Raw genomic sequence first — 144179 nt, forward strand, 5'->3', positions numbered from 1 at the left:
CCTCGCTTACTTCCTCCATGATTAACCCCGAGGCATCCTTCTGGTAACCATCATTCTCGTGCCTCCACTTCCAGATCCCTTGTTTGAACTTACACAGAGTGGGGATTATCTCCTAGGGAAATGCACGAACATTTTTAGGATGACCCTGGGTAGCTTTTGTTCCTTTCCTCGGCTCTGCTCGGGAGGACGCTTCCTAGCCCCTTGGCAGAGACGAGGACGTGGTGCTGAGTTAATACCCTTCACAGCTCTGTCCCACTCCTTCTTCCTGAGAGACACTATTGTTCTTACAGGTCTCCACCACTGCCAAGGCTAGAAGCCAGACATTCAAGAATTGGATGAAACCAAATTTGCAAACAGGCATCACTCTACCCTAACTTTTGAGAGAAAATTATGTTTAAGGAAAATCATAGCTATTTTTCTAGAATATCGTTTTACATAACCCTGTCAAATAACTTCAAGGTAAATGGTACTTGGTTTTATATATATTTCTATGTGCGTATGTGTGTGTGTGTGTATCCTAATGCCTATATATATGTGTATATATATATATATATATATATATATATACACATATATATATATTCGATGTGTGTATGTAAACTTGTAATTTTAAACTTCGTGGTTATTTTCAGAAACTGCACCGCAATTAGAGCCAACTCTAAGTAGGCAGTAAGTGCTTTGATTGCATCACACAGCCTTCCAGACTTAAACTGTATGTGTGGTTAATTTAAAAAGAGATTACCATGCTTTCCTCCACATATTAGCCTGAACAAGTCACTTAGCCTAAATCTGAGATACTTTTACAAAATGGGAATATCTGCCCTTCTGAATTTTCAAAGTGGTTATGAGAAACAAATAGGATGATGTTGGTAAAACCACTTTATATAAAACAAGGGAGGAGTATTATTATTCAAAAGTATCTTCTAGACCTTTGGGTCCTTCCTTTGTGATCTGTAAGCCACCAGGCTACTTAGCTATCATGGGTACAGGAGATGGACTTCTTTCTGTCTTTCCATTAAAACTACTCGTAATCTTCGACCCAAACCATCTGCCCGGAAGTTACTCTGTTTAGGAAATTCTAGAACCTCACCTGTCATTTCTTCAGGAAGAGTTGTATTAAATGTTCCTCTGTGCCAGGCAGAGCAATAGACCTTGGAGACGCTAAGACGAATAATTCACAGTCTGCATATAAAGGGCTTGGAATATAGCTGAAAGAAACAAATAAATAAATGCAGTAAAAATTTTATAGGTGCAATCTAGAAGCCTGTGTGAAGAACAAAGAGCAGAGAGGAGGGAGTGGTTGAAGCTGGCGTGGGCGTGAGTGTGACAGACTTGGCTGATGCCTACCTAACAATCATCCCTTCCCCTCCCCCACACCAGCTTCCACTAAGTAGACTTGAAAGTCAAATGCTCCCTTTCTCACCCTCCCCACCAACTAAGAGCCCACGTGACATAGATGGGTTCAATGAGATAAAAGTGTCACTTTGCTGGTTTCTGGGAAAGTGGCACTTTCTTAATAAAAGGGTTTGGGGTCGATTGTATTTTTCAGTGATGGCCACAAAAGTATCTCCCACCGGCGGTGCTCTTCTAATGATGTGATTGTAGAACTCCTCCCAGGAAGAAGTAGAGTCCGTGTCCTCTTCCCTTGATCCCGGAGTGAGGTGCTTTTTAGACAGAGCCAACAGAGTGCAGTGAAGGTGACACTGTGACGTGTGAGGCTAGCTCATAAAAATGCCAGGCGTGTCCACCTCTTCCTTTGGTGTACTTGCTTCTGGAAGCCAGTGGCCGTGCTGTGTGGAAGCCCAAACCAGCCTATGCCAGGAGACCCCGTGGGGAGACTGGGTCTAGATGTGCCGGATGACGGCACGGTGGAGGTTCCAGCCAACAGCACCCACTACGAAGCTGGGGAGCGAGGACATGTCTCAGCGATTGCAGCCCCATGATTGAATCGAGACTGTAAGTCTTCCCAGCTGAGCCCCCAGACATGGTGGAGTAGGACGACCTCTCCCCACCGTGCTCCATACAAACTCCCAGGCCACGGAATCTGTGAGCATAACAAAATGGTTGTTTTGAGGCCACTTAGTTTTCGGGCGGTTTGGTCTACATCTGGACTGAGGATATGGCTGGCGTTACTCCTTCTCTCTGCTTCCAGCCTTGGGTCTAGCTGAGCAGGGCGGGAGTGAGGGAAACCTTACAAGCGTGTGGCGAAAGCGCGATGTTGATCTTGACGTGGTCGGTCTGTTAAACCAACATCTGCAACTGTCTATCTCCAGACGTCCTGGAATGTGAGAAAAATTAATACACTCCTGTTGGTCTCTACGCTGAATGCCAGGTTATCTGTCACTTGTGGTGAGAAGCACCCCTACCTCACACACGCAAGCCCTACTGGTAAGATTTGGTAGATTGGTGGAGGATAAAATTTGGTTTTTAACCGTCACCAACTGTCTAATCGGAATAAAAGTAGAAATAGTAACTATAGTCTGGTCTTCTGAGAAGTTCGGCTGTGAAGAAAATGAGGGAAATGAATTGGTAGCTGGGGGGCGAATTTGCCTTTGGGCAAATGTTACGGTCCATGAGGAAATACCTAGTAAACCCATAGAGATGAAAGCAGGAGAGAGAACGACCTCAGCAATTATTGTTACAGCTCAACCCGCTTTGGCCCTCTCCGTCTTCAGCCAATCTCGAAGACTCTCTTGGGAATTTTTAAAACAGAGCAGGCTTCATGGCCGTACCACTTAGAGAGTGGCCTCGTGCTTAGAAGGACTCCGTGTTTGATTGAATGCTCTCCTGTTTCTGTCCTGAAATTCTTAATGATTTTTCAACAAGGGGCCTCATTTTTATTTTGCACTGATTCCTGCAAATAATACAGACAGTCCTGCTTAAAAAAGCATTCTGCTCGCATTACCCATTCATGTGCAGGGCCAAGAAACAACCTGGACTTTTATTACCCATGGATCTTCAAGGGCATTCTGTTCTGTTTTTTAAGTGACATGGCACGTGTTGTCATAACAGGGACCCATCTTCAGGGGGTCATCAAGACAGGGGCTTTCTCCGTCTGGAGAATTTTCCAGCCCTGTGGAATGACTGCAAACCCAGAGAGACTCCTACAGATCCTCATTAAAACTGTGCTGTTACATTGTCCACAACAGCCAAAGCGTGGAAGGAACCGAGGTGCCCTTCAACAGAAGACTGGATTAAGAAGATGTGGTCCATATATACAATGGAATATTACTCAGCTATCAGAAAGAACGAGTTCTCAACATTTGCTGCAACATGGACGGCACTGGAGGAGATAATGCTAAGGGAAATAAGTCAAGCAGAGAAAGACAATTATCACATGGTTTCTCCCATATGGAACATAAGAACTAGGAAGATCGGTAGGAGAAGAAAGGGATAAAGAAAGGGGGGGGGGTAATCAGAAGGGGGAATGAAGCATGGGAGACTATGGACTCTGAGAAACAAACTGAGGGCTTCAGAGGGGAGGGGGGTGGGGGAATGGGATAGGCTGGTGATGGGTAGTAAGGAGGGCACGTATTGCATGGTGCACTGGGTGTTATACGCAACTGATGAATCATTGAACGTTACATAGGAAACCGGGGATGTACTGCATGGTGACTAACATAATATAATTAAAAAAAAATAAAATAAATAAATAAATGTTAATCTCATAGAAAAAAATAATAAAACCGTGCTGTTAGGGTCTGTGGGTCCTCTCCCCAGCCCCTGCGCCCTGACACTTAAGTGCATGAGCAGAGCTGGCAGTCGGTGACTCAGGACCCAGACCACATGTCACCCGGATGCCTGGGCAGGTTCGTGGCCCACCGCTGACTAATACTTTCCATATGACCTGCTGGAATATTCCTTCCACGGTAATTACGGATTCTCTCGTTCATCCTTCCGTCTCCCCCAGAACTACAATTGCACCCATAGAGTAAGCTCTGGGTCAATCTCTGGGACACCCTTCATGGAACGAAGCCTTGGTAGGAAGTCTCTAAAAAATGCAGCCAGTTAAAGGAGATCCTCTATAGATGGAATAACCTTGGTTGCCACCCTCTTTTTAAATTTTTAATCTGAGTACAGTTGACACACAATGTAGCATTCGTTTCAGGTGCACAACATAGCGATTCAACAACTCTATGTGTCAGGCTACGCTCACGACGAGGGTAGCTAGCATCTGTCACCATGCGATGCTGTTACAATATTGGTTCTATTCTCTGTGCTCTGCCTTCCGTTTCTGTGACTTACTCATCCCATCACTGGAAGTCTGCAACTCCCAGTCCCCTTCACCCATGTCGCCCAGTCCCCACCTAGCTCCCCTCTGGCAACTGTCAGTTTGTTCTCTGTATTTATGGGTCTAATTCTGCTATTTGCTTACTCATTTGTGTTTTATATCTCACATGTAAGAGCAATCATAAGGCATTTGTCTTTCTCTGCCTGACTTATTTCACTTAGCGTAATACCCTCTAGGTCCATCCATGTTGTCATGAATGACAAGATCTTGTTCTTTTCTGTGGCTTTTTTAGATTCCATTGTACACGTGTGATATGTATGTATCACGTCTTTATCCATTCATCTATCGATGGACACCTGGGCTGCTTCCATACCTTGGCAAATGCAAATAATGCAGCAATAAACATAGGGGTGCGTATATCTTTTTGAATTAGTGTTTTTGTTTTCTTTGGGTAAATACCCAGTAGTGCATATAATATTTCTATTTTTAATTTTGGGGGGGAACTTCCATACTGTTTTCCACAGTGGCTGTACCAATTTGCATTCCCACCAACAGTGCACAAGTGTTCCTGCCATAGTCTTTATATTCTATCTTTCTAGCTGCCCAGAAAACTTCAGAATGTCTCACTGGGGACATGGGTAGTTAAAAATAGTCAAGCATGGGATTTAATCAACTCTCACTGACGTGGACTAACAAAACACCATTCTCTCTTTCCTTTCTCCGTTGAGATGACCAGAACCTGGGACCTCCCCCATTGCCTCTCATAGGTATTCCCTGAAGTTGGGCAAAGGGGCACCAGAATGTTCTGTGAAGCCATCATTTTCAAGCCATCAGATATGTGTCACGGCTATAGATCAAGAATTCCAGAGGCTGAGTTTATTCCTTTTCTAGAAAGAGTCATGGTGACCAGATTTCCAACAGGCTGAGTTTGAGTCCTACCAAAAATAAAAACCAGGAATTGGAGCAGAAAGTCTGTTGGGTAGGGGGAGGATTTGGTGAGGTAGCGAGAGGGTCTACATAGATTCCCGGGATGGTGTTCATGGTCCCATCATCCCAGAAACAAAGCAGTAGACTCCTACCAAGCTCCCTCATCCTCTCCACCACCGGGTGGTTAGGGAACTGTGGACATGCCCCCCCCAACCCGACTCTAACCAGCCCAGGGCCTGCGGAGAAGGCATGTGGTCAATTCCAGCAGATAGGAGTGTGTGTTGCTGAGAGATGGAGACAGGGAAGGTGGGAACTTACCTCCTCCTCTCCCCTCACCTCTCCCTGTGCTAAAGAAAAAGGACAGGATGAATTTGTGTTTCCGCTTCTATGAGCAAGGCTCAGCAACCACTTAAAAAAAGTAAATCTAAGCATTTGTTTTTAATTACAAATGGAGAAGTACTAGCAGAAAACTGAAAAGCAGAAGGTGGATTTTACTCACCCAGAGGAAAAGCTGGTTAAAAAACAAAAGCCAAAAATTTAAAACCCTGGGTGTTTGGTATATATCTTCAAGACCAATTTCTATGCCCATGATAGAGAGATCCCAGGGTTCAATGCCTGCATTTCATAGCAGCTTGAAATAATTTCAGCGCAAATACCTTGAAGAGGCATATGGTCCACAGACATACTTTTCAAAATCCTCTTTTTCTTCTCCCACCCACTGTCCCACATGCAACAGCTCACCTCTCCTTTCTCAAAACCCTTCGGAAAATATCCTCCTAGCCCTAACCAACGTGCCTCATATCTTTCTCCCCCTTTTTCTTTCCTCTCAGTTCTCAAGACAGAAGCCTCAGAAAGCTCATCTGGCAAGACACGTCCTTCCACAAAGAAGGAGAGAGAGAGAGAAACCTGCGGGGCTCAGTTAGAATTCTTTGCAGGTGGAGAGAGGGAAAAGCTGAGATTATTTACACGGGCAATCATTTCCTCATCCTACCTGTGCAGGTAAAAAAAAAAAATAGATGTTTTTCTACATCAATAAATATTCTTATATGTAATAATTTTGAATGGCATCCTAGTATTCCATTGTAAACTATAATAAATTATTATAAATAAAGTATCATTTCTTTAACCAAGCCACTAGTAGCTTATTTGCAACTTTCACATAAGGTCTGTGATAAATTTCACTGTTGCTTAAATCTTTACACGTATCCTCAATTATTGACTTAGGATAAATCTCCAAAAGTAGGGATTCTGCTGCATTAGTTAGGATATTTTTGGCCACACGTGTGACATGCTGGGACTTAATTGATGTATGTGTATTTATATCTGGGATAATGTCAGAGCTGGGATGGTGGGTTTTTTTCTCCATGATATCGAGGACCCAGGCTCTTTCTATCTTGCGATTTTGGAATCCCTAGATGATGCTCTTGTCCAAGCGATCTGGATTCCAGACAGCAGGACAAAGAAAAGGGGGGGAAACAAGAGACCTCGCTTCTGGCCTTTCATAGCTCAACGTGGAGGTCACCACATCCCTCCTGCTGTCATCCCATTAGCCAGAACTTACTCATATGCTCATTCTCAGTTGCAGGGGAAGCTGGGAATATCATCTTGATTCTGAGTAGCTCAGCTAAAAATTCTATTACCACGCAAGAAGGGATTAATGAGCATACATGTTTTTAAGGCTTTTTCTTTTATTATTATTATTTTATTATTTTTAAAGCTTTTGATATCTGCTACCTTATCAATCTGCAGAAAGACTGTAGCAATTGACATCACTCTTGCCAGCACAGGGCCTTTAAAATATCTCGCCAAATTAATAACAGAAGAAAATGATCATTGTGCTATTATGTTGCATTTTCTTAATGTCTGGTGATGTCCACACCATTTTTTTTTTCTGTCGAAATACATCTCAGAAGTGGCTTCAGCCACTGCTTCTAAATGCAGAGGGAAGCGGGAAGCCCAGATTTCAAGATTACAGACGCTCAGCGGGGCACGCCAGCTTGCCCACCTTCCTCAGGTCTGTTTTGTTACAGACAGTCTTAATCCTGATTCTCAGGGGTGGTCCCTTTCTTTTCACCAGGTATGGACCTACTTTTGCCAAGTAGGTCTGCCCTTGGGTTTTACTATTTCAAAGACTGATGGCACAGGGAGGTGGCCCCTTTGAAGCAAAGGGGGAATTACTCAACTGGAAAGGACTGTTGCCTCTGGGAATCCCAGCTGGACTAAGTCCAGTATCACCTTCGTTCATTTAGTGTTGCAGGTCACCTGGGACCCCCAGTCCCAACGCAGACTAGATAGCCTGCCTCAGGGCCACAAAACGTCGTGCCAGGTCTGGGAGATGTCCACTGTCTCTGTCAGGAAAGGCTAGGTTCTGCTGAGGTAATAAACACTCTCAAAGTCAGTGGCTTAAAACAACAAAGGTTTTTCATGTTTACTTAATCGTTTATCTTGGGTCAGTGTCGGGGGCTCTATTCCAAATCACCCTTATCATGGAACTCAGGCTAATAGAGCCCTACTGTGTGGAACATGGCCAGTCACTGACAGAAAACCATGTACTTGCTCATCAAGGCTTTTTCTCAGAAGTGACACAGGTTACTTCGATTCACATCTTATTGGTCAAAGCAAGTCGCATGGCTGCTCTTAACTTCAAGACGGAGGGAAATGCAATGGTACCGTGAGCTCTAAAGGAGGAGAACCAGAAATTTTGGAACCATGAATGACTACCAGACTGCTGGAAGTGGGGGTGTGGAGCGGACTTCAGGTTTGGGGAGTCTCCAGAGTTATCCTGGTTGGCTTCCTAAGGAGTCTAGTTATGTTTCCCATGGTCCTTATGAAGCTGGAGGCTTAAGACAAAGTTTTGTCTTACTTTAGATCCCTAGCAAATAGTATATCTCTTGGCACACGGCAATTGCTCAACAAATATTTAGTGAATGGGGAATGAGAGAGGAAATACTAACCCTGGAAGAGCTTTTATATAAAAAGTACTAGAGAGCATAGGACCAAATTGCTAGGAAGGGTGGCCCATTGCTTGGGGCAGTCCAAGTCACTACATGAAAGGAGCCAGAAATAATATGTTCATATAATATAACTAGCAGGTGTGGATGAAACGGTGGGTGACTAGCTAGAATGGAAGGATATTGACCCACCATTCTCACCATCGCACACCCATGCCTGTATGACCTTGACTCACACATTTCCAGTGTGTCTGAGTTCACATAAGTTCAGCTTAAGTTCCAGTTATCATGTAACACCACACACACACAAGCATGCACACACATACACCCAGCGCTAGCTGATTATAAATGTCTTGTTCATTCTTAAAAGAAGCTTGCTAATAATCACTGCCGGCTTGAAAGAAGCAAGAATAAAAAGCCCAAAAACTTTCTGTGACTTAACTCTTCATGGGCAAGAGGACAAAACCAATTTATTCTTTATGTTGTATCTTGTTAATCTTTTAAACCAAACAAGTAATACACGTTTTGTTAGTAAAAATAGTTTCATTGCAAACCCCCCAAATCAATGCAGACCAGAGATGAAACCAAAGATGAAATGAACAGGAGCACCTGGCTGCCTCAGTAGGTAGAGTATATGACTCTTGATCTTGGAGTCATGTGTTCGAGCCCTACGTTGGGCATAGAAATTACTTGAAATAAAATTAAAAAAAAAAAAACAACACAAGATGAACCGAAGAAACTGCATAACCCTAAAATTAAAGTAACTCCTAAAACCTCAAGAAAGAAGAAACCAAAGAAGTTCCCAAGGTTCTTTTTTTGACATTCCCACCAGATGATACAACTCCCCAAACCATCCAATGTGTATGTACAGACATTCAGTTTCCAGGAAAGCATGTGACTGGCCAAGTCAAGATGATAGGTATTCACCTTCATGCTGGGTGGGGCAGGGAGGCAGGGAGGTGGGAAGGGAGAATTCTTAGCTCTCAGGACATCCAGAATCACATGGACCAAAGGCAGGGTATTTTTCCAAAGTAATGGACACTGATTAGAACAAAAAAGTAATAGATGCTCATGACAGGTGCTTATATTTTTTAAGTAGAAAACATATACAAAGAAAATGAAAATCACCTGTATTCCCCCTACAGTTTATATTTTTGTATATAGCCTTCCAGACATCTCTCTAATCAGACATAATTTTTTCTTGGCAAAAACTGAGCCATACTGCATATCCTGCATTGCAATTTGCCTCCCCCCCCCCACTGAAAATACCTTGTAAAAACTCTAAATAAATAGCGACAGGATTGAAATATAATTTTAACTCAGAGTAAGGAGATTCAAAGGAATTGTAAACAAAGATAGTGACCAGCAGACTAATTAGTCAATGTTAGAGTAGGAATTTTGGAGTCATAATTTCTAGACCTTCTTTCCTACCCATGAACAACTCCTACCAGAATATCTAAATTTTTATCTCTCTGTATATCTGTCTACATACATACACACCTACCCATCAGCTAGTTCGCTACCTATATTACCAGTCACGGTGGATTCAGTTATGCTCCAATAACAGACAACTCTGAAAGCTCAGTGGCTTCCTAAGTACATTTCTCCATCCCACTACACGTCTAATGCAGGTTGGGGAGACTCAGCTCATCCAGACACTTGGGAACCAGGGTGATAAAAGCTCCATTTCAACCCAGCAGGGGCATAAAAGGTGGCAAAGTACACCCGACTTTCCGAAGCCTCACCCAGAAGCGATACATCTTGTTACTTCTACTCACAGGTCATCAGCCAATGTAAGTCTCATGGTCAAACTATCACCAAAGCATGAATCCTGCCATGCACCTTACCATGTCTTCAGAAGAACTAAAATATTTGTGAGTGACAAGTACCAAAGATGACACTTTGTTTGTTTGAGTGTATAAACAACTCGTAGTCGAAATTGGGTTGGAATAGAGAATAAAATCCTTCCCGATTTGCAAAGCCTTTAAGAGGATCAAATGATTTAACCATATTAGTCAGAGTTTGCATCATAAACCATTTCCTTTTCTATCCTAAACTATATTTCGTCTCTCTCTCCCTAATCCTCTGTTCATATAATATCAAACAAACCAGAAAGTAAGGACACCGACAGCTGGTTCCGGTAACACACAGAAGACAATTTCGTGTTATGCTAAAATGCCCAGTGGTATTAAATCTAGGTGATCTAAAACAAAATATGAGTAATTTTGATTACTTAAACTGTTTTTAAAACTATCCTGAGGAATTTAATATTAAAATGAGAGCCCTATTACCAGTGAGTCCACCCAGGAGACTATGATAAAGATAATACCCGCGCTAATATATCGCTTTGGAGCCAGTATAGTTCAAGTGTTGTCTACTGAATGTATTAACTGATTAAATGTTGGAGATCTTTTTAAACAAGTAATATATTATGAAGATTATGGGAAAACATCTGGGGCTACACTGCGTGGTGGGCTATCCATCTGTTACATTTATTGATGGGTCCCAAGGGGCTGTAGCCTTGGGGAAAGAAAGATGGCATTGGTCATCACGGGAGGTTCACCTGAGCCACTGGGTACTGCTGGAACCAAGTACAGTCATCTGGGTGGAGGCTGAGATGGGAGCAAAGGTAGCCGACTGAGCGTTATTGGAAGCAACAGATTTCAGGCAGACGGGTTCCAGAGATGTCCTCTGATGAGCCTAGATACAAATGTTCACTTAACAACCAATCTCATCAGCTCGCTGGCAGGTGTAACAGGCATGGCGGGAATGAAAAGAGGTGATGGTACTCTAGGGCAGACAGTTTGCAGCCCTTGGAGAGGGATGCCGAGCAGGTGCTCAGGAGAGCAGAGGACTTCCTGAGGCCCAGGGAAAGGGGTAGCAGGATCTGGGCATAGAAGGACTTCTGCATGTGGGGTAGAAAGGAGGATGTGTCCTAGAAAAAAAGCCAGACTTACTGAAGAACCAGAGTTCATTGCAGAGGAAAACTCCTAGCTGGGGATGGGGGCTGGGGTTTTGCTTCCTGGTCCTGTCATCTGCTCACTGAACAGATAGGGAAGGTGCAAATGTCCTGTGTCTAACACACACTCTCTTGTCAGATCTTAGCTACTCTGAGCAGAGAGGAGAACTTCTCTCAGTCCCAAAAATGGAGGGGACAGGGTGAGGGAAGAGGCCTAGATGGGGCTAAGCTGGACTCAGAAAAATGCTGCCAATACTGCTACTATTCAGTACATCCCTCCCCCTTTTGGGTCCCAGCGGGTGTATGCGTGGTGATATAAAGGCAAGATTTAATCAAGTCCGCAAGTATTTTTTCCGTTTAATATAACATGCATCATGGTTAAGAGTCACTATTATTTTTTTAATGCATCCAATAAATTAGAATTTCTTTTTGTAATTACAAAAGCAATACATGCACATTGCAGAAATTTTTGGAAAAGCAGAAAATGATAAAGAAAAAAATTTACAGTGCCCGTAATCTTGCTGCTGGGAGATAGTTATCGTTAATATTTAATATGTTTCCCTCTTGCCTTTGTCTATGCAATTTTTAGCAATTTAGATTTTTAAAAACATTTTAGATTAAATGTTGTATACAGAATGAATCCTACATTCATCGTTTTAAATTAAAATATGGACACCTCCCCTATAACTATCACTATTTAAAGGTTTTACGTGATCTTTGTGGTTTGCCAACATTTATTTATTCTTTTTCTATTGTGAGTCATTAGGTTTGTTTCTAATATTTCACTATTATAAATTATACTGAAATATATTATATATGTGTATGTGTACATATTTACACTCAAAACTTTGTTCACATTTTGAATTATTTCTTTTTTTAAAAAAATATTTTATTTATGTATTTGACAGAGAGAGAGAGAGAGACAGCCAGTGAGAGAGGGAACACAGGCAGGGGGAGTGGGAGAGGAACAAGCAGGCTCCCAGCGGAGAAGCCTGATGTGGGGCTCGATCCCAGGACTCTGGGATCACACCCTGAGCCAAAGGCGGATGCTTAACGACTGAACCACCCAGGCGCCCCTTGAATTATTTCATTAAGATAAATTCCTTGAAGTGACATCACTGGATCAGAAGACATAAACATAGAGGCAGTTTTGAAACGGGACCCCCAAATCTCTGGCACCCCTGCCAGAGAGAGCTGGAGTCTATTTCCCTCTCCTTGGGTCTGGGCAGGCTCGTGACAACTTGAACCAACAGACTGAGCAGAAGTGAGGCTGTGCGACCTCTGAACTTTGATGGCCGGAGCACTCACCTTTGGAGCCCTAAGCCACCACATAACCATGCAGACAACCACAAGGCCCCCGTGCCAAGAGGAGGCCAACCCACACGGGGGTCCCGCAAGGCACTACTCTTTGGCTTACACCAGTCTAGGCACCAAACTTGTGAGCAAACATACCTTCAGAAGATTCCAGCTCAAGCTGCTGAGTCACCCTCACCCGCTGGCCTTTAGGTCTTACCCACTGAGGCCCCACATGCCATGGAACAGACTGTCCATCCCTACTGTTTGAAATCCTGATGCACAGAATCTATGAACTTCATAAAATGATACAGGTTTTTGTTTTTGTTCTTGCCTTTTTTTTTTAATAATAAAGAATTTTAATAATAAAAAATAAAATAATAAAATAAAATAATAAAAATAAAATAAAATAATAAAATAAAAATATAGTAATAAAATAATAAAATAAAAATTTTAATAATAAAAATAAAATAATCAAAATAAAAATATTTTTAATGATAAAAATACGATAAAACCTAAAAATAAAACAATAAAAATAAAAAAATTTTAACTCTAATTTCCGGGTAATTTTTCATGCAGCAATAGTAACTAGAACAAACATTTCTAGGGTTCTTAATATATCCTGTCCCTGTTTTCCGGGCGGCTTGTAGCAATCTGGCTTCCCACCCAGATCCTAGGAGAGCTCCCAGCTCGCTGCACTTCATCCACACTGGTACAGCTCCGAGTGCACCTCTCGTTTTGTTTGCAGATTTTTACTATGGACAATGAATATGGACAGAAATGAGAAAATAGTATATGAACAAAACACCCGAGTGCCCATCACCCACTTTGTAATTCCCACTTTTATTCCGTCTCTTCCCCTTCCTACGCCTATCTTTATCAGCAGAGCTGTTCTATTTCGACATCACTCTTCCTCAATAAAAGTATGTTTGCTCCTCTTGGTCAACGAAGACCAGGACTTGCCGGAAACAGCTAGGTCAGACCGTCAACACCAACGGAATAGAAAAGGAGATTGTAGCTACTACATCCCAAATGAGCTAGGAACTAGGTTATTTTATTTTTAACTTATTTATTTATTTAAGTAATCTCTACACCCAATGTGGGGCTCAAACTCATGAGAGGAAAGTCACATGCTCTTTTCACTGAGCCAGCCAAGCGCTCCATTTTCTTTCTTTCTTTCTTTCCTTCCTTTTTTTTTTTTTTTTGAAGTAAGCTCTTTGCTCAATGTGGGGCTTGAACTCATGACCCCGAGATCAAGAGTCGCATGCTCTCCTGACCGAGCCAGCCAGGCGCCAGAGCTAGGCACTATTTTAAACACATCACCCGTAATCACTCATTTAAGCTTCACAGAACTCTAATAGGCAGGTATGATGAATTGCTATCATCCCATTTTACAGATGAGGAAATTGATGCCCAGGAAATGAAGTGACTTGTTGAAGTTTGCACGGCTAGCTACTAAGTGCTAGAGACGGAAGTTGAACCGAAGCTGTGTTTCTCTAAAGCCCATGGTGTCATCTCTCTACTACCTCAACGCTCTTGAGGGAGGCTAACTGCTGTGGCTGGTTATAGCAAATCTGTTTGTAGGGCACACTTGAAATGATTCTCTGCTCCACCACGACCCTGGTCACCGGGGACAGATCTGAAAGCTGGAGATAACGCACGGAGCCGTTTGACCGGATGGCTCATGCCGAAGTGTGGCTGGCTTGTGTGTGGAGCCCCGTAAAGAAAGAAGCCAGGCCAGGAAAGAGGCAAATAGGGTATAGCCTGATGAGGTCAGGGTTTCTACTGCATATGCAATAGGTCTCATTCCTATTTAAAGGGAAAAATAGAACTTCTGGACGACTGGAGCAATGAAGCTGCCTCATAGCTAATGCCTAAAGAAATAATGGAAAAAAGTAAAAGCGAGTCCTCCAGAAATTCCCCAGCAGCAGTCAAAGGAGGAAAGAAGCACACTCCCATGCCGTCAACCTCAAAAAAGGTACTTCAGAAGGACACAAGACTTGGGAGCTTACCGGGGCTGCAAGTTGTTAAGGCTCCCAACCCCAGCTCCTTCTCTCTGAGGTCACAAAATGCTAAGCATTGTCATCAACCCTCCCATCAGCAAACAGCCCATCCATGCGGTGGTCTCTCTCTTTCCTGATGGCAGGGAATGACGATCGGGTGAAACATTCAACGGGAATGGCACGGGTGGGAAAGCTTTAGGGCTGCCCCTGTAATGGCAGGAGGCATCCGAAGCCCGTGGAAATAGAATCCACCAGGTGGAATGAACTCTCTGAAATAGAAACAAACCCAGAGCTCCGGGTTTCTGTTGAAGAGCGCGCACAGCAGCCCGCTGAGCCCCCCTACCATGCCCGCGGGGCACAGAAAAACAGGAAACACCAAGCCCGCCAATTATAGCACTTTGGGGAAAACAAACTGGTCTCAGATAAGGTGGGAAGGCAGTCACGAAGTCACCCACACTCCATCAGAGCAAACAGGGGGTTTGACAGAGCTGCCCGAACTTGAGCAAGATGAAAAGAGGCACCGGGGCCTGCGGGGCTGGGGGTGGTGTGGGGGTGGAAAGAACAGAGTCTAACAAAAGCCAAACACACCGCGGCCTGCGTGAACACTTGACTCCAGTAAAAGAAAGACTTGCCCTTAGCAGAGGCTCAAGGACGAGACCGAGCCATCCAGTGATCAGGGCCTTCAAGAGAAGGGATCAAAGAGAAGAGAGTCAGTGAGAGGATACCCATCCTCTTAAGGCCCGGCTCCGGAGGTCTGGGTCCATATTCCTTCGTGTGATTCAAGCCAGGCGCCCAGCTCCAGGCTGAGGACCCTTGCCGAACCCTTCAGAGAGAAGACAGAGATTTGAGTACCACTGGGCTAGGTACCAAGTTTTTTTTAATGTATCAAGTTATTTAATCCTTACAGCAGCCCTATGAGATAGTCACTATTATCATCCCATTTTACGAACTTCGCCGGGCACACACAGCCAGCGAGTGCTCTGGATCCAGACTCTATCCTCTTACCTATTATACTACGTGCTAGCTTTCGCTCAAAAAAAGAGAGAGAGAACGTTTTGCTCTTCTTCTAGGGCTGGAGAAGCCCCTTTTGTTTACCAGGTAGACAGGAGAACTGACCACAAACTTCCCAGCCTGGGAGAAGAATTCTTTGATTTTTGCTGTCCACGCCTCTCCCCCAGAGAGCAGCTGGGGCGGGGAGCAAAGGGCCTGCCATCTGGTTACATTTTCTTTTGCTTACAAACCTTACTTTACATGTAAATAACCAGTTGAAATTAATCTGATTTCTATTAAGTGCTCAGATCGTTCTCGTACGTAAGTGAAAATCCCTTCACCGACAGGTTTAGCTTCCCGGGCTAGACTACACCCATACATAAAACACCCACACAGGCGCACACGGCTTACAGCAGCGTTTTCACACAGACACAATTATGACTCACAAATAAGCATGGCTGGAGCAGAAAGGACTCAACCAGAAGTTACATAAGCGTGGAAGTCATCCATATTCTATCAGAGCATACTAACATGACGCATGGTGGATTGCAGATTAAATTAACAGGAGGCAGAATAGGCCATGTATTGTAATGAATTCCTGAAGGGAGGTATCTGTCTGGTAGTCACTAGTTTACGGTGGGGAGTATAATATTCCGTCAATTAACAGTCAGCTCAATAATAAGCCCCAATATTGCTTCCAGAGGAGCCATCTGGCCTACAAACCAGTGATTTAGAAGCTTTCTATCTGGACTCAGTGTCTCGTACTCTAGAGCTGGTTGCCCTGAAGTAATCCCCACATGAGAAGGATGATGGGCTTTGAAAGCTTCAAGAAAGCACCTCCATTGTATCAAACTTCCCAAATCACGAATAGGAAAGAGGGGCAAAGGCCCCCCCTGGCTGGGGGGAAACATGAAACGTCTGCAGCATGCAGGCAGCAAAACCATTTGGCCCAAATGTGACACTCTCCCTCCCACTTCACCCCCTCTGTCTTATTTGCTCCTTGATCCTTCTCTAAATTTTTAATGTATGCATGTATGGAAAACTTGGGAGGATAGGAGGGGTAGGACTTGATTATGGTCCTACCTCCAATGATCTATTACTTATAAATATTTATTGATCACCGTCATCATCACCATTATTGCTTTATCTATGGCACACCCAGCTGCCGGTACATGTAAGGGTATTAATTGTGAAGAGAAGAAAGGGGAGAGTCCAAGTGCCCTCGAATGGAGGACAGTGGCTGAAAGTTATATTGGCACAGTTAAAACGCCCTCCCCAAGGCACGTAGACTTGAGGCGGGAAATGATCTCACATCTTGGGAGCCTCTGCGGCCACGCCTGAGGCAGTCATGAGTGTTTAGATGGAATTTAGAACAAGTCAGTAAGAGCTACTGTGATTTAGAAACACGACAGGTCTCTAAGTAGTTTAGGTGTGGGCATGTTTAGAGGGCAGAAAGTGGAGGTACATCATGGGAGGAAAGAAGCAGAGGGACAAAACAAGAAAGACCAGGGGAAAACAAGTTCACGGAAGCCACGACAGTAGAGTTGCAAGAAGGAAGGGGCGAGTTAAAAGTGTCCAAGTATCAAGCCTCTTGAAACTTATATTCCTTTAGAAAAAAGGTCCCTTTGGATCCCACAGCCATCAGTCCCTGCTTGATTCCCAAATCTCTTCCTGCAGTTTAGACTCTTTCTCTGTCTTTCAATTACTTGCTAAACAATTTCACTTGGATGTCCCACAGACCCAACGCAACCCTTCCTTCTCCCCTTTATAAAGCAATGTGCTGCCGAACTCACCATCATCTGACAATTACCCAAGCTGGACACCTGTGTGTCAACTTTGATAACTCCTTGCCCTCCAACCTGCATGTCCGATCCCTGAGACTTGCCACTTTGGTTCCTCCGCGTTCCTCATGTGCACCACCCCTTTTCCAGCCTGGGTTCCTGCCACATCATCTCTCTCTTCCACCATCACTGTGGTCTTCTGTCATCGATCTCCCCATCTCTGGTCCTGCCTCCCTCAAATCCATGCTTCCCACAGTCTCAGAGTCACCTGATGGCCAAGATCACCATTTCACTGTCTTGTTGAAAACCATCCATCTGCCGCCCCTCCTCCAGGAACACTATGGAAACAACCTAAGTGTCCATCAGTGGGTGAATGGGTAAAGGAGATGTGGTATCTATGTACAATGGGATATTACTCAGCCATAAAAAAGAAGGAAAAGTTGCCATTTGTGACAACATGGATGGATCTAGAGGGTATAATGGTAAGTGAAATGTCAGACACAGAAAGATAAATACCATCGATCTCACTTATAGGTGTAGTCCAAAAAACAAAAACAAAAAACAAGCTTATTGATACAGAGAACAGATTGGTGGTTGCCAGAAAGGGGGGAGGGCGGTCAGATGGTGAAGCAGATCAAAAGAGAGAAATTGCCAATGGTAACATAAATAAGTCATGGGGATGTAGTGTACAGCATGGTGACTATAGTAACTGCATTGCATTTTTGAAAGTTACTAAGAGAGTAGATCATAAAAGCTCTATCATAAGAAAAAGAATTTGTAGCTGTGTATGGTGATGGATGTTAACTAGACTTACATGGCAATCACTTCACAATATATATAAATCTCAAATCATTATGTTGTACCCCTGAAACTAATACAATGCTATGTGTCAATTATATCTCAATGAAAAAAAGTTGTCCATTAGCTGCCCATCATCCACTGGATAAAATTTACGCGGGCCTTCCATCATCCAACCCTTGGTTCCCTCTTCAATATGGCCTTCATGCTCCCTTCCCCAACCTCAACAACGAACTTCATGAGGTTCCAATCACACTATTTTATTTCTCTGTGGCTCTGTTCTCGCCCCCTCCCTAAACCAAGCCCCACCCGATTATCTCACACCCATACTCTAGGACTCATTTCTACTTTGCTTCCTCCAAAAATCTTATCTGATCCTTCCAGACTAGTTTCCTTCTCCAGTACTTTGTACATGGTAGAGGTTTTTTTTAGGTCATGCAGAATAATGCCTGGCATATAGTAATCACACCAGTGTATGCTATACAGTTACTCCATCACATCCCATGCTGTATTATAAGCACCTGTTTTTATTTCTGTTAGATACTGATCTCCTTGAAGACTCACAGAATACCTTGTATTTGCTCATCCAGGTCCACTCTACCCCCCTCCTTCCTGCTCTGCTCCAGGAGGCCCATGTATAGACTGCATCAACAGGCTTCCTCTTCCACTGGCTTCCAATTGGTTGGGAAAGGGCACTGCAGGGTAAGGAGAGTGAAGTCAAGGTATTTATTCCCCAGCTCCCTCCTCGCCAGGTTGCCATCAGCTGACTGTGTCCTTGACCAAAGGCCACACTGTCGGGAAGCCCCTTTACGTAGCTTGCTGGTACTTCTTTATTTCCCATGGTCCGGCCGCTATGCCTCCCATCCTCCCCCCTTTCAGGACTAAGGATGGTAACTTCCACTATTACTAGCCTTAGGGGACTACTCTATCCCACGTGGCTTCTCTAAACTCTGTCTACGTTCTCCTCAAATGACCCAATACGAAGTGCCATCTCTCTTCTGATGGGATTCTAACCGCTACAAGCACAAACACAGCCTCTTATCTATCTCTGAAGCCTCACATCCAGCATAGCACTTGGCATACAGTAGGTGCTCAGTAATGGTCGAACCAATGAATGTGTCATCTTGCTGCAGTTTGCCAAGTCATGCCCAACTATGTCCGAGATAACAGAAACTGGTGGTAATGAATGAACTCCTTGAACATAGGCTCAAGGGGAGGTAGAAGGAGGTGCTTCCAAAAGCACAGGTGGGGGATGAGTCTCAACAGGGCGACTCATAATTGGTTAGGACTAGAGGGAAGAGGGGAGGGTCTGAATCTTCCTGGTAAATTTAGAAGTTCGCCTTTGGAATGTGAGGAAGGTTGGAACCATTGATGTGAAAGACGAGATATGGAAGATATAGAGAAAAGAACTGTGAGTCTGCAGGGAAAGTGCAGTTGATGTTAGAATTTTTTTTTTTTTTTGCATCTGCACATATTTACAGTATGTCAGGACAGCAATTCTCTGGCTTGGATGCAGGAACAGAATTCAAATAAACATTGTACTGAACACTCCCACGTGTCCGGCATTGTGCTAGGATCTGGAGTCCTAGGCATGAATGAGACACAGTTTCTATCCTTGTAGTACGACGGTCTGTGGAGACTGAAGACAGCCCAGGCTGGAGGAGACAATGTGAAAGAAATCCGGAAAGACTTCCTGAGGAGGTGAGCTCTGAGAGGTGTCTTGAGTAGGCCAGGGGAAGGAGGGTGGCCTGGATTTGGGTGTAAGAACAGTGAGAAGAGGAGAAGTTCAAAGGGGTGAGAAGCACAGGACCCATACACCTGACACCAGCCCCGAGATCCAAACACTGTGGCACGAATGGGAAACTGTTGTGTTTTATCATTAATTTTAATTACAAAAGAAACCTTTTTTTTTTATTTGAGAGAGAGCATGAGAGCAGGGAGGGGCAGAGGGAAAGAGAGACGCTTAAGTGGGCTCTACACCCAGCTTGGAGCCCGACATGGGGCTCGATCCTACCACCCTGAGATCATGACCTGAGCTGAAATCAAGAGTTGGACGCTTAACCAACCGAGCCACCCAGGAGCCCCCCAAAAGATATCATCAAAATATGTCTATAAATAATCTAAAGAAACCAAAAGAAATTTTCAGAGTGAAAGTGGTCTGCTTTCACCTCACTATCAATCCCCCTCCATTCCTCACAGGTGAATCCCACTAACAGCCGGGCTTGTTTCCTGGATTTTCTTCTATGGGTGGTGAAATACTATTTTGGTATATTAATCAGTGTGGTTTTGTCCTCCATATTTGTTGTTGTTATTTCTGATGGGGTCTTTTTCGTAATTTTTGGGGGTTTTTTTGTGTTTTTTTTTTTTTTTTTTTTTTTTTTTTTTACTCTTTTGGTCATACTCCCCATGTACACACAGCATTAAAGCACGACAACGAGGCCAGGGCATTGCAGGAAACAAGATGACACATGGTCAAAGCTGTGAATTCCAAAAACCTGAAATAAAAGTATCCTCAATTCCCAAATCTTGGTGTTATGTGTCCAAATCAGAGCGCTGAAATATTTGCAGCACAAACAGTAGTTTGGAAATAGAATGCATGAAGAGGCCAACTTCTTTGCCACCAGAGACTGGCTAGGAAGTGGGGTGACAGGAGGGACAGGAGGGACAGGATGTGACAGGGCCTCTGTGTGAGTCAGGACGAGGGCAGGACACGAAGCAAGCACATCCATACAAGAGGAGAAACTCCACCTTCCTCCGTTGGGTGCAGCAGAGCACTCCTGGGGGCTGCGGTACCGCCTGCGGATGATCCCGCAGCTATCTGAGTCAACAGAGCCACCAAACACTCTGATTGTTCCTCTGGTCGTTCTGTGGCAAGGGCTTTCTATACACAGCAGCCAGCTGGAGAGCCATCAGTTGTCCAGCAGATATGGTGGCTGGTCGCGCCTTACAACTTTGCCCTTTCCAAACGTTCAGGCCATTTATAGACCTCCAAGATGGAGCCAGGATACATAAGGGGTGGTGACGTGGGAAGGCAAGCCCCTGCATCCATACGGGGTGGTCTGAGGAGAGCCAGCTTGAGACCTCTTCACCGCCTGGCAGAGGCGACCTCAGCCCAGGAGACATCTGCACACAGGTGCAGATAACTGTCTAACACGCATCAGTCATGCTGCGTAGACTACTCCATGATTTAATAGTTTTAACTTTCAGCACCTGGAATGGTTTGGGCGAACTTCAGTCCTCAATAAATATTTGTTGAATCAATGGACAATACATATATCCCCCACTGAAGAACATTCTGGCAAGTGTATTTCTGTAGGTTAGATACAAAGTACAACTGCTGAGCCAAAGTACATAGACAGTTTGAAAGATACTGCCAAATTGTCCTCCAATAAGGATATACTGATTTATACTCAGCAAAGGTAAATGATATGATAGCCAGTGTTGACTGACAGTTTATTGTACCCAAGGCAAACTTGCCAAATATTCTGCACGGATTGCTTAGTTTGTTCCTTAAAACAGACCTTTAAGACAGGTACTTCTGTCTTCTTTTTACATTTTATTGAGAAATGGAAGCATAAACAAGTCCAACAGCTTGACCAAAGTCATGGATTAGTAAATTGGTCTCCAGAAAATATGTCCTTAAGCATGTGTTTCTCTAAGGAAGGGTGTCTGCTTTCCTATATCTTCAATAATAATAGAGGATTATGCATTTCTGTCCATCTCTTATGAGATAATGTGGGTGAACATACTGTATGAGCTCAAATGTGGGTGCAAAGGATAAAAGGTTAGAAAGTTGGTTCCATATGACTACTTCTCCGGTAGACCCCATTTTAAGTATTTTTGTGATGAAACGAAAAATTCTAAAGTTCTTGCTGACAGGGCGAGAGTATCAGTCAGGGATCTGAGTGGCAGACGGCAGAATCCACGTGAGCTAGTTTCAACAGATATGGATTTATCGTTTGCTATCTGGGTTTATAGAATTTCCAAGAGGGCCAGGAAGAAGTTTGGCAAGCCGCACAGCCAGGAAGAATGCCACCAGGAGAAATACCCAACCACACTAGGAGCCTGTCCGACACCAGGGAACCTCTTGGCTGCTGTTGAGAGCATATGGGACAGCAGACAGTTGTGTCAGTGGCTCTCCAAACATCTGTGTCCGCCACGGGATCCTAGCTCCCGATGGGCTGCCAGTTCATCTTGTTCATGCCACCTTCCAAGTTTCTGGTGGAAGCTACTTGCAAAGGAGCCTGAGAAATGGGTATTTAGCTTGCTTGCCTCTGCGGTACAATCCAGAAGAGTTTGGAGTACATTCCATACAAACGGCGGATTCCGCTACAAGCGCACACACTTTTTCTCCCTAGGGATTCCATAGAGTTTGGCCCTCTGTGAATAAGGGGGGAGAAAAAGATGTGATCTAGACATATCTTTATTGTTCCTGAATTTTTCCCTCTTGCAATTTGTCCTAAACATGAGAGCAGGGTGAGAACCAGAGACTCCAGCTATGAAGAGAACAAAGAGCAGAACGGGACCAGTAAAGATTCACATTCTCGAAGAGAAGTAATTGATCATCTGCTAATATCGATATAACAGTGGTAGATATCAGTGGCATCATCTCCCCCCACACCGGACTTGACTTCTCTGCTCCTGACAAGTGCACTCCCCACCAGCCCTCCTAGAGCTACCTAGAGCACCTTTCTTATTCATTTATTCTCCTTATGATTCTTTCACAACTACGTTTCTTCCTCCAAATGTGACTGATCTCGGGACAGGCATCTGACCGGAATTAAGACAAGGAGTGCCTTTAGTGGTAGTTTTGAATTTGTGTCTCAGTCCGTGGAACCCAGAAGATATGAAACGAAGAGGCTGTGGGTAGTCCTGGGTCTCGCATGCCGAGGAAGGCAGTCTGCAGCGAGAGAAAGGCAGCCCACCCAAATGAGGGAAGACAGTTGGACAGAAAGTTCCAGTAGGGTTTGAGCTTCTGGTTCAAGTAGTTCCAGAGACTCCACTGCATTGCAACCTCCTCGTGACTTCCCTATAGGATCAAGTTTAAGGCCCCGGCAAGTAAAAGAAGCACCAGTTTGTTAGCATGTATGTTATGTAAATACGCCTGCAGTTAAACCATAATGTGCTATCAAGTGTTAGACTCATTTTACTGCAGAGATATTTTTAAAAATTGTAATGCGAAGTTTAGAATCAACGAAATAGTTACTCGACTGCTCCTTGGAGTCTAAGCAAATGCAAGTTGGCTTGCTCGAGTTACAGTCACAACGAGCATAAGTGAATGCCATGGAAAGATAGGTTCTGACCTGGGAATAGGATAATGTGAAAAAGACATGGCAGTAAGTATTTCTTTTTTTCCTTTTTAAGAGAGAGAGAGAAACAGAGGGAGAGGAAGAGAGAATCTCAAGCAAGCTCCACACCCGGCACGGAGCGTGACACAGGGGCTCGATCTCACGACCCTGAGATCATGACCCAAGCTGAAATCAAGAGTCAGGCGCTTAACTGACTAAGCCACCCAGGCCCCCCGGCAGTCAGTATTTCTTAAGTGAAAAAATGATAATCATGCAAGAATTATAAAGAGCATAAATTACCCTGAAAATAATTGAGGTTGCCAGTGTCTTCCTTTATTCTGTTACTCAGAAGCACTGTAGCGACCCACCTTGAGGTGAAGAGTGACTGAAAGGGACAATAGTGTCAAGCAAGTCAATCACAGTGTTTTCCTATAATTCTTATTTGTAAATACAATTTTGTATATTGGTTAATATACATGAGCATAGAAAGTCCTCAGAATTCACCCTCCTAATATAATTAAATTGTTTTCTAACTAGTGATGAATGAGCGATTCAAATGGAAGAAAGCTTTGAAAGTCCACAAATAAGCAAATTTTTCTTAGGTAAAACAATTTGGAAGCTCAGATCTACCTTGGTCAGTACAGGGAAAGGACCTATCCAAAGGCTATGGAAATTTACACACTATTTACAAACGGTTGTCCCACCAACAAAATTTCCGGAGCTACATGAGAATTCATTCTTACAGACTGAACTGTCCTGTAGCCCACTTTTACTTTAAATTTGGCTTGTGGTATTGCTTCTGCCGTAGTGTGAGCTGTGAACTTACACAGTCTGCCAGATGGCGGTGGGAAGCCCATTAGTTATGCATCACACATCCTGATCAAAACTGAAAGAAATTATGCTCAGATTGAGGAGAGATGCTCGAGAGTAAGGCAATGATTAGAATTTTCTGTATTTTTACAGAAGATTTCACATAATCATTGTCCATAAATAAACTCATTCTTATGATCCCGCAGACCCAAATCTGGGATAACTTCCAAAGGAGCTCCTCTCGTGGTTTGGGTCAAAACGTGCACGTTCCCATGATATTCATTAGAGAACGCCATAGAGCGGATGCCCTTTCAAGGTTATCTCGAAAAGTCTGAGAAGCAGAGTGTAAGCTAATACATTAAATGTTGTGCCTTCCAGAGGAGGTCTGTTCTTTAGTAGGTGCTGGAGAGGAAATAGAGGAATTCAGTCACAAAGGAAGCTTCTTAGAATCCTGAGAGAACAGGCTTGATGAAAATAAATGGGAAATGCAGTATATAAATACTGCTGATAGAAAAAGTCTAAGTAGTATTTTGAAAGGGGCTGAGGGACCCAAAGTGAATAAAATAACATTATCTGATTGTAAAGTTTATCATCTCTGAATAAAATATAAGATGGTGTTTGTTGCTGAACAAAATCATGAGATCGTATCATAATCATACATTACCAGCTATCTGTGGAGTAGAAGACATTTATATTAGGGCTGATTCTAATGTACTCTTGTGAGAAAAGATCTTCATTTTTATGGCTTAAGGAGAGCCAATCACTGTAAATATGTCCATGGAAGCCAGTCCCAGCTCTGCTTTGAATTGTCTTTTGGGCAAGGAGTAAACGGATACATTTTTCTAGTTGGTTTCCCTATCTATAAAATAAGGGAAAGAAATGCTTGTCTTTCCCCATCCACTGGGATGCTGTGAAGAAAAATGTCAGGAAGAGACATCTCAAAGGGAGAAAACTCTATCTGGATGAAGAGAAGAAAAAAAACCTTTTTGCCCTGTCCCCAAATTTTCCGAAGAATGCTAGACTACATCAATGGACATTCACTGAGTGTCTATGATGACGCCAACAATCCTTGGAATCCAAAATCAGCTCTGAGGGAAGCTTGGAAGACCACAGACCTGCAGCTGTGGTAGGAGAAGCAGGGAACAGAGTGTTGGCACTTCCGGTGAATGTGGCCCTTGAGTTGTGAGGGATACAAGGTGTAGACTCCCTGCTCTCATGGGCATCCAGTCTAGTGCCCAGGGGAGCCTGGGAGCTGCACCTTCCAAACCTGGCTCTGCAACCGCCCCCCCCCCCCAACACCCAGCTCTGCCTCTCCCCAGGTCTAGTGAATTGGAGCGTCTGGAATGAAGAGGGCAGACTGGGGGAGGGGCTTGGATGACATCACTGGACATCCCATTTAAACTTGCATTCAAGTGTGGCTGTCCCATTATTTACATTCAGCAAGATGTTGTTTGAAGAGAGAATTCAACATCTAAAACAACAAAACAAAACAACCCTTTGATTTAAAAAACCATGGGTCTAACGGGTTTCCTCATAACCAGGAAATTGTTTCCAGAGTTTCTTCCGCTCCTTCAACAAATATTTATTGTATGCCTGTTGTGGGCATTAGGGTCTTAGAAGGGTGTACACCCACTTCCAGCGTGGCTGGGGAGAAGGGGTTCAGTCCCACAGGGCTGCCCCTGCCCTGCCCCACCTCAGATGCCCATCACAAACCCAGGTTGTCACCTGTGCTTCTGACCAACCAGCTTCTACATTTGAGGTTCCAACAACTTCCTCCTTGGGTTTCATTAATTCGCTAGAGTGGCTCACAAAACTCAGGGAAACATTTTACTTACTAGAATACTGGTTTATTATAAAAGGATGTAACCGAGGGAGTGCCAGATGGAAGAGATGTGTAGGGCAAGGTGTAGGGGAAGGGTGCGGAACTTCCATGCCCTGTCCAGGCCCCCCACTCTCCCCAAATCCCCACATGCTCACCAACCTAGAAGCTCGCCAAACCCCATTCTTTTGGGTTTTTACAGATGCTTCGTTACTTAGTCATGCTTGATTAAATCATTGACCACTGGTGATTGATTCAACCTGCAGCCCCTCTCCCCACCCTGAGGTCAAGGGGTGGGCCTGAATGGGAGCTCTGTGACAGAAACGGGGACAAAGACCAAATACACATTTCTTGTTATAAATCATGATATCCCAGGTCTCTGCTGTGGAAAAGGACAAAGTCCCAGAACATCACTCCTAAAGCTGGCTAGCCCAAGGGAGAGGATGACCTTCCCAGATAGTGAAGGACCACTGTCCAAGTAAGAATGTTGTCCAGGTAAGAATGTCATCCACTGAAGGACATGATCCACATAAGGACGTTGTGCACACAAGGAGCCTACTGGTCTCTCCAACAACCTTCCATGTTCTTATTACTGTGCCTTCTCCACCACCAAAATGAACCTCTCCAATCCAGATTCTTTGACATTGCTGCTAAATTTTAGCAGATCAAGTAAACTGTTCCATGCTCACCAGCCAATGGGACAAGGGTCATGGAAAATCTAAACCCTCATCTTTTGCCTCTCTCGGGTGTCTGAGTTATTACAATCTCTAAAGACAATCCCCTCACCTTTGTTCTCTAGCCCAAAGAAATGACTCTAAAGGAAGGAATGTTAGGTCAAGGTAGGAAGGATAGGAGATATATTAAAACTGGAAGGACCTTCGCCTCATACTATTACATATAGGTCATCCCCAGCACAAAACTAGCTCAATGAAAAAAATTCAGTGACCTTCTTGCAAGCCTCTTCCACAGGAGAGGAAAAAATTAATATATACTTCAAATAGCATTCATGTTTTATAAATTTCCTGCCATCGCTTAAGTTGAAAAGGTTCTCATATAACAATAATGTGTTAGTATTTCTTTTTATGTTTCCAACAAAATAACCTCAGAGTTAAAAAAAAATTTATAATAAGATGTTGAGGAAAATAACCTCGGGGATTAAATACTGACTATTTGCTCTTAAACCAAGGACATATTCTTTTTCTTTGACCTCTTAAATCCTCATTGAGTAACTGAAAGATAAAAATCATAATATTTCTGGCATTTTCTGAGCTTCTGCTTTGTTTTGAGCGACTTAAGATATAAACAGAAAATGTCACCCCGACCAAAAGCATAGGATCACTTTTTATGACTAGGTTGTTAGCAAAGGCTTTTCCCTCTGTTATGTAGAATTTACCTGGTGTAGTGGTGTCTACGGCTGCTGTAACTTTGCACCTTAAAAACAACAGAAATGTGTTGTCTCCCAGTTTTGGAGGCTGGAAGTCTGAAATCAAGATGGTGTTGGGACTGTGCTCCTCTTTAAAACAGTAGGGAAATCCTTCATTGTCTCTTCTACCTTCTGGTAGTCGGCTGGCAATCTTTGGCATTCCTTGGCTCGTAGCTACACACCCCAATCTCTGCCCTCATCACCACAGGAACATTTTCCCCGTGTCTCTGTGTCTTCATATGGCCATCTTCTTAAAAAGATACTGGTCATATTGAATTAAGGGCTCACTCTCCTCCTGTATGACCTCATCTAATTTAATTAATTATATCTGCAATGACCCTATTTCCAAATGGAGTCACATTCTGACATGTCAGGGCTTAGAACTTGGACGTGTCTTTTTTAGGGGGACACAATTCAACCCATAACATTTGGGATCTGTGATTTTACTTGAGAATGACTTGGAAACCAGGTATTGCTCTCAGGAGAAGCTGGCTACTCAGGTTAGACTCATGTTCCATCTTCAGAGCTGTGTCTATAGGCCACTGGGCTCCCCTTTAGAGGGTCAGGGCAGGTAGAAAGATCACAGAATCAAGAGTATGAACATCTGAGAAATTCAGCTTTGCCATCTGACTCGAGATGATACATCTGTCGTCTTCTGTGTTAGAGAGGGTAAAAACACTTACGTATTACACAGGGTGGAACTACATAGCCTCACTGTTTATTGTGAATGTATATTTTATATATATAAAATATTTGTTAAACTTTGAACAAGAATGTATCCATATACTACTCGTAAAATTAAAATATTTTAATGTAAAAGCAGAAGGCTTCATCATCTGTAAAGTGCTCACAAACTAAGATATTTTTATATCTCGTAAATCATACCCAATGTCTTAAAAATATGAATACTCCTTCCAGAGGACCTACCGCTCCTCTTAGATTTCACATGTGCAAATAAATGGCATTTGAGGCAATTGTCCATAGCCCTGCCACAGGTCCACATTGTACCTCTCTCTTTTCCTCCACTTGCCTTGCACTTTTTGCATTTGCTCTTCTTTTCCTTTCCCTGTTTGCTTCTCTTAGCACTCCTTCTCCACCCAAGGGCATTCCAAAGAGCACACAGGACACTCTAATCCACCCGCTCACCCTTGACATTACGTTCCACGTGTGTGCATGCAAACCATACAAGAACAGAGCTAGTAAGTAGCCGGAGGGATAAACTTTCACTTTTCCTCATGGATATCCCGCCAGTTTGGGACAGGATGAAGGTTAAGGTCAACTCTAGGCAATACTAAATGAAGGGAAACATGGCCCTATGAGTTTCCAAGTAATAAAAGCGAAGACCTGAAAAAGACTTACTCAACAGGCCTGGATCACATTCCTCCCCCTAGAGTGGGGGTAAAAGGGCTCAGTTGCAACGAAATCACATGGTTCCTGGCAGTGAGGAATAGGGGTCAGCAAACGACAGCAGCAGATGCTTTCTGTATGTCTACACGAGAGTGTCACACCCGTGTAAATCCACATACATCTATCTCTCCAGCAAACATTTACCAAGCAAGTACAGTGGGCTAAGTACCAAAGACAAAGTTAAATGAAGAAAAAATATCTACTCTCAAGATGTTCACAGTTTAGTGGAAGGGGAAAAAAAAGAAAATAAGAAATCAATAGATTATCATTTTAAGTTACATGCTATGGAAAAGAGGAGACGTCTTGATCTGCCTGGGTTGTCTGGTCTAATTCACTATGATGTCTCACTTGGATCAGAGGTTGGCCAACCTTTTCTGTGAAGGGCCAGACAAATCTTTCCAGCTTTGTGGGTTAAACTGTGTTGCAACTACTCAACTCTGCCCTTGGAGCCCCAAAGCAGGCATAGACAGTATGAAAACAAATGCGCTTAGTGATGCTCTAATAAAACTTTATTAACAAACGGAACTTTGAATTCCATTTAATTTTTCATGTGTCATTGGATATATTCTTTTGAAATTTTTCAACCATTCAAAAATATAAAAAGCTAAAAATTATTCTTCAATTGCAGGGTGTATAAAAACAGACTATGGGCCAGATTTGACCTGGAGCCATGGTTCGCTGACCTAGATCATTCCCATTGTCCTGGTTCCCCCAATACATTCCCCATACTGCAGCCAGAGGAGTCCTTCTTAGACCAGATCTTATCATGTCACACATTGCCTCAATGACTTCTCATCGCCCTCAGGATACACTCCAAATGTCTTGATCCTGGTCTATAAAGGTCCTCCACAATCCCCTGCTGAACCACTTCCAGTTCCTTCGAGAAGCCATACATTCATGTTCCCCACTCCCATTCTATATTTCCTAAATAATTCCTACTCATTCCTCTATGTTCTCCTCCAGGAAGCCTTCCCTGAATTCTCCCCTAAGCCCAGGTGAGGTGTCCTTCTGTGGTGTTTTGATAGCACCATGTATTGCCTCACATCGCAGACTTGTTATGTACTATCATTATATATAATTATAATTCTACTGTTATTATTCCCTATCAGCTAGCCTCTACCTTCAAGCCTGGAGAAGATACCTTTAAGTCTACCCGTTTCTCACTTACAGCCACAGTCTCTAAATTGGAGTCTGGCACAAAGTAGGTGCTCGATTAACATTTATTGGATGAATGAAAACATTGGCTCTAAGGAGGCTATGCAGAGGAGGTGTTCCCTGAGCTGAGTCTTCAGAGGTGAGTAACAGTGTACAACTTTGACAGAAAGGGACAGGCATTCCTAAGCAGACAGCTGTAGCCCTCATGGAAGTGGGAGAGAGCATCTGAGGCACTCCAGGTGGTGTGGTGTGGCTGGAGTGTTGTCACCTGTGGGAAAATGATGTGAGGTGAGACTAGAAAGAGAACCTGAGACCCTGTAGGCTGAGACAAGAAATTCAGTCTTGCTTAATCCCTCAGGTCATGGGGAGCCTCAGAAAGACAAAGTTGGTTGGATTGACATTCTAGAAACTTCACTTAGATCTCATTGCCCATGTAGGTAGTCTAGATCCAATTAAAGTGTCTGAGATAGAGGAGACAAAATCATCTTGGCAGTAGAACTGACTGGAGTTTGATGCCAATTTCACATTAAGAAATAAATTTGGAGTCTGCAGCAAGAGTTCACAAAAGAGGTAAAGACCATGTGAATTGAGGATATGTTAGTGGAAATACAGTGAAAGTTTCATGCTTGAAACTTGGGAAAAATGGCTAAGCTGGAGATAGAGAATTGGGAAAAGCCACAGCCTGCAAGTATATGCTATCTGATTCACTAGCCCATGCACGGCTATTTAAATTTGGATTTAGGGGCACCTGGGTGGCTCAATGGGTTCAGCGTCTGACTCTTGATCTTAGCTCAGGTCTTGATCTCAGGGTCGTGAGTTCAAGCCCTGCATTGGGCTCCATGCTGGGTGTGGAGCCTACTTAAAAAATAATAATAAATAAATAAAAATAAATAAAAAATAAAAATAAATTTGAATTTAAATTAACTAAATGGGTGAAGGGGGTCCAAAGGTACAAATTTCAGGTATAAAATAAACAAGTCATGAGGATGCAACGTAGGGCACAGTGACTACGGTTAATAATACTGTGTTGCAAAACAAATAAATAAATCTTGAAAAGGCAGTTCATTCATCACACTAGCTACATGTCATGTGATCATTAGCCATATGTAGCTGATGGCTACCGTATCTGAGAGTACAGAAGCATAGACCATTTCCATCCTTGTAGCAGCTTCTATTGGACAACACCATCTAGTCTGAAGCTGAAGTTACAGTTAAAGTCAAGACTGTCCAGGAAGCCTCCCAAAAAGTTAAACATAGAATGACCATAAGACTCAGAAATTCCACTACTAGTTATGTATCCCAAAGAACTAAAAGCAGGGACCCGAACAGATATTTGTAGACTCAGGTCATGGCAACGTTATTTACCATATCTAAAAGGTAGAAGCAACCCAAGAGTCCATCAATAGATGAATGGATAAACAAAATATGGTCTATACATCCAATGGAATGTTATGCAGCCTACGAAAAGGAATGAGCTTTTGCTATCTCATACAAGACAGATGGACTTTGAAAACATTACACTAAGTGCAACAGTCCAGACCCAGGACAAACATTACAGAATTCCACTTATATGAGGTACTTAGAGTAGTCAAATTCACAAAGACCCTGGGGATTACCAGGCACTGGGGGATGTGGGGGATGGGGAGTTATTATTTAGCGGGTACAGAGTTTCTGTTGGTGATAATTAAAAAGCTTTGGGTATAGATAGTGGTGATGGTTACACAACATTGTATGTATTTGATGTCACTGAATTGTACACTTACAAGCGGTTAAAACAATAAATATTATGTTGTATATATTTTATTATAATAATTATTTAAAAAATATTGTCTAGGGAGAATGTATAGAATAGGAGGAGGAGAAAGCTGAAAAGAGATTTTTAAGAGAAGAATGAAGAGAAGGAAGCCATCACGGAGTTCTGGAAAGTCAGGAGGGTAGAATGGGAAACGAGAGGGAATGCTGTCAAGGAAACCAAGGGGGAAAAGAAAACGTCATTTTCTACCCACAGACCCATTTGTGATGCACTGCCAACAACGTTCCCTATTTAAAACCCACAAGAAAGAGGTACAACCAGGCTACCAAGTGTAGAAAGGTAGCTGTGTTCCTCTGCTTCCTCCTACTCTAGATCTCACTGGAGTCACTGCCTAAAATAAAATTAAGTTTCTTGACTCCACTTCTCTTCCTCAGCTTGTTTTTTCAAGTTCTATCAGATAACCTGGAAAGGAAATAGCTCTAACGTTCCTTTCCCTTCATGCTTATGGAAATGTGTGGCTGCATGGCATTGTTTTCATGACAGTCCAACGTGGTGGATTCAAACTAAATTTGATTAAAGGGAAAGCTAAGGATATTTACCCAAAGACTATCAAAAAAACTAATTCAAAGTGATACATGCACCCCTATGTTAATAGCAGCATCATCCACAATAGCCAAACTATGGAAGCAGCCCGAGTGTCCACTGATACATGAATGGATAAAGAGAATGTGGTATGGTGGCGCCTGGGTGGCTCAGTCAATTTAGCATCTGACTCCTGATTTCCGCTCGGGTCATGATCTCCAGATCGAGAGATAGACTCTGTGTCGGGCTCTATGCTCAGCAGGGAGTCTACTTCTTTTGCTCTCCCACTGCCCCTCTCCCTGCTCACACACTCTCTCTCTCTAAAATAAATAAATAAATCTTTAAAAAAAGATGCAGTATATATATATATATATATATAGAGAGAGAGAGAGAGAGAGAGAGAGAGAGATTATTCAGCCATAAAAAAGAACGAAATTTTGCCTTTTGCAACAACATGGATGGAGCTAGAGAGTATAATGCTAAGCAGAATAAGTTGGTGAGAGAAAGACAAATACCCTCTGATTGCATTCATACGTGGAATTTAAGAAACAACATGAGCAAAGAGGAAATAGAGAGACAAATTAAGAAACAGACTCTGAATCATAGAGAACAAACTGGTGGTTACCAGAGGGGTGGGGGGTGGGTGAAATGGGTGATGGGTTTTGTTGAATCATTATATTGTATAGCTGAAAGTATTATAACACTGTGTGTTAACTAAAACTGAAATATAAACTTAAAAAAAAAAAAGGAAAGGTAAATCGGAAGATGGTGATGAGGGAGCACTGTTCTTCAATCTCTCCTTACCCCCGTATGAAACCAGAAAGGACATCTAGATAGGAAAACCAGAAACCCATGAGCAATGTTCATGACAAAATTTGGTGACAGAGTAACCCCATGAGTCCCAAAATACAAATGAGAGGGAACAGACCAATTGCCATAAGAGCTGTGTGGTATCAGCACCTGTGTCTGAGAAAGAAAGAAAGAAAGAAAGAAAGAAAGAAAGAAAGAAAGAAAGAAAGAAAGAAAAGGAAAGAGAGAGGGGGAAAGAAAGAAAGAAATAAAGAAAAAGAAAGAAAGAAAGAAAGAAAGAAAGAAAGAAAGAAAGATAGATAGATAGATGGGGGAAGGGAGGAAGAAAGAATAGGGTAGTGTCTGTTGGACCTGTGAACAGGAGAACTCCCAAAGAGCTCACAGAGCTTCACAGAGCTGTGAGCAGAGTGATGTGGAAATGACAGCTGAAACTGTGGGGGCTTCTACCCCCGAGGAGTAAGTGAGAGCAAGGACAGTGGTAGGATGGATGGTCTGGAGGCACAGAAACAGCCTAGCCTCTGCTTCTGAAAAGCCTCAGAGTTCCCTTTTAAGATGGGGGAGACACCAAGCAGGAAGTGCTAGGAGGGAATCAAAACTGACCAGGAAGGGGGCGCCTGAGTGGCTCAGTCGGTTAAGCATCCAAGTCTTGATTTTAGGTTAGGTCATGATCTCAGGGTCATGAGATTGAGCCCCAAGTTGGGCTCTGCACTGGGCGAAGAGCTTGCTTAAAATTCTCTCTCTCCCACACCGCTTCCCACCCTGCTTACATGCGCTCTCTCTCTGAAAAAAGAAAAAAACAAAAACAAAAACTGACCAGGACAGGGACAAGGCAGAAGAAGGAAAGGGAAGGTCCACACTAGACTGAGATAGGGGTGGAGGGGACACAACAAGGAAATCTCAGAAAATAAGCCTCCACCCTCAGGACAACAATGGAAGATGGAGCTCTGTGAAGACAGACAAGCTTATCTGAACCCTTCTCACTCAAGTCCAAGAAAACAAATTTCACATACAGAAAAGTATTGAGGACAAATATCATGGGAAAAAGAAAATAAGGAGCGTGAATGATTGCTAAGGTCACAGAACAAGGGACAAAGTGGCATTGCATGCCTCAGGTTTGCCAAACGAATCAAACCTGAGTCTGGCCCCTACTGTGGATGGAGCCGCAAAATCTGCAGGAAATGCGGGAGACAGAGCAGCACGGTGAACTGCACCATGGCTGTGCATTCTGCCAAATTCCGGCCATGAGGTTAAAAGGCCCAAAGTCTTTGAATGAGTTCCTGGAGCTGTTATAACAAAGGACCACAAACGAGAAGGCTTAAAACAACTGAAATTTATTCTCTCCCAGTTCCAGAGGCCAGAGTCTGAAATCAAGATGGCGGCAGGGTTGTTTCCTTCTGGAGGCTCCTGACAGAGCATCTACCCCATGTCCCTCTCCCAGCTTCTGGTGACTGTGGGCAGTCCTTGGTGTGCCTTCGTTTGTGGACACATCATTTCACTCTCTGCCTCTGCCCCCGTATCTCCTCTACGTTTCTCTTCTCTTCTCTTACAAAATAACTGACATTGGATTTAGGGCTCATCCTAATCCAAGGCCATCTCATCTTGAGATCCTTACCTTAATAATTCTGCAAAGACCATTTTTCTAAATAAAGTCAAAGGTCAAAATCAAAGGTCCCAGGGGACACATCTTGTAGAAGGGGCCACCATTCAACCCACTCCCTGCTTCGACATAAATTGTAAGAAAATAAAAGGATGGATGAGGAACCATAGATTTAAAGAGACTTATAAGGCATATCAACATTTTCTTTAAATGGGCAAGATGAAACTATAATTTCTAAAGATGCATATTTGGGTGATTAAACTTTATAAAAACATATAAGGAAGTGAAGACTAAAAATATCAGGCCAATGGTTAACTTTTGGTGGGAGGCAGGGGGCTGTGATCAGGATGGAGCATACGAAAGGGACTTCGGTCGGTGTCACAGTTGCCTAAGAAGCCAGTGTATAAGGCAGAGGTTGCTAGGTCACGGATGGATGCCTCTGGGTGTTTCTCGAGGTGGTTTCTGTGGACTGTCTGCATCACAAGTACCCTGTTTATAATAAGGCACATTCCTGGACTCCAATCAGACATGCAGATTCACTAGAAGTGACTGAGAGCCATGTTCTGTGCCAGAAGTTCATCCTAGATTTATTTATTTTATTTATTTATTTGACGGGTGGGGGGGGGAGCATGAGTAGGGGGAGGGGCGGAAGGAGAGGGAGAGGCAGGCTCCCCGTTGAGCAGGGATCCCAGGGATCCGCTGGGATCACAAACTGAGCAGAAGGCAAATGCTTAACCCACTGAGCCACCCAGGTGCCCCATCCTAGGTCTATTTAAAAACACAAGAACTCTAGGGGCACCTGGGTGGCTGAATCCATCAAGCATCTGACTCTTGGTTTCATCTGAGGTCGTGATCTTCCGGTTCTGGGATCGAGCCCAGGAGTCGGGCACTGCACTCAGTGCAGAGTCTGCTTCTGCTTCTTTCTCCCTCTCCCTCTGCCCCTCCCCACTCTCACTGTCTCTCTCTGTCTCTCGAATGCTGGGAAAATTGGATAGCTACATGCAAAAGAATGAAACTTGACCACTATCTCACACCATACACAAAAATAAACTCCAAATGGATGAAAGACCTCGATGTGAGACAGGAATCCATCAAAATTCTAGAGGAGAACATAGGCAGCAACCTCTACGACATTGGCCAAAGCAACCTTTTTCATGATACATCCCCAAAGGTAAGAGAAACAAAAGATAAAATGAATTTATGGGACTTCATCAAGATTAAGTTTCTGCACAGCTAAGGAAACAGTCAGAAAAACTAAGAGGCAGCCCACGGAATGGGAGAATATATTTGCAAATGACACTACAGATAAAGGACTGGTATCCAAGATCTACAAAGAACTTCTCAAACTCAATACACAAGAAACAAATAAACAAATCAAAAAATGGGCAGAAGATAGCAGACAGACACTTTTCCAATGAAGACATACAAATGGCTAACAGACACATGAAAAAATGTTCAAAATCATTAGCCATCAAGGAAATTCAAATCAAAACCACACTGAGATACCACCTTCGCCAGTTAGAATGGCAAAAATAGACAAGGCAAGAAACAACAATTGTTGGAGAGGATGTGGAGAAAGGGGATCCCTCCTACATTGTTGGTGGGAGATCTGAAGTGGTACAGCCACTCTGGAAAACAGTGTGGAGGTCCCTTAAAAGTTAAAAATTGAGCTACCCTATGATCCAGCCATTGCACTACGGGTGTTACCCAAAGATACAGGCGTAGTAAAGAGAAGGGCCATATGCACCCAATGTTCATAGCAGCATTGTCCACAATAGCTAAATCGTGGAAGGAGCCGAGATGCCCCTTCAACAGATGACTGGATTAAGAGTTGTGAGTCCATATAACAATGGAATATTACTCAGCTATCAGAAAGAATGAGTTCTCAACATTTGCTTTTGCATTATGGGCCGAAGCACTGGAGATTGAAGTAAAATAAGTCAAGCAGAAAAAGACAACTATCATATGATTTCTCTCATATATGGAACATAAGAACTAGGAAAGATCGGTAGAGAGAAAAGGGATAAAGAGGTAATCAGAAGGGGGAATGAAGCATGAGAGACTATGGACTCTGAGAAACAAACTGAGCGAGGGCCTCAGAAGGGAGGGTGGGGGAATGGGGTGAGACACGGTGATGGGTAAGTAGGAGGGCAGTTTGCATGGTCAGCTGGGTGTTATACACAACTAATGAATCATCTCGAGGCCTTACGCTCGGACAGGGGATGTACTGTATGGTGACTAACATAATATAATAAAAAATCATTAAAAAAAAATCTTTTAAATAAATAAATAAATAAATAAAAACCGCAAGAGCTCTATCCAAACAGTACCTTCCTGGACAAAGAGCTGAAGACAAAACTACGCTGGTATCTAAACCACCATCTATAATAACTATAATGGTCAATTTTCTAGGATAAGCACCTAGAGATTTTGTTATTAGCATGTGATGTGCTAATGGCTTAAGGACATGCTCTTCCTAACCAGGAAGATAAAACAGAGAATGTTATTTCTACGCAGGCAACTAATTGAATTGCACTACAAAAGCCTTAAATTCTTAAACTAGTCTTCTCCAGACCCTCCCATTTTAAAGCTAAAAACCAGACTTGGCTGAACTGGGATTAGAGGCACAATTTAAACTTTCGCTGCTCCAAGGACTCTCTGGGTTTATGAGCAGTCTCTTTAGTTTCCTGAACCTACAGTTTTTCTATCTGAAGATTTAATATTGAATTGCCACAAAACTGTTTAATAGTCCTGTTTCTTGGGAATTATGTATATCGGGCTGATGGACGTTGGCAAAATTGTATTTTGAAATTGAAAATGAAGACTTTTAGAGAAGATTATAACATCCAGCTTTATACATATAGTGTGTGTGTGTGTGTGTGTGTGTGTGTGTGTGTGTACGCGGGTGAACAGGAATGCAGAGCTTGTTATGTTAACCGGCAGGATGAGAAGGGGCAGGAGGATGAGAGACGCCCATCAAGGCATTTAGGCCCAGGAGTGGCACCACCAGTTGTAGCTAGAATAGGAAATGATGGGAAGAAGTCCAAAGTCATGCAGCTGACTCTGGCTCTTCCTCTAGTGCTTGAAGAAATCACCTGGAGGGACTTGTTAAATAAGATTCTCGGGCCCTGCCTCAAAGGATTCCGACTCATTAGGACTGGGGACAGCTCAGGAATGTGCATTTCTACAAACTCCTTGGGTAAGTCTGCAACAAGTCATACTTTGAAAAGTCTTCCACAGGGGCTCTAGCCCGAGCTGACAATTAGTGTCATTGGGTCCAGCAAGGAATGGTCTCTTGGCAGCAGCACAAACCAAGGTGAGTAGCAGAGAAGAGGTTTGAGATTCGGGTAGGCAGGCTAACAGATGAATTAGTCCCCCAGGGCTGCCATAGTAAATTACCGCAAACTGGGAAACTCCAAACAACAGAAATGTACTCTATCACAGGTCTCGAGGCCAGAAGTCCTACATCTAGAGGTTGGCAGGGCTCTGCTCCCTCCAGAGGCTCTATGGAAGATTCTACTCCTTGCCTCTTCTGGCTTCTGGTGGCTGTTGGCATTTCTTGGCTTTCAGCTGCTCATTCCAACCTCTGCCTCCACCTTCACAAAGCCTCTCCTCCTCTGTGTCTTTCCTCTGGGTGTCTCTTATAAGGGTATTTGTCATTGGATTTAGGGCTCACCCAGGTAATTCAGAAGGATCGTATCTTGAGATTCTCTTCTTAGTTACATCTGCAATGATCCTTTTCCCAAATAAGTTCACACTACAGCTTCTAGGGATAAGGATAAAGACACGCCTTTTTTTTTTTTTTTTTTTTGAGGGGCCACCACTCAACCCAACTATCCAGGCCCATTTTGTCACAACTAGCTGCCTGGACCACTGTAAAAGCACGAGAAAGGGGGTGGTGATTGGCAAGAGCAGTCTGGCTCTGGGGCTAGCTCAGTCTAACCTCCAAGGGAAGGACAGGAAAGCTCAGACTTAGGAACCAGCCAGGAGCCGATAACAGTTGAGATGGGAGTGGGATGAGCAGCAGAGCTGACTTTATGTTATTACCTTGAACTTGTGAGTCAGGATTCTAGAATCCCTAAGAACCAGGACATGACGGTGCTCCTACTCTGGGACAGAGTTAAACTACCGCAGCAAGTGGACATCCAAGGGCAATAGGGAAGGTCTGAGGCTGGGAGTCAGACCGGACCACACAGACCTACAAAGCACAGTCACACAAATAAACAGAATCATAAATAGCTTCCACTTATTGAGCACCTGCTATGCTATATGCCCGCACTTCACATTTCTTATTGCCTCTTTTCATCATGACCTTGTGTTATGGGCATTGCAATGTCAGTTCCCACTGAACAGATGAGAAAACTGGCTTTTAACGATTTAAGTTATATAACTAGTAAGTGGCTCCAAAGCCCATTATCTTTCTACTAAAACACGCTGCCTCTCCACAAATCAATAGCCTGCCTCAAATTTTAGCATCTTATTTTCTGTCACGAGACCTAAAATGTCGAAACATTTGTTTTCTACCAAATACCCTACATTAAAAACATAACTTGGCGAAAGTAGAATGAGTATGTCAGAGCTTTCTAAACCAGAATCACAGGTGTGATCTGGACTGTGAACACACTCCTTTGTGACTGTTACATTCATCTTAATATAATCACTCGCGAGGAGCTCTAGCCAGGATTTTGTACACAGTTCCAAATCCTGGGCTTGTCTCTAATTTTAAAAATGCAGGGCTGTCACGACTCCCCGACCACCCTCACGGCCACCACCCAAAGCATGCTGCCAGTGATATTCTACAGGTGGTAATATCCACCTAGCAGTACTAGGGTTCGCAGTAGTGACCCACGATGAAAAGCAACATCGGAGCAACAAGATCAAGGAACCGCTTACACATTATGCCTCTAGTCCAAAGGAATCGATGCCCTCTGAGTACCACCTAATCCGCCCTAAAGAGAGTGTCAGTTTTATGACTGTCAATAAATGTTTGACCATGTGTCCTCAACTCGCTTGCATGCAAGACCAAAACATTCCTGAGCCCGGTGCCGGGTTTAACGGTACTTTTAGCTCGTCCTGTTCCAGACTAGGTAACAGGACTGAAGTATTAAGGAGTACGAGCCTCAACGGACATATCTGGCCAGGCCTTTCATAATACTGAGTATATGACTTTTTGGAAGTTATTATAATAAGTAACAATTATTAAGTTTTGCATCAGGGCATGAAGAATCGCAACCCTCATCACCCGGTGAACACCAGCTTAGCGGCTATTTTGTACAATTCTCGGTGACTGGAATTGTAAATGACGACTGACACGTACACCTTTCCCCACATTCCTGCAGGGGTCCCTTTTCCTGTTCAGCCTCACAGAAGCAATCCTCAACCCATGAACAGTTGCATCAATACAGAAGTCAATTTGACAATAATTTAATAGACTTCTGGAGACGATTTCTGGTTTACTAAAAAAAAAAAAAAGTCGTTTAAAATGTTTTGGAATGAGTCTGGATCATCGCGTTCGCTTTCAGCCAGAGAACTTGGTAGGCAACCGAGATTGTAAAGCGGTGGTGCCTGGGCGTGCAGCGTTTGCTAGGAGCAAGACGTCATCGTGGGAAGCGTGTACTTCTTCGGATTACTGCTTGGCGGATTAGAAACCCGCAGATCAGTCCTAGGTTAGCCCTGATTAACTGCCTTGGGTGCTTCTGGGTCAGCGGGGGGTGTCCGCTGGACTCAAACCAATACTCGTGGTAAGGTTTCGCTCAAAACGTTCCAGAGTTAATTTTTACTTAAACCCCATCCAGGCTAATAATGAAGCTACCAGGAAGGATCTGGAATGCTAACTCAAGTGGTGCCCGCAATCACGTCAGTCGAACCTTCTGCCCCCACGATCCCGTCTGCCCACATGCTTCTGTCTATCAGCCTGGGCCTCGGGATCAGCTCTCGCTGCCGCATTGGTTGGATTTCAGGAAAAGAGAAACCCACGATTTAAAGGGCTCAGTTCCCACCTGCCAGGCATCGTCCGCATGGTCCAACTTGCCTTTGGAACATATTTGGGAGAACCTCCAGCTCGTGTACATCTATTACACTGACTGGCCAAAGGAAAGAGAATTCCCGCAAGTGTCCCCTTGGTCACCTTGACAATTTCCAAAAGCGAAACTTGCGCTCCAGACTAGATCCACACTGAGTCTGCGGGGCGCTGAGCGCCTGCCCAGGTCAGCAGCCCCCGCCCGGCGTGCGGGCGGGGACCGGGCGGAGCTTGGACAAGGCGTGGCTTTCCGTGGGAGAGAAGGAAAGGCTTTGCCCCACCTCCTAAAAAACTCTGCTTTCCCCCAGCCAGTCAAGGAGGCCTATGCAAATAGAGCCCCTGTCGCCCCGGTAACCGTGATGCACGGTAGCCAATGGAAACCAGCAAGTCGCGGCCCTGCGCCGCGATTGGGACTTAAGTAAGGAGGCAGAGGCCCAATGGGCTGTGGGAACGGTCCTCGGCGGGTTGAAGGGCGGGGATATGCAAATATGGTTTGAAAAGCCGGCGGGAAATCTGAGTTTCGCGGGAGGACCTTGGCGCGTAAACCGTATCCCTTCATTCATTGTCAGCAGCAGCTTCCTGGAGCCATTTTTCAGCTGCCGGCCGCAGCACCCGGGCTGCTGCCGCCGCCTCGCAATCCGTTGCATCGGCCGCCCCCGACGCCTCCATCCCCCCTCGGGGCCCGATATCCGTGCGGCCGGGACCCTCCTCTCTCCAGAGCCCCGATTATTTTTGGCCCCCGGGGCCCGCGCGGTGCGGAAAAATAAAAAGAAAAGAGAGAGAAGGGGCTCGGAAGCGCCGGGAGGGGAGGAGAGAAGGAGGAGAGACTTGGAAACTCCGGCTGCAAATAATAAAGAAATTGAAAACAATACATTAATATACCATAGCAATAAAAAGAGCAGGAGCGAGAGATGAGAAAGGGGATCCAGCCCGCCCTGGAGCAGTACCTGGTGACCGCCGGGGGTGGGGAGGGGGCGGCTGTCGTCGCCGCCGCCGCTGCAGCCTCCATGGACAAAAGGGCACTGCTAGCCAGCCCCGGCTTCCCCGCCGCCGCCGCCGCCGCTGCTGCCGCCCCGGGCGCGTACATCCAGATCCTCACTACGAACACTTCCACCACCTCCTGTTCCTCCTCCCTCCAAAGCGGCGCCGTCGCCGCCGGCCCCCTCCTCCCCAGTGCCCCCGGCGCGGAGCAGACCGCCGGCAGCCTCCTCTACACCACGCCGCACGGACCCTCCAGCAGAGCCGGGCTGCTGCGGCAGCCACCAGCGCTGGGACGCGGCGGCAGCGGCGGCGGCGGCGGCGGCCCTCCGGTAATGCCCTCCCGTTCCCACCGTCCCCAGCCCGGGCGGGAGGTGGGATCGCACCGCGCGGGGTGGTGGGCGCGCTGCGGGCCGCCCCGGAACAGCGCGGGGCCGAGCGTCGTGGGCCTTGGCGGCTGCCCCTCCAACACAGCTTTATTGTTAGACTAGTGCACTCCCCGCCAGCGCCCGGAGGGTCGGGGGGCTCCGCCAGGCGCGCGGGGCAGCGGGGATTGCCTTGGCGCGGACCACGTCAAACACTCTGAAACTTTTCGCGGCCCCCCCCTTCTTTTCCTGCACTTTTCCCTACCCCCACCCTCCCCTCCCCTCCAACTCGAAGCTTCCTCTTTCTCGGGCGTAGGAAGGGGTCACGCCCCGGATGGAGAAGGGGGTGGGGGAGGGAGTAGTGAACTGGGGAGTGGGGGACTCCGGGGGCTGGAAACCGGGGGACTGTTGGGGTGATCGCCCCCCGCCGGCCTCCGAGGCCCGTTGGCTGCCGGGGGTCCCTAAGGCGTGCTCGGGGCGCAGGGGCTCTGCCATGCTGCGCTTGACACATTTTGGGATCTGTAACTCCCGGCAACAAAGGGGCTGGGGGAGGCGGAGAGGGGTGGCGGGGGAGGTGGGGCTGGAAGCCGAGTGCGAGCTGGGGCGTGGGCTGTCTGGGGGTGAGGGACTCGCGGGCAGGCGCCCCGGCCTGGGCGCATCCTGGCGGTGGCAGCGGCGGCGCCCGCGTGGCCCGAGCGCCCGGGCCTTCCTCGCCGGGCCCCGGGCCTGCCCTTGACCCGCCTCTCCCCTTGCCCCTTCCTTCCCCGCCCTGTCCCCCTCCCCGCCCCCCGGCGACGGAGGGCGGGGGCAGCCGTGTTCCCGTCCCGCCGCCTGGGTCTGTCCCTCTCCCCGGGACCCGCCGGTGACGTTTCGCACACGTGCGCGGAGGACGCGCCTGTGACTGGGGAGGAGGCGGCGGCGGGAGGGGGCGCTGGAGGGGGAGAGGGGGGCACCCACTTCCTCCTGCTCGCCGGCTCCCTGGCCTGGGACGGTCCCGGCGCCCTCGCACCCGCCCCCGGCACGGCCACCCTCCTTCTGCTCTCCCTAACCCCCCCTCCCGCCACGGGCGCCCGCCCTCGCCCGGCGCCGCCGGTCTGTTCGGCCCTCCGGGCCCCCTCTCCAGCCGGCCCCCCCCACCTCCCCCGGAGCCAGGCTGGTTTCGGAAATGCCCTTACAGCAGCAGGTTAGTGACCGGGACGGCTCGGGGTCTGCCGCCGCCGCGGGGACACCGGATTCTGTTGGGGGCTGAAGCCGTGGGGGTAGGCTGTTGAGCGGGGTTTTGGAGTGGGAACGGGGGGTTGGGTGCTTGAGGGAAATGAGTAAGCAAGAAAAATCTAACTAAGTAAATGCCCCGGCCTCCGGTTCTAGGAACCTCGGGCCGGGAGTGTCCGCCCCAGGGGGTGGGTATGGTGTTTACGTGTATTTTTTTCCTAGGGGGCCGATGGATGGGCGATCGAAAGGCGGAGGGGGGGCTTCTCTCCAATGGCCGAGTTGAGCTCTGTTTTCTGTCTTCCTTCCCTTGTGCTGGAGGGGGAGGGGGGCGGGTCAGAGGGTAGGGTGTCTGTAGGATTCCCAGGCCACCCGCCACCCCCTCCCTTTGTCCCTGTAATTTATAAAGCGCCTTTGAGAGATGATTTAGGTCAGTATGCGGCTTCTCTTTTTGTTGATACTAGAAAGAAGTGTGGCCCGGAGGTCTCTCCCCTTTCTCCTTTTCTCTCCTTCATTCCCTTCCTCCATGCCTCCTGTCTTCACCCTCGTGGTGAGGCTTGGCCCCCACGAGGCTAGAAACGAACCCGAGTCAGCTGTGGTTGATAATACCAGTCGTTGACCTCACCTTGTCTCAGTTCCAAATGGGTGTATTTTTTTGGAGAATCAAGATTTTGCAGGGCTCTTTAAGAAAGTCAGCACATAGGCAGCACTTTGGGAAATGAGATGGGTTTTGGAATAATGAAAATTTTTTTATTCCCTTACTCTTTTCCAATTTCTCCCATGGTTGAATCTTAACTGCTTTCCAGCCCCAGCGATACTTGCTGAGGATGTGTGTGATAGTCTCAGAGAAGCTCATCGTTTTTAGTGACAAGGGTCTGCCAGCAGGGGGGAGATAGAGTACAGTACCTACTTACACATACTGTATTCAGGATGCTGGATCTCAGGTGCAAGAATATTCCATGCTTTTAGCATTAAATCCTGCTAACTTCATCTGACCTGAACATGTTTAGAATCTTTTTTAAGTGTATTGGCCCCTTACACAGTTCTCTTACTATATCATACACCTAATCTGAAACAACCAGCTATTGACATAATTCTTGTATTGGATTCAGATTTATGGAGAGTAGTTTTGATAATGGGAAATTATGAGACCACCAGATTGCTGGGTTGTTGTTTTTTTTAAATCCTAGCCTGCTTGTTGAGCCTCCAAAACTGTCTAGCCAAACTTACATGTAGTTCATTGTATTTAGAGTATAAAAATTATCTTCACTGTCTTCCAAGTTATTTCAAAACTTTTATCTTTCTTTCCATGAGATTATTCCAGAGTCATGAGCACTGAAGATAGTTTGGTTTTCTTATCAGAATTATATTAGACTTTCATTTAAGTCTTGAAATTTTGTTCATCTTCTTTCCCCAAGGCGGAAGGAAGATGGCTTGGGATAGCTAAATGATTGGCTGAGCAGAAAACCATTTAAACACTTTGTGTCCAAGAAGAGGTTGAGAACTCTGTTCTGGTGACCAAATATGCAGACCTACCTGGTTCCAATTCCCAAGAACATCTAACGGCTTTTAACAGGAACAGATCCTTACCTTTTTTTTTAATGGGAGAAAATAATATGAGTACTGCCTTACTAGCTATATTGCCTCTATCATTTACAAATTTCATGATCTTAGGCAAATAACTTAATTTCTCAAAAGTTTTCCTTTTCTGTAACATAGGAACAATAGCAATACTGACTTTAAGGTTCTTTTTAAGTGTCAATATGACAGTGCATGCAAAACTCTTTGCACAGTGCCAGGCAAATAGTAGATATCCAACAAAATTAGCATTCAGCAATGTTATTTCTTTCATAACTTAGAGAAATAGTGTCAGACTTCGTGCACGCTCCCTTGTTTACATATGAGAGTAAAATCTTTAAAAGTTTTCTAAAGTGATATGGAATTTATGATACCAAATTAATTTGGGTTTTTAAATCCACAGAACATGGCTGTTCCAGCAATGGGTAAAATAGGGACATGTCAGTAGGACAGGACTATATAGAGATGGTGTCGAACCGCTGTACATGATCTTGTGCCCTGAGTGGTGATAAATTTAGATCAACTCATCCTTGCTTTTTCGCCGGGGCTCTACCTCTCCCATGACTCTATGGACCTCCTCACTTTGGGCTGCAGTCTTGTCCTTCCTGGCTCTCAGCTGTCCGCAAGGCAGAGGCATGGTCTAGGTAAATTCATTTTCACCTATGGACTGTTGGAAATGGAAGAGCTGTAGAGAACCAGAGCCAGAAGTGCTATTTTCTGAAGCCGAAAGGGCCTCATCATTTTCTGCCTCTCCTAAAAAAGGTGAAATTTATTTCATTCTCCTCCTAGAAAATTTGGGATCTATTAATGAAAGAGACAGTGGCCTTTCACATCTGATTTACTTTAATCCAGTCACAGTAGCCTCCTGATTATACTTTGGGGAAGAACCCACAGTGCTGGAAATTTCTGTGTGAGAGTGGAGGAACCATAGATGCTATAGCTGGGTCTGTTTTTTTTTTTTTTTTCTCTGTGTGAGTATAAAAGAAAAACGCCGGGTTCCTGTGGTTCTATACTCAATAATCTTGCTTCTGCTGAGATATATGGTTGATGCCAAGTTTAAACTAGGAGAGAATTTTTAGTCACTACATACCCCAAAATGGAAGTTTTGATATAATGCAGTGCCCAGACTCGGGCAGTACAAATAGCTGCTCTATAATCAGTACCAAGGGCGCCACTCTAATCACCCTCTGAAACAAAGCACCCTTAAATGTGGCACTGTGAGCTGAGGAATCCAAGTTTGCGAACAGGAAAGGATTTTTTTTTCTATAAGTTGTCACCTTGTATAATGCTTGGAAGAGTAGATTCCGAGATTAATGCTGTGCGGTGTAAAGCTAACTTGAAAACAGAAAATAATACTCAAAGCTTAGGCCTGAATAAACAGCAGCACCTGGAGATTTAAAGGCTGGGGGGTGGTGGAGGCGGGGAGTTGCTTTTATTCTCATTTCTCAGAGATCTCATGCAGTAATTTTCTTTTAACTCTTCTGTTTTGGGGCACCTGGGTGGCTCAGGCAGTTAAGCGTCCCACTCGATCTCAGCTCAGGTCTTGATCTCAGGGTCATGAGTTAAAGCTCCGCGTTGTGCTCCACGCTGGGCTGGGCAGGGCATGGAGCCTACTTGAAAAACAAAACAAAACCTCTTCTGTCTTGATTGCCTCCCCCAAGGTATACCACCCACACCTTCAACCCCCTTTCCACAGGACAGGGACCCATTTGGCAAAGCTTCAGATAACCATCCTTAGTTTCCGGATTTCACAGGATTTACCTTTCATTAGTCCAGTTTACAGTCAGTCATTTTGCCAGGCTCACCGGCTCCCATTTCTTTCTAACCACCTCCTTTCTCACTTACGTTGTTATACCCAAGATGAGAGAAAGCCAACGATTGCCTGTGCTCAGGGTATCGAGTCCCGCCCCGGTGCCCATGAAACCACCCCAAAGAGTGCAAGGCCCAGAAGTAGATTTCAGTTCTTATCAGATTCTCTGTTTCAATTTGGTTTTTAAAGAGAGGAACTTTCCTGAATTCTTCGAGGTACTAAGCATGTGGTTTAATGCATATTTTCGTGCTTGTTAGCAGCTTAAAAATAGTGTTTTAGGGATTGTATTTACAATTGCTAAGAAGCATTTTTTTTCTACTGATCATTTTTCATGGGACTAAGAAGGGAAGATAAACTGGGAAAGCAGTAAATAGAGGAAACCACTAATGGTATCTCCTTCCTCCTACTCTGATCCGCTCTTCGGCTTCACAGAGTGACTTGGAAAATGTATCTTACACAAAGAAAAGTTAGACGATGAGGCTTAGAAAAGCAACAACTGAGGTGGGGACAGGAAACCCAGGAGGGGGTTTAATATAGAGGGATAACACATGTAGCTTTTGCTCCAATAAGAAGGAAATTGGTTTGTTTTCTGTTGTCACTTTTGCTTCAAACACTTCCCCCACCCCCATAAAGCAGTGTGTCTTTAGAACTCAAAGAATGTACAAGTTACAAAAATGCATTCTTAGTCTTCCCCGGACCTTAACTGGGGGTCAGTCTTGTGGCCATAGCGGCCACAGTCATCTGCAGTATCACTTTGAGCAAGAAGAGATAAAGCCCACTGGTTGCCAGATTGTATCGCAAAGCCCATGCACTTTGCTTTGCTGGAGCGAACCTGAGCAAAGCAGGCCATTACTTAGATCTGTCAACTAAGGCCAGGGCTTATGTCCGCTGGAGGTTGATAGGGAGAATTGACAGCTGATGGAATAGGGAAGGGATAGAAAGAGGTACAGTTGACCCTTGAACAGCACACACACACACACACACACACACACACACACACACCGTCAAAAAGCTGAGGATAGCTTTTGGCTCCCCAAAAACTTAACTACCAAGAGCCTACTATTAAAACTTTCCTGGTAACACAGTGAACACAGATTCTTCCCATGTGTTATATACAGTGTGATAATCAAGTAAGCCTGAGGAAAGAAAATGTTATTAAGATCACAAGGAAGAGAAAATACACTTCTAGTACTGCAATAAATAAATAAATAAATAAATAAATAAATAAATAAATAAATAAAACCTCATAGAAGTGGATGTGTGTACTTCAAACCCATATTGTTCAAGGGTCAGCGAGCAATGGCTTTGGCCCAGCTGTCTAGGGCTATCTATAGGGCCCAGGCAATATTCTTATAATTTGGCAGTCCTTAAGAATAATGCTTTAGGTTAGCACAGGCAACAGTCGATGATTGCCATGGTCTTCGTTCGACTCCTGACGTTGAGAGCTGTAAAGCAACAGTCATCATCTGACCCAATCCCCTTCATTTTGCAGGTGAAGAAATTCAGCCCCAGTGGAGTTCAGTTACTTGCCCAAGGTCACAAGCTAGCTCATGGCAAAGCCAGGACTGAAATTGGAGACTTGAATTCTTAGAGGAAGCCTCATTCACCAAGAAAAAGTTAACTATGTCTCGTGTGCCCTACATGGGAAAAATCGGATGTATAGAGTACATTTTAGATGGCCTTCAGGAGGGATTATATATATATTTTTTCTTTTGAAATGTGCACATATGGAAGTGTCCTTTGAACAGTTGGTCTTGGAGTAACAACTCGTTGTCAACTCTTCAGAATAAGCGAAGCAACTTTAGATGTTCAATGAAAGGGAATTTTTTAAAATGGAAGGAATGACTGACTCTTACCAAAACGTGGTAGTATTTTTAAAGCTTTGTTACTTACAAGCCTGTTCTCTGTGTATATGACGTTTCTGGTGCTTAAAGGGGGAAACATGTACTTCACAGAGAAGAGAACCTCAGAGGACTTTTGAAACTTTCTTCAGGGCAGGGGCAGCACATAGCTGTGGTGCTGGAAGTTTCGTCTGGGGCCATCCACGTCCGGAGTTGCTGGACAGGTTTGCAGAGGTGCTCGCCGGTCACATTGGACTAGATGCTCTTCCCCCAGGAAAGACTTCTGATTTAACCAAGTGGCTGGTCAGTTAACACTTTCAGAGGAAGTCGCCATCCCCTAAAACCCAGAACACATTTCATTAAAATGCCTTCTTTTACTGGTGGGACTGAGTAAGCTTAAAAATAGAATCCCTTCAAGCCCCGAGGCCTAAAAGTGAAACCTAATCTGAGGTGTCTGTAGTTCTTCCAGGCGTTAGGGGCTCGGATCTTTGGCTTGTGTGGCTCCCACAGACCCACAAGGGGCCGTGTGTAGACACGGTCTCGCAGCTGGGGAGCGGTCAGTAGCACGAAGACAGCAGTTGTGGTTATCAGTGAAACTTGTTGTCCCAGAAGATATTTTGGTAAACGGAGTTGGGCTTCCAGGCAGGGAGAAGCCGAGTGCCCTTGATCCTCCCGGCCAGCTCATGCCTGGCTTCTCCGGCATGCCCTGCTTTTCATGACCCCAGTGGTTGTGGCTCTGGACACTGGGGTCACGGGAAGGGAACCCAGAGCCCAGAGAGCTCACCCCCTCCTTTGCCCTCTGCCATTTCTGATGCTCCGATTCTCTAGAAAAGCCAAGCTGTAGCACTGGGTCCGGCAGGCCTTAGGAGAAAGGGAGGCTCATGTGTGCCAAACGGCACCCTCACCCTGAATTCAGGCGAGAAGGGAAGGGCAGCTGGGTGTGAGGCTCAGATGGCGGAGTCCAGAGCCAGAGTGCCTGGGTGCCTCCTCGGTTCTGTGCACCAGCTGTGTGCCCTGGGGCTTAGCACGCTGAACCTCTGCGTCTTAGTTTCCTCACCGGTAAAATGGGAAGATCATAGTACCTGCCTCCCTCCCCCCCTTAGGAAGGTTGCGTGAGTTCCTATTTGTAAAGTACTTAGGGCGAGGCCTGGCCCGTGGGAGGGGTCGTGAGAGTATTGGGTAGATGGCAGAACCGCACGCCCCTTCCACGGCCATCTCTTGGGCTGTCCATGGTGGCATGTTTTCTTAACTAGCCCTGTGTTCACTTAAACGCAGTCACACCTCTACAAATGGTGGTGACGGGGAGGAGGAGTGACACACCGGGCAGTTTTCTCCTGACCTGGTCATTAGGGTCTCTGTCTCTTTATAAGCCGTGCATTGACTTAGGAGAAGGAACAGAAGAGTAAGCTTCTTATTATAAAAGTACTAGCAGTAGTAATAGGTTCGTGACTAAAGTCTTTATTTCTGCGATTAAATGTGTTAATAAAGTTGCACTGCTCACATGAATTGCACTGTTAGCATGATTTCACTTCTGCACAGTAAACTATGGCTTAAGACTGAATGGCAGAAATGGGGGTGTCTGAGCACCCCGGGCCCCCGGCCAGCATGGAGGCCCTGTCCGTGTAGGGGGTGGGAGGAGAGGGCTGCCTCCCGGCCTCCCCTCCCTGTCCCCTTTCCCAGCTCCCTCCCACCCCTCACCTCTCCCTCTGCCTGGCTTCTAGAAGGACGCCAGAATTCCAGCCTTCCCTGGCTGCTCCTGGGACTTACCAAATTAATGACAACCTTTCCGCCGCCCCCCCCCCCCGGCGTTCGAGGTCCAGTGAAATCTCGCCTTTCCCGTTCTGCCTCCCTCGGCTGCTGGCCTGGCTCAGGGCTGCCCATGGCTGCAGGGTGCCCGCTGGTGTGCTCCTTTGCTCCTGGGTTCCCTCTCCTCCCACTCCACCTCGCTTCTCTTGCTGCCCTCCTTCCCACTGGCCCACCCAGTACTCCTCCTTGCAGCCTCATCATTGGTGTCCCTGCAGGGTCCAGGAAACCCATCCCCCCAGTGCCTTCTACACCCTAGACCCAGATATTCTAGAGGCGTTTTCATTCAACGTCTCCGGTGTGCTCGGCACCTGGTCGTTCTGTTGGTGCAGAAGTCGGAGGTGTGACCCGCCCACTCTCGAGTTTACAGCCTGTTTGGGGAGACAGGCTTTAAACACAAGGTGATTTCTCGAGCAAGACTAAACAGGAGTCAGGAGGAAAACAAGACTCATCTGGTCCTCAGTGGTGTGGCGTCGACAGGAGGTGCCCGCTGGGCCAGGAGAGCGGGGAGCTCTCACGGTCCTCAGTCTCCCAGCGCACGCGGGCGCACACTTGAATTGTCTGGGCACTTTCAGAAAAGGCCAACACTCGGGCCCCGCCCACATTAATTAGAATCCTTGAGGGTGGGATCCACGCATGGGGATTTTTTTTTTCTTTTTTTCAAAATGTCCCAGATCATTTTGCTGTTCATTCTCAGTTGGAACCGCGGTGCTAGATGGAGAGGGAGATTGAGGACGTTGCTCATGGCTGGGGAGGCATCATAGGGCAAAAGGTGGGGAGTGGAAAATAGGTTGCCTAAGGAGAGACCAGTTAGACTGAAGTCAATATAGGGGGAATAACAGAACCTAACATTGGATATGTTGGTAAAATTGGCCTAGAATAAGGATTGGCCTTCCTACGAGGGGCAGGCAGGGAGTTAATCATAAGTGATGTGGGGGGCTATGCTTGCTGTCAGAAGGGGGCCCTGGGGCCCTGCCCTAGGCAGTGTCTGCCAGAGGGGAAGGCCGGCCCTGTGTGTTGCCATATCTTCAACCTTCTTAAAACGCCAGAAATCTACCAGTTTTAAAATGTTGGCTCGATTAAATAGGAAAATGTGCAGGCCAAACAAAATAGGTCTCTAGGACAGATTTGGCTTAAGGGCTGCCACTCAGCAGTCTCTGGTCTATGGGATAATAATAGCTCATGTTTATTGAGTGCCCGCGTGTGTGGAGGGCGCTGAACTAAGTGTTTTATGCACATTAGCGCATTATCCACATAACAACCTATGAAGTGGGTATTACCATCATGCTTGTTCTGCACAGGGAGAAACAGCGAGGGGCTAAGGGGCTGGCTCGGGTCCCCACTGATGCGTGGGGCCGCGGAAATGGAACCCAAAGGGCCTGGCTACAAAGTCTCAGCATATTCCTGGCTTTTCTCCTCTGTGATCTCTGACATGGTATTCGTTATAGAGTAGAAACTCAAGCTGCCTGTCCAAAAGGAGTCACCCGGTGTTTTTCCAGGCTTACCTGGTAGGAAGAATTGCCTGTAGCACTTGTTCCAGGCTCTCCCTCTACCCTCTTCAATTAGAGAGAAATACCAAGATCTGATCTTCTGGGACGTTTGGTGAATGCCGCTGGAAGTCGTTGAATGCAGGCAAAGGTTCTGGAAGCTGGAACGGCCAGGCGAGGACTGAAGCTGCCCACAGAACCCATGCACTAGGGTTAGGCTCATCTGAACTTCTTGCTCAGTTGGAGGGAATAGCCCAGCAGAGCCCGGAAACCTGGGCCAGGTACAGTGGACCCCAAGCCCACCCCTGTGGCTCCAACACCCGTATTCCAGCACATTGCTAAGGCAAACCATCCGAAGCGGGGTTACCCAAAACCCAGAGTGGGTGAAACGAGAAGGGGCTTCCAAAGCATGGAGGACCTTGGCTCAGGAGGTCCAAGTGGGTATGACTGCCACATGCCGGGTACCAACAGGCTGGGGACATATCGTATGATATGCTGGACGTCGTGCCCTCAGGATTTACTTGACCCTGTAGCAGGAAGGCTCTTCATTCTGTTGGGTGTAGGCCTGCCTGGAACAGGTTACCGAGTGAACTCAGAGCCCAGAATTTCCCTGGGAAGAGAACCACGTCACACCCTGGAGGGTATGGGCACCATAGATCTCATGAGTCTGGAAGCAGGATAGCAACATTGACCGTGTGAAAAGGCAGGATGGAAGTGAAGGAAGGGCGAAGAGAAGAAATGAAAGGACTTTAGACTGCCCCGATGTTTCACTCCCGGGCTCTCGGAATGGCGGGGGCTGAGCATGCCCTCCACCAAGGTGTGCGCTGTGGGGAGGGAACGGTTGTTTGGTAGGAGTCGGTGGCGAGTGACACCACAGGCCAGCCAGCTTCCTAAGAGGCTAGGGCCGCACGCTGGAAACGTGGCTTCGGCATAGAGGTCATACATAGTGGGCGTCTTGAAGAACAATGGCGAGCCAAGAATGGGTCTCCCTAACTTAAAAAAAAAACAAAAATTAATGTGGTGCCACCAAAACCTTTCATCGTTTTCCCTTCTGCCTGTGTAATATGAAAACAAGACAGATCCATCAGGTTGATTTGGGGGATCAATACTGTCAGGGCTCACAGACACGAGCCATCAACGTTATTTATTATGTGCTTTACCAGGTCCAGGCCTGGCTCTGGCTGCTTTGAGGAAGCCCACGGATTGCAACCTCTCGAAGGCGAGAGCCAGCTAAAGAGTGCTGCGCGTAAAGAAAGGTCACATAATTACGTCTTGAACTAAGATGGCTCTTTGGACCGTAATTTCCTAGGCTCTCTGATTTTGCTGATTTAAAAAAAAAAAAAATCTTAAACTTTCTTAAGCTCTAGCACATTAACATTTAAAAATGAGTCTCTGAGTATTCCTCTGGAGGAAGGACTCCTGTAAATTCTAAGTATCTTTATAATTAATTTTTAAATATGTAACGTGTACATAAGCCCAAATTTGCAGCACTCTGTGAACTGACCGATTTTGTGACTATATTGGGTTGCACAACTTGTGACGATCACACTAATAATGTGAAGTTTCCAACCTTTCACGCTGCTGTTTTCCCTGTTAGCATCTCTGACGCCCTAAACCCAGGACTGTCGTGGCGGTGGGGCACCGAGGGAGCACAGGGCTGGAAGAGCTGGCCTCAGAAACAGGTTCTGTCACTTACCCGCATGTGACCTTTTACCAATTAGATGTATGAGCCGTAGGTACCTAAAATAGTGTTTCCTGTCTCCTTCAGTGGTTCGGAGGATTCAATGAGATAGCGTTTATAGGAAATGTGTGTTCCTGATTTAGCGCGTGCCCCTCCGCCACCTCCACGGGAGCAACTCTCGAGGGCTGGTGAGTCTGAATCCTCAGTATTTTTACCCCCTCCAGGGAAAGCACAGTGTTGGACAGATACTTATCAAACACCCACTTTGTGCAGAACGCAGTTCCCAGTGTTGTGAGACGTCCAAAGGCAACCAAGGCACTCCTGCCCTCATCACAGGAGAAAGGCAAGATGGAACGTGTTCTTCAGTCATTAAGACGAGATAAAAGACAGTGAAGGCCGTAAGATGGTATCGACGGAGCTTCTTAGGCATCCACACTTGGGGAAGAGGACAGAAAGCTTTAGGGCATTTGAAAATAGCAGGATTTCAGGCACCACTGATGTTTTGGGCTGAGACTGCCTCCACTCGCTCGATGCTGGTAGCCCCTCCAATTACGACTGTCCCCACTATCTCTGGACATTGCCATTGTCTCCCGGGGGCCAGATCAACCCCCCACTCCCCTTGAGAACCTCTGTTCTAGAGCTTGAAGGAAGGGCAGACACAGGGAATGCCATAGATGCGTCTTCTATATCAAGTGTATATTGACATTCTAAAATATGGTAGAGATTTTCAAAGCAAATGATTTCTCGTGGCTCGGTTTTAATTTCGGCGTGCCTCCCCTCCTGTGGAACCCCGGAGCCGTGCTCCCACCCTTGGTAGATGATACAGAGAAAACTTGCTCTGCCTAGCCTCTCCGGTTTCTGGTCGGGCGTGCTGTGAATCGGCCCCTCGAAGCCTCCCTGTAACTTGGAGAAGAAAGGATCCAAGCCTGCAGCTCAGGGAAGGCCGAGGACGTTTTGCCTTTATCCTTCGCTGACCTAGGTCATTAAGGCAGACCTGGTCAGGACCTCCTCCTCAGCGTGGTTGTGGAGCCCTGTGTGACCACGCCATTCTCCCGATTATTTGAGCACATAATTTCCCCTCTCACCCCCGTCTCCCTCACCCAAATTGGGGTTCCTACCTAACGGGGCTGTAGTGAAAGTCGAATGCCATGATGTGTATCACGTGCCAGCTCAGGAGTGTTGCCGTCATCATCCACGTGGTGGTTGGTAGTGGCACCATCATCGTTAAGTAGAAAGCTTCCCTTCCAGCGCAGGCCACCTGTTAGCAAATAAGGTGACGTGGACTGAGAGGTATAGACTTGCAGTTACAAAATAAGTTAGTCACAAGGATGAAGAGTACAGCATGGGGGATAGTCAGTAATATTGTAATAACTTCATACGGTGATGGTAGCTACACTTACTGGTGGTGAGCATTTCCTAGCGCAGATAATTGTTGAATCGCTGTGTTGGACACCTGAAACTAACATCATATGCGTCAACTATACATCAGTTAAAAATAATGGGACACTTGGGTGGCTCAGTGGTTAAGTATCTAACTCCTTGTTTTGGCTCAGGGCATGAGATGGAACTCTGCGTCAGGCTCAGTGCTCCGCATGGAATCTGCTTGGGATTGTCTGCCCCTCCCTCTCCCCCTCCTCCCTCCTCTCTCAAAAAATAAATAAATAAAAATAAATGCTTAGAAGAAAATAATCTTAAATGTACATATCAAAAAAGAAATTGGAAACGTAAAAATCTTTTTAAAAAGAATTGGAATTGTCTGTAGAGATTTAGGAAACATCTGTTAATGTGTTATTAATAAGCTAGCAGAAGTGAATCAATGTCAACTGAGAAATATTAATTTGCATCAGATGCTTAATAAGAAAAAATGTATAATACACGTTTTTCATCATATATAGTAATTGTGCAATCCAAACAGTTTGAAATACATCAGCCAAGCAGGAAGTTTATACATTGTTGAAGACTAGATTACATTTGTAAATGAAGAGAAAAACCTGGTGTTTTTTCTTTAACATCATGTTTATTATATTTTGCAAGTGACAGTATTAACTGCGGTACACACAGGAGCAGATAACAAAAATAAGTCAGCTCTACGTCCCCTTGAAGTGACACAATTTTCCCTTCTACTAATAAAAAAAAAAAATACTCTCCCAACTGTAGACTTGCTCGCTGAAACACGCAAAATCTGAGTTTTGAGTTTTCGGAACTAGATGCTTAGGAGGAATATGCATGTCAGTTACTTTGCATTCTAAGGTAGTATTGGGCTGCAGGACTAGGAAGACACGAACATGCCACCAAGAGGTCAACTGGGCCGCCGTGGCATGGGCTCTGCACAACATTTAAGTGTATCCTGGGGGCGGGTGCGGAGAGTCCCCACCTGCTCAGGAGGGCAGACTGTGCTCATCCCTCCCCAGCTGCATCTAGTGATGCCACGTGGTCGGCTCGTCATGGACCATAGTGGAAGGATTTACACCAGGGAACATGGCACATGCTACAAATTAGGGTGGTTTTTTTTTTTTCTTTTTTCCTGGAGAGCTGGTTGTGAAATATTTAAAAATGTATTCTGTTGTGACCGTGAATAAAATGAAAAGACAAAAACTATTAGCAGCCATTCCCTTTGTAGCCGGTGCACGTACAACCACTTCCCTCACTCACCCATGCCGGCCGCTTCTCCACCAGGGAGCGTATGGATTCATCTGACTTCCCTGGTAGGTACGGACAGGGCACCTGCTATATGCCGGCCCGTCTTCTAGGCGCTAGGCTTACAGCAGCAAGCAAAATCCCCTGCCTTTGTGTGTGCCGTATCATAAATATCCTGTTCCTATCTTTGATGGATTCTGGTCTTTTTTTTTTTTTTTAAAGAACTGTGGTTTTTAGGTATGTGATCTCAGACCGGGGGGAAGCACTTGGGAGCATGTTAGAAATGCAGACTTTCTGGTCACACCCGAGACTTACTGAGTCAGAAACTCTGGGGTGGGACTGGCAGTGTAGGGTTAAACAGCACCCCCCTCTCCCCGCCCCCCATCATCCTGGTGCACCAAGTTTGAAAGGCACTGGTAGAGAAAAGATAGCTCTCTACAAGGAGGGATTGGGGAATGCTAAGGCCTTGCTTGTGCTGCAGTGTTGCTCGGGTTAAGTGCAGGTCTCATAGCAGCAGAGCTTACAAACGATAGTCTTGGGTGTATCAAGACAGTTCAAAACTGGCAGTACCCCTTGATCTCTTCCTGGGCCTGGCATCCCTCCCTGAAACCGGAGGACTCCGGGAGGATCCTGCACGCCGCAGCCCAGAACTCAGTAACAGAAATTCTTAGCCTTCTTTGGGCTTTTCATCATCCAGCGAACAGGGAAACTGCTTCCCTCCCTTTTCTCCGGAGACTGTTGACATGTTTGCTTGACAAATATTTTCCTCCTTTTAATTCCTTCCCTCGTAATGGTCCTCTTATCTAGCACCATGAAAAATCTTTATAACCAAATTGCCAGCCAGATGTACAAGACTTATCTGGAAATGAAATGGTTGCTCTCCTTACGTGTCTGGTAATTTGGGTATTTAAAGATATTGTGAGGAGCGGATGAAATGAGAGACCACGGGAAAGCGTCCAGCCTGGAGCTGGGCACGGAGAGGCCGGGCACTCGATTACTGTCTGTGCAGTTCCTGCCCCATCCCCAATAAAGGCATTAAACAGATCACACACAGCTTCGTGTGAAAAAGCTTTTGAGTACCTTAAATTTGAATGGGTGTGACTCACCATCATATAAATTTATAATCAAAACGATGGAATCAGAAATTTTTATAGTTAAAACTTTTATATACATATATATAAATTATATATATATACATTTATATAAAATTAAACTTAGAAACTAGAAAATAAAAAAGATGTTAACCTGATTTTTTTTTCTTTATGAAGAGGGTAAAAAAAAAAAAAAGGCCCTAATCAGAGTGGCAGAAATCCTTTACTTCTGCACCAGCCCAAACCGTCTGCTCCTAAGTAAACTGTCTTCAGTTTATAAACTCTCATCAACTGCTACCCATGCTAAAAGGAGTGTTTGGGATGGAACGGTAGTTTCTTTTTGAGAAAAGGCTGTCTTGAAAATGCAGGTGAAGGATCATGGGGCTTGATTATGGCCCAGGTTTGTCTTGGTGGTTCTCTTTCTAAAAATGCCTCTCTAGCCATTCGGTGGGCTACTCCGCCCCCTTTCTGTCCTTCAGCCAAAACAGCTTCTGGTGACAGAGACAGTTTTAAGCTTGCCGTTTGCGGTCGATGCTGTTACAGAGGTCGAGAAAATACAGCAGGCACTACTCATTTCTTGCTTCCTGCTTTGCTCGAGAGTGTGAGGATCAGCTTTTCTGAAGCCCTCGGAGTGCTCCGTGTCACAAGGGTGGCCAAGGTGTGGCCCTTAAACGTCGGCCACTTCTGAAGGTCTAGCATGACTCAGCTGCTGCTGTCCTTCCCAAAACCATGTCCGGGGTGTGGTCCTCCCGTCCCGCCTTGGGGAGTAAGAGAAGTTAGCCATGCTGCCTACCATAGTTGAGTTTTATAAATGTTTTTCAAATGGATCCGGGGATACGTTGTCACATTTGACAGTTACAAGTTGCCAAGTGGTGAGCTCTTTTGGGTCTTGCTTTACCTTTTGCTGTAACACAAGAATAATGGTGTTGAAATGGCCAGCTTGTTGGCTGCCCTTTTTGGGTAAGGAAGGTCTCCTGCTATTTTTGCCCCTCCTAGAAGGGATCTCAGTAGGGGAATCCACATAGGCCCCCACTTGGCATGGTTAGAAACTCAGATCTCCTGCCCTGGGAAACTTCTTTGTGTAAATCAGACTTCTGAAGCCTGATCAACTAGCGTGTGAACTTACTCGTTTACCCTGAGACACAGAACCGCTGGTTGCTGACATTGTTGTTGCCTTGCTTGCATTCCCGATCAGGGGGTTATTAGCGGCCTCAGGTTCAAGTTGAACGATCCTGTTAGTATCCAGCTGTGATAGCTCCTCTGTGGAGCCGACCTGCAGGGGTGGGGCTCCGGCTGGCTGTTGAAGGAACATAACAGACCCTGTCATTTTTACTTAGGTGTCCACCGATGACTGCTGTGAAACATTGACTTTGTTGCCTTTTTTTTTTTTTAAGAAAATACTTGTTTTTAGTACATGCTTGCTTATTTAAAGAAATCAAAGACAGTCAATGGAGTAAAACTTTAAATACCCTGTCCTCCCTCCTCGTCCTGCTTCCCTTCCTAGACGTAACCGCAATAACAGCTTGGCCTTTCCCTTTTTTGTTCATTTGCAAATATATATTTTATATGAAGGTGCAAATTGTGGTTTGCAGCGTGTGCTTTGCAAGGCAGGAGACACATTTCCACGCTGGCGTTCACCCTCCGTCATGGCTGCGCCGTTGCCCATCATATCGATGAATGCCGTTCGCTCTTCCTCCCCATGTGATTGTGGTTTCTGTTATTTCTGGTTTTGACTGTCCTTGTGCGTATGTGTTTGTACATTTGTGTATCTCCTCCCGGGAGGTGTAGAGGGTGCCTGTTTTCCTATACTGTTTCCAGTATTGGGTAACATTAGTCTGCAGTTTTGCTAGTGATGGTTTTGCTAGTGATGCTGGCTGGTGATCTCTGATGTTTATTTTTTGTTTCTTAGTGAATACTAGTTACCACCTCCGCTACTACTGTTACTGCTCCTGGCTAGTATTTATGGAGTGTATTTATGTGCCAGGGTTGTTTTAAGCACTTTACATGGAGTTTACTAATTTCAACTTCAACATCCCTGTGAATTTGCTATGATTATCATCCTCATTTTACAGACGTAAATTGAAGCATCTCTGACCCGATTTGTGTTTCTGTGAATTGCCTCTTGGGACCCTTTACCATTTTTGTTTACAAGGCTATTTATAACTTTCTTTTTGAACTATTGGAATTTTTGATGAGTTACAGATACTGAACTTTCTCTGGTGTGTGCATGTGTGTGCGTGTGTAGTAAATATTTTTTCCTTTTTGTCATTTTCCTATTAATTTTACCTACGAAATGTTTCTCTCTACCAAAGTTTTGCTCATTTTTTTAAAACATAGAAAAAGTATACTCTCAACAGTGTATGAGTTTGGGGGCTTGTTTTGGGAAAGTCTTTCTTAATCCCTAAATTATAACAGTGTTCTGTATTTTCCTCTCCCGACTTCATAATTTTGTTATTTTGAGCTTCAACCTCCTTGGAAGGGGGCGTGCGTGTGTGTGTGCGTGTGTGTTAGAGACCTAACTTTATGTTTTTCCCAAATGCATAGCCAATCATACTAGTTAGTGCCCTTTGTTGAATGGCTCAGCCTTTCCTCATGAATTTGAAATGCCACTTCTGGGGCACCTGGCTGGGCTTAGTTGGTAGAGCACGCAACTCTTGATCGACGTTGTGAGTTCAAGCCCCATGTTGGGAGTAGAAATTACTTAGGGAAAAGAAAGAGAAATGCCACATTTATCCTACAGAAATGTGTGTGTGTGTGTGTGTGTGTGTGTGTGTGTGTACACGCACATGGACGTGTATTGGTCTGCTTCTGGACCTTCTACTCTGCTCCACTGGTATCTTTGTCTGTTTCTAAGGAAATAGTACGGTGCTTTAAATACAGTAGCTTTATGGTATGTTTTGCTATAAATAGGGAAAATCGCACCCCCTCTCATCTCATACTTTTTTTTTTTCTTTCATTAAAATTACAGTTTCCAACATTATACTTTCTTTCAGGTTCACAGACTGGGGCTCTGTCTCACTCCCCTCCCATCTACAATGAATTTAGGGTAATAAGAAAATAGTAATTGTCTGCCTTATGAAATAGTTTTGTATGCCAGCCATGGCCGTGGCCGTGGCCGTGGCCGTGGCTGTGGCCGTGAGTATCTCGTGTATGTTATTGCACCTGACAGAGCAACCCTTCCTCATCTGTAGATGAGCAAAGGGAGGTTCAGCACTTTGTCCTCTTCTTTAACCCTGAAGCTATCCGGACATGTGCAGTCACCTCCCGAGATGTTTCCAGGGCCTTTGGGATGGGTGATGAGGTGTCTCCTTGTGCTATGGGGCAGTCAGTGCACTTCCAGAGTGTTTACTGTGTGCAGTGGAAGAGCCAACGAGAGCCCTCCTAAGGACTCCCACGTTGGGGCAGCAAGGTTGAAAAATCCAGCCTCGCTCAAGGTATTTGTTCCCATTCAGGACGTGGGTCACAGCAGGACCCCAGTGTAACACAGACAGGAGAGGGGAGGGAAGTGGTTTAGCTACATGCTTCTTCGGCCTGGAGTTGTTGAGCTGTCCCTGAGCGCCGGGGTGTGGAAGGCAAAGGTGAGGAGTTCGCAGCCCTGGACATTCCAGAGCATTCTGGCGGGAAAGGCCTTCGTCAAGTGCCCCCCACCCCTGCCCCCAGCAGCTTCCTTTTCAAAGAAAAGACAACACGTGTTAGCTCTGGGAGAGGAACAAAGGTCTTGGTGGATCTGGAAACACGGTGCTGGAGAGGAGAACGTAAACTGGGGCATTTTTTCTTCCGTGTCTAAATCAGTCTACCTGCCAGGCTAAGCCTTCCTTTGCAGGCAGTTGCCCCTTGATTGGATTTCTCTCGGGTGCCTCCTGTTCTTGGGGCTGAACATCAGGGAAGTCATTTTCTTTGGAGAACTTCGAAACTGCCTGCCAGACAGGACTCCAGCTGAGCGCCCACCGGGAGCCTTAGAGAAGGAATCCGATTTATTAGTGGGAGTGTATTGATTCTGTGTGTAAAACCGACCCAGAGGCCTGTGACAATGAGTCCATCTGAAATTATAATTTAAAATATCTAACAGACTAGCTGTGCTGAAATACTACTCCAGAATATAAATGATTAGGTGCTTAGTGAATTTCTCATGTACGTGTAATTAAATTGGCAATTGGTAGGTCAAGTTTGTTTTCATATCCTAAATCATTTAATTTACTTTTTCTTCTTCAACAGTCACTGGTGGTAAAGAGAGAAGAATCACTATTAAATCTTATAGGCCTTTGTAAAAATAGATAATTGTGCCTTCGTCGTTCATTTATCTGTTTAATCAGTCCACATTCCCTGATATATATTATAAAACAGAAGGCACCTCATCAAAGAATTCTCCTTTTTACTGCATAACGGCAGTCTTAATTTTGTGGAAGTCTGCGAGGTTTCCTTCGCGATTGAGAGGTGAATGTATAATCATCCTATTATCTATTTAGCACATGCCGTGTGGCCTTGTTTCTTCTGTGTGCACTTGTGTCCCTGGAATCTCTCTGGTCCCCACCGAGTGTCACTCTGGGACCGTGGCCACAGGTGGGCCCGCCAGGGTCATGCTGGTGGCGAGCGCCATGTTGCAAACTGTGGCGTGTGGTCTGTGGCTTCGCCTCCAGTGGCCTGGGCTTTCTGTCCCTCCGGGGTTTAAGCTTCACCTCTGCCCGCTCAGGTAGCGGTCCTTCTCCTCATTGCCTTCATAATGTATTTTCACTTCTTCCCTCCCACCCCCCACCCCAATACAGCTGCCCTGGCATCCTGGATTTTTCCATTCTTGACAAATGATCTGTCCACTGTAACTGGAGCTCTACTGTGCTGATATCTGTTGAAATGAGACCCAGAATCTAAACGTGGCTTCATGAAACGATGGGTGGGACATTGTTCTCTCCGGATAGTCCGTGGTCTTCAGGCACCCAGAGCACCCAACCGTACCTTCTCCATTGTGACGCGTGGGGGGAATGGGGTGACCGGTGCCTGAAAATGAGTTGGAGTTACAGGTTCCATCGAAGGTGCGGTGTTAGCTGGTTTTGCAGCTGTAATAAAGTAGAGAGGTGTTCCGCCGCCAGGGCTGCCTGCCTCCCCCAGCCATAGTGAACCAACTTCAAACCAATTGCCTCTCTTATCATATAAAAAGAATCCAGAGCCTCGCTAGGTTTGCTCCCCCAGCTACTTCTTAACCCTAATGAGACTTTGTAACCCAAAGAGTAAACGTTTTATTTCGCCTTCCTGGACTGAGTTACCGACACACTTTGTATTTGGTCCTTTTTCCCTTAGAAGCTCAAAACAGTAATTTGGTCCAGAAACTACTACAAAAAATAGGTACCTGACAAATGTGACGTGACTTTGTTTGTGCTGGAGGTGAGCCAGACTGCGCGGCTATCACCCACAGGGCAGGGAGGAGGTCCGCCAAGGAGAGTGGGTTTGCTATGTGGTCAGTCTCGGGGGGCCTGGTGTCTGGCAGGGGTCACAGCCTGGATGGACAAGGTCAGTCCATCTTTCCACCTCTAGGTTCCTCATCTGTCCAATGTGAGTGATCTTCAAAGCCTCCTACTCAGACTTTCCGTGGTTTGTCCACTCTAGCCACAGGCACCCAACACCATGGCCCCAGGTTCTTGGGTGCCTCGGGGAGGTTTCGCTGCCCCAGCTGGCCACTCACCTGCCCCCCGTGGATTTGGAGCACCACGGGAGGTGACTCAGACCTTGTGCAAGGGGGGAGCCCCAGAGTGCGAGTCGCCTCCCTCCCACCACTCGCCACACCCCTCCCCGCCAGACTTGATGTCTCTGACTTCTCCACTTTTCAAAGTCCTAAGGGTTAATTATGATGTTTACTATTTACATTTGCATTCCTGATAGTGCTCTTTCAAAGTGAGTGGCACTGGTTCATTTTCAAGCCGAAGTAGATGTCAGACTCAGGGCGTGGTTCTCCTGGCCTTTGAGATGGGCCCCACGCCAGCGCAGCAAGCCTGGGTGAATGTTACACTCGCCCAGAAATCGCTGGATCTCATTGCTTGCTGGTTGCCAGGACTTTGGTCCCTTCCCTCCCACAACCCAGGAAACTGCCTCTGGGTTCTTACAGTGATTCTGAAAAATACTAAGAAATGTCATTTCCAGGTTCCAGGTGAGGAAACAGAATGAAGGTCAAAGACATCTAGTGACTTTCTTTTCCTCTCCAAGCTGAGATGGGATTAGACTTTGGAGTTACTTAGGTTGAAAATCTCATGAGCCCTAGGGTCTTGGGTAAGCTAGTTCACTTTTCAAGGTCCTGGGTTCCTTCCTCCATTACAAGGGACACTTAATGACCATTGGCTCAGGGCGGAGATGGAGGGATGGGCGAGAATGCATGCCTGCAATGTAGAAAGTGATCCGAAAGGTTAGCTCTTGCTCTGTGTGGTGAGGAAGTTGGAGAGACAGGCCGAAATCAGGTCTCGGGTCTAACCTCCCGTGAGCACAAGACTCCCCGTGTATACGGAGATTCACAAGCATCTTTAGATAGACCTGTTTTTTTTTTAAGTAGACCATACATATTTAGAACCATTTCAATCAGCATGGCTTTGGTGCAAATTCTGTTGTAGTCCTCTCTCTCTCTCACTTGTTGTTCTAAGCTGTCCTGCAATGGTATTTTTAAAAATTGCTGAAACTCAGGATGGCACAATTGCCAAGGGAGAAGCCAGGACGCTGAAGGTTCTCCTAGGCCAGTGGTTCTCGACTAGGGACAAGTCTGCTGCCAGGTTTGGTTGTCACACCTGAGGAGAGGGAAGGTAGGGATGCTGGGGGCATCTAGAGAGTAGAGGCTGTTAAGCCCCCTCACAACAGAGAATGCTCTTAGAGCCAAATTTGGGAAGCCGTGCCCTCAGGTGATTCTCTTCCTGCTGCAGACAGGCTCCCCCGCCCCCCCCCCCCCCCATTGCAAAGTCCTCAGTCTTTTCAAAGAAGGTGCTTTCATTTTCTAAGGTATCTTGGTTTTCCAATGAAAAATCTTCAAAATCCTAAAAATCTAGAACCATCTCTCAAACTGTAAGGGGAGGAGGAAGCTGGAGAGGAAATGGTTTAGTTCTGTCATGTAGCTCGAGGTATAGAAAGCTTTCAGATCTGCTCAGAAATTCTCGCAACAGCTTTCTTTTTTGTGTCCCCCCCCCCCCCCCGCCAGTGTCATTGATATTTTAGTTTTTGTGAGCACTAAGTAAACAGAGGCAAGCTATACAAATAAAATGTTCTTCTTACACTGTCAGTTACTCTTTTTTATACAAATAATACATGACTTTTTGTTCTTAGACAAACTGATGTCTAGGGGAACTTTAATATTTGTTTTGAAACTTTTATTTCTTTCAAATTGAACGACCCAATTGTTAGAATGAACCATCAGTTCTAGAATGAATCCTGACTATTAGAATAGCAGCCTGTTCTAACTAGTCATGCTTTGAACATTCTGCTGTAGTTTATCAAAGTGAAAACAGGAAGTTCATATTTTAAATAGAAATTCTACTTTAAAATTCTAATTTTGCTAATTTTCCATTCTGGAATATTAAGATCGGTAGGCTTGCCATATAAAACATAGGATGCCAAGTTGAATTTGAAATTCAGATAAACAACAAATGCCTTTTAGGATAAGTATGTCCTGTGCAGTATTTGAGATATACTTATACTAAAAATTATTGGTTGTTTGTCTGAAACCATAATTCCACTGAGGGTTCTGCATTTTTATTTGCTAAATCTGGCAACCCTAAAGATAGGACTCAGGATTGGAAAACACCAGGAAATACCACTCATGTCTGGCATCTTCCTGCATAACTTTATCTTGGATGTTGGACCTTATGAAAGTGTTCAATAATAAATCTGAGGCAATTATTTGCTAAAAAGAAAGAAAGAAATTTCTGAAGGGAATTTAGAAAACTTTGCTCAGCAATCACATTCCTCGGTATTTGAAGGTGGCTGGAATCCACCAGAGTTAGAAATCTCTGACCTCATGTTCAGAAGGGCCTTGTATCTGACCTAAAAACTCAGTTCCAGAGGTGGAACCCGGATGGGAGAGAGAATCCTTTTTCTGGTTTGGCTTCCAGGCATTACCTAAAACGTAGTGAGATTGTACAATATCTAAGCTCATTCTGTTCCTCATGGGCGGAATCCACGTTAGAGCCCAAAGGCCGGTTGGTTGTAAGAGAACTAGATTAGCTTTGGAAAATAGCCCCAAAGCCCAACCAGAATTCTCATTAAAAATACAGAATTTGCAAGAGTCTGCTGAAAGGGAGCATGCCCGAGTGAGTATCTCTTAACACCCCCTCCCCGTTATCTAGCGACATCCATATTTATGGGTTCGCCCCTGCCACCGAGTGTCCCTTTCTGCTTTCTCCCAAGGAGCTTCTCTAGGGCCACGGGTGCACACACTGCAACCCACAAGTCCAGAGCATTACCACCTCTGGAGGCAACCCTGTGCCCCCAGTAAACATCCCTGCCTTCCAGGACAGTTCCAGGGGGGCTGCGGCCAAATCAAGCCCCCACCATCCACAGCCGCGACAGGGTTCACACACCCTTAAGTAATACACCTGCCTCACACTCCCGGCACCCTAACCCTTGCTTCCTGGGATCACTTGCAATTAAACTGCCTGCACCCAAGTCCTTGTCTTGGACTCGGTTTGCAGAAATACCTAAATTCAGACGCCTGTCACGTGAGTTTGCTAGGGCTGCCATGACAGAACACCACCAACTGGATGGCTTAAACAGCAGATTCATTTTTCACAGTTTCAGAGGCCGGGAACTCTAAGATCGAGGTTGGGTTTAACCAAGACCAACAGAGCTGGTTTCCTCCAAGGCTGCTCTCCTTGGCTTGCAGATGGTCCCCCCACCCGCCTTGCTGCCTTTCCACATGGTCCCTTGTGCATGTGCAAGCACACGGGTCTCTTTGGACTAGAGCCTACACTAACGGCTTCATTTTAACGTCATGCCTTCTTTAAAGAGCCTCTCTCCGAATGCGGTCCCATCGTGAGGTACTGGGGGGTTAAGGGCTTCAACATACGAATTTTGAGGAGGGAACAAATTCAGCCCCTAACACCTGTGAGGAGGAAAAACTCATAGAATACAGGCTACCCCGTCATAATGGGTCTCAAGGTTGTGGCTGTTTTCACAAAACTGTTCTGTCTTGTAGGGCTTTGGGGAGGTGGTCTGTGAGCTTGGAGGGGAATAATTACACTAGCTGGCTGTCTTCCTTTAAATTCACCTAGCAGCCTGTCTCTACGTCCACTTCGTACGCTCTGGAGAAGAAGGCAAGGCAAGGGTGCTGCTAGGCGGAAGCAGCCGAAAGGCTAAATAAGAAGACAAGGCCATTAGTCATACATCAGCAGAGAAGAGTGTAAGTTTGTTTAAGACAAGCTATACGATACAGATCATAAACTTAGAAGTTTAGGGGGGATGTCCCGCTTCAGGGAGATTCAGTTTCCTGTCACTGAAGAAATGGTCAGATTATTAGAGGTATGACTGAATCAGGTGATGAAGTCCTCTGATGTGAGAGATCAGTGCAGCCTGGAGTTTGTGAAAACGTGAGCGATGGAGGGAAGAAGGGAAGGGTCCAGGAGAAATGAACACCACCTGCTCCGGGGTCTTAGAAGAAGCCAGAGGTTTTGTGGGAGGAAATGTTAAACAGGGTGTGGTATGGTCAGGCGTGTTGGGGAATAGGGAACTTTTTCTATATTTGAGCGAGGGCCCCAGAGCACAGAAGCGCTTAAGGAGGATGGCCTGGGCCGTGTTGTGCAGGCAGGAACACAGGGCCCGAGAGCAGAGCAGCCCTTCAGAGCACAGCCAGTGCCTCGAATGCTGCCTGACACTTACTGAGGGCTCCGTGAATATTTGCTAAGGGAATGAAGAGGTTGAAGTAAGCTGGCCATCGGTGGACCAGCTGAGATTTGGAGTTTGGAAGGTCACCCAGCAGATAATTCAGACTTACCTACTGACTCGGTTCAGGCATTCACTGAGTGTCGACTTTGTGCCGTGCCTCTCGCTCATTCGATCTCAGGAGTCGTGGATGAGTAAGACGTCAAGGAGATCTTTGTCCAGGGTATGGTTCTTCACCTGGGTCCCTGAATTGGATTCTAGATCTTACTTCTTTATACTATGACCCTCTAACTGAAGTGTCCCATTTCCTTCCACGACGAATGTGGTGCCAGCAAACCACACACACGGTGGTATTAGCAGCGCCTAGGACTTTGTCACCCGCCAAAATCACAGATCTTTTCATATTACGTTTTGATATCGCTAGTTGGCAGATAATCTCGAAATATTGTGTACACTGTGTACACTCATCACCATTTCAAAATTACAGTAATTTGGGGGCGCCTGGCTGGCTCAGTCAGTGGAGTGAGCGACTCTTGATCTCAGGGTCATGAGTTCAAGCCCCATGTTGGGCGTGGAGCCTACTTTAGAAAAAAAAAATTACAGTACTTTCTTGACCTGCTACTGAGTCTTTTTATTTAATGCATTCATAAAAAAGTACATAGATGACTGTATCATAAATTGCTTTTTAGTATTTTGAATAGCTGTATTTTCAGTACAGAGTGTTTCCTTTATAATCCTGGGTGCTTTGTTGTAGGTATATAAAAACATTAGTCTGAGAGGGGGTAAAGGGTTCTGTAGCCTTCACCAGAATGCCAAAGGAGTCCATGGCACCAAAAAAAGGTTAGGAGCCCTCGTGGAATTAAGTAAAAATAGAGGTCCTATCACCTTGGCTTATATTATACTAGTGAAGATTCCTATCAGAGAACATCCCACCACTGTCCTGGACTTAACTAATTCCTTTAGAATCTCCTCCTCCTCCTCCTTTTCTCCACCCCCCCCCCAGTCTTCTGTAAATCTTTCTGTGAAAGATTCTTTTTTTCACCATGTGGTTACAAGAGGCACTCGCCTGGTCAGGACTGTAGGAGAGGGTAATGCGAGCCTTGATGATGAGCCGGAAAATCGTAGGACAGCTGGTCAAAACAAGCCCGTCCTGCTTTGTGGGAGGGGACAGAGCTTTCCAAACGATCTTTCGGTGAAGACCTTAAGTAAAAACAGCCTCAATTCACTTGTGGCCAGAATTTATTAAAGGAAAATAACCGCAAGCCAAGCCCTGTTGTGGTTTAAAGAAAGGAGCACAGTAGTGGGAGTCAGGAGGCTTGGATTCTGGTGAGCGGGGCACCCAGCAGCCGGGAAGCCTCCAACTGGTCCCTCAGTTTGTGGTCCTTATAATTAGGGGGTGGCTTGGTCACTGGGATCTAAGAATCTCTGAACTTGAAGACACTATGATGTGTGGCATAATTAGGTACCATTTATACTATCTATCAGGGTGTCGGAAGTCAGATGTACAAGTAAGGCATCTGCCTCACTTCTCCTGTGCCCCTGAAATCTTAGACCCGCTGAAAGCATCGGAACGCATCAGTGGGTTTTTAAGCATTACCCAAAGCGTGCTGCTTGCTGTTTTCTCGGGGAAGTCTGTGGAGAAACACAGGTTTCTTCCAGAATGCCTTTATTAAGTTCAGCTCTTGTACCTTGGAGCTTCACGTCTTTGTTTAAGACCAGAGGGGGTCAGGTTGCCGAATATCCGTTTCTTGTCCGACGAGCACTCTGTCCACTGCCGCAAGCTTGATAATGCTTGTGGTCACCCTTGGTATGAGTGAGCCCTGGTGACTGACCCACCGAGCAGCGGCTTCTGCTCTTCAAAATCATCGAAGGCACGTGCATATAAGCAGAGCGCGGCAGGTGAGGAGGGGGAGGGGAATCGGGAGGGTGACCTGTGCCAGGCGGAGGCGATGGAGGGGGGGCGGGGGGGGGGTACAGGAACATGGCGCCAGAGCGAGGACAGTTGGACCCGCCCTGGGTGCTCTGCACGGCATGGGTGTGCAACTGGGGGTGGCCTTGGATGAGTGGGGTCAGGATGGACCAATTCAGAGTATTTCGTGCTAGTTTTTATTTGTTCTCCCCACTTCGAATTCGTTCAGTGGTGTATCCATTTTACAGAGGAAGAACTTGAGACCTGGGTCGGTTATAACTTGCCCAAAGTCAGGTATAAACTTAACAGTGACCCCCCAATAGGTAGTAACTTGAGTAGTGCTTGGCCTTTGAATGGACAGTGAGCCCAGACCACTTGAGTGTAATAAAAATAGACGTTCACCAAGCCAATTTGCTAACTTTAAAAAAATAAAGGGAACAATGGACGTCACTAACCCTCACTGAACTGCTAAATACTGTCATTAAAGGGATACCGGAGGTAAGAAGAACGGGCTCCTTTTGTTATTATAGAGCCATAATAGTAATTATTATCACAGTTCTTTCGCTTGTACCTCTCAGCCTCCCCTGGGGAAAAAGAGCGCTTTACCAAACTAACATTGTATATTAAAGAATTGTCTTCATGGAAAAGGAATGTTAGAGTTTTCCCTATTATGGTCAAATGGAGATTCTAGCTCTTCCTCTTTGTCGGTGCGTGAGACGGTTTTCTTCGCTGGGAGCAGCCCCTCTTCTTCTTACACAGAAGTACTGGGCGGAAGTGAGAAAGCATGAAGGTGAAGGGGACACGCCCCCCATCATGTAAGCCCTTGAGTTCAAGTAAAGCTCCAACCCGGACTTACAAGCAAGTGTCACAGTTACGACCATTTAGGGAGTGGGAAAGTCTTCTGTGCCTTTGAAAACATCAGAAGTCAGTATTCCCAGGTGGGATGTACTCCTGGAAACAGGAGTCTCCTGGCCGGACCTGCTGTCTTTGGAAAGTAAAACATGCCACTGCCCACAACAGGGGACTGTGATTCTGAATCGCATCTCTCAGCATTTGAAACAGCATCAATTCAGAAGGAGTTTGTTTGTCTCTAGGGAAGACTGTTCTTGTCTGGGCTTCCACTACCCTCGATCTGTCTGGAGAGGATAAAACCTGGCTGGCATGCATCAAGTTTGGGAGCGCGGCTGAGGTAGTCACCTCCAGAAAACACTGAATGATTCTACACGTTTGTTCTGTCGCATTTGTATCGTGTTTACTTCTTACATTGGGCAGAAGGTGGTAGAACGCATTTTAGATGCATATCCTGTTTTCATGTCAGGGTGGGTCACGAGCCGTTGACCTGGAGAAGCATCTATTAATCCAGAAGGAGGAAGAGCATTGGTTGACACCAAATTCTGAGTAGGCGTGAACAGAAAAAAACTGAAGCCAGTTAATGTTCTAATCAGCTTGATGTTGAAGGGACTTGGGGGCTCTCCACTCAGTCGTTTCTTTACTGATTAGGAAACCGAGTCCAGGAGCAGACCAAGCTGGCGGGAAGCAGCCTTCAGGATCCCTCCTTCCTGTTCAGTGTGTATTCTCCAGCCAGGCCTGGCCTGGTTCTAAGATTGCCCTAATGGCATGTGTTGACTCTAAGACTCTCCGTGATGGCGAATACCACAGATTTGGCCGGGTAACCTGATCACTTTTATTTGCGTGAACTTGAGCCCTTAGCAGGGCGTGACGGAAAAGGCACTCAACTTGGACCCGGAAGGCTTGGGTTCAAGTTTCAGCTTTGACATTAGCTCTGCATCAGCAAATCCTAGGGCCCTGTTTTCTTAATCCATAAAATGGGAATAACACCATTCCCCCAATTTCCGTTACACAGTGGTGAGGATTAATGATGGAGGGCCTGGTTAAAAAAAAAAAAAAAAAAAAAGACACAAAGTGCTACATGAGTGTGAGAATTAGTCTCACACTTTGGTGATAAGCTAAAAGGCACATTTTCAAATTGGGGCTAACTCTGATTTGCATAGTCTTGTAAATTCCCTATTTTTACTCTTGGTATTTTTTTAATTAATTAATGTATTTATTTTTTGATGTAAAGTTCCATGAGTCATTACTTTTTTTTGCTTTAGAATTCATGCAAGGCGTTAGAGCACCTCTCCTCCTGCAAACTTTGTCTCCAGGTGTTTTAAAGCATTACCTCCAGTGTAATTTGTCAATCCCTTGGCCTATTGGAAATTTTTGATACTTTATTCAGTGTAGGATAACTGCGTCCTGCAAGGCCATAAGACATGTAAGCAGATGTTGAGGCTTAACACTGTGAAAATCCAAGCCTGCTCCTCCCTGGGGAAAGGGAGGACTGAGTACGGTTTGTGATACACTCATCACCTGGGAACAACAGCCCACCTAGGCACAGCCTTGACAGCACAGATTGGAGGGAGATTTGGTCATTATACTCTTTAGTTCTACTGTGAATATGGCCAGTCTGGGCAATTTGAGCACCAGAGTGAATTTTTAGGCATGGATTATCTGGTTAAGTTAGCCACGTAATTGCCAGCTGTCTCCTCTGCTCTCTGCTCCGGAGACCCCAGCCTGACTAATTGTCTTCTATTTACTCATGCAAGCAAGTGGCTTGTTTCCATTTTCAAACAAAAACGAACTTACATATTAGGATGGTATTTTAATTGAGCTATTTTTGCTGCTGATTCAAAAATCCTCCACCCCTTGCCAAGGGAGCTGTCTAGATCGGAACCCATGAATTTAGCCGATTTGGGGGCTTCCCTTGTTGACGTGGGGAAAGACTTACATTGACTAAAAGAAGATTTGGAAGTGGATGGTATGAGGCTTTGTGAAACATTCAAAACTTATCTCAAATTCTGACCAAACATTTTTCTACTAATTTTCCTCGCGAAATGGAGACTCCAGCTGTATAAATAATGATTTTTGTTTGGAAATATTTCTTCCCTTGTTTTTAGAACCATCGGGGGAATTAACTTATAAATAAGTAGCAGCAAAGGACTACTTTGTCAGCGTGAAACAGAATGCAAAATGGCTCAGATTTTGAACTGAGTTCTAGAATGCAGAGACCGCCCTTTAGCATGGGTTGACAAAGCAGGCTGCCCTTGGGGAAGGAGGAACAGCTTTCCTCCGATGTTCCTTTTTGTGTCTTTATTTTATAATCTTAATTTATTCGCCCATTTCTCCGTTGGATCTGATTTTAATACTGCAGTTCCTTCCGTATGCCCATAACTGATTACAAATGCAGCGACGTGTGCCTCCGCCACCATTCCCCCCCCCCCCGGATTTTTCCTTTTTAAAAAAAGAAAAAGAGGAAAAACAAACACCAAAAAAAGAGAGTCCACATTTCATTAACCTCACAAGCCGCGTCTTACTTAAGCGTACATATTGGAAGTACTTAAGCTTCTGACCAGTACTGCTACTTTTCTTGCGGTATGTTTGGGTTTGGGTTATCAGTTCCTCAGCCTAGCCAGGGTGCGCGCTACCCTGAGTCTCCTCATCTCCTGACCCCTTCACTGCACTTCCTTGCACCCCCATTCCTACAGACCAGTGATTTCTCCATGTTATTACACTGTGCGCGTCATTACATTTTGAGTTTATCTTTTGTTTAAGGGAGTCGTTTTATTATTGTCTTTAACCCACAAGTACTTACCCCAGTGCGTATTTTGTGACAGGCGTATTACTACCAAAGAAATCATAATTATGTCAATGGGTTATCCAGAAGGATTGTAATAACTTAGGTTAATAGTGTCAACATTATCTTCCATCGGACATTCTTCCAGAATTACTCAATGGAAACAAATGGCCGCTGTGATTTTTTTACCTTGGCCCCTGCCTGCTTCTGATCAAGGCAGTTAGAGCTTGCGAAGCCTATCCATGAGCCCGAAGAAGAGAGGAGGAGGCGCGGCCTCCGAGTTGGGGAGAGTGCATGATTCACTCACAGGCTCTTGGGAGGCTTGGCCCCTTTTCTGTCTCTCTGGCTTCTTCGTAGGAAGGCAATGATACCCGTAGAAAAATCCCACTTTTCCTCCTTAGGATTTGCTCTGTTCTCTGGAACCTACTGGAGAGACTGAAGTTTTCTTTCCAAAATAATTTTAAGTGTTGGTAGTTACCGTCTGTGTGAAAACTCATTAAGAATGATTTCTTTTCCTATGGAAGGGGAGGTCACAGGCTGGAGCTACCTGGGGAACACAGGACCGAGGATCCAAGCCTCCTGCCTTAACTCTGGTTCCCGGACTTACGGGAGCCCTACTTCTGCCAGGACTAGTTTCAGTGGACCAGGAGAAGGACGGTGATCAGAGGCAGGGGTGGGAAGATGACGTGATCCAGTGTGGACGGGCAGGGGTGAGGGCATCCCTTGGGAATCCTTGTTCTGTTTTGTTTTTTTATTGTGGTAAAATATATATAATATAAACTGATCATTTTTAGATTATAATTTGGTGACATTAAGTACCTCTATAATATTGTGCAACTATCACTGGTATCCATTTCTGGATTTTTCCCACCATCCCTAACAGACACTCTGCCCTCAGTAAGCAATCACTCCGCATGCCCCTCTCTTCCCAGTCCCTGGCAAGCACTGTTCTGCTTACCGTCTCTAGGAATTTGATTACGCTAGGTGCTTCCTCTAAGGAGTCAGAATGTTCGTCCTTTTGTGTCTGTCTTATTTCACTTAGTATCTTCGAGGGTCATCCCTGTTGTAGCACGTGTCAGAATTCCGTTCCTTTTTAACGGCTGAATACTATTCCATAGTGTATGTATACCCCTGATTGCTCATCCGTCCTTCTCTTGATGGGTCATCTTCACCGTTGGGTTACTGTAAAGAAAGCTGCCATGAACGTTGGCGTGGAAGTATCTGTTTGAGTCCCCACCTTCAATTCCTTTGGGTAAATACTCAGAAGTGAGATTGTTGGACCGTAGGCTATGTCTGTGTCTAACTTTTTGAGGAACCTCCCACCTGTTTCCCACAATGGCTGCACCGTAGTGTATGTTCCCACCAGCAGGTGCGTGAGGAGGAGACCCTCGTGTAGACCTGCTCTGACCATCGCCTAACCGATGGGCTCGCCAGGCCTCATGCGTCACTAGGTCTCCTGTAAGTGACTGCTTTTGCTCACGGTAGGTTGGCTTTGACTGGGGAGGAGGGTCATTTTTGTTTTGTCCTTTCCTGGCTGAATATGCCTGCCTGTTTCTGGGGTGCCGGAAGGCTTCCTGTGCCTGTGGGGTCCGGCACTGTGCTGCTTTGTATTCTTTGCCTGTAAAGGGAGCCAGGGTGGCAAAGTGTGCTTCCCCCGCCTCCTCCAGAAACAATCTCCCCGTGAGTCTTTTCATTATCCTGGTAACCGGCTTCTTAATAGCTGCTGGTTCATCTAAATGAAAAATTTATCTTGTGCTGCTTACCAAAGGAAAGGCTCCTCACGTGTCAGATATTATTTTACCCATTATCCTGGAAACTTCTGTACTTTTTTTATTTCTTAAAGCGAAGTTCAGAATTATTGGAGTTTCTCTAACATTCAGTTCTTTATACCTTTTTATCATTATGTGGTAACAGTAAGTCAAGCGGGGTTTAGAATTATTTGAAAAGCTGTAACACCTTCAATTATATATGTGTTTGTGTATGTGCATATTTATATCTGGACGCCATTCTTCTCGTTGACTGCCATAGAGCCTTTGGTAAACATTTAGGTTTCTTGATTAATCATTTTTATAGAAACCTCAGTCTGCTTTCTATTTAACCTTTGAAACATTTGTGTGAAGCAGGTGGCTCGTGAGCTGCCATTATCTTCTGGCAGAGAAGGAAACCAGTGTGTCTGTCAACAGGGAAAGTGGGACCTGCCCAAGAATTCCTGACGGGGTACAGTGTGGGAGGAGCCGTGTAGACTGGACAGCCTCGGAGCTGCCCGCAAGGGGAGGTGGGCACGCGTGGGGACAGAGACGTCTGCACTTCCCTGGAGCTCATTCTTTCTCTCGTCCTAGAGTTACTGTGTCGGATGTGTACGCGGGTACCCTGCTCCCTAACTCAGAGCTTCCCCAGACCTTCAGCTCTGCACAGCTCGTGCACTTTGTTCCTCTGAAATCCCCAGCGCGGTTATTGATCATATTGCTTGAAAACTGTAGTGCTTCATAGCCTGTCTCAGCCCATGGGAATTCCGGTAGCTTGATTGCCTATGGAAATTATTTGTTAATAACAGTTAACTGTGCCTACTGATGATACATGCCTTCCATCCAACTAAAAATTAGTTATTTTATTTATTTTACTTCAATTTCCTATCGCTACTTTATCCTTGTTTAGCTTTTAAAATGATGGGACTCCTGGGTGCCTCAGTTGGTGAAGCATCTGCCTTCGGCTCAGGTCATGATCTTGGGGTCCTGGGATCGCGTCCCGCATCAGGCTCCCTGCCAAGCGGGGAGCCTGCTTCTCTCTCTGCCCCAGCCCCCGCTCCTGCTCCCTCTCTTTCTCAAATAAATGAAATCTTTTTTAAAGATAAAATAAAATTAAAAATATATAAATAAATTATAGAACACTCTCCCCACTAGACTGTAAGCGTTCTAGAGATAAAAGCTACCTATTCTTATCCCGGTGGTTTCTCCAACAGCGCAGGTCCACACCGCGTATTTATGGTCTGATACGGTGCTGATACAAGGAGACTTGTAATACTAGCCACTCATGATTCATAACAAGTTCAGTCTTGTGAAATAAACTCCCATCCTTGAGCTGTCCATTTTTTCAGTAGAGCTACGCGGTGGACACCTCGGACAGACGAAAGGCTTGTGTGTTTCTTAGTTCCTTCACAAGAGAAGAACACGCAGCATCGAGCATAATCCCGGTGGGCCCTCCCCCTCCACCTGAGGTCGAGTTAGGGAACTGTTCCTCTGTCTTCCCTTGCACATGCGTTCCTTCCTGCAGCGGTACCCGGACCTCGATGCAGGCAGGCGGCGTGCGTACTGGCCCTGCAGCGCCACGCGGCTTATTGCCCACATCCCACCCAGCAGCAAGAGTCTTGGAAATGAAAGGTTATGTCACACAAGCAAAAAAACACAAAGCAGAGAAAACACATTTTCTTAACCACTCAACACTTACATATTATACGTCTTGGGAAGTGTTGCGCAGTGAATCCAAAGTTCACAGGAAGTCCCCTGCATCCCGGGGTGGGGGGGGTAGACCTTTGACGTGAGGACCGCTTGGCTTTTGTTCTGAGGCTCAGTCCGGTCAGGAGGACAGGAGTCACACCAAGCACCAGGCCGCTCCCAGTCATGTCTCATAGGTGCTCAGTACGTGTGTTCTTAAGCTCATCGCACGTCGGGGAGGAAGTGCCGGGAAGCAGGTCACAGCAGGTGTTCCTTCTGTGTAGGCATGAGCACGTTTTCTCCATTTTCTGAGACAGACATTTCTTCTTTTATGTCTATACCCGTCTTACCAGTGATCGCGCTACGTTTGTTTACCAAACCAGGGTACGTCTTGCAGTCAGTTGCTTCTCAGAGCCAAGGACGTCATTTTCACTTCGCTCTTAGAGGCAAATTAGGTATTAGGAGGACGGGTTCAGGTCTCCACGTTGCCACTCTCCAGCTGATGCTCAGTTCCCTCATCTGTGACTCAGAAGTCTGGGGAAGATGAAATAATAGTGTCTAACACAGTGATCCGACTCTCAGCAGAGGCTCAGCGTGTAGCACCTGTGATCATTTTGCCAGAAAGGGCAGGGACTCCACATGAAGGCATGAGGAGAGGAGGGCCTCCCGGACATCTCCACGGGCATCACCGGGAGCATTGCTGAGCCCTGATGGAAAACAGCCGCTTCTGGACTAGGAAATGGACAGTGAGATTGGTAATCCTCCCTCTGTAGTGTTTTTGACTGGACAGACAACACACATGGTTAGAGGGAGACTGGAAAGTTAAAGCCGATAACTCTTAATCACGAAAAAGCAGTTTCATGTAATATCCCTGTTACGCTGCCTCTTTATGAAGAAATGCAGCCACTTTGGACCCAAAAGATGATCGTTTTCTAAACTGTCTTTCTTGGGTAATATCAGGACGCAGTGTAATAAGTTAGATTAATGTATTAGCTTGTGTCTTCTTGTCAGGCAAAAGAGGTAGGTCCGCAGAGCAGTGAGGACAGAGGCACCTCCCCGTTACCCTGTTTAATGTCATTTTGAAGGGGAGTAGCACCAGGTAGACGTGGGGGCAGGGCACTGCCTCTCTTTGAGGATTCTTGCCCAAGGGACAAATGAGCTAAGCAATACTGCATTATTGTGTATGTATGGGAGAGAGACACACACACACACACACACACACACACACACACACAGGCAGAGCCAATAAGTCTTGCCATTTTGCTTTGTCTCTGACAACCCACCCCTAGTCCTCAGCCCAGAAATTTAATCCTAACCCCAAGCTACTGCTTTGTCTGCTTGGGTTTCTAAACTTGAAAATGTCCTGGAGGCAATTCACCCTTGCACCAGATTGAGAACCACAGCAATCTTCTGGGGTTTGTTTTTTTCCCCCAGAATGTCCATGATTTGCACTGATCCAGTCTCCAAGGATAGGGGACAGGATGAAATAGAGAATTTATTTTTACATTATGTCATCTTGTGCAGAGACTGCTGTATAATCAGGAGCCAGAAATCTAAAGGATTGGGCTCTGAAGTCACTTCATGCACTCTTTGGGTTACAACACACCCATTCATCGTAAGCAGTCACCAGCAGAAGAACCCACAGTCACGGACTTAATTTATTCTTGCCAGTAAATCGGTATTTCAAGTGACAGAGTACGGTAGCGGAATTAAGCCACCTGAAGTTCCAGTCTCTGTTCGTGTGGCTGGAAAAGACCTTCGTGAGACCTCAGGGACCACCCCTGCCTTTTGGGGTTGAGCAACCGGAGGCCCAGAGAGGGGAAGTGACTTGCCCAGGGTCACACGCTGAGTTCTGTCGAGGACTGGAAAGCTCCTTTCCACTTACACCGCTTCCTGGTGACACAATAGCTAGGATTTTACTCAAGTGTCATTCCCTTGTCCAACTTTCCCTTGTCCAAGCCCATTCTTTTTTTCCGGTGACTCACAGGCGGCAACATCGGAGGCCGAGCGAGGGATGCTGAAGAGCTAGTTTGTGTAGTGGGCTTTTTTGGTTTGGTTGTCAGGAGTGCTCTCCAGGCATTAGCGTGGAAACATCTCCAGAAGAATGACGATCAGCTCTCTAAGGAGCGCTAGCGGGACTGGCACGGTCCCTGCCCACTGGTATATATGCTGCTCCTGGAAATTCCTGGTGTCGGGAGTCGTCAGTCCAGGGGAGGTCAGCAGCCTTGTTTTCCTTCATTGATGATATGACAGACGGTCCTAGAATTGTAACTCGGGAGCCTTGGCATGTGCCCAGGTGAGTTAAATATGTTTGTCTTTATTTAAAAAAAATTTTTTTACATAACATTTATATAAGATTTATATTAAATTTTTACATAACATTTATATAAGGTTTATATTAAATTTTTATAAATTTTATATATAACAGTCTAAATATAGGGAATGGTGTGAAAATAGGATGTTTTAGGGAATATGTAAAAGCTGGCATCTCTTCAGGGAGACACGGAGGTGGTACCCAAAACCCTCGGTTACCATGACTTATTTGTATACGCCACGTGGTGTGCTTTGTACAGTATCTAAAGGTGTTTCCTTGCTCCGAGTTAGAGAAGAGACAGGCTGGGAGGTGGGGGAAGGGTAGATCGTATTTCTTGTCTGATCTGGGGAATTTTATATTCCAGAAGTCTATAATAAGGCGCCGATGTTGATTGCTTATTTATTAAGACAAAGCAGGGGGGGGAGAGAGTGCCACAAAGTGAGAAGCATTCTAGGGCTAACATCTCAGCTTCGCTTAAAAGCATGGGCTCCAAAGAAATGTAAATTCATTGTTTTAATTGGAAGAGAGTATTTATAGAAATTGAATGATCCAGTAAAACGAAAAGCCTGGCTTCTTTCATCTTCAGAGGCCCTCGTAAATGCCATTCTGGAAAGCTCTTGCATGGAGAGTGGACTTTGCCATCGATGTCTGGCCTCCTGGAGGTTAATAACTTTGGCCAAGCCCTATCACTTGACTGGTATTTACTAAGTACTTAGGGGTGTGTGTGCGTGTGCGTGTTTGGCTTTGAATTGTGCTGGAAGCATGTAAAGAAAAAAAAGTTCAGGTACACCAAAGTTTTCTCATTGGTTATATTATTAACAATTTGATTTCAGTAGCTATTATAAAGGAACTTGATAAGAAGGTACGCTTGAAAATCTTGCTGTCAAGCCTGTTCCCCGCCCCCCCCCCAAAACGGTGTCCTCCTGTGCCTTTTACGGGTCATCATTTCCCTTGGTTTGTTGTGAATTTGTCCATTGTTTATACAAAATCAAAAAATTAAGTATTTTTTACTTTCTCTCTTAGAAAAAGATAAGTATATGTTCTTCTCCGGCTCCTTCTTACATTTAGTGATGCACTTCAGTGAGCTTTCCAGAACATGCAGAACTCCCTGGTATTTTTCATCTTCCATTGTGTGGTTGTGCCGTAGTTACTAAGTCAATGTCCTGTGAGTAGACTCTTGGATTCTGTCAGCCTACAGGTGCAAGTGTATCTGTATGGTTGTTTACTGCAAGGTGCATCAGAATTCTGGCCAGAGGACGTATGCATATGATTTTGGGGTGGTGTTGATTGCCCTTCCTTAGGATTGTTTCATTTTGCACTTCTACCAACAACTTAGGAGAGCTTCACCAGCAGAGGGGGTCATCCCCCTTTTGGTTTTTTGACAATCTGATAGGCAAAATAAAATATTAATATGGTTTGACTGTGAATGCTTTCTTTTTTTAAGTGTGAGGTTGGACACCTGTTACGTGTAAAGGCCATTGGTATTTGTGTGTGTGAACTATGTTCCTATACTTAGCCTTCTATTGGTTTGTTGGTCTTTTTCTTATTGACCTATAGGGCTCTTTATATAATAGGGAGGTTAATTAGCTCTAAGTCCATGATACGATCCCCAAATACTCTTCCCAGTTCGTCATTTGTGGTTTTATGTGCCCCATACAGACAAGTGATTCTCATGTAGCAGAGTTTTTCCAGTTTCTTTCTTTTATGGCTTCCAGACTTGGAGTCTGTTAGAAAGCACTCTTCGCTATGCCCCTCCACACACACATAGAGAAATTGACCCCCTTTTTTTTTTTTTGCAAAATTTCTGTGGGTATTTTTTTACATTTAAATATTTGCTCCATTTGAGGTTTATCTTCTATTCTGTAAAATATGATTCAACATTATTTTTTTTCCAGATGTGTCAGTTTTCCCAACCCCTGAGTTAAAAAGCCCACCCTTGCCTCCCCTTAAATGCCATATTATAAAATAAACATTTATAAATGAAAAATAGCCACTATTCCCCTGTGAAACAAAGCACGCGTGAACATTTTTTGGAAAGAATGTTTAGGTCCTTAAGGCATCCCTTCCACTCCCTCCTGCAAGGTGATGTTTACTCACCAGTGAATGAATGATGTTAACTGAACCCACCTGCTCCTCTCCAGGGGAATGAGACAGTTTTGCCTCCTGGCATCTCAAGATTGAACCTAAGACAATTTGTCATTTCACTCAAAGTAATTTGTCTCTTTATCACAAAGCCTAAAGCAGGGCAGAAACATTTCTTGATACCACTCAAGAATCTCACCACTTGTGAGCCCTTAAAACAAGGCTTCTCAAAGGGTGGTTCCCAGACCGGCAGCCTTAGCGTCCCCTGGGCACTAGTCAGAAAGGCACATTTCCGTCCTCCACCTACAGACTAGAGAGCCCGGGCTGTGGCACCCGACAACCTGCGTGTAACCAGCCCTCCAGGGGATTCCGAGCTGGCCCAGGCTTGAGACCCATGGCCTTCCAAGTTACATTTCATCTCTTGATGGAGACCTACAGCCCTGTATGCTGCCCTCCTGGTGGTTGGGGTTGGGACCTTATCTTCTTGATATGGAAACATGTAACGACCAGCATCAAACAATGTCTGTTCTTCCACCGTGGTATTCTTCGAGTAGAAAACTTCCCTGGGTTTTTCCAGAAGTCACAAAGATACCTCACCTAGTGCTTTGGACTAGAACGTCTTACATCCAAAATTCTGCTATTGGGTCAGTGATTCCCTTTGTCCTATAATAAAAAACCAGCAAAACTGGTTTCCATAATATGCTAGGAAGTTTTGTAGCCTTGAAGACTTGTCTTACCTCTACAAAAGCGTCATTGTTCCTTGTCATCCTTTGCCCCTCTGCCTTTAAAAATAATTTGATATCTGAACAGAATCCCTATTTGCCTCTGATGACTGTTGGCCACACCATAATTGTGCTTATATTTGGCAGGTGAAGGCAGACTTGCCATAAACAGCAGTACTTTCTGGGCCTAACTGCCAATAGGGTTCAGCTTGGAGCAGCGGTTGGAAACTGCTGGACATTAGAATCAGCTGGGTAGCTCTTAAAAACCCTGCCACCCAGACCACACCCATGTACCTAAACCAGGATCTCCAGGGTGGGACCCAGGCTTCAGACTTTCCCTGCTTGATTCCTGTGTGTACTCCACCCAGCTCAAGAAGCAGGACTCGTGCACTTGTCTTAAAGTGATTTTGGTTGTAACAACAAGGACTGTTAACGGAGCAGATACCATGTGCCAGAAAGCGGTCCTGAAAACAGCAAATGCAATCAGCACGAGACCTTTGTAGTTGAAATAGCAACTGGCTTGAAACTTAAATCACCTCCTTTTTGGAAGACTTTCTCATCTTCTGAAGAACCCCAGTTGAGGCAAGCTTTCCTCTCTGCAGCCTCTGTATTTCATTATAATAGCCTTGCTGGTTTTGTTAGCTGCAAGGAAAGGGACGGGGGGGGGGGGGGGGTGGTCAGTACCGGGCTGTCCCGCTGGCTCTGCTCTGATGCATTAAGCAGATAGATTCAAACCCTTTCTTGGAAACTTGACCCCCAGCAGCTTCTGCTCTCTAAGCTGCGGTCCTTGGTAGACCTTTTCCCGCGTTTTTGCTCTCAGATACTGTTTTGTCCGCAGCAACAGGTAACAACAGCCCCTCCTAGCAGACCGTGATTCTATTCTTTCCTCATAGTGAGTCCTAGTTCGCAGGAAAGGGAGAGGAGGACGGAGTACAAAACTCTGAACACCCTGCTTTCCCTGAAGACAGGGCACTGCTCGTAATTAAGTAAGCGTTCTTCCGCTGTGGCCCTGGGGCAAGGGTGTCCCAACTGCTTTGACAAGGGTGCCATTTGGTCATAAACACTGCGGTCATAGGGGTGGGGACCAAAAGAGAGTCTCTCATCCCTTTTACAACTCCAGTCAACTCTAGAACCAGACTCAGGAAGGCAAGGGAAGAGCTCAGGGAAGGATCCAGGAGGAGGTGTGCCTTGGCCACACTTGACGATGACCAGTGGACGGAGCTGGGGAAGGAGCTTCTGTGTTTGGCCACAGACGAGTCACAAATCAAGAGACTTTGACAATGAAATTTTTCCTTGGGATTCTGCGATGGTTTTTGAAGTAGATTTCCGTTACCTTATGTTGGTAACTGACCAAGTACAAATGTCGGGTGAATTTATCGCTTTCTAGGTTCTGGTCACTACATACTGGGGCAGGGCATCTTGCTCAGAGATGGTAAGCGCACGTGAACAAGAGGTAAACTTTATTGGGGGGTGAGGCTTCCCGAAACTCAGGGATATTTCTAGTCTCGTGTACGCTTGGTACAGTGGGGAAGCTAAGGCCCAGGAAGGCTCTGTGTCTTGGTCAAGGTATCTTGCCGTCCCTCCACAGCCTGACAGTTTAAAAAAGTTTTTTTTTTTAAGTTATATTTTGCAAACTGACAGAAAGAATTACATAATATGATGGAAATAACACTCATTTTAATGTATCTGTTCCTATAGTTTATTTTACTCACCTTTCTAAACCGCTCTGAGAATATCGTCAGAAAGAACGTTCTCCTAAATTGGAAAGTAATTCAAACAGTCTTCTTTTCTTCGCTGATTTTTATGAAATCACTGCCTACACGTGTGCACATTTTAGTAAGCAATACAGTCAGCGTACGAGTACAAATAAATAATTTTGTAAAAGATTGTCAGTCCATTACTTGAGGAAAGTGCCAAGGTAATTACAAGATTTATTAATCATATGGTTAATAAAACTATTGAGGTTTTTTTTTTGGATTGCTTAATTTTATTTTATAAAGCTAATGTTCTCAAGTAAACATCAAATGATCTGTAGAGATCTTGAAGTTTTACTTATCACACAGATAAGCATTCATTTTTTTTTTAGTAAGTATGTACTTATTTTGCATTCGTAATGATTAACTGCAAAATAGTTAACCCTGGCAATAGAAAACTCTAGATGAATTTTCAAGTAAGACCTCCTGTGGAGTCCTTTGAGGTTCACTTGGGGTCATTCATCAAGAAAGAGATGCACTTCAGGTTTGGCAACTCCCTCTGCCCACACGTGAGCTGTCCAGGTGGAGAGCCAGCGGGAGGACCTGAGGTACGTGGGGCTTCAGAGATGAAGAGAGTTTCTCCTTGGCGCACTCCCCTTGCCGACCTCTGGAAGTAAATACAGATGAGGGAGAAATGGTTTTCCAAGGTGTCAGGTTCAAGTGGAGTACTTTTTGAGATCCTTCGCTCTCTCTCTCTAGTTACCCAGTGAACAAATACCAATTGAGGTAACATCTGATGCCTGGAATGATTCTGAAGTATATAGGCGAGAGCAGAAGAGGTAAAATAGGCAAGGAAAAATGCACCTGTAAAAAAGAAGGCAGGCCATCAGAGTGGCCACCTCGCTGGACCTGCCACTCAGTCGTGTCCCCTGACAGAGCCTCACTGGCTCCACGTGAGCGTAAGACCTTTTCAGATCAACCATTGCTTTTCCTGTGATCATGGAGCTGTTAGACTCAGGTCCTTCATAAACTTTCCAGTTTGTTACTGGTTTTTTTTTAAAGATTCATTTGAGAGAGAGAGAGCATGAGCAGGGGGTCGGGGGAGGAGCAGAGGGAGAGGGAGAGAGAATCTCAGGCAGACTCCCTGCAGAGCACAGAGCCCGACGTGGGGCTCGATCTTAGACCCTGAGATCATGACACGAGCCGAAGCCAAGAATCAGACACTCAACCAACTGAGCCACCCAGGTGCCCCTGCTACTAATTTTTTATTAATAAAGGTTAGCAGTATCATCATCCCTTTTCTACAGAACACTAGTCTAGCATTTTTTTTCCAAAACTCATTTAAAGAACATCTTTGTCTACATGTTCATTTAATTCGTTATTACGCAGTTTGTGTGTCTTCAAAGCTGTTGTACCACCACTACTCCGTCCTACATTTTTTTTTTAAAGATTGTATTTATTTATTCGACAGAGATAGAGACAGCCAGTGAGAGAGGGAACACAAACAGGGGGAGTAGGAGAGGAAGAAGCAGGCTCTCAGTGGAGGAGCCTGATGTGGGGCTCGATCCCATAACGCTGGGATCACACCCTGAGCCGAAGGCAGACGCTTAACCGCTGTGCCACCCAGGCGCCCCCCATCCTACATTTTTCATAGCATTTATTCCTGGTATGTTTTCAGGATCTTCTTACATGCATTTGGAAAATGAGCATGATTTCGTACACATTCAGTAGCAATCGCTGTCGTAGGCTTTTCTAGTCTGACTTTTCTTCTCTGCTGCCTCAAAGGTTGTGACTCATTAAAGTAGAAAAAACCATGACCTTGTTCTGAACCTTTAGTGGGTAAGTCGGAGGTTCCCAGTCCTGATCTCTGTCAGAATGTTGGCCTAGTCCAATGGGGAGTTAATGTCCGATTCGTGTAACAGAACCTGGGGAGTCATAAAATTGCAGGATGCGAGTGGATGAATGTGACTCCTTTCAAAGAGTTGTAATGTTTCTGTTTGATGGTGGTGTTGTTTTGCCGTGTAGACCAAGAGGATCCATCTTTGAGTTCTGCCAGTTGAGGAACCTTTAACTCCTAGGTCAAGCGGAAGCAGTACCTCCTAGCCCAGGACTCCCTGAAGCCACAGCAGCCCATCCACAGCCCTGCCTACCTTCCCAGCCTGGTCTGGCTCCTCTCCAAACCCTCCTCCTAGACATTTCCTCAGCCTCAGAAAGCTCATGGGTGGCCCTGTTTGGAGGGAAATTTCTATTCCCTGGTGATAGTTTTTACAAAACTTTTACGAAAGTTAAATTCTCGTCTTAGGGCCAATCCACGTCTTTTCAATATAACTTTACTCACCTGCCCAGGATTCCATTCGATCCTTGAAACTCTAGGAATTTCTCAGGAATGGTTGTCAGCCTGTTGGTAAAACCCTGCCATGACAAAGGGGCAAAATTTGCTTCTATGTGTGGTTGGTGCTTTTTTAATATTCCTTTTCCCGGAAACAGAATTCCAGGATGCTTCTCTGGAAGTTATTGGAGGAAAAAACCCAAATAGGATAATGGAGGGCCCATCACGTACCCCATTCTGAGTGTCATAGGGTGATTTGCCCACTTCCAGAGTTCCCTAATCCTTTATATACCATGTTGAGGATCCTATGAATTGGGGTCTAAGTCAGATTTTCCTGTTGTTTGCTCTTCAGTGGTCTAGCTAGGAACACCCCAGTGAGAGGAATGAACCCACAGGGATTATCTGTGGGGACTGATCCCAGGACCACCAGCTGTGAAAGCCAACTATCACTCATACTGTTAGACGAAGAGACTAGTCTGCAATCCTGTTACCGACAGACTATGTTAAATATTGGTTCTGAACAGTGTATCTGAGGACTGATGGCACTATGTTTACATTAATCTTTTTTTTTTTTCATCAAAACTTTTCATCCCCAGGACTTACTTACTTTATACCTGGAAGTTTATACCTTTTAATCCCCTTCGGACCCATACACTGATCTTTTTAAATACAAAGAAATTTTCATCTTAACAAGTTAAAGGTTTGCTAGAGGACCCACTTTTCCTTAATTAAAATAATCTGCACTTGACCGTGTACAGGTCCACTCATAGGCGTATTTTTCTTCCATAAATACAGTACGGTACTTTTAAATGTATTTTCTCTTCCTTATGATTTTTTCTTTTCTGGAACTTTATTTTCAGACTACAGTGTATAATACACATGATACACAAACTGTGTATTAATCAACTTATGGTATCGAAGGTGTCCAGTCAACAGCAGGTGGTTAGTGAAGTTTTGGAGGAGTCAGAAGTTATATGGAATCTTTGGCTGTGCGTGGAGGGGTCGGTGCCCCAGCCCCTGTGTCCAAGGGTCAACCATATACAAAAGTACACAGTAGGCACTGGATCAATTTTAGTTTCCTTCCTAAAAACTTGGGAGTTAATCGAATTATTGGGAAGTGTACAGAAGTGGTACTATAGAAACAGCCACGAATTCTAAAATCTGAAGGCTCCCACCCCCATCCCTCCCTTCCTTCCTGTCCTCCCCTCCACTCATTCTTTCACTGAACTTTGTCCTTTGCCATTCCTAGTGAGCCCCCCCCCCATGCCCTGGCCCTCAGGAGCCCACCTTTCAGTCTCAGTCTCAGAATTCTCATGGCCTCGCTGGCCCCCACTCTCTCCACCTTCAACTTCTGGTTCCTTGGATTGCTCATCATTTCTTTGGTGTCTAGGCAATTAATGTGTTTTCAACATGTGTTCCCTTTGTTTATATCCTTTTTTTTTTTTAAGGCTTATTACTTATTTTAGAGAGAGAGCACACAAGCAGGGGAGAGGGGCAGAGGGAGAGGCAGACTCTCAAGCAGACTCCACACTGAGCACAGAGTATGATGTGGGGCTTGATCTCACCACCCCCAGATCGTGACCTGAGCCAAAATCAAGAGTCGGCCGCTTAATGGACTGAGCCACGCAGGTGCCCCTCCCTTTGTTGATATTCTATTTTCACCAACTTAAAATGAGTGACAGAGATACTTTCAGGGTTCTTTTAGGTTTTATTTATTTATTTGACCAGAGAGTGTACAAGCCACAAGCAGGGGGACAGGCAGGCAGAGAGAGAGGGAGAAGCAGACTCTCCACTGACCAGGGAGCCCAGTGTGGGGCTCGATCCCAGGACTCTGGGATCACGACCTGAGCCAAAGGCAGACGCTTAACTGACTGAGCCAACAAGATGCCCCAAGCTATGTATTCCTGCTCACCCTCCATCAGTAGAGGGCACTGACTTCCTCCACCCTTCGCTTCCCTCCTCACTGACAGACTTCCTTCTAGGCCTTCCCTGGTTTTGTTTTTCCATAAGAGATCCTACTGCAGATGCTGTTCTGACTTGCTTTTTTTTTCTCGCTAGATAAAGCCAGAGAGGGACCTCACCATCGGATAGTGCAGCTACTGGTGCGCTCCAACGCGGGTGTATAATACAGAGTGCTTTACTTAACTATCCTCCTGCTAATGGGCATTTAGGGGTTTGGGGTTTTTTAACTTCCCCCTGTTAAACAGAATGCTGTAACAAACATCCTGTACATGCCGCCCTGTGCATGTTTTTGTCGTGTTTCTGTGGATAAATTGATTTCCAGAAGTACACTTGTGGGGTCAAAAGGACATGCATGATTAAAATACTAATAATATTGCCAGATTACCCTCCAGGTGGTTGGTCACACACCCATACTTCTCCCTTGCCAGCTGACTCCTACTCGTTTAAAATTTTTTTAATTCTACTATGAAATATTTCAGATACAAAAGGTAGAGAGAAAGCACCATGAGATGACATCAGCAATGCAGTTGAAGATTCTTGTTTCCCTCCCCAATGGCTTTTTCTCTTTTTCCTCTCTATTTTGTGTGTTTCTCATACTTTTCTACCTATGTCTTAGGTGTGTATACTCATACTACATATGTCATACCCTAATGCTATTTAATAAGGTTTTCAGTGTTTTCACATTTTATGTAAGGATACCATGTCCATTCTGTGGTGGTGTTTTTGTTGTTACTCAGAATTGGTGTGATTTATCCATGTTGGTAACTACAGCCTGGTACGAATTCTTGTTCGTGCCTCCTTGGCATGTGTGCAAGAGTTTACGGTGCATACTGAGCAGTTGATGGTTTTCACTAAGTATGAATAAAACTTTTGTCCAGAGGATTTACAGCCCCCAAACCCCACCCGCTAGGAAGGTATGACAATTTTGCGCGTTTGCAATACCTGGTATTTTCAGACTTCACAGTTTTTGCCAGTCTGATGAGGATGAAAAGATCATTTTTATTTTTTTTTTTAAGATTTTATTCATTTATTTGAGAGAGAGAGAGAGATCACAAGCAGGGGGGAGGGGAAGAGGGAGAAGCAGACTCCCCACTGAGCAGAGAGCCCATTGTGGGACTCGATCCCAGGACCCTGGGATCATGGCCTGAGCCGAAGGCAAATGCTTAACCAACTGAGCCACCCGGGCGCCCAAGATTCCTTCTATTTAATTGACATTTCCCTAATTACGTGTTCTAATATTTCGACCATTTGGTATCCTCTTCTGGGAATTGCCTGTTCCTGTCTTTTATCTATTTTTCTCTTGAGTTGCATTCCCTTTTCTTTCCAGTTTCTACTGATTCTTTTATCTTTTTTGGATAATAATTCTTAGGAGGTTATGTGTGTCGCATGTATCTTCTCCTAACCAGTGGCTTTACTTTATTGTGGCCTTTCGATGACAAGAGTTAATTTTAATGTGGTTTTTCACATGTACAATTTGTGCGTTTCTTTCTTAAAAAACTGAAGCCAGGTATTTCCTTTGTTTCTTCTCATAGCTGTAAAGTTGAGTCCCTTCATTTAGACCTGCGGTTGAATTTCGTGTGTGGTTTGAGGTAGGGATCCAGTTTTATTTACTTCTCGGATCAGTAGTCATCCTGGCACCATTTGTTAAATAGTCATTCTTTGATAGCTGCACTTGTGGTGAGCATAGAAGAACATCAAGAGTTGTTAAGTCACTATGTTGTACACCTGACTAATGTTGTGGAATGTGTCAAGTATACTGCAGTAAAAAAACAAAGACGTTGGGACGGGTGGCTCAGTCGGATAAGCCTGTGCCTTCAGCTCAGGTCATGATCCCAGAGTCCTGGGATTGAGTCCCACGTTGGGCTCCCTGTTCAGCAGGAGTCTACTTCTCCCTGTCACTCTCCTTCTGTGTTCTCTGTCTTTCTTTCTCTCTCTCTCTCAAATAAATAAATACAATCTTAAAAAAAAAAAAAAGACATAAACAAAAAGTAGTCATCCTTTCCAGCAGTCTGCAGTGCCTCATTTGCAATACATGACCTTTCCATGTATGTGTGGAATTGTTTCTGGGTTTTCCATTCTATTCTCTTGGTCTGTTTGCCTCTCCCTGAGCCAGTACACATTTCAGTAATGACTAGTTTTACAATACAAGTCTGGATATCCAGTAGGGCAAGTCTCTCTACCTTGTTCTTATTTCTTCAAAATTGTCTTGGTTATTCTTGGCTCTTTGTACTCACCCCTACTCATTCCTTAGGTATGCTTAAGATTATACCACTTAACTTAGGATGCTGTAGTTCCGTTTCTCCCCTTCTGGCCTTTATGCTAGTATTGTCCTGTATTTTACTTACCCGTATGTTATCACTTCCGCAATATAATTGACTATTTTTGTTTCGACAGTCCGTTGTCTTTTACAGAGATTTAAGTATAAGGGGAGAAGAAGCCACACATTTACCATGTAGTTACCATTTTTGACATTCTTAATTTCCTTGTGTAGTTCCATATTTCCAGCTGGTATCGTTTCCTTCTGCTTGAAGGTCTTCCTTTAACATTTCCTTTGTCGTGGATCCACTGGTTAAAAAGAAGAAAAAAATCCTTCAGCTTTTGTATCACTGGAAAAGTCTCTATTTGCCTTTGGATTTCGAAAGGTAAGTTTGCTGAGTATGGAATTCTAGCTTGACGCTTTATTTTCCTTCACTATTGAAATGTTGCTGCTCCATTGCCTTCTGGCTACATTGCTACAAATGAGAATTCTCGTTTTTGGTGGGGTTTTTTTTGTAACCTATTCCCCCACTCACCCCCACGAGCTTTTGAGATTTTTCTCTTTATTACTGATTATGAGCAGTTTGATTGCGATGTGCCTTGTTACAGTTTTCTCTGTGTTTTCTGGTGTTTGGGATTCATTGAGCTCGTTGACTCTGTAGGTTTAAATCACTGATCTCTCCCCTTAACATTTTGAATATATGGAATATATTCAATATATATTTTGAATATATGGAATACAGTCACATTAACTTTTAACTTTTTTCTATGTCATTGTCAACTATGTCTACCATTTGTGTTCATTCTGGGTCACAATCATTCTGATTGATTATTCTCCTGAATCTGGGTCATATTTTCATGCTTCCTTGGAAGCCAGGTAATCTTTGGTTGAATGATAGTCATTATTGGGTGCTGGACATTTTTGTATTTGGGTAAAGATTCTTCAGTTTTGTGCTGAGATGCCATTAGGTTTCTTAGAAATAGCTTGATCTTTCAGTTCCTGCTTTGTAGGATGGGACCAGAGCAGTCTTCATTGTAGGGCTAATTTTGCCTCGCCAATGTAGCAACACGCTTCAGTCCTCTACCTGTGCCTCTGAGTTATGAGGCTGCTTTTTGTTTTGGTTTCGTTTTTTGGCATTTTTCTTTCCCCCAGTCTGTCTGCTAGAAACAATTGTAGGAACAGTGTGCCTACAGTTTTATAATTCTAGGCCCCATGGGAACTCTAGGCACGCTGTCTTTATTATTTGTTTCAGGTGTTTTTCCTGGCCTTGGCTAGTTTCCTCACACACATCCACTGTATTCTGCTGGATTCTCCATAGGGACCTTCCACAGATTTCCAAGATTCTCTGTCTGACCAGTTCTCTCCTTTCAGGGCTCTATCCAAATTCTAGCTACTTTGACCTCCCTGGACTCTCCACTCCATTTTCCCCCACTCAGGGAGTTTACTGGCCTCAACCCGGGTTCCTCCTTACTGTGTTACAACCCAGAAACTCCCCAACTCTCAGAGACAGGAATTAAGTTTGCCACCAAATGAAAGTGGAGTGTGTGGGGAAGTCGCACGCTTTGGTCTTCAAGTCCGTTGTACAAGTATTGGATGTTCCTGACGTGATGCAGGACTACCGATGTCCGCTTTCCATTCTTTGTATCTCTTAGAGTAACCCCTTCCTATGTTAAGCGGAAGTTCCTCAATTAGTTCTTTGGTTCAAAACATCTTTCAAAAGTGCTCTTACCTCGTGGAGTCCACTAGTCATGCTCCTGTACCGGGGGCAGTTTGTGAAACCGTGTCCCCCAGGACCAAGTGCCCTGTCTTTTGGAGCCACAGTAATCATTAACCCACTGCTCTTTTTCTGAGGTTTAAGGTGCTCGCACTGTGCTGCAAGCCGCTTTGGCGACTTCATTCTGAAGTCTGGTTGAGATTCAGAACAGTTACTCTAATGTTTCCACAATCACTCAATGGGAGAAAGTGTGCTGAGAGAAGATTTTTTTGATACAAGTCATGAAGCAATTAAATTAATATTCTCGAAAATTGATCTGTCAAACCCATAGTAAGAATTTGTTTATAGCTCTTCATTGCGCCTATAAATTATCTCTTTAGCTGTAAAGTTTGAGGACATAAAAAGCATCTTCATGTGTTTAATGATCATTGTGTTCTGTGGAAGGGATGGGGTTCGGCTGTTCAAACGGATAGCTCAGATTGGCTTGTTATTGTTAGTACTTCTTTGAAGGCCTCACATATAACACAAAGCATGACAGAGACAGAAGTCCATTACCCAAAAAGATGATTGGCTTTCTTCATAAAATTTCAGTATTTGGTGTGAGCAATATAGATATCCTTTAATAAAAACATAAATCAACTTGTAGGAGGATAATGCTTTATCCCATGAGTCCACAAACTGTGGCCCGTGGGCCAAATCTGGCCCCTGGCTTATTTTGTAAATAAGTTTTCTCGGAATACAAGGAAGCCCATTTATTTACGAATTATGGCTACTTTGAACAGTGAAGGGAACTACAACAGGTCCCACAAGGTCTAAAATATTTACTACCTGGCCTTAGACAGAAAATGTCAACTCCTGGTTTATTCCATTGGTGTTGAGGTGAGGTAAAATCGTAAGACCAAAAACCAGGAGTTGGGAAGGAAAGTCGAGATCAATGGAATAGTACTCCAGTGGGAGATTCAAATACGCCGTTGCGGGGAGACATCTGAGCCTCAGAGCCCATGCTTCATAAGTGCCCATCACTAAATCTAGTTTAAATTCTCTTTGCCAACCTCCAAACTGGAAATTCAGCTGTCAGAAGAGAAGAATCCCTTAAATTCTGTTTTATGGGCAATAACTACATACTTAGGGTTAGCAATAACTTAAAAACACATTATGAATTGGGTAATATGACTGAATTTAAAACTCTTTTTTCAGTTAGTGGTTTAATTGGACAGTTTTCCATGTTTACTTTCCTGCAAAAGCATGTGAAGTGTAGACTTCAGAGGGAATAATAAAGCTTGAGCATTGTGTGGGGGATTAAAAACCTTTTGCCCTCTCTGTTTGAGACACCACGATGGTTATGATAGAAAAGGTCATCACAGTATTTCTTATTATTAAAAATATTACTTAATTTTCACTTCATTTGCATAACATTAAATCTGATTTATTAATCAGGCCCTTCTCTTAAGCCTTTTATTCATTTACTTTTCATTTGGGATAGATACAGAAGTAATCTGTGAAAGGTTCTCGGATATTTTGCTTTTTTACAATCCGTATTCAGTTATTGGGATGGAGACTTAAGTAGGAAGGATATCCGGGCTTCAGCGGCTCTTTCCTGCAAAAGGAGCCACTGCCTTTATCATGGGAGAGCCTAGCTGGGTGCCTTACATATGGTAAGTGGTCGGTGTCACCTGCTGATAAAGGAGAATTAAATACATAGACACTTCTGCTTCAGAAAGGCACATTGTCAGAGGTATCTCCTTTCCTTGGAAGCCTGATGAAAATAATACTAAACAGTTAAAATCATTGAAAATTAGAGTGGGGCTTTTAGTGGACAAGATTACTCAGCAGATTTCTGGAACACAGAGAAAGGATAGAGGAGTAGAAGTCAGTAAAGTAGAACAGAGGGGGGCATCTGCCTTCGGCTCAGGTCATGATCCCAGGGTGCTGGGATCGAGTCTGGCGTCGGACTCCTTGCTCAGCGGGAAGTCTGCTTCTCCCTCTGCCTGCTGCTCCCCCTGCGTGTGCGTGCTTGCTCTCTCTCTCTCTCTCTCTCACTCTGTCAAATAAATAAGTAAAATCTCAAAAAAAAAAAAATAATAATAATAGAGGAAGCTAGGGCAGAGAGAGCATTGGTTTGCCTTGGAGAAGCTCAGGTGTGACAAAACCAAAGTAAGAAAGGGAATTCGCAGGAAGGACTTTATGCAGAATTTGGGAGTCTTTTCCTCAGCCGGATCGGTTTTGAGAAATCTGAAAATAAATGGATTAGCTCCATTTTGGCATTTAAGGGTATCACCTCTATCTGAGTCATACCTCCCCCAGGTATCACTGGGTTGCTTTATTCTTAAATAGGGACTAGACATTTGAAAAAAGACCACAGCAATTACAGAATGGGGCCAAGATTTCCTTTTTCTTTAAGTAGGAAAAGAAGGCAGTGGAGACAATAGATTAAACGGGAAGCAAGAAAACTTGAAATAGTGAGTGGCGAAGGGAGAGACTCTCCTATTCATAAAAGAAGAACAAGATGCTACAAAAATAGATTGAGCAGAAAGCAAAAGTGAAACAAATGCTCTTGGATATTAAAAATCTAGTTGCCCAAACTTAAAAAAAAAAATTTAGTGAATGGAAGCGAAATTTGATGTAAGAATAACTAAGTAGAACAAAAGGCAAAGAAATGGAAAATAGAAAATAAGAGCTTTAGAGGATCACTCTGGGAATCCCAGGGAAATGACAGGAAGTGGGGGGGGGATGATCTACAACATAAATCCTTCTCGTAGCTGAAGGCCACGCAGGTGGGTTGTAGGAGCCCGGGAGTCCCTCACGCAGTGAGTGAGAAATGATGTGCACCTGAAGAGACGTTAGGAAATTTCACAATAAATGTGAGACAGGCTGGGAGGTTTGCAGAGAGGTTAGAAGCCCAATAGCTTCAGACAAATGAGAATCGGTGGCTGCAGGTTTCTCATCATCAACTCTGGGTTTAAAAACCACTACAACGGTGGCCTCCGGGTTCAGCGAGTGTGAGGGTGAAACACACATTTCAGATACACGAGGACTCGGGTTTTCTCTTCCATACTGCTGTTTGGGTGTGTTCCGGGGAAGCCATGGGTTAACAGCACTGGCTGACTTAAGCAGACAAGGCGTTTATGGGAGTGTATTGAAGATACAGAGAACCAGGCTTGGAGAACAGGCAGGAACGAGGAAGGATCCGTAGGCAGAACCACAGCCCAAATGTCGAGCCACGGAACGAGTCTAGCAACACTAGTGATTTCTCGTGGCTCCAGCAGCCATCACCAACCATCCTGCTGCTTTGCCAGAGCAACTCCAGAGTCCACGCTCCAGGTCCAGGGCGGGTGTGTCTGCCCAGGCCACGCAGGCAGCGTTCTGGCAAAGCTAGGAAAGAGCGTGCGGCGTGCTTAGGGTCTGCGGTAGAAAGGCCACTATGCCTTCCACCAAGACTGATAAAGTAGGGAGTTTCCTAACCGTAGGAGGAAAGGTTCAGAGGCTGGGCAGCCAAATAAAGTGATAGGTGTCCCCCTCGGGCTTCAACACGGTACAGTGAGTGGGAAGATCAAAGAATGGCAGCTTTGCAACAGGCTTGCAGAACTGTCACGAGTCTAGACAGCTGGAGGTCCAAGAGTTTCAGGTGGGAGAAAAAGTGGGGCTTTGATAGCATACCTGATATGATGGAGAAGATCTGCCGGATGTAAACAGGTGAGGTCATCTTAGGTTGGATGATAGTCCTCTTTGGGTGCTGGACATTTTTGTCCCGAAGTAGCTATACAAGCTTATTCCTTAGAGATGCAGAGGTGACCACCAGGAGAAAGAGTAAAATTGATTCCCCTGGGGAGGTAGCCATTAGAAGCTGCCTGAGCTAAGTGGATTTTTAAAAATCATGTATATTGATTTTCTTTTATATTGTCTTAAATTATTCTTTTTCTTTATTAGTAGGCTCCACGCTCAGCATGGGGCTTGAACTCACCACCCTGAGATCATAAGTCCCATGCTCTAGCAACTGAGCCAGCCAGGCACCCTGTCTCAAGCTATTAAAAACAAAACAAATGTCTATAGAAAGGGATGCAGTCACCAGTTTATAAGTAAATGGCTTCCATTCCAAAGTTAGGCTTTCTTTTCCTTTGGAAGCCTTCATATGTGCGTGGTTGGGAGTCCCAAAGCAGTCCACAAACATAAGCCATAGTGAAGTTAAGATACCCTGGGTCCGTAGTTTAAAAATGAAAAGAAAAATGGCCGAGTTTGGGGGCCGTCCTAGGTACCCAGTGGTGGGGGATTCGCTGGGGCCGGGAGGCGTGGGGAAGAGAGACGCTTGGGATGCAGGACTGAAGGGGCGATCCTCACGGAAGTAAAATGCACACTTGCTCCGCCCGTGTGCACCTGCATCCGTCGGGGCCTTCTGCATGCCCTTCGGCTCATCAGGTCTCGGAGAGAATTCGGTTTCTGATTAGGCTTCTCACCTAATAGCTCACAGAGACCCTGCTCTCGTTCGATTCTGAACGTGCCCCTGGCTGAGGAAAGCCAGACAGACAGGACGACCTTTGAGCTCGTCATCCTGGGTAACCTCATCTCAAGGAAAAGGGGACACGGAGTGTGGTTCAATAACCACACGGCATGGAAGGGACCAAGGATGCAGCTCCTTCTGCGCCCAGGCCCTCTCGCTTCCCACCAGCACCCCTGAACCACGGCCCTTCCACGTCTCTGCGCTTCTGCGCATGCTTGGACCCCGACTCCCACTCCCTTCTGTGCTGGACAGAGCCGTTGCCTTCCAGGACATGGTTCAAGCTCCGCCCCCTCTAACCACCCTCTCCCGACCTCCACCCTCTTCTCCATCCAGCCCCCCTGCCTGCCCCCAGCCATGGGCTCCTTGCTGGTTTCATCGTGCATTTTCCATTATTGGTTTGCCCGTAGCTTCTTTTATACCAGGGACCACCGTGTCGCCTTTATAATCAATTATCTGCCTGTGCGAGGCTTGGTACACAGCAGGCACTTCATAAATACTCGAATGGATGTAAAAATGGTTAGTCAGATTGAGTTACTATGCAGTCCTAACTGGAAGCTAGGTATTCCTTTCTTAAAATCCTCCTGCCCTAGCCTAAGGGCCAGTATCCGAGGGCGAGTCTGGAACTGGAGAGTGTCTCCAGTTATTTCACTAATGAACCTACCCTGGCCCTCATTCTTCTTATCTAATTTCCGTCTTCTGTTTCTCTTCCTCTATTCAGAATGCCATCTCACCTTTAGCCGGGAGACACAATGTATCCTAGATCCTGTTCTTTCCCTTGGCTGGATCTCTTATGAACTGGGGTAAAGGGAGCTTATTTTAGGGCTCAGTTTGTGAACTACAGCAGGCCATGCCTTTTTCTTGATTTAATTTTTTCCTGTGGTTCAGTCACATGGTAGATAAGGACACCACTTCCCTCCCCATCATGAGCCTGGGATGCCTTTCTGGTAGTGTATCCATCCCATTTCTGCTGGGAACTCATACCCATACCTACTGAATGGTACATAAGATTTTCAGCAGCCTAAAAAACAAGCCAGCAGCTTTCTTTTGTCTAACCTCAAATGGCAAATGGAAGTGATTTTTGTCTTGTAATGCAAGTAACCCGTGCTCACTTTTAAATGATTTAGAAAGAAGAAAATAAAATCACTGTAATCCTACCACCCAAAGATTAATATTCTTAAACTATTTGGTGTATATCCTTAGATATCCTTTCTTTCTATGCATATAATTTCCCCACAAAAATAAAATTTTACTACTCACACCTACTTTTCTTTTAAACTTACATATATAGACGTACGTCATTATTAATTGCATAACATTCCATTATATAAACGTACAATAACTTACTAAATTTTTCTCCTGAAATTGGGCATTTATTTATGTTGGACATATGTGGAAAAATATAAAAATATTCAAGACACTAGCTGTGCCGTTCTTAATAGGCAAACTCTGGAAACAACATAAATGTTCTCTGAATATACTCCAAAGAGTTGAATTGCTAGTTCAGAAGGTATAACTTTAATATTTACACATGGCTTTGTAAAATACAATCAAATATTATAGAACTATAAACATGAAATCATTACCCTGTATTTAATTTTATTTCTCAGAGATAACCTCCATTAACATTTGATGTGGATCTTTCCAGACTTTCTTTCTCTCTGGATACTTGGAAATTTTTATAGCGAAGTCTATATTTTATAGTTTTTATAGTTTTAGCCTTATAAAATCACATTATATGTATCCTTGTGCAACTTTAATTTTTCCCCTTTGTATTTCTTGAAAACCTTTCCAAATATGTAGGGATTAATCTCCAGCATATGTTTATGTGTATACACACATACATGTGTGTATATACACATGCATTACAACATACATGCTGGCCCTACAGGTGGGTAATGTTGGAGCTTTGTGATTTACCTGCCAAGAGACTTTGGGAATTTATTCCTTGGTTCATTCAAAATAAATAAATAAATTCGACTGAATGCATGCCAAGTGCAAGGCTACTTAAGACCTGAGCTCATGGTCCAGTGTGGAAACCTGGAACATAGACATAAGTTATGATGGCAAGATGATGCCGTGGTGCCCCAGAAGTTGCTATGGCAACAGAGGAGGGACATTTCCATCAGTTCAGGGACATGGGCTCAAATCCTTGTGTCTTTGACTTATTAACCAAGACGAAGTAAATTCTTACCTTCTTACCTTGCCTCAGTGCAAGGTGGATATAGTAGTATCTACCCCAAAGTGCCATCATGAATGCTTGTTGGGAAAATGTAGTCGTTTCTAGAAGAGTGTTGAATGTCCATGAGTAGGTGTTTGCTTAAGTAAACAAATCATGGTGTCTTAATTAATCCAGTATTCTGTAGCTGTGAAAAATAAAGTCATTCTGTGTACTGACAGGTCAAACTTGGAGATGTGTTAATAGAGTAATGTGTGGTTTGCTATCATTTGTGTACTTTTTATAGGTTGCAGTGGTATATACCTGTATACATACTTGTATTTCCATAGTCTGTCTAAAAGGGTGGCTGGGTGGCTCAGTTGGTTGAGTGTCTGACTCTTGATTTCAGTTCAGGTCGTGATGTCAGGGTTGTGGGATCAAGCCTCACATCAGGCTCCCTGCCCAGTGGGGAGTCTGCTTCACCCTTTCCCTCTGCGCCCCCGCCCCCACCCGTGTGTGCACTCTCTCTCTCTTTCAAATAAATAAAATATTTAAAAAATAAAAGGTTGTCAAAGGAACTTCACAGTCTTGCCCTTGAGGAAGGGGAAAGGGATCCGGAGCGGGAGAAAGATTTGCTTTCCTCATACGCGCATTTGTGCGATGTGAACTTCCATGTACGTTTACTGTGTAAAGGAAAGTTCGTGAAAATTATGAATCAAGTAAAACGCTGCATTTATCATAGAGTAAGATGGCACCAGTTTAATGAAATTTTTCAAACATTCTTACGTGGCAGTTTTTCACAATCATTTTGTAAAGCAATTAGTAGGCATGGGCTTGGGAGTAGGCATATTTATTGACTGTGGGATCTTGGAAAAGTTACCTAAGCGCTCTAAACCTCCATCTTTTCCTAGAGAATAGGAAATAATAATAACCTGGGGATGTCGTGAAAACGAGAGAGCATAATGAAATAGAAAGCAATCACGTGGTGCATGACATCGTACATACTCCGACGTTCCTTGTGTGCTCGCTGATGCTGGCAGGCTAGCTCTGTCTGGACACCGGGTTGCAAATGCTGGGGAATTTGTTAGTTCATACAAATGGAAGTCTTGGGTAGACCTGCCTTTGGGCGTGGCTCTGTCCAGCACCTCCCTTGAAGGCCCTGGGCCTCAGTCTCTCCCCAGCTCTTTCCTTCCGTGCTGGTTCACTTCCCAGGTTGCTCCCGGCTTACCTGATACTGGTAACTCCCAGTGAAGAGAACCCACCGTTTCTAACCAAAGTCCCAGCGCTGGCTGATTCTCTTGCCTTGGTCATAGGCCCATGAGCCAAGGGACTGGAATACAGTGTTCGGTGGGCCCAGATTACAGTCCTCTCCTTTGAACCCGTGATGGGCAGGGCCAGCCTAAGCTGTTGAGCAACGTCAGGCTTTTTGCTTATCAGGCTTAGAGACAAAAAAAAAAAAAAAGCGAAAAACACCTGAACCAAGAACTGTGGAGAAGTTTCTTCCCCAAAGGGAAAAATAGGGGCCAGGCAGCCAGCAACTGTGGCTGTTCCCCCTCACGGCCCACTGCTTGGCTGCCTGACAGTTATTCCTATTATTTTCATATATACATTTTCGGGAATTTAACAGTACAACTGTTTCATTACAGAAGCGCGTCATCTTAGTTTCGGCTGAACCTCTAAAATTAACACATGGTTCCTTTGTAAGAAAAGCTGCCCTTGATAACGCCTCCGGAAGATGGCAGTGTGGTCCACATAGCATCGCTCCTGCCCAGCCTTTACGCTTGCTTAGGACCAAATGGCTGGGCCTTCTGCTGAGCACTGGGTAGAGGAGTTGGCTTTACTGGAAAGGGCCCTGTAATATGAAGGTCTTTTTGTAAACAGAATAAGTCACAGTTCAGGGAGATGGTCACACTAAGAGCAAACAAAAATGGAGCTGACTGAGAGAGAGTTCCATCTGCCATGGTGTAAGCAGAGACCACCTGTACTATTTAAAACCTCCCATCTAGTGTTTCGGTGTTTTAAACCAAGCCTGCGTGCTTGCCTTTGTTAAGGTAAGCGTTGGAGTAATGTGCTCCATCAGAGACCAGAGTGTTCGGCCCTGTCCCAAAAGAGAGTCCAGTCATGTGCCCTCTGGGAGCGACAAGTAGTGAGTACTGTGTGTTCCTCTCAAGTCCAGGTCAGTCCTTGCCACTGCACAACAGAGGAATGTCACGGGATAGCCCCCCAGAAACGTCCATTGGGAGAGGGGAAGTGACACAGTGATGGCCTCCCAAAGCCCGTCGTGTCTCCCGCACAGGAAGAAATTCCAGGCACTTGGAGACTTGGTGGGGATGTGACTATTTGTGCAGCCGATAGGACTGCCTCGATTTCTACTCCCTGGGAGGATTTGCTGGGGCTGACCTTCCTCCACGGCTCATTTCTTCTTGGTGTAGACATATTGGCTTGGTGATTGATTCCCTGAGAGGCTGAACTATCATAGACCTTTGCTTTCTGGACTTGAGGATTCTCTGGCAGGAGAATTGCCTTTAAGATTTCGTAGATTTTCTATCCAGTATTTAGATTGGATCAACTATCCAAAGTCACACAACCTGCCTAGTCCTGGTCCTTGAAGTTAGATCTCTGTTTCTTAGCAACAGATCTCTGGGAATTTCCCCAGCTTCCAGCTTACTGCTTCCATAGGCCTTTGCCTCAAAGCAATTTGGAACACTTGCCCAGATGGTAAGAGAAAAGTAATAATGCCCCTAGGCAGCTGGCCAGTGAGTGGTTCTTCATTGTGAGTGTTCAGTGGGAGTAGACAGACTTCCTGACTTAAGGGCCCAGGAGTTCTAGGTCCCAAAGCTCTTTTCCCAGTTGGCTTCCATCCGGGGACCTTTGCATGGAGGCAATACAGCTCTGTATCTCTTGGATTGCTTTCCATGGAGCGGAAAGGCCTCCATAGTAAAGCTGTTCCCCTCTGGACCTTCAGGTAAGCCTCAAATGAAGCCTATCCGAGTAATTTCCTGAAGGCCCCCAAAAGTGACCCACCCACTCTGCCGCTCTTGAATGAGGCTTGCCAGCTCCCCATTGCACCAAGGCTCAGCTTGACTCAGCCCGTTCCACAAGCTGTCACTTGCAACACCACACTTCCATTTCCCTAATTCAAAGGGCTTTAAGCAAAAAGGAGATGCTAATGCAACAGAGAAATCTGGGGCGAAGACCAGCCGTTGCCCCCCGGCATTTGACCTGATTCAGGGTTTTGAATGATGGCCTCAGACCCTCTCTCTCCATTTTTCCACTTGCCCCTGTGGACCCTCTACTCTCGGATGGCTTCTGGCTCATGTCAGCCTTCCTGGGAAGGCACAACCCCTTCTTTCCAGTAGCTCCAGAAAAATCCCTGGGGTTGGCCTTGGTTCACTCCACTTTGATCATATGCAGCTACTGTGAGGGAGGGGGAAGATAGGCGACAAAGATGGGACAGGCCTGGGTCACCTAGGGGCACAGCGCACTTGGGCTGACACCAGGGAGGGGTGCTCCCGAAAAACAGTTAGGGAGCTTTTGCCTCATGAAGAGGGAAGGTTGGCCCGGCCAACCAAAGCAACAGGCTCACACAAGGATTTGACAGAATATTTGGGAGGGGAAAATGAAGTGAAGAAATTTGCCAAATGGCATTCCTAGGCCTTTAGAGTGAAGTTCAGCCCAGCGTTGCCCAACAGAAGGGTCATGTGTGCCACAAATGCAAGCCACGTGGTAAAAAGATATGTATAAAAGGAAACAGGTAAAATAATAATTGTAATACTATCTGATTTAATCATAGTTTATAAAGCCAAAATGGTATTGTTTTAACATGTAATCTGTATAAAAAGGACTGCCGAGCTCCCTTACCCTTTTCTCTGCTAAGTTTCCAACCCCCAGTGTGTATGTCATACGTCGAGCACATGTTGATTTCCATGAGCCACGTGTGGCTAGGGGCTGCTGGGGTGAACAGAGCCAGATTCGCGGGTAACTTTCTATAGAGAAGCTGAGTATCTTGAATATCTGTCATCAGCCGATAAGTTATTCCTTCTGTTTCTGTGTCGTGAGGGTTTACTTTGAAATTGTGCATCTCCTCATTAGAAGACTGTGCCCACCGATGAGCCTGAAGACACGTGGCCCTGCGGGGTGTCCAGTTGGTAGCACTTCTGTCGGAACACCCATCCCACCGTACAGTTAGTTAGCACACAACAATTACCTAGTTATCTGTCTCCTCTCTGGGACCCCACGTGCTACGGAGGCAGACACCCTTACCTGTCTTGCTTTACCTTTGTTCCCTAACCCCAGTGCCAGTCCATAGACACTAAGTGGATATTTTTTCAGTAAAATTTAAATTAAATGCAAAACTTGGATGAAGGAGCGCCTCGGTGGCTCAGTCGGTTAAGCACCCGACTCTTGATGTCAGCTCAGGTCGCGATCTCGGGGTCTGTGAGATCGAGCCCCGAGTTGGGCTCTGAGATGGGCGTGGAACCTGCTTTAGATTCTCTCCCTCTGCCCCTCCCCTCCCCCAAAAAGAAGAAATTTGGATAAAGACTTCTCATTTGCCAGGTTTGATGACAAAAATGGAGACAGTAATACTAGTCGAAGCCTAAGATAGAGCATTTGCGATATTTGTTCTTCTGATGAATGACCATTTGCAGTCTGACTAGCTGTGTTACTGTTTAATCACTCTTTCGTTGAATATAAATATATATATAGAGAGAGAGTGGTTGAATACCTACAGAAACCCAGGCTCTATGCCAAGCATTAGGTACACAGAGATAAATGGGAAACAGTCCCTGCCTTAAAGGAAATGAGAAACAGATAAGTAAAATAGCTCTTCTGTCCAATAAGTGTTACAATACACATAAGCACAGAGTGTTCAGGGGGAGCACAAGGAAAGAGGTCCAACCCAGATCAGAGATGAAGGTAGGCGGCCAAGTGTCGCAAGGGACAAGCGAATTTACGTTCCACGATGCCTGCTGGGGTCTGACTGTCTCACCTCACGCCTGGCACATATGTCGAATCAGTGAAGGAGTAAGCAGTGTGGCCCCCGAGCCTCCTCCTGGAGGACCGGTGGCTGTGTCCATCTGAGCCTGGACGGGGTAATCCATTGCAGGTGAGGAGAGTTTCCGTGCCAGCCCAGCCCCCGAGCCGGTGCCTGGCCGTAGGGCATGACAGGGTCCCGAGGGAGGCCAAGCAGAGGCACTGGGAGCTGGCACGAGCCCGCAACGTCTGGCAGGGCCGGGTCCCACGCAGCCCCGCTTCTTGTGATCACCCGCGTGACCAGTGACGAACGGTTGTACTTTCACGTTGCAGGCAAAGCGAAGGCTGGAGCTAGGAGAAAGCGGTCATCAGTACCTCTCAGATGGCTTAAAAACCCCCAAGGGCAAAGGAAGAGCCGCCCTGCGAAGTCCAGATAGTCCAAAAAGTAAGGATCCTTTCATCTCGTATTCTCCTTGGTGTGGGCTTCCCACCTTTCAAAGCTTGTGGCTGAGAGGATGCCAAAGTGTGGATAATTTTGGCATGTTGTGTCCTTTTTCATTTCTTTCTATTCGTCTCCAGAAAATAAACACAGTGTCTGCAGACACCCCACAAACGGGGCAGAGTCCCTTCGGTCCCTGAATACTGAGTCGGGAGGCCTCTTTAACTGTGCACGGTGTCATTTTACACCTAGGAATACAAGCTCTCTGGCACCATTCTATAATCAAATTTAATTTTAACTTCCCTTAATGGGCGTTACTTTTGAGACCAGGCTAACTGGGCGTAGGACTGTGCCAGATCGGGTGGGTCCGCGCCGGCCTCAATCTCGAGCTCCGCATGAGGCAGTGCCAGAACTGACCGAAACCCCTACACTGCAGCTCGTTTTCCTTTCCACCGATTGTTTCTTTGGGGAGAGAGAGAGGAAAGTAGGTTGGAAACAGCGAAATCATCCTTTATGTCTGTGGCGTTGAACATAGGTGCTAACTTAGAGTTTGTTCTCCCCTTTCGCGGAGTTTACGAATCAGGCCGTCCACAGACCCTGTGTGATGGGCACCCGCACCACAGAGCAAATACGACACCGAACGAGGACATAACATTCGAGAGGGATGGGGCGAGTCGGTGGAAAGACTGTTTAGGGATTCTGCACGCACACGAAGCATTGCCTGAAAAACTGGTCGCGAAGGCCCAGGCACACGCAGACCACGGAGCCTGCCAAGCCATTTGCCAGGGGTCAGCGTGAGCCCCGGCCCCGTGGGGTCAGGCTCCCCACGTGCTGGTCCTCGGAGACCGTGGCACGTTCGCATTCATTCAGCAGATCGTGTTGAGCACCTACTGCGTGTGGGATCCTTCACTAGACCCGGGGAGGAGGGTGAGGCAGCGTAGAAGCTACTGAGAAACTCACGGCAAAACGCCTTCGTCCAACAGGCATTTGTACTGTCCCTTCCTTTTCTCGTAAAGCCATTTCAGAGCTTTCTGGAACTTACCGAGAGCAAGAGCCGCGGCTTTGCTTCGACACTAATGACTTGGGCTGCAGCGGGAAAGGGGGCTTGCCTACCTGCAAAGAAACCCTTCATTTCTTTACCTCTCCCCCCTATCCCCCCCACCCGCTTGGCTTTTGTTTTTCTTTAAGCTCCAAAATCTCCCTCAGAAAAAACACGGTATGACACATCACTTGGTCTGCTCACCAAGAAGTTCATCCAGCTCCTGAGCCAGTCCCCCGACGGGGTCTTGGATTTGAACAAGGCGGCGGAGGTGCTGAAGGTGCAGAAGAGGAGAATCTACGACATCACCAACGTGCTGGAGGGCATCCACCTCATTAAGAAGAAGTCGAAAAACAACGTACAGTGGATGTGAGTACCAGCCGCGGCCCCCAGCCCCGGAGGGCCCGCTCAGGCCCGCACTCCGCCTCCGCGCTGTCCTCCCTGCTGCCCCGCTGCTCCTTAGCCCACAGGTCCACGTCTCTGTGCCCTCCAGATGCCGTCAGAGACATCAGATGAGCCTCAAGCCGGGGGATCCCGGGATTCGGTTGGGGGGCCCTGCGGGTGTCAAGTAGGGTGCTGTTCAGTTCACCTGAGGCCGTGAGGCCCGTGTGTGCTCACGTGTGTCATCGAAAGGCCGCTGGCACTTGTCCTCGAGTGGTCTCTCACGGGTTCGGAAATGAACTGCGGCTGAACGCACCGTGTATGGGTCCCATCGCCACGTGTCTTCATCCGTGGCATTCACGGCAGGTCCGCTCACTTTCTGGGGAAGTGGAGGCAAGACTTAGAGGCCTCAGTTCCTCCTGGAAAACAGGGATGATAACGCGTGGCACCCCCCCCACACACACACGTGTGAGTCCGTGTATGGTTAATCTCGGTGAATTACGGACAGAGCACCGGAACAGCCGGTGTTTGGAAGGGACGGTGAAGTGTTGTGGGAAGGAACAAATCTGTTATAGGGTGGCTTTGAAAAAACTCCCTCAACCATGAGGTGAGCGGGGAACTTTTTGTACTTTTGGGGAATTTTGTGACGATGCAGTGACCCATTTTGGCCTGTGCTTTGGGTGTTGGTCTCTGTGCTTGCATACAGCACACGCATCTGTTCCCCTAACCGCCTCTTCCTTTTCGGTGGTTGGTGGAAGACCTCAGAAACTACCTAGGTCTTTGTGCTCCCCGAATGTATTTTGTTGAATTTTGAACCACTCCTCCTCTTTTCTTTTACATTTTTCTATCTCTCAATGTCTCTCTATCCTTCCCCCCCCCCCTTCCTTCTCTTTCCTCCCGGGAGGCATGTGGCAGACAGGAGCTCCTCCTTTTGCCCTTTGAATTTGAGCCTTCTGAAAAAACAGGCCTCCTCTGGAGGAAAGAAACCTGAAAGTAACAGTGTTGGGGGTTTTTTGGGGTTCCCCCCCACTTAATTTCTGTGGTGTAAAAGGTGAAGGACTATGACAAAAAGTATATACAAATGTATAAGTGTTCTGATTTTAATACTTGGCTAAACAAGCAGTGTGACCTCCTGCATCAAGAGGGGACATTTGACTCAAAAGGACCATTTCTCACTGCCCCTCCCTTGCACCCTCTCCCCCTTGCCCCCCCCCCCCCCCCGCCGCCGCCAGCAGCCNCCCCCCCCCCGAGCAGCCATGAACAGTATGTGTTTGGGTTTCCAGGGGCTGCAGTCTGTCTGAGGATGGGGGCATGCTGGCCCAGTGTCAAGGCCTGTCCAAGGAAGTGACCGAGCTCAGCCAGGAGGAGAAGAAATTAGATGAACTGATCCAAAGCTGCACCCTGGACCTCAAACTGCTAACCGAAGATTCAGAGAATCAAAGATATCCTTTGTGCCACCTGTTCCTTGGGGATTAGTGCCTCCTAGAACACACCCAGCGTTGACAGGCTGACTCTTACACACGGGTAGAATTTTACCCTGGTTAACGCATGTTCTTCACGTGTGTTTGGGGACATACAGATACACGCAGCGCGTAAGGCAGCACTATCCTAAGATAGGTAAGCTGTCAGTGTTAATATGAATGACACCCTCCAGCAGCTCCCTCTCTGCCTCCCCAGATTTTTGGTGGGCGTTCGCTGTCGCTGTTGGGGTTCTCACATTCTATTTTCTTTTCATCAGATATTGGGCAATTGGAATTTGTTGAATCTGTCTGAGCTGTAGCTAAAGGAACGAAGAGTCTAGAAGAATCATTCTGTGACCTCTACCATGCGTTAATGCTGAGGCACAACCCCAGAAACTGATTTCCGAAGCAGCCCCCCCCGGCTCCCCCAAAGCCTGAGACATCTCAGTTTATCCATTCATTTACAGATGTTGGAAATAAAAATTTTTTAAAGCCAGTTCTTGTCAACTGGCTGACAGACAGTCTGTTGGCCATCATAGGAAAACTCACTGCTCATCATCTCACTCCCGACAAAAAGGGAGAAAGATGACTTCATTGTGTTGACAAGATTTTGCAATATTCTCAGTTACACGTAGATATTTTAAGACACCCCATCTCTAATTTGTGTTCCCCACTTCTGATTGTTCCACGTTACTTTTTACGTCTGATAGGCTTTCCCTTGGAGGGTATAGGGACATTTATTTTCCAATTCCGGCAGTTTTTTGAAACTGCGATTGCTCATTTTCTCTTGACCACAGGATTGATCTTGTCCGCCGATGATTAGTGCGGTGGAGAAGAGGTGTGGTGATTTGAACGCCTGGTGGCAGCCAGAGTGGGTTTACAGGGGACGAAAGAAGAATAGCTCTCGTCGGGCTGTTTCATTCAGTCTTTCGCGGGGAGCCCCGTGGAGGACGAGATGGGGTGGTTATACGTGATATATACGTTACACTGTGCTTACAGCACAGTCGCCAACCTTAGCTTTCTTTGGGGCCTTTGTTGCAGAAACCGAAAGCTTCCTTGCGGGGAGCTGCTAACCCAAAAAAAGCAAATTCAGGAGGGAGCCACAATGGAAGTACTTTTAAGTTTGTAAGATCAAAAAATGTGTTTGCACAATTTATTTCAATTCGCCATTCAGTTCCGAATGTGGTACAGCTCGTTCACAAATGTGTCGAAATTTTCCTTCCTGCGGCATGTTGAGTAATTGTAGATGAGTTTTTATTTTAATAAGTTCTTGTCACGTAGCTTTTTGACAGTGGGCTGTGGGGTAAGTACCTGGTTACCAGTTTCCCCAGTGTTCTCAGTAAAAATTCAGAATTGTCAAGTCTCACATGAAGGCAACAGTTGGCTTCCTTGATGAGACACGTAGTGACCTAAGACCCAGACTCTTGCATGAGCTGTGCTGTCAAGCTCATCACTGAATTAGCTGTCGTCTCAACCATTAAGACTTAAAGAAGATAGTCAGCGGTAGATGCCCCTAAAAGTACATACAGATTTGGGGTGAATGTGCTTTTTTTCTGCGCAGTAGGTTCATAGCTTCCTTCAATTTCTAATTAAAAGCCAGTGTTCTAAGAGACGACATTTCCTCCTGACCCTCTAAACCCTATTTCTCTCTGAAACGTGTTAGATCACAGGCTCTATTTGCTAATATTATATTACCTGCAGAAATGCCTTCATTGAGTCATGTGATTTGCTGTTTTATCCTAGGCATTTTTTGTGGGCTAACGTAAAAAAAAAAAAAAAACACACAACAGGCTAAAGGCCTCGGACATTAATTATGTTACTCCATGTCCCTTATAGAAGAGAGCTACGTGATTCTTAGAAGAGAGCTATGTGAGCTCTTTTAGTGCCAAGTAAAAACTCATCTCTCCAGGCAAACTTGCATGAATACTTTTATCATGTAATAAGTACCATATTCTTTCATGATATCCTCTTAGGTTTGGCTGCCAGGGCACTTAGAAGAATTGTTCAGCACTCAGAAGTCATGACCAAGGGTACTGAAATACTCTTGCGCTCTCTTTTCCTGCGGCAGTGTTTCTCAAATTGATTCAGGCTGCAGACCACTTGGAAGCTGCTCTCCCTCCTTGTGAACGCTGAAATATCGGTAGTCAGTAATATCATACAAAGGATAATTTTTCTAACAGAGAAATAATGACTCTCTTATCAGTAGGCAGTATACAATCACAACCAGCCCGGGTGCCCTTAAGAAAACAAGCTGTCTGCCTGACCCGTCTCCTGAGTTCATTCCTCCACCAATATATCTGTTCGCTACTCACGTGTTCATGTGCGTGGCTACTGACATTTGCTAATGGTCAAGCAGCAGGTAGAAGTTACTGGAGTTCCAAAAAATATATGGGCAATAGAGCTTGCTTTTTTTTTTTTTCCTGTAAATTGGAATCTGCCATCATTCAATTTGAGTGATAGAACGCTTCACCAAAGTTCACAGAATGTCCACGCTCCAGAGGAACCGGGCTAGAAAATCCCTGACCAAACTGGGTTTGGGTTTTCTTCTGATAGTTTAACTATTCTATTTCTGTGTTTAACATTTTAAATCGCCATGGACTTTTTAGAAATGGGCAGGAGAACGCTATGCATTTGTCTTATTGTTTAGAATATCAACTAGAAAAGAAGATTGACGAGAGATCCCATATGTTTAAAGAACAAGACAGAGAGACCGATATATTCTTACAAGTCATAAAATACTTGAAATTTTTCTATGCATCTGTTCTGTCAGTCTTCTGAATGGTTACATTCCTTAACACGCACTACGTTAGCTTACGTTACATATCAAGATATTCGAAAAATTAGTGGCCTTAAAGACCAAACTGTTATAGTTGTCAAAGCCCCTCCAGAAACAAGACTTGAAGTGCCTGACCCAATAGAGGTAAGGAGATAACATCTTTGTGCATCTGCAGAGATCTTTTTGGAATGCCCGAAGTTAAAGAATCATTGACACATGGTCACAGTGTGCATCCTCCTGAACACTCAGTAGTTCTTTCCCGTCCCTGTTACCTAACCCGAACTTCAAAAACATTTCAACAGTTCGATCCGTATCGAGTGTCCCAAACGTCTAATTTTAACATCGCGGGGCATTGAACGCAGGGTATGGTGCCCTGTCCCTCTGGTACTTTTTCTTTCTCATAATTTGGTATCTGGCGGTTCTGATTGATTTGAACCATTGGGGAATTTTATGTTGATTGCCCTGGATATGATCCCCACTAGGAACAGAGACATAAATGTTGTAAAGTATTTCCCTAACTTAAAAAAAAAAAGTATCTCCCTACTTATCTTCGCACATTTTGAGAATTTATCTTTTAGAACATGTTTACTTTTAAGAAATCACACGTGACTTTGGCTGAATCGGTAGACTAGAATATTATAAGAAAGTAGGGAGCATATTTTTGTGATTGGTTTCCAATAATCTTTGCTAAGATAGGCCTGGGCCGTAACTGTAAGATAAAGAAATGTAGCAAAAAGGAAATGCATAGAAAATAAAAAGAGTGAGATTCTCAAGCTCCCATCTAGGGTAGAGTTCTCACCTAAATGATAATAATAGCTCTATGACCCAGATGAAGAAGAATTTTAGATGTTAAACTCTGCTCCTAGCACTGAAGAATGCTATTCATCCAGTGGTTATTAAAGTTCACATAAAAAAGCCCCGCCCACAAAGGGTTGCAACATGGAAATACTGTGTTTGGAACACTTAAAAGACCTTTCCATAGTTTGCATAGAAGGAATATATTTAAAGAACACAGTTCACCTCTAGGGCAGGGGTCAGCAAACTTTTTCTTTAAAGGACCAGACAGTAAATATTTTTGGCTTTGTGAGCCCTAAGACTCTGCTGGGACTACTCAACCGCACAACTTTCCCATTGGAGCGTAAGAAAAAAAAAAAAAAAACAGCCAGAGGCAATCTGTAAACAGTGGGAATGGGCATGATTCTGTGCCAATAAAGCTTTATTTACAAAGCCAGTTGATGGACTGGATTTGGCCCTCCGGCTACAGTTTGCTGGCCCCTGCTCTAGAGGATGACAGTCATCAATTGGTGGGGGGGAGGCGGAGGGCGGGTAGCAGTGAAGAAGCAAAATGAACAATGAAGATTACCCTTACTTCCCATTTCTAGATGAAAATTACTATAGCGTTCATTTCTCAGTTTGAACTTTTCTCACTTCTGTTGATAGAGCCTACAAATACATTTGGCAAGTACCCAAGGGCCCATTGAGGTTTATTTATGTCCAGAAGAGACAGAAACACACAGTCCAATGAAAACAAACAACCAAGACCACAATGGGAATATCCCGAAACCCCCTTCCAAAGGTAAAATTCCACTTTTGTCATTTGGAAACTATATTAAAAATGAAGGTGACCAGAAGGATCCGGTGTCGGAACCACATGCCTAGTCAAGAAACAAAAACTTCTGTTATTAAACGTTATTAAGGTAACTTTTTTTTTTAAGGCATTCTGACTAGTTACAGAATAAAATCATGATCTTGAGCCCATGACTCCTCCGCCCACGGCCGGAGTCCCTCAGGCTTTCGCTATGGGCAGAAATCGCTTCCCAGCAGTGTTTTGGAAAGCCGGCGGAGGTGCGGAGGGAAGCTGTGAGCTGTCTGGGTGAATCATCAGCTCACTTGGCCGCACACCTTTGCATGATGCTGCAGAGATCATGTTAGCGAAAGAGAACAAGTTTGGAGCGAAGAGCCTTTTGTCAAAGAAGTTGTAACTTAATTTCCTCTCCCTCCCCGCTGCACCCCCAGGGTGATGGACAAGATACAGGAGGAAAACCCCAGGAATATCTTAAGTTCTTCCCCTTTTTCCAGTTTCAGACTGGGGATATGTATTTAATTTGTCTCCCAGTGTAGCAGCAAGAATTGGAGCAGTGTAAGTGAACCAGGTCTGATTTGTAGTACTGAGCATTTGTAATTGCCACAGCGCCTCAGATGGGAAAATGAAAGATCGCTTTTCTTCACCATAGAAATTCAAAGTGGATATGTCTTATGTCTTATTACAAGCGTTTTTAAGACGTATCTTTAAAAAGTTAGTTGTTCAAAAACGGCTAAGTTAAAATTGGTGAGTCCCTACGAGGAAGCCAGCTTTTCAGTATGTATGTTTTGTTTTGTTTTGTTTTCCTTTAAATATTGACTAGCTGATAGCAGAGAGAAGTGTTCGAACTTGTTAGTCTCTAATCTTTGAGACAATTTGTATTCTTGTTTACTAACAGTAGGCATCTCAAAAGTTGAGTGCGTTAGACCAGAACGGAGAAAGGCTCCCAGTCACTGTGAACGGTTAGCACAAGACGGTCTGGCTCGTAGTGGCATGTGCTCGTCCTCAGCAGAGGGCGCAGGCTTTTATAACAGCAGCGGGCATCATCTTCCAAAAAGTTGATTTGATTTTTCTCCTAACTTACTTTTCAGTGTCCTCCAATTTTTTTTTTTTCCCCTTTCAGACTTGGCTTCAACCAACTCAGGACATAGCGATTGTTCGATTTCTATGGCAAACCTTTCTCCTTTGGCCTCCCCAGCCAACCTCTTACAGCAGACTGAGGACCAAATTCCTTCCAACCTAGAAGGACCATTTGTGAACTTACTGCCTCCCCTGCTCCAAGAAGACTATCTCCTAAGCCTTGGGGAGGAAGAAGGCATCAGCGATCTCTTTGATGCTTATGATTTGGAAAAGCTCCCACTGGTGGAAGACTTCATGTGTAGTTGATTATGCTTTGTGTGACCTCCCCCTACAAACCAATATTTTTTTATTATGGAACCAGAATATCTGTCATGCAGTGTTGTCCCTTCCTACCTTCTTCCTCCGAGATAGTATCATGAAGTAAACTACAAACTTCAGAACAAAGCTGATGTTTTAATGAATTAAAAAAGGGGGGGTTCGTTTGTTTTTTGGGGTTTTTTTTTTGTCTAAACGCACAGTCGCAGGCTCCCTTGGGAAAGCCTTGCTTTGCCCCAGGCTCCAAAATCTCCTGAATGAGTCAGCAAGTGAGAAAATGTGCAATCAGGTGTCTCTCACCCGTATTTTTCTTCCTTCCCTCCCGGATTGGCTTGCTGTGCCCGACGGATGGGCTGTAGAATGGGGTCTGGCCACCTGGCCCACTCGAAAACAGCAATCTTCCTTAATAGCATTTCAAGCCGTGCCTTCTCCGCAGAATGCATGTCTTTGGGGTCTGCTAATATGGAATGGAACGGCAGGAACTGTAAACTTGAAGTCATGCAAAAGTATGAAATGGATTTCTTCAGCTCTTCTTAGGAATATTTAAATTACTGTCATATTTCAGTGTAAGCTACGGACCTTGTGTCCCACTAGGAGATCAAGAGAACCTGCACAGCCTTTCGGATGAAGAACTGTTTTCCGATATTTGTTGCAGATACAGAAGAACGGTAGAGTTCTGCCACTCGAAGCTGTTGTGGATTTTCCTGTCTCCATTAACCACTCCCACTCCCCTGCCCCCAACGTATTTGTAAGTTTAAAGTTGATTTGTAGCAAATGCTTACTTAGGAGTTCTCTGTGGATTGTTTTCGCCTTTTTTTTTTTTAGCTGCCATTTAAGCATTCCTGTGGCACCCAGCACCATTTCAATTTAATTGTTTACTTTGAAACGGTTTTTGCTAATTCACATTATTTAAGCAGAGGTAGAGGACCTCTACTGATCAGAGCATCTAAACGTGTGTGATCTAAGGTTTAACAGCCTCTGCTGGAAGCATTACCCCATCTTGCTTCCTATCCCAGGACGGGGAGCTTGGAGCAAGTCGGTCCTGGGGCTCGCTCGTGGACACGGGTGGCCCATTTGAGAGGAGAACCAGGTCAGATGACATAGCAGTCCCAAGGAGCAGCAGGTGTGGATCCCTCCGTTCTTGGGCTTCCCGACCCTGTGACCAGGGCAAGGGCTCTCTTACTCTGCACTCAGGGAGACCACTTCTCAGGATGGGGTCAGATGGAGAGGCCTCTGGGGACAAAGACATCCCCACTGTGTCAGTGGCATTTACTTAAAAGCTGGTGAGAACAGGGCGCTCCCCCTGCATCGGGGGCTGCGATCGTCCTGGCCCAGAACCCATTCCCCTTCCTCTGTGAAGGAGTAAGTTGGACCAAGGGAAGTCCTTATGTGGAAGGAGAAGCGATAGAATGCCAGGGCGTCTCCCACTTTACTCTTCAGGAACGGTGTCCCCCAGTTGGAGGCTTCGTGTCAGCTGCGGATCCTACCAGTTCGGTCCAAGAACGGCTTTCCCGTTGGCCCCGGGGAGGTGCCCTTCTCCCGCTGGGCATGTGGCATGGTCCCTCAGGTCCATTGCTTGGATCCTGAAGACTGCGGGAATGAGGGAGTCAGGTTAAAAAAAAACAAACCTCAAAACGAAAACAGTTAAATTGAAATGCTATGTGCCTGACACAGTAGCACTCGATTCGTGTGTTTAATGGGATCGAAAATATCCCTTAGGAAAAACACAAAACGAAACAAAAACAAAACAAAACAAAAAAACCACGAAAGCCCCAGCCAGTTTACTCTAGGTAGATTTCCACAATATGCAAAGTGGTGGTGGGGTCAGAGCAGACGACACCAGCACTTTAAACTCTGTGTGTGGGTGTGCGTGGGTGTATGTTTGGGAAGAAAAACAAAGGTGCACATTATCCTCCTTTTTCTTCTTCGGCCTCCGTCCCCAGCCTCCTCCCTCACACACACTGGCTTCGGTACAAACAGCAGTGTGGTCTGTGATGAAGCGTCGGGGTGGGGGGGGAGGGGGGAGCTTTGTGTCAAGTGCCTACTGGAAATGCACTGTGGGGTTTTTTCCTGTATGGGAAACCGTTTATGCCAAGCTTTTCCCCATTTCCCATATTTATCTCATCTGGTTAGCTGCCTCTGCTTCCAGCTTTCTGTGATTCTCTTTGCCAGCTGCCCAAAGCTGATTTTTTTCCAAAGTCTAAAGACTGAGCTCTCACCTGGCTAGGTTGTCGTGTGTTCTGTTGAGTTTCTCGTTAAGCCTTTTCGTAATGTAATAATGCCGTATTTATTGTTTGGGAAATGAAAGGAATACTAATAAGTCTTAAAAGTTCCTTCATGCATAAGATTTTTCCAGTGAGTGGGCTGAGCTGGTGTACGTGAATTAGCGGCCCGTGCTGTGTTCTGTTTGCAGCCTCCATTTTTCTTTCTGACATAGTATCTGGCACACAAAGTGGGTTAGTACTACAGTATTTGTGTTACTTTGAGTACTAAGTATGCAGGTTTTCTGGTACCGTTGAGTTGCTGCTATTAACGCTCACACATGAAATGGCTAAAAGTTACAAGTGTGCGAATTATGACTGCGTGAGCCTTACAAAATAAAAAGTGTATAAAGGGCAACACATGAGCTGTCCAACAGTGTTAGGTGTGTGTTCATATGTACAGATCTGTGCATAGCGATCGTTTTATTTAAGTTGATATGTAGTCTCCTCACACTTTCATTATCTAGCAATTTTGTACAAAAAAAAAAATAGCAATTAATTTGTAAACACTGCCAGAATATTTTCTAGCTGGTTTGTAATTTTTTAAGAGTGTTCTATTTTGTTTCTGGTTTTTGTTGTTGTAGTTGTGGTGGTTCTTGTTTCCGTTTTTGTTGTTTAAGTGTGGATCTGTAAATAAAACTGCAGTATTTAAAGCTTTACTTTCAGGAAAAAGAAAGTAAGAACTCGATGCGTGCATGACAGCCTGTGTGTGAGAGGAGGGATTTGAAGGAACATGGCTTGCAGAGTGAGTCGGGTGGCAATTGTCAGATTGTGGGAATTTCTTTTCCTACGGGGTACGTGATTCTTGTCAAAAGGAAGTATTTCTCCCAAAATTGGGAGTAGGCAAACTACTAATCGGTTTAGCTTTGTGTTGTATGCTAGTTGAAAAACGAAAATGTGTAATATAATGTAAAAAAAAAAGAAGCTTTTATGATGGATTTTGTAAATAGATTTGTTACAGGGTAACCTGTTCTCTAGCTGTGATCTTACCACTTCAAATGGGTGTAATTTGAATAAATTTTGTATGGTAAAGGATCAATAAAATGATTTTTTTTTAAGAGTTCAGACTTGTAAATGGCTTTTCTTAATAGTGCCTTATGTTCCTGTATTAACTTCATTTTTAAAAGACATGCTTTAACATGGGGAAAGGCGGCCTCAAAGCTTAAGAACATCCCACACCCTGCCCTTAATGTGGGACGTCAGGAACGCTGGACAGGTATCTCTCGAGCACCTGTGGTGTCCTTGGCACTTCGAGAGGCAGAAGAACTTGCCACATCTCTGACCAGTAGCAAAAAACACTTTCAGATACGGAAGGATTTTTATGCTACGTGGCAAGTCAAGTTTTATTCTTCATAACTAGTTATAAAGCCAAAAAATTCTAATTTCTCACAGTGGGTAATTACCTCCCTTGTCCTGGATTCCGTGTTTCTTGTAATGCCACCTCCGAACAGTTTAGGATTTTTGGATGGCCATCTCCTACTCTTAACTCTGAGCTCGTCATCTAAAATTCCAACATATTATGTATTGTACATACACACACAAGCAATCAGTCAATACACAAAGGTATAAAGTACGAAAACAAAACCGGCTCTGGCCCCCCCAACCTATTCCCCCCAAAGGAAGCCACTATCCTCATTTTTCCTATGCGCCTAGTCCAGTCCAGCTTTTTCCAGGCATATTACGCACGTGTGCCTGTGCATGTGTATTTTAACATAAATCGTACCGTGTGGACTCACCTGCAGCTCTTTTTTTCTCACCGTAGATTTGGGCATCTTTCCATGTTCGTACTTACAGACCATGTTCACTGTCTATAAAGGCTGCAGAGCGTTCCAGTGATTATATCTAATAGTTTATTTTACCTAGGTAATTTTTTTAAAGATTTAATTTATTTGAGAGAGAGCACAAGCAAGGGGAGGGGCAGAGGCAGAAGTCTCCCTGCTGAGCAGGGAGCCTGACGTAGGGCTCGATCCCAGGACCCTGAGATCGTGACCTGAGCCGAAGGCAGACACTTAACTGACTGAGCCACCCAGGTGCCCCTAGGTAATTTTCTATTTGAGACATTATTGTTCATTTTGCTATACAAAATAATATATAATTTGTATTGAATGCTTATATTATGCCAGGTACTATTTCTTTTTAATGTGGTAAAATGCCTATAAATAAAATCTACCATTAATGACATTCAGTCAGTACATTTACATACTTGTGCAATGACAACCACTATCTGGTTCCAGAACATTTTCATCATCCCAAAAGGAAACCCCATACCCATTACTAAACCCCATACCCCTTTTCCCAGCCCCTGGCAACTGTTAATCTGCTTTCTGTCCATATGGGTTGGACTGTTCTGGATATTTCCTATAAGTGGAATCATACAATAAATGACCTTTGGTATCTGCTAATGTCCTCAAGGTTCATCCATGTTCAAGCATGTATCAGTCCTTCCTTCTTTTTTTACACTTGAATAATGCTCCATGGTGTGGATAGACCACATTTTGTTTATCCATTCATCAGTTCACGGACATTTGGGTTGTTGCTACCTTTTGGCTATTGGAATGCCAGTTACCATTTTAAGTGCTTTATATGAGTGCCCTATGTTTTCTCAAAGCTTACATCACTAGCTAATATATGTATCTGTTACTTCTCTACTTCTGGAATGGAAGCTCAGTGAGGAGAGGTACTTCATGGGGCTTGAACTCACAAACCCTGAGATCAAGACCGGAACTGAAATCAAGAGTCAGATGCTTATTCGACTGAGCCACCCAGGCATCCCTAAATATTGTTTTAGAGATGGGCTGTGCTTGAGGAAGTGTAGAAGTCAGTCTCAGTATTAAGAGAGAGAAAATCAGAGAAGCTCACTGTACTCACTCATGCAGTGAGTACATCAGAAACCTGCCTCTTCTGAGGTTTAGCCCTGGAACCATAGGCTGGCTGTCATGGTTAATTCATCATTTGGATCAACATAGCTTCTGGAAGTTGCCCATCCAGATTGTCCACGGGCTCTGTAATTCCTTCTACTCTTCCACACCATGTTTCAGAGGTGCATGCTTCTAAACAAGGTGCTCCGTATCCCCCTTGAAAGACTCAGGCATCTCTTCCCATGTAGACCCCTTTTCAGCTTCAGAAGGCTTTAAGACAGTTTTTCTAAAGAATCAAAGTCAGGGGCGTTTGCCTCCGTGGAAGCCTCAACTATACTGTGTATCTTATCCCTGAATCATCCTCAGCAACATACAGGGCTTTACAGTATACAAGGTATTTTCATATGCCTCGTCTGTTTGTCTAAAACGATTTGTAACTGATGGCAACAACTGCAGAAGTAACTAATCAATCTAAAAATGACAGAACAATCTATGGGCAGTGATGTAAACGGAGGAAGAAAAGCATTTAGCTTTAAGCCATACTCTGACCCAAAGAGCAAGAAAGAACACTGTGGTTCCACAGGGGGACCTGAAATAATGACATCAGTGAATAAAAATTAAACCACGCCAACAAAGGGATCGTGTGTACGTGGATTAGGGCTGAGAATAGAGGTTGTGTGTGTTCAGAAAATGGGTGGAGGCAGGAGACCCAAGATGCTTGAAAAGAGCCACAGCTAAATTCTGTCCTTGGCAAGAAACTAAAGAACGGGTGTTTCTTGGGTCAAAGGGAAGATACCATCATTGTCGACTCCGAGTTTGGGTATCTGTTAAGGGGAAAAAAATAAGTGCTGAAGACAAGGACAGGTGTAGGGCTGTCACAAAGGAAAGGAAAAGGTAGAAAGTATAGAAATAATTCCCTCACCTGGTCCTGGGAAGGAGATAAACCAACAAGTGGGGGCCAAAATTAGTCATAATGGTAGAACAAAGAACTGGATAGGACTCCCACCCCAGCAATATAGCAGATTAGATAGCCAGGAAACCCTCCTGTTATGTAATATTGAGACTGCATCGAAAAAAATTTTGTCCAGATTACAGGACATTCCTAATGGTTAGAAGAATAAAAAAGAAAACTGAGCAGAAAAGAAAATGGAGGAGCACGCACATGGGAAAGCCAGGATTGCCTAAAGACAGTCACCAATTTAATTGCCAATATTGGTACTGAAATGGAGGGAAAGAAGTGTTGGGTCAACAAAGACTGGAGCATCGAACCCCAGACTCCCAGATTAATCCAGAGAAACTGGAAGAAGGCTCTAGTGCTCTAGGTGATAGTCACCTCCCTGGCATCCAGCAGAGCAAAATCCTCTCTGGACAGGTCCTTAACGTAGGACCACAGACATGATCTACCAAATCTGAGCTCACAATCAAAGATAATCAAATGCATAAGGAAACAATCCAACATTAGTAGCAGAAGCAGCAATATCAGATTCCAACCTCAAGAGATTTGAACAATGGAATTATTCAGGTACAGAATATAAAATAAATATATATGAAATCCATAAAGAAATAAAAGATGGTATCACAAAAATTGCTTACTCAAAGCAATAAGAGATGTTCAAAACCTGCCACATAGAAAAAGGATAACATACAGTGTTAAAAATGTTAAATATAATTGTGGAAGAAAGGGGGGCCAATGATGTCTAAATCAGGAGATTAGATACGGCTAAGGAAGTCTTAATAAACTGGAAAATAAATAACGTAGCACAGAGAAAAGGAGATTTAAAAAATATAAAGAAATATTAAGAGATAGGGAGCAGGGATTGGATTTTTTTTTTCTCTGCAAAGAGCCAGATAATAAATCTTTTAGGCATTGTAGGCCCTAAGGTCTCTGTCAAAACTATTCAGCTTGCCTGTGGAGCATGAAAGTACCCATAAGCAGCATAATAAGTGGGCATGGCTGTATTCCAATAAAACTTAATGATGGGTCCTAGAGCTTGATATTCATGTAATTTTTACTAGTTGTGAAATAATACTCTCTTTTGATTCTTTTCAACCATTTAAAAAAAGGCAAAAACTGTTTCCAGCTCACAGTTGTACAAAAGAAGGTGGTGGGTGGTTTCTGGTCCGACCTGTTAAGAGTGTAGAAGTTGCCTCATAGCAAGAATAAAGCTGAACAACGTGAAAACCAACAGTTCTCCTTAGATTCATCAGAGAATTGAGATCCAGAACAAACCGCTACCCTGGAAACTGGACAGAAAGGGAAATACAGAGAACCAAAGCATACCCAGAGCAGAAATGGCCACGGAACTAGCAAATAGTATGAAAACCTAAAAGAAGATTGACTAATTGTTGGGGTCTGAGCATCGAGATAAAACCCCCTGAGGACCCAGTCTTAGGAGAACCCCTCCCACTTATACCTGTTTTTCCTTCAGGTGCCCCACCCAGTTCTCAGGTTGAAGATCTGAGAATATTTCCGTCATGCTTCTAGCAGGGGGAGGGTGAAACGAGCTATTTTGAAATATGCCCAGAGCATTCTGGTCTCTGTAACAAAGGCCTGCTCTTGAGGAAAACTGTTTTGCCAGATCTTAACCAACATGGATTTGGTCAGAGCCTAAATAATGTGGGGAAAAGGACATACCCAATTCCAGCCACTTCAAGTCTTCCTGTCCCACCTAAGGGGCAGAAAAAAAAAATAAATGAAGAAACACACACACAACAACAACAACAACAAAAATACCTGAGATTCTTGTGGAGGTCTCAGTCCAGAGGCACTTAAAGAATGAAATCCAATCATAGGATTATAGGATGCTTTCCATCTCCCACACTTTACCACCACATCAACAGGACTGGGTATAGTAATAGGGAACTACAGTGGAAAGACCTGTAAACCTTGGATTCTATTTAAAAAGAAGGAAGTCTCTAGGAAAACCCAAAGACAACAGAGAAGACAAAAACAAGGACACAAGAGGAAATTTTAGCCACAGCTACAGCAAATAGCACACACAGCCTAATTCCTAAGCAGATAAACATAAAACCTCAAGCTAAAAGCCTATCTACCTCAGTTTCTTTTATCCTATACATAACATCTGACTTCTGGCAAAAAAAAAAAAAAATATTACAAAGCATGTTAAAAACCAAACAATAAAGTTTGAAGAGACAAAGCAAGCATCAGAACGAGACTCAGTTATGATAGAGGTTGGATAATTATGAGACTGGGATTTTAAAATAACTGTGATTAAGATGCTAAGGGCTTTAATGGAAAAAAGTGGGCTTTACACAAAAATAGATGGGCAATGTAAGCAGAGAGATAGAAACTCTAAGAGAGAATCGAAAGGAAATACCAGAGGGGCACCCGCGTGGCTCAGTCGGTTAAGCGTTCGCCGTCAGCTCAGGTCATGATCTCAGGGTCCTGAGATTGAGCCCCGTGTCAGGCTACCTGCTCAGCCTGCTTCTCCTTCTTCCTCTGCCCCCCCTCCCCACCTCATGCTCTCATGCTCTCTCTCTCTCAAATAAATAAAATCTTTAAAAAAAAAAAAAAAGAAGTACTAGAAGTTGAAACAGAAATGAAGTACATCTTTGATAGACTCATTAGTAGACTGGACATAGTTAAGGAAAGAATCACTGAGCTTGAAGATATGTCTCTAGAGACTTCTCGAGCTGAAAAACAAAAAGAGAATGAGAAAAAGAAACGGACTATTTTAAAATAGTGGGAGAATGTAAAAAGTTGTATCATGTACTCAATAAGAATACCAGAAGGAGAAGAAAGAGAGAATGGAGCAGAAGAAAAATCCTAAGTAATAATGTCTGAAACTAACATAACAGTGTACCTTAATCATATGGGAATTATTTAATTAAAAAAATAATGGCTGAGAACTTTCCAAAAGTAATGACAAACACCAAACCACAATCCAGGAAGCTTATAGGACACCAAGGAGGAAAGAACATCTATATCTAGGTATTATCATCTCCAAACTGCAGAAAATCAGAGACAAAGAGGAAACCTTGAAATAAGCTGGAGAAGGGGGACCTTATTTGTAGAAGAGGAAGGGTAAGTATTACACTGGACTTTTCAGAAACCATGTGAGCAAGATGAGAGTAACTTGAAATATTTCAAGTGTTGATAAAGTGCTGAAAGAAAAAAACCTAGCAACCTAGAATTCTATATCCAGAGAAATTATCCTTCAAAAGTGAAAAAAAGAAAGAAAAACTTCCCAGATAAATAAACATTGAAAGAATTCATTGCAAACAAATCCCAGCAAGTTATTTTGCTTATTTATTTATCAGTAAAAGTGGATAACTAAAGTTCATATGGAAAGGGGAAATTCCCAGCATCACCAACACACTAGTGAAGAACAAAGTGGGAAAATCGAGGCTATCCAGCTTGAAGACTTACCATCATGCTGTAGCAATCAAGTCAGTACGGCACTGGTGAAATAGACAAATAGATCTGGGGAGCAGGATAGAGGGTCCAGAAATAGATCCATGAAAACATAGTCAAGTGATCTTTGACAAAGGACCAAAAGCAACTCAATGAAGAAAGGACAATTTTTGCAGTCAATGGCACAAGAATACCCACATGCAAAAAAAAAAAAAAAAAAGGAATCTAGACACGGCCTTCACATCTTTCACAAAAATTAACTCAAAAAGAATCATAGGCCTAAATATATAAAACACAAATCCTTAAGATGTGAAGATGACATAGAAGAAAATCCAGGTCGCCTGGGGTTTGGTAATGAATTTGGTGTGCAATACCAAAAGCACAATCCAGGAAGACGGTTTTGATCCCTGGAACAGTTTAGGGCAACAGTGCCAGCGCCTCGTGCTTACCTGAAGTGGTGAGTTCACAGGTCTTGTTTTATTAGTAAGTATCAAAACTTTCATGCTCCCACCTATCTTTTTTCAATGTAAAATTATTATACCATCTAAAATTCTTTTAAGTTTGGGCCCCGAAATGCCCAAGAAGAAATCAGGTAAGGGATTGACAGGTTCTTTGACAACAAACTGGTCTTTAGAATACCAAATGGGATATTTCATGGCCCATCTATTGCTAGTTAATTATAGAGGAATAACACTGCAGTTTGACGTCCTTTTTCCTTTAACTTGTTGTGTGCTGCAATAAAGGCTTCATATATATGGAGAATTAGGTAGAATTAAGTGAAAGGCAAAGCTTTATAATTCATTATTTTTTTTTAAAGCCAAGAAATCAACCAGAAACATAAAACAAACGAACAAACAACAACAAAAACCCAAAAAACAAAAAAACCCAAAAAACAAAAAACCGCAGGAGAGAAGCAAGGAGACAGAAAAATTTAGTTTGACTGCACCAGGCCTAGAGAGTGCTGTGCTTAGCCCTTCTTTGAAGTGCTGATGTGTGCAGACAGAGTGCCAGGAACTGCCCTTGATAAAAACTGCTGTTCGTCCAGGTCCCTTGTCCAGCTGTGCTCAGTTCCCTTCTCAAAGGCCCCAGGCACCACTTGCTCATGGATAGGTGCCAACAGGGGAGAGGCTGATAAGAGTGAGAAGAGTTGAGGAGCAGGGATTTGCGCTGTGTGCTCTGCTGCTTTCATAGTAATTTCTTTTTTTTTTCCCCTAAAGATTTATTTATCTATTTGAGAGAGAGAGAGAGAGCACATGAGCGTGAGCGGGGAGAGGGGCAGAGGGAGAGGGAGAAGCAGACTCCCCGCTGAGCACAGAGCCCAACAACGACGTGGGGTTCATCCCAGGACCCTGTTTCTCAGGTGACAGCAGACTGTGTGACCTCTGGCTGGATGCGCCTGCCCCGCACTGACCATCCCCAAGCCCAGATCCCCTCCGACCACCCAGCGTTAGGAGTTGGCATCTTGGTCCTTGCTATTCCCATTCAGGCTATTATCACAGCACGCGCTTCATGGAAGAACAGAGACAATAAAGCAATATTTTATTAAATATTTGTGGAAATACCCACCCAACTCAGTTTAAAACCTCCCTGAGGACCCTGCTCTTTTTTACCCCATTTATTGCACTTTAGAGGAAAATACATACAGCCCATATATGCTTTTTTTTTATCCCATTTATTGTACTTTGGGGGAAAATACATACAGCCCATACATACTTTTCATCTTTTAATTATTTAGCTTCTTAAATTAAAATTGTAAAGATACTCTCTTCTGGTAAAATTACCAATGTTTTTCTCTCCTATTTCTTTTGGCAATTATTTGGCATAACTGAAATAGATAGTAGTAACCTTATAATGGAATTCATCATTATTTATGAAAGCTTCTCTTGTTTTAGGAGGACTATTTTCCTTACCAGGGCAAGGAGGTGATAGAAAAGAAAAGGAAATGGAGACCACCCTCTGGCCTCTTCCTACCACTTAAGGCTGCCACACCCAAGACTGTTTGCAGGATATTGTATGAACATAACTTGGAAAGCCTCAACTCTTACAGTTAAGTATAAGAATAAAGTTTCTGTTGCTTCAATTATCAAAAATAGAGGTTTCAATGTAACCGCTCACACTTAATTCTATCATGGCATAATTAAGGAGACTTTCCAGACTGTTCAGGAAACTTCTAATGCCAACCATGTCTTTTGCATAAATTCAGATACCACCCCAAAGACCCTTCTCCTGGCTCTGTTTTGGCTCTCAGCAACTCTTTCTTACTTTGTCTCACTTTTCAGCTCTGCCGCCACTGGACAAAGGGCCTCTTCTAGGAGTCAACATTTTTGAAGACCTTGAGGAAAACAGTGTAAGTTGTTTTCTTTTTTTTTTTTTTAAGATTTTTATTTATTTATTTGAGCGAGAGGGAGAGAGTGCGTGCACACATGAGCAGGGACAGAGAGGGAGGGAGAAACAGACTCCCCACCAAGCAGGGAGTCCGATGTGAGGCTGGATCTCCCGACCCTGAGATCATGACCAGAGCTGAAGGCAGACGTTTAACCGAATAAGCCACCCAGGTGCCCCACAGCATAAATTTTATAAGATGGTTGAAGAAGAGCATTTTAAGCTGGTTTAAAAAAAAAAATTTTAACAACATATTGTGGCATTGAGCGCTTGACTTACATTATGCTTTGAAAGGTAAAAGATTGATAGGTGCTGAGTTTCTTCTAAAAAACTATAAACAGAAATGCCAGAAAGGAAGGGATGTCGGGATCAGATCATATGATGATTCCTAAAAACATGTAAGTGGCTCATTTCAAAATCATCTGAAATGAAGGAAGTCGGTTTTTGCTCTAGGAGAAGTAGATCAAGAATATTGCAAGTGTTTGCTTCCTTTCTTTACTAATTCATAGTCTTTCCATACAGGGCTGTTAAAATAAATAAGCTGAAAAACAAATTAGCGAGGGGAACCGTTCTGCGCTGCTGGTGAGAAGGTAAATTGGCGCAACCGTGATAGAAAACAGTGTGGAGGTTCCTCAAACAATTAAAAATGGAATTACCACACCATCCAGCAATTCTGCCTCTAGGTATTTATCGGAAGGAAAAGAAATCACTATCTTAAATATGTATACGCATCCGGGGCGCCTGGGTGGTGCAGTCGTTAAGCGTCTGCCTTCGGCTCAGGGCGGAATCCCGGCGTTATGGGATCGAGCCCCACATTGGGCTCCTCTGCTATGAGCCTGCTTCTTCCTCTCCCACTCCCCCCGCTTGTGTTCCCTCTCTCGCTGGCTGTCTCTATTTCTGTCAAATATATATATATATATATGCATCCATGCTCAAGGTAGCATTATTCACAATAGCCAACACATGGAAATACCTAAGAGTCGATCCATCAATGGATGAATGGATAAAGAAAATGTGATATATATTTAGCCTTAGAAGTTATTCAGCCACAACAAGGAAGGAAATTCTGCCATTTGCAACAACATGGATGGAATTTGAGGGCATTTTGCTAAGTGAAATGAGTTAGACAGAGGAAGACAAATATGGTATGAGTTCATTATATGTGGAATCTGGAAAAAACCAATCTCATAGACACAGAGGCAGACTGGTGGTTGCCAGTGGCAGAGGTAGGGAGGTGGGTGACATGGCTGAAGGTGGTTAAAAGGTACAGATTGCCAGTTATAAAGTAAATAAGCTCTAGGATATAATGTACAGCATGTTGACTATAGTTAACTTAAAAAACAAGCAAACAAACAAACAAAAAATTAAGAAATGAAAAAAGAGACACCTGACCGGCTCAGTCAGTAGGGGATGCAGCTCTTGATCTTGGGGTCGTGAGTTCAAGCCCCACGTTGGGCATAGAGATTAATTTCCAAAAAAAAAAAAAAAAAAAAGAAGAAGGAAAAAAGTGAGAGTTGTCTTCAAGACAATATATAGATAGCAATGCAATTAGCATGCATGACGCATCTATGGAGTGCTGCGTGTTTGCTAGGAAAGAAACACGAATTCAACTCCAACATTTTTAGAACCAACACAAAGAGAGAAATACAATCAGTTCCATGGTTCAGGGTTTATGGGATAGAACAAACCAGGGCTCAGGAGACATCCTAGCTATGCCTTGGTTCTCAGATCCTGAAATCACAATTTCTCTGAGAATCTTCACAAAATAATATTGTTTAAATGTCATAAACAACAAAAATTAGTCAATTCAGCACACGTTTATTGAGTATCGATAATGTGTCATTAATTTTATGTGTTGGCTTGGCTGGGCCATAGTGCCCAGATAGGTGGTCAAATAATATTCTGGATGTTTCTGTGAAGATGTTTTTGGATGAGACTGACATCCAAACCTGTGGACTTTGAGTAAAGCAGATTGCCCTCTGCCATGTGGGTGGGCTTCATCCTATCAGTTCAAGCTTCGAATAGAGTGGAAGACTGATCCGTGTAGACATATATACACAGGCGCAGTCTGTTGGTTCTGTTTTCTGGAGAACTCTGATTAATGTAGTAGAAACCCTTTCAGGGTCTGCCCGTCCTCCAACCATCAAAACTCCCTACCAAACCATAGGGGCACAGGTAGGCCTCTTCTATACTACATGATCCTCGTTTCCGAGACTCGGCTGATTGAACCAGCCTGTTGCCCCAAAATTGGAATTGGGGTTAAGAGAATTAGTGTCTATCTCTCGAATGGAGGACATGTAACCATTCTGGAGTATTGTGCAGCCATTCTCCCCATGCAATGAGTGGCAGAGAAAGCCATGGCTATTAGAGAAGAGAGAATTCCAGGAGTTGAGAGAAGCAGGGATAAGAGGGAAAGAGAGCAATGAGTTCCACATGCTTCCTGAACCCAGCTGCCCAGGAATTCTCCTTACAATAAATTCTTCATTGCTTAATTGGGCTTAAGTTTGTCCTTTCCATTACTTGCCACCCAAAGAGCCTAATGAATATAACCTAGTGTGTCTTACAATGCGCCGGCCTCTAAGGATGCAGAGATAAAATAAAAAGATATGGTTTCCATGCCACACCCCCACCCCACAAACTCCCCGCCAAAAAAAGATGTGGTCTCTTCCTGTAAGAAACCCCTGGTACCCAAGGGAGAGGTACACATGGAAACATAAATTCCATACAGTATAACAAGTGAGGAAATGTTTAGTGTTGCCAGGTTCGGAAAAGAAAAACAAAAACAGGATGCCTGGTTAAATTTGAATTTCAGATCCACAATAGATAATTTTTTAGTAGAAGTGCTCCCCAAATATTTCATCTGGCAACCACAGAGATTTACTGTATACAGCTGTCAGAGAAAGGGGGGGAGCTTAACCCAAGGTGAGGTGTCTCAGAAATCTTATTTTATTTATTTATTTAGTTGGTTGGTTAGTTCTTTTCTGGAGAAAAGAGTGCTTTGGGTTGAGTTTTGAAAGATAGGTAAGAGTTCACCAGATCAAGAAAGGTGGAGTTTTTGAGTGAGAAAGACCAAAGGCACAGAAGCCTGGCAGGGCCTCACACGTGTGTGTGTGTGTGTGTGTGTGTGTGTGTGTGTAGAAAACTCCAGTATCTTGGTACCGCTAAAGCTCACGAGCTCTAGGCAATGAGATGAAAAATGTCAGTAGCCATATTAGAATTAAAATGACATGCTAAACACAAACAATGATTCCCCTTCCTGTGCATATGCCTATTGGAATGTCAGGAAAGATATTTTAAAAGCAGTAATTCATGACCCTAGAAATCTAGAAGGGCTATAGGCAGCAGATAAAAGAGTTAAAGAATTCCTGGAAAATAGAACATTGATAGCATCAGATTAACAAAGAAATAAGACAGAGAAACTGTAGTCAAAACACACACAGGAGAGAGTCACTTCAGTGATATTTCAAGGATAGGAACAGATTTTCCTAAGGAAACCTCAAGTTCATTGTCAATAAATAGGGGAAAAGAGAAGAGCCTGGACACGTCATGATGACAATCATTGAAAGATCTGACCTGGCACAGCAGGATCTACTGGATTTCCCTCCCCTCCCCCTGTTGCTAGCCAATAGTTTGCTTCCAGAATTGAGGCCTGAGGATGTTTTTTCCTACACTTGGCAGGGAAGAGGCTGAGTTAGTATTGTTGTGTATATTTGGGTCAGAAAACAAAGAAGGAGCCATTGGTGACTCTAGACTTTGGCCAAGACTATGGAGGGGGAAAACTTCCAAACTAAAGTCATGAGCACTACTCTCTAAAGAGAGGGGGTGCCGGCTTAGTCGGTTAGACATCTGCCTTCAGCTCAGGTCATGATCGCGGGGTCCTGGGATTGAGCCCCACATGGGGCTCCCTGCTCAGCGGGGAATGTGCTTCTCTTTCTCCCTCTGCGTCTCCCCCCACTGCTGCAGGCTCTCTCTCTCTCTCTCAAATAAATAAATAAATAAATAAATAAATAAATAAAATCTTTAAAAAAAAAACGAAACTACTCTATTTTTTTTTAAGATTTTTAAAATTTATTTGACAGAGAGAGAGAGACAGCCAGCGAGAGAGGGAACACAAGCAGGGGGAGTGGGAGAGGAAGAAGCAGTCTCCCAGCAGAGGAGCCTGACACGGGGCTCGATCCTAGGACCCCGGGATCACGCCCTGAGCCGAAGGCAGACGCTTACCAACTGAGCCACCCAGGCACCCCCAAAACTACTCTTTAAAGAGAGAATTGTGTTTCAGGAGATAGATAGAGTGCCCAGGTAAGAGTAAGCTGTCTCCATAACACTTGCTCTCTCTGTACATATATTATATATGTACACATACTTGTGTATATATTATCTTTCTACCTTGTCGAATACTCCTGAACAACAAAATATTTTTTTTTAATTTCTAAAGATTTATTTATTTATTTGAGAGAGAAAGAGGTGGGGAGGGACAGATGGAGAGGGAGAGAGAAACTCAAGCCGACTCCATGCTGAGTGCAGAGCCCAACACGGGGCTGGATTCCATGACCCAAAGATCATGAACCAAGCAGAAACTAAGAGTCAGATGCTCAACCAACCGCACCTACCCAGGCGCCCTGAAAACCAAAATACTTTAAAGTATGCAAAGCCATGGTTTTGCAAAATATCAACAATGTCTGACTTTAATTATTATTGCACCTGTCTGGATACTCTGTTGATGGACCGATTATGTTTCGATGTATAAGGGGAAAAAATCTAGAGTTCATAGATTATTATATATTTATTCCCTAGCATTTCTTTTTCTTGACCGTTTCGGTGAAATCACTAACTATATTGTTACAATCAAGATTTTTACATAATTTGTCTTCTATTGAAAGTAACTATCTGAGGGATCAAAAATAAAATGTAATCTTTAAGATGTACAAAATTTACATGCTTTTATCAAAATGTGTAAATTTAAGTAAATGTGATAATTATTTTTCATATGTTTTCAAAAATGCTATTTTCTTCTATACTATTTAAAATTGTCAGAATAAAATGACAAACTGCAAATTAAAGTTCATGAGTATTGAATTTTTTAATCAAATTATTTTAAATCTGAAATTTCAATTTAATTTTTAAAAATTTTATTTAACCATTATTAATTTTTAAATAAAATACACTAAAAGCTAGTTAAAAATTTAGTTTTCACTGTCCATCTAGTTGCCAGTAGAATCAGCATCATGTTACATGCCTATTATGTTATAAACATATACATACAAATTTAAAAGCAATATGAATTATTCAACATTGCAAAATTTTATTCAGCTGTCACGTACAATTGTTTCAAATATTGAGCTAATTCAAGAGAACCCCCAGATCCACAAAGGCAAGCAAGAAAACGGGCTCTCAGCCTTCTTAGAGAATAATTCTTCATTATGTAAGAAACGATGGCATTCATCTTGAGAGGAAGGATTTGTCACAATAATTAATTTGTATTTTCTCTTCCTTCAGTGATTCTGCCTCTCGGATCCTCCAAGCTGAAACCACACCTATTTCTGAACTCGATAGGGCACAACTCACAAACCTTCATGGCATTTGGACGGGATTGTTTCTTTTTGTTTCAAGGTCCCAGATGCAAGGCAAGGAAATGTGTTTCTCTGGGGTTTGAATAGGGTTAGCATGAGAGCATACATTTAAGAATACAGATTTTGCTGGGCCAGGACCAAGTGCCTAGTCTGAGTGGAAAAGTCACCACGTGTTCTTTAACCATTTATTTTTGTGTAGAGCCTTTTATGTCCAGTTCTGAGAGTGTGGGTGCCCCCACACTTCACGTTGTCGCATGATTCAACTCTCACCTACAATCATCAGAATCAGTGTTCTGTGATCAAAATTTGAACCCACCTGGGTGGGTTCAGTTGGTTAAGGGTCCAACTCTTGGTTTCAGCTCAGCTCATCGTCTCTGGGTCGCGAGATCGAGCCCCATGTCAGGCTCCTGGGTGCGGAGCCTGTTTAAGATTCTCTCTCTCCCTTTCCCTCTCTTCTCCCCATCTCTCTCTCTCTCTCTCTCTCTCCCTCTATAAAAAAACAAAACAAAAACAAACTTGAACCCACTGGGATAGGTGACCAGAAAGCCTCATTTGGGCATGGAAATAAGCTGTTGAATCTAGAGCCACCAGCAAATATTTACAAGAAAGAAAAAATAAAAGCAAAGACCACCAAACACTTAAGAAAAATCAACACTGTGGAAGAGAGACACCAAAGGCAACAAATAAGAGAATCGACACTTGGAAACACAATGTTAATAAGAGGAGAAGCAAGTGATGACCAGATCCTGACAGGCCTTATTGGTCATGCTGAGGAGACTGGACTTTATGGACTTGTCAGAGGGCCTGTGGAAGGTTTCCACCAGGGAATGGCTTTATCATATTAGGTTATAGATAGACCACTGGCTGCAGTGTGAGAAACAGTTTTGAGAGGAATAAGATTAGAGACAGGAAACAATTTAGGAATCTATTTAATAGTCCAGATGGGAGTTGATAGAGGCCTGAACTAAGGCATGGGATAAAGAAAATAGTCTGAAAGTGCTCAGTAGATATAATCAGTAGAACATAATGATTGATTAGAGGTAAGGAATGAGAATTAAATCAGTCAAAGATAATATCCAGGTTTCTGGTGTTTCGACTGACGAGATCATTGTGTTGCTAATTGATTTTGAAAAATGGGAGCAGAAGCAGATTTGGTTAAAATTAAAATTTAAAAAATAATAGTCATAACAAATAACAGCAAATAATAATGATGGATGACACTTACTGTGCTGCTACTATATGCTATTTATGATTCCATTTCATTCTTTAAACTAACTACACCTACTATTCCAGTTAATGCTAAACACATTTTGAAAAATGGATACTGTTAATTAGTTTCTTTCGACAGAAAAAAAACCCATGGTGTAGCAAGGTCAACTAACTTGCCAAAACTCCTAGATGATACCCTTGATAAATAGTGTTATTGTTATTCCAGCAAATAGCGTATTAGGATTGTTTCTGATAATGTCTGCTTTAATTTACTGCTGCATAACAAAATACCAAGAGGTACTGGTTTAAGCCAACAATAAACATTCATCATATCACACCTTTTCTGTGGATCAGGAATTCAGGAGCAGTTTAGTTTGATGGTTCTGGCTTGGGATATCTTGTGGTTGTAATCAAGATGTCAGCCAGGGCGATAGTCATCTGAAGGCTTGACTGGGACCGGAGGGTTCACTTCAAGATGGTACACTCTTATGGTTGGCACATTGGTGCCATGATTGGCAGGAGGCTTCAGTTCCTTCCCACGTGGACCTCTCCATAGGGCTGCTTGAGTGTCCTCATGACATGGCCATTGACTTCCCCAGAGCGAATGATCCAAGAAAAAAAGAGATGGGAGCTACAATATCTTTTATGTCTTAGCCTCAGAAATCACATAGTGTCATTTCCCCAGTGTCCTATCAGCCAGATTCAGTGTAGGAGGAGAATAGAGAGAGATGAGCATCATTGGGGTCATCTTGGATACTGGCTGCCACATATCCCTTAACTTGGTCATGTGGCATTAAGTCACAGTACCTTCAACAGTGCAGCCTGGCTCTCAGCTCATCCGACTCAACCCATGGATAGATTTTTGGAGACAAGCATGCGCTCCATACCCTGAAGGCAATCCTTTATTAATATTGTATCTGTCAACCAAGCTTTAGTCATGGTGAGCATGAGGAAATTTGACATCGTAATCCCTGACGAGTTCCTTGAGGGCAATAAACCCCCCCCCTGGTGGTTAACAGTATAGAAGGCCTAGCATATCTGATCTCTGTCTATGTGGAACCCTCATCTCTGGCCACTCTCTGCCCATTCATACTTTCCACTCTCACCTGTCCTTCTCCCTGCCTTGGGGCCCTTGAAGCTGCAATTGTCTCTGCCTGGAATGCTTTTGCTTGCTTCCTCCCACTCTTTTTCTCCCTTGGTTTCTTATTCTAGACTTCAGCTTACTTGTCATTACCTCAGAGAGTGCATCCCTGCTCACACGGGACTCAAATGGAACCATGGCCTCTCATAATTGGGGGTCCTGAGCTATGTTCTGCCAGGAAGCAGGTGAAAAGAAATCTGTTGTACCTGAGGAAGGCAGCTACGTTAGTGCTCTCATGGGGGAAGAAAAGCACCATTTGTTATGGTTGTCATGAATAATAAAGGCAATTATTGCTACCATTTATCAGTACTTAGATAACAGTTATGCCCTTGTCCTCATCTCCTTCAAGAATTTACTTGCATAAGCCGATAGTGAATAAAAGGGACTTTACTAAAGATGTCAAGGGAAGAATGAGAAGTAAACAATCTGAAAAAAAAAAAAAATCTCCCCTAGATATCCCTGTTGCTCTGACATAGGGATAGTTCTGGTTTTTTGGGATTTTTTTCCACTTTGTTTTTTTTTTTTCTAAATAGGCTCCATGCCCAATGTGGAGCCCCATGTGGGGCTTGAACTCACCACCCTGAGATCAAGACCTGAGCTGAGATCAAGAGTCGGACGCTTAACCAACTGAGCCACCCAGGTACCCTAATGACATGGGGATATTTCATCCAGTGTTGTGCTGTAAATACTTACTAAGCAGGTCTTTGGAAGGTGGGAGGGGCTCGTTTGTAGGCTTGCCAGGTGCCATGGTATAAATATTCTCACCATGGTTAATTTCATACTACCAACACAGTATGACCAAACACAGAGCTGGAAGGAGATGCCAAGGATCAGTCCTAGGAAGCCAATAGAAGCCAGCTCCAGCACATCCTAACACCCCTTCAACACCAACATCTCTAATTCTTTTTTTCTTCCTCAGATTTACTCCATCCCTCAGCTCCTAACCATCACACGTTGTCTATCCAGACCCTCTTCAGCATTCGGAAAAGCAAAAGGCCTTCAGTGAATGGATTCCCCCTTCCTAGAAGGCAGTCTACTTTGACAGCAGAGCTTGAATCTTGGGGTCTTAGGTCAAAGAAGCCCATCAAAGTATTTCTTCTAAACTCATGTACTAGAGCCAAGAGTAATTCAAGAGAATGTTATTTCCTGCTTCTCCTTACACATACACATCATCTCGTTTATCATCTTTGTCACTGTCATTTGGGATATCATTACCCAATTTTCCAGTTAGGAAATTGACGTTGAGGAATTTTTTCTTCAGTTGTATACCTTTATTTGACAATCAGCGATTAGTTCTCATCCATTAACTAGATTTTTGAAAGTGGTGACAGGTACATAGGTAACCAATGTGTAGAGCTTGTTTGGTGAAACTTCATCCTCGTTACATTTTCTGGACAACAGCACATGGATATGGTATGGAACATTCCTTATGCCTTTGGCCCAGACAGCTTTGTTGAGCCTGGTGTCATGTGCACATCTGGAGTTCCCATCTCCTTTATGGCAAATTTCTGGATCTCTTTGAGTACCTGAGGGGCACACTTCTTGAAACCCACTCCATGGACGTGCTTGTGAATATCGATGGTATATTCTCTGGTCACTACCTCGTTGATGGCCCTTTTTCTTCTCGCCACCCTTCTTTGTAGAAGCTATTCTGCTGGGCCCTTTCCAGGTTGGAAAAGTTGAAGTTGAGGGACTTTAAGTGACTTGTCCAAATTCATTGCTTCAGGAAGCAGGATACTAGGATTTGCTAGGGCTGTCTGATTCCATGTCTGTGCTCTCCGTCCTTATCTTACATTATGTGCACCTGTGCATCTGTGCTGGTCATAGAGACCTGACTGGGAAGCCCTGATACAGTTATTTCTCCATCAACCACACAGCCTTCCCAGAATGTTGCTGGAGAATTACAGAATTAACACTATGACTTGAATTTAAAAAGTGAGGTTTTTTTTTAAAGATTTTATTTTTAAGTAGTCTCTACACCCAGCATGGGGTTTGAACTCACAACCCCGAGATCAAGAGTTGCATGCTCTACCGACTGAGCCAGCCAGGTGCCCCCAAAGTGATTTCTGTTTTTTTAAAAGACTTTATTTAGCTTTTCCGGGCAGCTGCCAAAGATGGTGGAGGGGCAGGTCATGGTGCTGGATGGCCGAGGCCATCTCCTGGGCTGCCTGCAGACCATCGTGGCCAAACAGGTGCTTCTGGGCCAGAAGTCGTAGTCGTGCGCTGTGAGGGCATTAAGATTTCTGGCAATTTCTACAGAATCAAGTTGAAGTACCTGGCCTTCCTCCACAAGCACATGAACACCAACCCATCCCGCGGCCCCTACCACTTCGGAACACCCATCTTCTGGCGGACAGTGGGAGACATGCTGCTCCACAAGACCAAGCGAGGCCAGGCTGCCCTGGACCACTTCAAGGTGTTTGATGGGCTCCCGCCCCCCATGACAAGAAAAAGCGGATGGTGGTTCCTGTTGTCCTCAAGGTGGTGCACCTGAAGCCCACGTGGAAGTTTGCTTACCTGGGGCGCCTGGCTCACCAGGTTGGCTGGAAGTACCAGGCAGTAACAGCCACCCTGGAAGAGAAGAGGAAGGAGAAGACCAAGATCCATTAGCAGAAGGAAAAGCAGCTTATGAGGCTATGGAAACAGGCCGACAAGAATGTGGAGAAGAAAACTGACAAATACACAGAAGTCCTCAAGACCCACAGACTCCTGGTCTGAGCCCAATAAAATTGACTGTTTATTCTTCAAAAAAAAAAAAAAAAGGACTTTATTTATTTATTTGAGAGAGAGAGAGAGAGAGAGGGAGAGAGAGAGGGTGCGCACATGCCAGGGCTGGTCCTACGAGTGAGGGAAAGGGGAGAGGCGGAGGGAGAGAAAGAGAGAGAATCTCTTAAGCACACTCCGGGCTGAGTGCGTGGAGCCCAACTCGGGGCTCGATCTCATAATGCGGAGATGGTGACCTGAGCAGAAACCGAGAGTTGGGCACTCAACCAACTGAGCTACCTAGGCGCCCCCAAAGTGAGTTTTAAATAAGGAAATTCATAAGACTTTTTTTTTTTAGCGTGTGTCAACAATACAGGAAACACGGAGCTGGGAAGAGCTGTGGATATAAACCTGGAACCTAAGACTTTTTGAACATTTGTAGAAAAGCAATGAATAAGTTGTTTTAGGCCAAGTCTCATAGGGTGCTTCATGTGGGAAACAACCCAGGAGATAAGTGTTAACTATACAAAGCTGTAATATGTGAGATGGGATCCCTATAAAATAAGTTCACATAACTGAAACTCAGTTTTTGGTGGCCAGACTCCACTCACCCTTCTTTTAATAACAGTGCCCATTTTGTTCTGGGATATCTTGCCTCCAGAATTTTCAGTCCAGGTGCTCTAGGTGTTATTCATTCAGTGTCCTACTTCCTAAGGGTTCATGTGGGGTGAATTTTATGGTATGTGAATTATATTTCAATAAAGCTGTTATTAAAAAAAATAGAATTCATGGGACTCAGTCTGGCTAATTAGAATATTACATTCTCCTGGCCAGAGTGAATTTGTTCAGGGACAGTTACGTAACCCAATCAAGCTAATAAAAAGAGATGAGGCTTTTTGCTGGGATTGTTGAAAAGCACACCTTAACAAATTTTTTTGTTATTGAATTGAACTGGGAAGGTGATTCTAGAGATAGTTCTCTCATGGGGTCAGAGAACAAGCCCAATCTTCTCAAGGCAAATATTTAGATGGTATTTCCTGATGACACTTTGGTTTAACCTTCTGCTGAACCCAGCCTTGATTGATGCCGGATCTTTTCTTTTCTTCTTCTTCTTCTTTTTTTAAAGTTTATTTATTTAGGTAATCTCTACACCCAATGTGGGGCTCAAACTCATGACCCCAAGATCAAGAGTTGCATGCTCTACTGACTGAGTCAGCCAGCTGCCCCTAAAGATCTTAAGACTTTTCAGTACCATAAGCCGATAGCTTATCTTTCTTTCCTTAAGCCAATTTCGGTTGTGGTTTTTGTCACTGGCAACTAGAAAGAAGTTCTAAATGATGACACAACTCATATGAAAACTGGAGTGTAAGAGACACTCAGCTGTAGAATTATCTAAGTTAAGGATAGTTTCTGTAACAATGAACACCCCTCCACCATGGGATGCCTGGGTGGCTCAGTTGGTTAAGTGTCTGCCTTCGGCTTAGGTCGTGATCCCAGGGTCTTAGGATCGAGTTCTGCATCAGGCTCCTTACTCAGCGGGGAGCCTGCTTCTCCCCCTGCCTGCAGCTCTTCCTGCTTGTGCTCTCTTTCTCTCCCTGACAAATAAAGAAATAAGATCTTTAAAAAAGAAAAAAAGAGTGAACACCCCTCTTTCCTAGACTGGAAAGTTGGTCATTCTTATAGCCCTTAACTTGAAGTAGGAAAGAGCTGGTCAGATGACTACCATGTATTTTATCTTGGGACTAGGACTATTCATTGCCAAAGGATGGAATGTTAAAAGATACAGTACAACAATGGAGGAATTTGAGAGTGCGTTGGCTGTTTCCTGTGGCCTATGTGATGGTGCTCCATAAAGGAGGGCTTAGGTTGAAAGTGGCTCAATCTGATATCTAAGAGCTAGAATCAATATTTTTAAAATGCTCCTGATCCCACAGGTGCCATCCAACCAGGTCTCCTAACGTACTTCTGTCTGACAAAGTGGGCAGTTACCAATTACAAACTGTGGCAGGAACACAGGCCTGGAGCAGATTAGCCTCACCTGCCTATCCGAGAACATCATTTTGAATTTCATAAGACAGATGTAGAGATGAAGCCATTAAGCTAAGGGTTATAGAAGAAGAACAGAGCACTGGAGTTTGCTGCTAAGAAACAGAAGCCCATAGGTCCAGTTCTAGACTTGACGAGTTGTCCGGCTTTGGTTATTAGCTCAGAGAATTGCGCGGAAGCAAGAGCTAATGAAACTCCAAGTGTGGCATAAAGACTAGTGATCATTTCACCCCTAAGTCTCTTGTCATACTGTTAGTAGCTGAGGAGGTGTAACCTCAGGAAGGGAAACCCTCCCCAATGTCTATCTTAAATGTGGCCTTGGAGGAAAAGGGACTGTTTTGGTAAATTACTTTACTTCCAAGATCAGGGACCTTGCTATTAATGTCCAGCAGTATATGATGCATGCTATGGATTGGAGACAACTGTATATTTTTTTCTACTTGTCTTTTTTCCAAAGAAGTGTTGATGGGGGCTGGGTAACAAAAAACCAAGATGACGGACAGATCACTACTCCACTTTTTTTTTTTTTAAGATTTTTTTTTAATTTTTAAGGGGCACCTGGGTGGCGCAGTCGTTAAGCATCTGCCTTCGGCTCAGGGCGTGATCCCCGCGTTATGGATCGAGCCCCACATCAGGCTCCTCTGTTGTGAGCCTGCTTCTTCCTCTCCCACTCCCCCTGCTTGTGTTCCCTCTCTTGCTGGCTGTCTCTATTTCTGTCAAATAAATAAATAAAATCTTAAAAAAAAAGATTTTTTATTTTTAAGTAATCTCTATGCCCAGTGTGGGGCTGGAACTTACAATCAAGAGTTACATACTTGGGGCACCTGGGTGGCTCAATCAGTTAAGCATCTGATTCTTGATTTCGGCTTAGGTCATGATCTCAGGGTCATGATCTCAAGGTCGTGAGATTGAGCTCAGCCTTGGACTCTGAGCTCAGTGGGGAGTCTGCTTCACTCCCTTTCTCTCCCTCTGCCTTTGCCCTCCCCCTGCCCCCTGCTCACATGCTCGCTCGCTCTCTCTCTCTCAAATAAATAATAAACCTTAAAAAAAAAAAAGAGGGGTCACATGCTCAACTGACTGAGGCAGTCAGGTGCTCCTCAGTACTCCACTGTTATTCCTGATTCTGTTCCCCAGGTACTTTGATACTGGGAATAGTGTTGTGTCAATTCCAGTCTATTGGAAAGCAGATGGTGATGAAGTTAGAAATGCAAAAAGTTTATTAGGGGGTGGGGGGAGGATCCATAGGAAAATTGATACTCTAAAAGATACTCTGAAAAAGAGATTTATCAGGAGTAGTGTCTGTAAAGGATAAAGGGGAGCAAGTTGGAGTGGGTGGGCAAAGCCTTCGGTTGGCTACACAGATCATACAAAGCCTAAGTCAGTGCAATGGACAGCTCTACAGCAAAATTGCAGTTACAGTCATCTGCCTTGTGCAGAAGCGGCTAGATAGGAATAAGCCTGTCATGCTTAATCATTGCCTGGGAGGGATGCCCAGGAAAAGCGTGGCCTCCGGGGAGAAGCTGGGTGGGTCCTGAAGGTGCTGCTGATGAAGGCTGTTAGTTAGCTGCCCTCTTCTACAGCTGAACAGATGTCCTTTCTTGAGAGCGGACCTGATGGTTGCACTTCCATGGCCGACACAGTGTTTGGTTCTTTGTATTACCATTATTAACCATACACATTATTAACCATACACATTGAGTTGCTTTTGTCATTTAAGCCGGGCTTTGCGGGGTTAAAGGAAGTCACCCAGAGAACTTCGACAAGTATTTCAACGGAGCCACGAGACAGAACTTTGCGTTGTCCTATTTTCAGGACGAAGTGATTGTGTTTTGATTGCATATGGTATTCCGGTATGGAAGTGTGGGCATGTTCTAAAGCATGTGTATGGGAAGAAGGGTATGTGGGAATGTCAAGAAACAAATTGAATAGTGAAAATCCATTTTGCTACCCAGCACCTGTTCATCATTCTTCTAACAAAAGTTTCCTAATTTTCCTCAATGGAACCATTCTGTCCCACGCAACCAATCCTGATGCTTTAGAGAGAAGCTCATTCCACCCCTGCTTCCAGGGGTGGGTGTGGCTCAGCCTTAGCCAATCAATGCATTGCATTCTCCTTGCCATCCTGATAATACAAAGGCAGGCACAAGATCCAGTCAGAGCCAATAATACCACGCAGAGAGACTTTTTTTTAGATTGTTGAGTGAAAAGCAAATTTTTTCGTTTTCTTCTGGGCTTGAATCTGGAAATCGGCCTTGAAGCTAATGACAGCCATCTTGACACCTTGTAGAGAGTCTGACAATGAAGATGAAGTCAAGATGAATGATAGAGCCAAGAGGCTGAGAGAGATGGGTGCTGGCTGAAACTATTTGAGGCTCTAAATCCACTTTCACCTGATGCATGATCCCTCCTAAAATTTGAACATGTTTTACCTAAGAAAATTTGGTATATATACATACATTGTGTATACACACATATATACACATTCGTATTTACCTCTATATCTACTATTACATATTAAAAACAAGTTTATACTGTAATCTCCATTTCAAATCCAATACCAAAGGGTTCATTCTTATTTTCCTATTTTTTTTTAAGTCATCTCTATGCCCAATGTGGGGCCCAAACTAATGACCCTGAGATCAAGTGTCACATATTCTGCAAACTGAGCCAGTCAGGTGCCCCTTATTTTCCTCTCTCTAATTGTCTTTGACAGTAAGAAGCTTGGGTCCTGTTATGATGCATATACTAACTTATCTGCTTAATCCTCCTGTATGTAGCAAATCTTTCATTATGGCCGCCATGCCTCTTCCCTTGTCATAGAGCCCTCCTCACCCCACCTAGAATCTTACATCCTGCCCGCCTTGGCAGACACTATTCCTACTCTGCCGGAGCTCTGATACTTTGTGCCTGGCTGATACTGGTGCTATCCTACATCGATATCCTTTTCACCCACCTCTGACTTGGACATCCCACTCTGGGTCACCACTACTGAGTAATATCCATAGTATGGATGTACTGTGGTTTGTTTAACCATTCACCTATGGAAGGACATGTGGGTTATTTCCAGTGTGGGGAACTACAGACAAAGCTATTGTGAATGGTTGTGTACGTGTTTTCGTATGAACACAAGTTTTGTTTCTCTGGGATGAAAGTCCAGGAATGGGATTGATGGTTCATGCGGTAAGGACATGTTTCATCTTTTAACAAATGGCCAAATTCTTTTCCGGAGTGGCTCTCTTACTTTATACTCTCAGTCTAATGACTTTTTCTCAAAGTTGTTCAGGAAGGGCAGGGCAGGGCAGGGAAGACAAAGGGAGAGATGGGGAGGAAAGGAGGAAAAGGAAGAGTTAGTAATAAGCTATTACCTATATGTCTATGTCTGGTGTCTCTAATTTTTTTCTTTTGATTTAGCTTTCTGTTTTCATACCATCAACACATTATTTAAATTTTTATTGTTATGTAATATTTTCTTATAAAAGCACTTTTTACCTGTTCTTTTTAGCATTATTCTCTAATAGTTTCTCCATTAAAAAATTTTAAAAGCCATGTTATTCAGGTATTATACACATACAATAAAATTCACCATTTTTAGTATACAGTTCTTTTTTTATGATTTTATTTATTTATTTGAGAGAGAGAGAGAGCAGGGGAGGAGCAGAGAATCTCCAGCAAACTGTACTGAGCTCAGAGCCCAGCTCGGGGAGCGACCCCAGGACCCTGAGATCATGACCTGAGATAAAACCAGGAATCAGATGCTTAACCAACTGAGCCACCCAGGGGTCGCTTTAATGTACAATTCTAACAGTTTCAACAAATGCGTAACAGCCACCACTAGCAAGGCACAAGGAAACATTTTCAAGTGTTGAAAATGTTTCCTTGTGCCTTTATTTTTTTAAAGATTTTAAGTAATCTCTACACCCAGCATGGGACTGGAACCCATAATCCCGAGATCAAGAGTTGCGAGCTCCACTGACTGAGCCAGTCAGGCCTTTATAGCCAACTCTTCCCCCTGCCCCCAGTTCCTGTCAATCAATGATCTGTTTTCTGTCTCTATGGTTTTACTTTTGCAGAGTGTGATACAGATGGAATTAATTATACAATATGTAGCCACTAAAATCTGACTTTTTTCATGTAGCGTAATGTATTTGAGATTCACCCATATTGTTGTGTGCCTTAAGGGTTCATTCATTTTTCTTGCTGAATCGTATTCTATTGTATGTATGCCCCATACAGTTAATAATTTACTGGTTGAAGAACATTGGATTATTTTTCAGGTTTTTCTGGTATTTTAAAAACTGAATTAGATGAACATTTCCTGATTTCTACAAAAACTGTAATAATGTTCGTTATTTTCCTTTATAGTTTTTTTTTAAAGATTTTATTTTTAAGTAATCTCTACACTCAATGTGGGGCTTGAACTCACAACCGCTAGATCAAGAGTTGCCTGCTCCACTGAGCCAGCCAGGTGCCCCTATTTTCCCTTATAATTTTCTCTTTTATTTATTCTTATTTTTTATTATTTTTTTCTTATTTATTTTTTATCTTCCTTTTGATTTGTTTGCCATATTTGTCTTCTTATTTCTAGTAATTGTGTTTTTCTCTCTTTGCTCTATTATATGTCATTTGTTCATTACATTGATCTCTTAAAAATCAGCTTTTGTTTTTGTCAAATGCATTTCCTTTTTTTTTTTTTTTAGTTTTTTAGAAGGGGAGGGGCAGAGGGAGAGAGTTTTTTTTAAGATGTTATTTATTTCTTTGTCAGAGAGAGAGAGAGCACAAGCAGGGGGAGCGGCAGGCAAAGGCAGAGGGAGAAGCAGTCTCCCCACTGAGCAGGGAGCCCCATACAGAACTCAATCCCAGAACCCTGGGATCATAACTTCAACTGAAGGCAGCCACTCAACCAACTGAGCCACCCAGGTGTCCCAGGGAGAGAGAATCTTAAGCAGGCTCCATGCCCCAGAGTGGAGCCCGGTGTGGGACTCCATCTCAGGACTCTGAGATCAAGACCTAAGCCGAAATCAAGAGTCAGATGCTTAACCAACTGAGCCACCCAGGCACCCCATGCATTTTCAATTTCTGATTTACTTACATCTGTTTTAGTTTTACTTCATTCAGGATTTACAAATTTTCTTTCTAAGATCTTAAATTGAATGTTTATTTAGTTGTCTGTTAGTAATAAAATAATTTAAAAGCCTATAGTTTTTCTAAGAAGAGTTTTCCTGCATTTCAAAGCTTTTGAGAAGTCCTTTATTATTATTATTTTCAAGGAATTACATAATAACGTTGTGAAGAAGTGTTGATGTCCTTTTAATATTATTTTAAAACAGACTTTTATTGTGTTCTTAATTTTCTCTTTAGTAAGTCCATTATTTAGGAAAATTTAAAATTTTTTCATGTAATTACATTTTTTGTTTTATACTGGTATTATTAAGTGTTGTTTTTATCACAAGTAATGGCCTAGAGACTATTTTGTATGTACTATAAATAGAGATCTTCGACTTCATTTAATTGATTCCAAATATCTGTATTGAAGATGTCACAACCCTTTGCACAATACTTCATGTACTCCGTCTCTCATTATTGACACTGGAGAATTAAAATCTCCAATATCATGTTCATCCTGTCAATTGCCTGTATTTCTAACAAACACATACACAAAGGGCTTTGGTTCATGTTCTTCTCTACGTAACTACGGCCACTTTCCCAGGTAAATTGTATGTTATGTCTCTTACTGCCAGAGTTCCTGAACCTCTACTCCAACCCTTGCTTCCTTGCAACAGCCCCCTCTCCTAGCCACATCCTGGACCTTGTTACAATTTGGGACTTTTCTACCTTTGGTATCTCACTTTGAGACCACATCCTTCCTCTCCATTCCTGACTCTCACAAAGCAGCAAACTCATCTAACCCTGCCCTCCAGTTCCCCAGTCTTTTCCCGTCTTCTAGTTGGGTATAGCCCATTTTCGATTCTCTTTCTTCTCAAACCCAACTTGATCCTCATTTTCAGTCACTTGGACCTTGTTCTTCCTGGTACCTTCAGTTTCGTTTCCTGCTTCTCTCTGTCTCCTCTCTCTGTCCTACAAATTCCCAACCCTGGCTCGCTATAGTCATCTGCCTTCTCCTCTACTTACCTTCAGGGGCTGCAGAATTAATAAAGATTCTTGACTGAGAAGGAGAAACCAACTGGAGCTAGCTTCAAAGAAAAACTGGCATGATGATTCTAATGTGTTTTCGGAGGACCAAGGGTCAAGAATGTAACCCGGCTGAGGTGCCTGGGTGGCTCAGTAAGTTAAGCATCTGACTCTTGATTTCGACACGGTCATGATCTCAGGGTCATTAGAGTGAGCCCTGTGTCAGGCTCTGCTCGAGGTGTGGAGCCTGCTTAAGATTCTCCCTGGCCCTCTCCCTCTGTCCCTCCTTCTGCTTGCACGCGTGTGTGAGTTTGCTCTCTTCAAAGAAAAAAAAAAAAGGAATGCAGCCTAGCCTCAAGAGGACCAGAATCAGGACTTCTCTTTTCATTTTTCATCTCTGCTTCTCTCCACCTGACTGCTTCTTTCTTCTAGAAGGCTTTCTGTTCTCTCATAGTCACATGGGAGCTCCCTAATATACAATTCTTCTGTTAAAGACATGCCAAACTGATACTGGATGTTCTTAGTCTAAATTTCAAAATCATGGGGAAAGAACTCTGATGGGCCCAATTTTGGCCAGAAGTCAATTCGAGATCAACCAGGGCCAAAAGTGCATAGTCGTATTTTATAAAAATGGCGGCAGGCAATGCACAGTGGTTACCATATACTCACTCATGAACCCATGGCCAGGGAGGATAGGATGTGCTGATGGACCTCGCCAGAGTTGTATGTACTCATGAAATCCAGTACTAGGGTCAGAGAAATACGAGGTTCTGATTGAACTGGTCTTACTCACTTGCCCACTAGTAGAGGCTGAGCTAGTCCAGGGCTAACTGAACCACACAGAATTAGAGTAGGCTCTTCTGGATAAGGAAAAACAATGACTCTCTGACATAGTTGCTAAATGATAGCTAAGGAAGCTGACAAATTTCTTGGTGATTAATTACCACCTATTTATTGCAAGTGTAATTTGTGTAGGGCCAGGCTATGAGCTAAATAAGGTTTTGCTCAGTATGTTTTTGCTGCTTTATCTGAAGTTTAAAAAAATATCTTAGAACATTAAAATTTTCCACACTCATTACTAAATATTGAACTTTTTTCAAAGTCAAATATAAAAGACTTTAGATTATTTTGGGTTAATCACTTTGTTGTTTCCTTCCATTAATTAAGATAAGCAACAATCAATTAGATAAACTCATAAAAAATATAAAAAATTAAATTATAAAATAAAAATAAATTTATATGTGTCCTTGTCTAATAAACATCACGGTTATGTAAAAACAAATCAACTTCAGGGAGTATAGTTTTGCTTTGAGCAAATTCATTTAGGATATGAATTCTGCCCATATTTATGCATAAAATAATTAACTATGCTTTGAAAATAAGTGCTGTAATTATTCACTGAGTGCCTTTTTACTAAACATTTTTTTCTGCCTCCTTACAAATTATTTATTGAGAAATCATAGAGGGTAACTATGAGAACACACAAAAAGTAAGACAAAAATAATCTTGTTTCCTTTATTTTGTCCTGGCTTAGTTTTTCTTTTTATCTGGCTCTTAACTCTCCTTGAATGAACACCACCACCAACAGGGTTTATTCGAGAAATTTAGAATAACCAAATACACCAAAACTGAATAAAATAAAATGGAATACTCCCTCTTCTTCCTCCTCTCATAGCTGTTTCGATGTAAACTTGGTGTCTCTGCAGTTTCAGAGAATAAAATTCTCATAATCTCTGGCAGAGTTTCTGAGGAGCAAAGCCCTCCGTGGCCTTCATTATTTCTATTCTTCACTCTCAGAGACATTTGTTCCCAGTGGAATTGCAAATCTCTGAATTTCCCCTATAG

General features: G+C 44.4%; 1 protein-coding gene, 1 long non-coding RNA gene and 2 pseudogenes across 3 annotated transcripts; 3 read left to right on the forward strand and 1 right to left on the reverse strand.

Annotated features, from left to right (window-relative positions):
- Positions 1-41507: 41507 nt before the first annotated feature.
- Positions 41508-114981, forward strand: E2F3 (E2F transcription factor 3). Of its 2 annotated transcripts, none has more exons than XM_040645104.1 (7): positions 41508-41906; positions 102922-103033; positions 104216-104435; positions 105731-105889; positions 108713-108827; positions 110124-110259; positions 111389-114981. In XM_040645104.1, exons 1-7 carry the CDS (start codon positions 41508-41510, stop codon positions 111649-111651), a joined length of 1404 nt encoding a protein of 467 aa, XP_040501038.1. In that variant the 3' UTR covers positions 111652-114981. The 2 variants fall into 2 exon arrangements, with proteins under 2 accessions (XP_040501038.1, XP_040501039.1); XM_040645105.1 differs by lacking the exon at positions 41508-41906 and adding an exon at positions 42865-43122 and having other exon boundaries at positions 104234-104435.
- On the forward strand, positions 43129-49883 carry LOC103678366. The gene is made up of 2 exons (XR_572662.2): positions 43129-43198; positions 48029-49883. It is a non-coding gene; the product is annotated as an uncharacterized LOC103678366 (long non-coding RNA).
- A 17771-nt stretch (positions 114982-132752) lies between the features above and the next one.
- LOC121106092 lies at positions 132753-133281 on the reverse strand (annotated as a pseudogene).
- Positions 133282-133510: 229 nt separating this feature from the next.
- LOC103678367 lies at positions 133511-134218 on the forward strand (annotated as a pseudogene).
- Positions 134219-144179: the final 9961 nt, after the last annotated feature.

Source organism: Ursus maritimus, unplaced genomic scaffold (assembly GCF_017311325.1).
Source record: "Ursus maritimus isolate PB19 unplaced genomic scaffold, ASM1731132v1 scaffold_30, whole genome shotgun sequence".
NCBI lineage: Eukaryota > Metazoa > Chordata > Mammalia > Carnivora > Ursidae > Ursus > Ursus maritimus.

What these genes read in the sequence shown, in the direction of transcription:
- E2F3 (XM_040645104.1), top strand. Translation starts at nt 41,508, where the DNA reads ATGAGAAAGGGGATCCAGCCCGCCCTGGAGCAGTACCTGGTGACCGCC. An exon ending in GAAGATTCAGAGAATCAAAG is followed by an intron (nt 105,890 to 108,712) that starts ATATCCTTTGTG and finishes AACACGCACTAC; the next exon opens with GTTAGCTTACGTTACATATC. An exon ending in AAGTGCCTGACCCAATAGAG is followed by an intron (nt 108,828 to 110,123) that starts GTAAGGAGATAA and finishes TTCTGTTGATAG; the next exon opens with AGCCTACAAATACATTTGGC.